This window comes from Molossus molossus, unplaced genomic scaffold (genome assembly GCF_014108415.1).
Source record: "Molossus molossus isolate mMolMol1 unplaced genomic scaffold, mMolMol1.p scaffold_m16_p_8, whole genome shotgun sequence".
Taxonomy (NCBI): Eukaryota; Metazoa; Chordata; class Mammalia; order Chiroptera; family Molossidae; genus Molossus; species Molossus molossus.
In genome coordinates this window covers 7,218,355-7,345,480 of record NW_023425402.1, presented here as the reverse complement: position 1 = coordinate 7,345,480, position 127,126 = coordinate 7,218,355, and the positions used below count along the sequence as shown (strand labels likewise).

The 127,126-nt window shown below is 41.2% G+C and overlaps 2 protein-coding genes and 2 pseudogenes across 11 annotated transcripts; 2 read left to right on the top strand and 2 right to left on the bottom strand.

The window, feature by feature from the left end:
- Nucleotides 1-18,127: 18,127 nt before the first annotated feature.
- LOC118621344 lies at nucleotides 18,128-22,317 on the bottom strand (annotated as a pseudogene).
- Nucleotides 22,318-29,670: 7,353 nt separating this feature from the next.
- SRPK1 (SRSF protein kinase 1) lies at nucleotides 29,671-108,688 on the top strand. 8 transcript variants are annotated; one of them, XM_036247924.1, is made up of 17 exons: nucleotides 29,691-29,759; nucleotides 30,289-30,349; nucleotides 62,001-62,119; nucleotides 62,706-62,814; nucleotides 64,279-64,366; nucleotides 65,421-65,508; nucleotides 73,388-73,494; nucleotides 75,587-75,752; nucleotides 78,511-78,536; nucleotides 78,960-79,173; nucleotides 79,553-79,972; nucleotides 80,329-80,429; nucleotides 95,617-95,724; nucleotides 100,425-100,494; nucleotides 103,472-103,564; nucleotides 103,901-103,972; nucleotides 106,236-108,678. In XM_036247924.1, the coding sequence occupies exons 1-17, from the start codon at nucleotides 29,747-29,749 to the stop codon at nucleotides 106,418-106,420; spliced, it is 2,040 nt and encodes a 679-aa protein (XP_036103817.1). In that variant the 5' UTR covers nucleotides 29,691-29,746; the 3' UTR covers nucleotides 106,421-108,678. The 8 variants fall into 8 exon arrangements, with proteins under 8 accessions (XP_036103818.1, XP_036103817.1, XP_036103821.1 ...); XM_036247928.1 differs by lacking the exon at nucleotides 106,236-108,678 and adding an exon at nucleotides 105,071-105,108; XM_036247925.1 differs by lacking the exon at nucleotides 103,472-103,564 and having other exon boundaries at nucleotides 29,671-29,759; nucleotides 103,880-103,972; nucleotides 106,236-108,688.
- LOC118620887 lies at nucleotides 51,621-52,798 on the top strand (annotated as a pseudogene).
- A 5,493-nt stretch (nucleotides 108,689-114,181) lies between the features above and the next one.
- LHFPL5 (LHFPL tetraspan subfamily member 5) lies at nucleotides 114,182-126,612 on the bottom strand. Of its 3 annotated transcripts, XM_036248736.1 has the most exons (4): nucleotides 125,879-126,612; nucleotides 122,451-122,687; nucleotides 116,753-116,777; nucleotides 115,361-115,398 (listed from the first exon to the last, which is right to left on the bottom strand). In XM_036248736.1, exons 1-3 carry the CDS (start codon nucleotides 126,288-126,290, stop codon nucleotides 116,767-116,769), a joined length of 660 nt encoding a protein of 219 aa, XP_036104629.1. In that variant the 5' UTR covers nucleotides 126,291-126,612; the 3' UTR covers nucleotides 115,361-115,398; nucleotides 116,753-116,766. The 3 variants fall into 3 exon arrangements, with proteins under 3 accessions (XP_036104628.1, XP_036104630.1, XP_036104629.1); XM_036248735.1 differs by lacking the exon at nucleotides 116,753-116,777 and having other exon boundaries at nucleotides 114,182-115,398; XM_036248737.1 differs by lacking the exon at nucleotides 116,753-116,777 and having other exon boundaries at nucleotides 114,182-115,398; nucleotides 122,451-122,651; nucleotides 125,879-126,566.
- Nucleotides 126,613-127,126: the final 514 nt, after the last annotated feature.

Below are 127,126 nucleotides of genomic sequence, written 5' to 3'. Positions count from 1 at the left end.
CAGCATAGATGACAACAATAATTATAAATTGTGATAAGTACCTTGAAGGTAAAATACAGGAAACTCCAAGGGCAAACATCAGGAGGACATGAAACTATCTTCCTACGGTAATGACATGTGGCCTGGCGTCTGAAGGGTAAGTAGGAGTTAGGCTTAAAGCAAGTTCCAGTGACTGTCAGGAGGGCAGAGCCCAATGGACCGAGTGGTGACCATGGGTGAGTACAGAAGCTGGGTGCCCAGGGGCACAACCAGATGGAGCCTAAGGGTAATTACCATGGTACCAAGGGCTCAACCAGAAACTGGGTCAACCCAGAAATGAACTGTCAGGGTGGCAGGACAAGCACAGAAATGGAAAAACCAAAAAAACACTTCACATTTAAAATGAGAAAGAAAGTGCCTGGAGAGTCCGGTTTGTGTGGGCTGCCGCCCTCTCACGTCGGCTCCGTCTATTCCCACGTTCCTGTGAAAGGAAGGTCTTTAAACACTGAATCCATGGCTTCTGGCACATGGGTGGCAAGCGGCACAGTTTAGAATTTGGTCCTTCCTGGTACAACTGCAGCAAAGCTAAACTTTGGATTAGCTTTGATGCTTGACCTCAGAAAGACCAGCCGGATGCTGGGACTACAGTCTATCTTTAAAAAATATTCTGCTATAAACCCACAGCACCCAGCCTCTTCCACAGTAATAAAATAAAGAAAAAGGGCTAATTGATCATAAGTAGTAACTAGTAAAGTGAGTAACAGAAAGCTGAATGTGGTTCCAAAATACAGATCATCCAATATTCGAAGACATTTCAAACTTTAAAAATGCTATGGTTGGGTTGGTTAGCTTGCTTTTCATAGCATTGTCATCATTGAAGTTTTTCTCTCTCTAATGAGAAACTGGAGAACAATTCTAAAGACTGAAAAACTAGTACAGACGGGATCTAAAAGTGAAGACGTCTTAGCACAAATTTCTCTTCATTACTGAATAAAAAGCCTCAAAGCAGCTTATGTTCTATAGTGTATGGGGTCCGGGGTGTGATTTTTATGTGTGAAGAACTAAGTAGAATCAATAGAACTGCAGAAAAGTAGGTTTGGAAAGGAGACAGGTCAAAATAGGTGACCGTAGGTTGCTGACTCTAAATCTGTTAGATATCACGACTCTAAATATGTTAGATATCACAAAGCCCAATGATCACAACTCGAGTCTCACCCTATCTGATTTAGAGGAGACTGTGGACTTAGACCTTTGAGTTGATGACATGTAAGATGGACATGAATTGGGGGGAGGGGTCAGGGGTAGAATGCTACTGTCTAAATGTTTGTTTCCTCCCCCAAATCCATATGTTGAAATCCTGACCCACAAGATGATGATATTAGAAGGTGATCAGGTCACCCTTCTAATTATTAATGGGATTATTGCCCTTGTAAAAGGCCTCAAAGAGATTCCTCCTCCCTTCTGCCATGTGAAGACACAGCAAGAAAGGGCCACCTATGAACCAAGAAATGGCTTCTCACCAGACACCAAATCTGCCAGCTCTTTAATTTCGGACTTCTTAGCATCCAGAATTGTGAGAAATAAATTCCTCTTGTTTGTAAACTACCCAGCATGTGGTAATTTGCTACAGCAGCCTAAATGGACTAAGACACCCAAGGATTTAACTATATCTCATCTAGATCCAACTCTCATTTATCAATAGAAGTAGAGGAAGTAATGGCATAATACAGAGTCATTAATGATCTTGGTACCATAGAATCTCAGTGTGAGGGAGGACTATGAGGGTCATCTAGTCTAACTACCTATTAATCTCTTACAATTAAATTTAATTTAACAAACACTTATTGGAAGACTCACCATATCTCAGATACTCTGTGTTTTGGTCATCTGTTGCTGCATAACAATCTACCTCAAAATTGAGTGACTTAGAACAATAGTCATGTATTTATTTTTGCTCATAGTTCTGCAACCTGGAATGGGTTTAGCTAGGTCCATTCATAAAGCTGAAGTCATTTAGAGATTCAACCGGGGCTAGAAATCAAAGATGGCTTTACACACATGTCTGACAGCTCACTGGGATGGCAGGAAAAGCTGGAGGCTGGCCAGGCATATCTCTCTCTCTCTCTCTCTCTCTCTCGTGCGCGCTCCATATGGTCTCTCCAGGAGGGTATCTGGACCTTACGTGGCCGCTCAAGGCAGTGTGTCACCAACCACACTCTGCTGATCGAAGTGAGAGACAGGCCAGCCTTGGGTCAGTGTTTGTGGGGGCAAATACTCTCCACTTCCTGAAGGGAAAAGATCCTGATCTTGACACATTTGAAACCAGAGGTGGACTAAGTCTAAAGCCACAACACAGCTCAGTTTCTAACAGAATTGAGATGATTAGTCCCTCACCTTATTTACCTAATAAGAATTATGTATCCTAACTGGGGAGAAATAATATTGGCTTCAGTCTCTATTTTTTGCACAACATACATGATACAATCAAGAAAAAAAATTATAAGACATTTGAAGAGGTAGGAAAAATATCTGATAATTAGAAAAACTATACAATAGAAGCAATCCCACAGATGATCCATGCGTTGGAGTTAGGAGTCAAAAATTTCAAAATAACTATTCAAATATGTTCAAGAAAGTAGAGTAAAAGATGGACAAAATGAACGAAAAGATGAATAATTTCAAAAGAGAAAATCTCCAGAGAAAAAAAAATGGACATTCTAGAACTGAAATACAAAATCTTAGAAAATAAAAATTCACTGGGCAGATTTAACAACAGACAACCAGCAAAAGATAGGAGTATATAACTCAAAGACAGCAAACAGAAAATATCCAAAATGAAGCACATAGTGGAAAAGGGGAGTGGGGCGGGGCTGGGGGAACAGAAGGGAGCATTCAAGACTTGTAGAACACAGTGAGACAGCCTGGTGTGTGTGTTTCAGGAGTCCCAGAAAGAAGAGAATGGGAAAGTAATATCTGAAGATATAATCACTGAGAATTTGCCAAAACATGAAAGACTACAACTCAAAGATTCAAGAAGGTTAGCAAACCCTACGTAAGATAAATAGAAAACCAACCATAGGCATATCATAGTCAAGTCGCAGAAAACCAAAGATGAACAGAACAACTTAAAAGCAGCCAGAGCAAATACACATACTTGCAAAGAAACAACAATAACACTATTGCTAAGTTGGAAAAGAACCTTTGGAGAACCAGACGACCACAGAATGACATCATTTCAGTTCTGAGAGAAAAAATAATCTGCTGACCTCAAATTCTGTACCCAGTGAAAATATCCTCTAAAAATGAAGATGAAATAAAGATGTTATCAGACCAACAGAGATTGAGAGAATTCATTGCCTCATTCACTCTATAAGAAATGTTAAAGGAAGTTCTTCAGCCCTGGCTGGTTTGGCTCAGCGGTTAGAGTGTTGGCCTGCGGTCCAGAGAGACCCGGGTTCGGTTCCTGCTGAGGGCGTGTACCTTGGTTTTCGTTTGTCCCCGGCCCTGGTTGGGTTGTGCAGGTGGCAGCCACTCGATGTGTCCCTTTCACATCGATGTTTCTCTCTCTTTCTCTCTCTTCCTCTCTCTCCCTCCCACTCTATCTGAATAGAAAATGGAAAAATGTTCTAGGGTGAGGATAAAAAAAAAGAAAGTTCTTCGGGCTGAAGGAAAGCGACTCCAGAGGGCAGCCTAGAACTGCACAGAGGGATGAAGAACACTGGAAAGGTTAAGTATGTGGATCCATATAAAAGAATATTAACTGTGATTGCGTCAAGCAACAATAATAACTATCTTGGGTGGTTTATAACATATGTAAAAATATATGACTTTAAAAATATAAAAGGCAAGACAGTGGTAAATGGAGTTAAATTACCAAGTGGTAAAAAACTAATTTAAGGTAGGTTACAATAAGTCAAAGATGCATATTATTATATCTGGGGAAACTACTAAAATAATATGTTTAAAGGTATAATTTTAAAATTAATAGAGAAAAAATAGAGGAGATAAATAGAATAATAAAATCTTTGATTAATCCAAAACTAGACAGAAAATTTAATAAAAGAACAAAGAATATATGGGACAAACAGAAAAGAAATACCAAGATGGCAGGCTTACACTCAGCTATATCAGTAACTAAATAAACTAAGTATTACAATGAAAAGATGCAGATTTTTTTGAATAAATTTTTAAAATTCAATTATATACACACACACACACACACACACACACACACACACACACTTTATGGGACACTCTGTAAATATAAATATGCAAAGATGTAGAAAGTAGAAGGATGGAAAAAAATATACCAAGTAAACAGCACCTAAAGAAAGCTGGGTGGCATTGTTAATATGAGATAAAGTAGACTGTGAGTAGAAAAAAGAAAAAAGAAACATCTGTAACAAAAATAAATTCATTAATTAATTTTTAAAAGAGGAAGAAGAAGTATTCCTAGCCCTGGCTGGTTTGGCTCAGCAGTTTGAGCCTTGACCTGAGGACTGAAGAGTCTCAGGTTCGATTCCCAGTCAAGGGCACTTACCTGGTTGCAGGTTTGATCTCCAGCCCCTGGGCCCTGTGGGAGGCAACCAATCGATGTGTCTCTCACGTTGATGTTTTTCTCCCTCTCTCCCTCCCACTCTATCTAAAAATCAACGGAAAAATATCCTTGGGTGAGGATTTAAATAAAAAGAAGAAGAAGAAGTATTCCTAAGGATTAAAGGCCACATTGCACAGTGATGAAAGGGATCAATTAAACAGAACAGAACGATCCTAACTCTGTGTGCATTTAATAACATAGTTTCAAAATATATAAAGCAAAATAGCAGAAATAAGAGGAGAAATAGACAAATCTATGAGCACAGCTGGAGATCTTTAACACAATTTTCTCAGTGCAGAAACAAAATATTCTAAGTTCCTTGTATTTTTCAGGAGGAAGATAGAGATGGTGACTAACTCCATATTTCATGTTAAATATGTGTAGCAATATTTTAAGGGTAGTCACTAAAATAAACAAAGCATGTAATTCCAAACCAGTAAAGGGAAAAATAGGGGAGAGGGGACTCAATCACAAGGGGGGGGGGGCAGGAAAGGAGAAAAAACTTAATATGTTATTAAGTTTGATAAACTCAGGTAGTCAGTGGGATGACCTGAACCCAGCACAGATAAACCCAAGGTTTCCAATGGACTAAGGATGAGCCACACCCACTGAGGACCTAATGTCCATTTGGGGTGAGAAAAATCCCGAGTTTGACTACTCTCTCCTCGTGTAAATCTCCTCAAGTTCCTAGCATAGGGTGGGTGCTCAGAACACATTTGCTGAGCATGACTTCGAGCTTGCAGATCAAACACACATTGCTCATTTCAGAAGTCTCAGACTCCGAAAGTTGTTTGTGTGCATCATCAATGAAAAAAAAGCCTTGAAAAATCATTTTTGCCCACTCATCTCTCATCTCTACCTAAAGAGGGCCTGAGGAGCAGCTTTCTATATGTCTGAATCTTATTCATTCATTCACCTACCCATTCATTTATTCTCTTATCCTTCCCTGCATGCATGGATCAAACATTTAATGTAGTCCTCATCCCGAAAGTATTCATAATCTGGACGAGAAGACAGATGGATAGAAAAATAAGCTACAGTATAATGTGATATGTACAACCCAAAAATTAATAAAGAGAGAAAAGGTAAAGAGGGAAGAAGGAGGAGAGAGACCAGATTTTCCCGAACAGTGGCTTCCACTCTTTTTTTTCACTATAATCCACATTTTATAACACAACACATGCACGCACGCACACAACTGAGACAAAAGTTCCAAGAAATAATACTTGGATATTCGGCAATATTTTCTGTTCTTTTTTATTTTTCAGCCTGAACTGAGTTCTGCTTTATTTACTTATCTTTTAAAATAGTAAAAGTAGCTACACAGTTCAGAAAATAAAAACTATTTTTAAAGAAAGGGAAAACTCTTGCTCCTAGCCCTATTCCACACTCCCACTCCCAAATTCCTGTCCCCCCACCCCACCCAGATAATTACTCTTTTTAGCTTATTTTGGGTGTTTCCAGGTCTTTACGCCAAAACAGTAAAAATGGCTACTTCTTTATGCAAATAGAAGTATGGAGATATAAACACAGTCGTAAGTTCTTTAATATGTTTTTTTTATTTATTTTTTAGAGAGCGAAGGGAAGGGAAAGAGACAGAAATATTGATGTGACAGAGAAACATCGAACGGCTGCCTTCTGTATGCCCCCACCGGGGATCGAGCCTGCCACCCGGACATGTGCCCTGACTGGGAATCGAACCCTGACCTCTCAGTCCATGGAATGATGCCTAATCCACGGAGCCACACCAGCTGGGCCCCTTTTCTTGCCCAAATGGTTATTAAACATGTTTGACAACTTTCTTTCTTTTATTATTTTTTTCCATTGATTTTTAGAGAGTGGATGGATAGAGGGGAGAGACAGAGAGAGAGAGAGAGAGAGAGAGAGAGAGAGAGAGAGAGAGAGAAACATCAATGCAAGAGAGACCGTTGCTTCCTACAGAGCTTGGGGATCAAACCTGCAACCCAGGTACGTACCCATGACTGGGACTCAAAACCTTAACCCTTTGGTGCTCTAACCCTGAACTATGCCAGCCAGGGCAACAACTTACTTTTTCAAAAAAGACTGTCTTTGAAATTTCTAATATCAATACTGATCTAAAGGGGGTTTTTGTCTGTTTGATTTTTTTGTCAGTTTTATTTTAAACAGCTTTATTGAGCCATAATTGACACACAATAAATGATACAGTTTTAAAGTGCCCAATTTGATGTTTTGACCTGTGTATACACTCATGAAACCATGGCCACAATCAAGATAATGAACACATCCATCACTCCAAAAAGTCCCCTGTGTGACCCCACCCTCTGGGCCCTCCCCAGCCACAGCTCCATTCCCAGACAGCCACTGATCTACTTTCTGTCACTATAGCTTGGTTCTCATTTTCTAGAGTTTTACATAAATGGATGATACAGTTTGTGCTCTTTTTGTGGGGGGAGGCTGTCTTCTTTCACTCAGCATAATTCTTTCCAGATTCATACATGTTGCTGCATGTATCAAAAATTCATCCCTTTCTATTGCTAGGTGTTACTCAATGTATAAATCTAGCACAATCTGTTTATGGACACTGTGGTAGTTTCCAGTTTGGGCCCATTTCAAATAAAGGTGCCATGAACAAAAATGTGAAAGTCTTCGCATGAGCACTTACTTTCGTTTCTCTTAGGAACAGAATGGCTGACTCATATGGTAAGTATATGATTAACATTTTTTTTATTTTTATTTTATTTATTTATGTATTTATTTTTATTAATTTGTTTTTGTTACAGATGTTTCTCATTTTTCCCCCATTGACACCCTCCTCCCCTTCCCCCCCGCCCCATCCCCAGCTTTGTTGTCTATGTTCATTGGTCATGCACACATGCATGTAAGTCCTGTGGTTTATCTCTTCTACCCCCCAACCCCTCGCCTCTGAAGCCTGTCAGTCTGTACCCCACCTCTATGTCTCTGGGTTAATTTTGTTCATCAATTTGTTTAGTTCATTATATTCCGCAAATAAGTGAGATCATGTGATATTTGTCTTTCTCTGTTTGGCCTGTTTCACTTAGTATAATACTCTCCAGGTCCTTCCATGCCATCTCAAAGGATAAGAGATCTTTCTTTCTTACAGCTGCATAGTACTCCATTGTGTACATGTACCACAACTTTTTTATCCATTTCTCTACTGATGGACACTTGGGTTGTTTCCAGATCTTAGCTACTGTAAATAGTGCTGCTATGAACATGGGGGTACATATATTCTTTCTGATTGGTGTTTCAGGCTTCTTAGGGTATATTCCTAGAAGTGGGATCACTGGGTCAAATGGAAGTTAAGTTTTTAAATTTTTGAGGTAACATCATATTGTTTTCCGTAGTGGCTGCACCAGTCTGCATCCCCACCAACAGTATACTAGAGTCCCCTTTTCTCCACACCCTTGCCAACACTTGTTATTTGATGATTTGTTGATGGCAGCCATTCTGACAGGTGTGAGGTGATACCTCATTGTTGTTTTAATTGGCATCTCTCTGATGATTAGTGATGTTGAGCATTTCTTCATATGTCTCTTGGCCATTTGTATGTCCTGTTTGGAGAGGTATCTATTTAGGTCCTCTGCCCATTTTTTAATTGGGTTCTTTGTCTTCCTTTTGTTGAGTTGTATGAATACTCTATATATTTTGGAAATTAACCCCTTATCTGAAGCATCATTGGTGATTATGGTCTCCCACAGAGTGGGATCCCTTTCTGTTTCTGTTTTTTTTATCCTCACCCAAGGATATTTTTCCATTTTTTTGTTCAGAAAGAGTGGGAGGGAAAGAGAGAGAGAAACATCGACATGAAAGGGACACATCGAGTGGCTGCCACCCACACCACCCAACCAGGGCCGGGGACAAACTGCAACCGAGATACATGCCCTTAGCGGGAACCGAACCCGGGTCTCTCTGGACCGCAGACCGACACTCTAACCACTGAGCCAAACCAACCAGGGCTCCTTTTCCGTTTTGGTGGTTGTTTCTTTTGCTGTGCAGAAGCTTTTTAATTTGATGTAGTCCGATGTGTTCATTTTTTCCTTTGTTTCTCTTGCCTTAGGTATTGTATCAGTGAAAATTCTGCTGCCTGTGATGTCTGAGATTTTGTTGCCTACAGTTTCTTCTAGAATTTTTATGGATTCACGAGTTATATTTAAATCTTTTATCCACTTTTAGTTTATTCTTGTGTATGGTGTAAGTTGGTGTTCTAGCTTCATTTTTTGCATGTAGCTGTCCAATTTTCCCAACACCATTTATTGAAGAGGCTGTCTTTACTCCACTGTATGCTCTTGCCACCTTTGTCAAATATTAATTGAGCATATTGTCTTGGGTCAATTTCTGGGTTCTCTATTCTGTTCCATTGATCTATCTGCCTGTTCTTGTGCCATATATGATTAACATTTTAAGAATTTTCCAAAATGTTTGTATGATTTTATATTCCCAGCAGCAGTGTATGAGAAATCAGTTGCCCCATATCCTCGTCAACACTTTTGTCCAGTCTTTTTTATTTGAGACTTTCTTTTATCTCATTGTGTTTTAATTTGCATTTCTCTAATGATCAATAATGTTGAAAATTCTTTCGTATGCTTATTTGATATTTGTGTTATCTTTTAATTTTATTGATTTTCTCTATGGTTTTTCTGTTTTTTGTTTCATTGATTTTTATTCTGATCTTTATTTCTTTGCTTATTTGGGGTTTCATTTGCTCTTCTTTTTAAAAAATAATATTTTTAATTGATTTTAGAGAGAGAGAAAGGGAGCGAGAGAGAGAGAGAGATAGAATATTGATGAGAGAGAAATATCCATTAGCTGCCTTCTGCACACCTCCTGCTGGGGATTGAGCCCACAACCCGGACATGTGCCCTGACTGGGAATCAAACCAGTGACCTCTTGGTGCATAAATCAATGCTCAACCACTGAGCCACACTGGCCTAGCTCATTTGCCCTTCTTTTATGAGATTTTTAATGTGGAAGCTGTGATAATTGATTTGAGACCTTTTTTCTTCTCTCTCTTTTTACTCCTGGTTTCGTCTTTGATCCCTGGATTTAGAAGTGTGTTACTTAGTTTCCAAATATTGGGCATTATCTAGATATATTTCTCTTATTTATTTCTAACTTAATTTCTTTGTAGTGAGAAAACATTTTGTATGATTTGATTCCTTTCTATTTTTTTGACACTTGTTTTATGATCCAGGAAAAGGTCCATCTTGGCAAATGATCCACGTGCACTTGAAAGGAGTGTGTCTTCTGTTGGGAAGATGGTTTCATAAATGTCAGTAAGGTCAAGTTGGTTGATGGTGTTCAGTCTTCTAAATCATTACTGACTTCCTGTCCACTTGTTCCATCAGTTATTGAGAGACGTATTAAAACTCCAAGTATAATTGTAGGTTTATCTATTTCTCTTTGCATTCTGTTACTTTTGCTTATGTATTTGTTGTTGTTGTTAATCCTCACCCGAGGATATTTCTCCTTTGATTTTTAGGTAGCGTGGAAGACAGAGAGGAAGAGGGAGAGAGAGAGAAACATCGGTGTGAGAGAGAGACATAGATTAGTTGCCTCCCACATGACGTCGACCCAGGCTGGGTATACAACCTACAACCCAAATATGTGCCCTTGACTGGGAACTGAATCCTCGACCCCTCGGTCTGTGGACTGACGCTTCAACCACTGAACCAAACTGGCCAGTGCTGTGTATGTATTTTGATGCTCTGCTCTTAGGTGCTTCACATTTAGCTTTGTCTTCTTGATGAATGGACCTATTCACTCGTGATAAAATGATACTCTGTGACTGGTGATTATTTTTGCTTGGAGATTTACATTTCTAGTCCCACTTTTAAAAAAATAGTGTTACCATGAGAAATATTTTTCTATCCTTTTATTCTTGACATAGTTATGTCTTTATATTTAAAGTGGTTTTCTTGTAGGTGGCATGTAATTGGGTCTTGCTTTTTTCTTTGTCTGAAAATCTCTTGTTTTTAATTGGGATACTCAGACCATTTGCATTTAATGTGAATATCGATATGGTTAGGTTTGAGACTATCGTTTTATTTGTTTTTTATTTGTATCATCTGGTGTTTGGTGTTTTTTGTTTGTTAGTTTGTTTTTTTGCTTTTTCTGCAGCTTTTTGGATTAATAGAATATTTTTAGTGGTTTGCTTCTATCATTTTTGTTGGATTGTTAGCTATAACTCTTTGTTGGGTTGCTTTAGTGGTTGCGTCAAGGTTTATAATACACACTTAACATCACAGTCTAAGTTCGAGTGATATATGACTTCATGCAGATATGGAAACATCACAACTCTACACTTGCACATCTTCCCTCTTAGCCTTTGTGCTATTGTCATTTTATGTGTCATTTTGCTTCTACATGTATTAGAACCCCCAAATTCATTGCTATTATTTTTATTTTAAACAGTCAATTACTTTTTAAGAAGATTTAAATAAAAAGAAAAATTCTAATAATTACCCACATCACATTGTTGTTGCTCTTCATTCCTGTGCACAAATCTGTTTCCATCTGGTATCATTTGCCTTCTCCTTGAAGGACGTCCCTGAACATTTCTTGTAGTGCAAGTCTTTCAGATTTCCTATGGGAGAAAAATCTTTATTTCATCTTTGTTTTTGAAAGATATTTTCACTAAGTTGAATCTAGATTGAGTTTAAGTATTTTGTTTTTTTAATTTTTTTAAAGATGTTTTTATTGATTTTTTGAGAGAAACATCGATGTAACAAACATCAATCGGCTGCCTCCTGCACGCCCCCTACTGGGGTAAAGCCCACAACCCAGACCAGGAATCCAACGGAGACCTCTCGGTCCATGGGACAACACTCAATTCACCAAATCACACTGGCTGGCAACGTTGAAGTAATTTAAAGAGGTTGTTCCTCTCTCCTGGCTTGCATGTTTTCAAAGAGAAATCTGCTGTTCTCTTTTCGTTTCTCTATATGTAATGTGTCTTTTATCTCTGGCTGCTTCCAGATTTGCCCTTTTTTTTTTCCTTAAAGAATTACCAGAATTCTTCTTTTTGCTTAGTCTTATTAAGGATTGCTCTGTATTACTGCATTTTAAGTACACTGATTATGATGTACTTTCGTGTAGTTTTCATGTTTTTTCTGCTTGGGGTTCATTGAGGGTTTTGGGTCTTATGGTTTATATTTTCATCAAATTGTAAGTGTTTGGCCATTCTTCTTCAAATATTTGTTCTTTCCCTCTCCCCTCTCTTCCAGGAACTCCACTTACATGTGAATCAGTCCACGTGAACTTGTCCCTTAGCAAACTGATTCTCTCAGTTTTTCTTTTTACAATGTCTACATCAGCTGTTAACCCATCCAGGGGGTTCTTTTCATCTCAGACATTGTTTTCTTTCCTAGAAGTTCAGTTTGGTCTTTTTTACATATATCCCTTATCCCTATTTAACATGTTCAACATCTCCCATAGTTTCTTAAACATATGGAATACAGTTAATGTATTTTAATGTTGTTTTCTACTAATACTACCACCAACGTACTTTCTAGGTCAGTTTCAGTTGGCTGATTTTTCTTTGCATTAAGGGGCATGTTTTTCTGCTTCTTTGCATACTTGTTAACTTTTATTGGACGCTGGACCAATCATGCTAGATATTCTACATTTTATCTTCTTGGGATACAATTGTATTCCTGTAAATATTCTTGAGTTTTGTTCTGGGATGTGGCTAAATCACCAAAAAGCAGTTTGATCACTTCAGGTATTACTTTTATGCTTTGTCAGGTGAGGACAGAGTAGCATTTAATCCAGGGATAATTCTTCCCCAGAACTGAGACAAAATCTTTTAGGGCGGGGAACATTTTTTCTGCCAAGGGCCATTTGGATATTTATAACATCATTCGAGGACCATACAAAAGTATCAACTTAAAAATTAGCCTGCTCTACGTCGGCCTGCGGTCCTGAGAGACCCGGGTTCGGTTCCCGCTAAGGGCGCGTACCTCGGTTGCAGTTTGTCCCCGGCCCTGGTCGGTTGTGCGGGTGGCAGCCACTCGATGTGTCCCTTTCACATCGATGTTTCTCTCTCTCTCTCTCTGTTCCTCTCTCTCCCTCCCACTCTACCTGAACAGAAAATGGAAAAATATCCTCGGGTGAGGATTAAAAAATTAGCCTGCTCTATTTGGTTAATTTGGTGAGGCGTGTGATGTTAGCTGGTATTGATTTCACGGGCCTTGCATGGCCCTCGGGCCGATGTTCCCCATCCCTGAGTCTAAATACTCTACCCAATGCTCTGAAAATTGGACTTAACATAGTCAAAGGAGCCTCATGCTTTAATTAATTTTTTATTATTTTATAAATCTGCAAATGGAGCCCTGGACGGTTTGGCTCAGCGGTTAGAGCATCGGCCTGCGGACCAGAGAGACCTGGGTTCAGTTCCCACTAAGATCATGTACCTCAGTTGCGGTTTGTCCCCCGTCCCTGGTTGGGGTCGTGCAGGTGGTAGCCAGTCTGTGTGTCTCTCTCACATCAATATTTCTCTCTCTCTCTTCCTCCCTCTCTCCCTCCCACTCTATTTAAAGATAAATGCAAAAAATGTCCTCAGGTGAGGATAAAAAAAAAAAATCTGTAAATGGAGACTTTTTTGAGCTCATAATATGGAGTTGTTAAAACAAAGCTTTGTATTATAAGAATACTTCTTCTGCCCGGCCAGTGTGGCTCAGTGGCTGAGCATCGACCCTGCACCAAGAGGTCACTGGTTCCATTCCCAGGCATGGCACATGCTCAGGTTGTGGGCCAAATCCCACAAAACAGGGGTACTTGTTCTTTAATAAAAATCTATAAAATACAAAAGATCAGGGTGGAAAGACTCTCCTTTACCTCCACTCCCTAGGGACAAATCCTGTTAACATTCTGGTTGCTTCCTTTGCTTTCCCAGAAGGCATGAGCTTTGTCGTAATGGAGGGATTTTTCTTTCCCAAAGTTATAGAACTTTTCAAAACTTCAGCAAATTAAGGGGTGCTTTGGCTAAATCCAACCGAAAATAACCCATCCCGGCCTGTGTTTCTTGTTTTAAAGGAGATTAAAATAACCTGGGAAGCCCTGCCGGGTGCCCACACCCAGCCCAGCCCTCCAGGCAGCTCCCAGCCTGGCTAGTGTGCTTCTAGCATCCTTTCTTCAGAGTTAACAAAAAGGAACTGCCAGGGACTCCCTCACCCTCTCCGGATGGAGGGCGCCTTGGTTCATGGCCGTGCTCCGGTCTTAGGGCACGCTGTCCTTGGCCAGGCTGTGATGGCAGCAGTTCCCTCCAGATTTTTTCACTTAAGGAACATTCAAGTGCTTGCCATGTGCTGAGGCGCATGCTTCTGTGGGGCTTTACAGAATGACTCCCGGCTCTGGAGGAACTCATAGGCTGGAGGGGGAGAGAGCATACAACCCAGGGACTGTAATGCTGAGTACACTGACCCTGCATTGTTTCAAGACCTTGCACGGCTTGGAGGGAGAGAAGGGAGGCAGAACTCTACCTTGCCCTCTGCTGGGGACCTCGGGAAAGGTTTCTGGTTTGTCTATGTTTTTTTACAGAAACACCAGACATACTTTATTAGCACAAACAAGCAGCCATAATAAGACACAGCAAGCAGAAACATACATTAGCAGTCAAAGGGTTGGTGCTGCACAAGAACAGGCAGAGAGATCAATGGAGCAGAATAGAGCCCAGAAGTGGACCCAAGTCAATATGCTCAATTAATATTTGACAAAGGGGGCAGAGCATACAGTGAGTAAAGACAGCCTCTTTAATAAATGGTGTTGGGAAAATTGGACAGCTACATGCAAAAAAATGAAACTAGACCATCAACTTACACCATACACAAGAATAAACTCAAAATGGATAAAAGACTTAAATGTGACTCATGAATCCATAAAAATCCTAGAAGAAAATGTAGGCAACAAAATTTCAGACATCATACACAGCAGAATTTTCACTGATACATCACCAAAGGCAACAGAAACAAAGGAGAAAATGAACACATGGGACTACATCAAACCCCAAAGCTTCTGCACAGCAAAAGAAACAATCATCAAAACAGAAAGGCAACCCACTGTATGGGAGAGCATCATTGCCAACGATACATCAGATAAGGGGTTAATTTCCAAAATATATAGAGTGCTCATACAACTCAACAAAAGGAAGACAAAGAACCCAATTTAAAAATGGGCAGAGGACCTAAATAGATACCTCTCCAAACAGGACATACAAATGGCCAAGAGACATATGAAGAAATGCTCAATGTCACTAATCATCAGAGAGATGCCAATTAAAACAACAATGAGGTATCACCTCACACCTGTCAGAATGGCTGCCATCAACAAATCATCAAACAAGTGTTGGCGAGGGTGTGGAGAAAAGGGGACTCTAATACACTGCTGGTGGGAATGCAGACTGGTGCAGGCACTATGGTAAACAATATGGTGTTACCTCAAAAAATTAAAACTTGAACTTCCATTTGACCCAGTGATCCCACTTCTAGGAATATACCCTAAGAAGCCTGAAACACCAATCAGAAAGAATATATGTACCCCCATGTTCATAGCAGCAGTATTTACAATAGCTAAGATCTGGAAACAGCCCAAATGTCCATCAGTAGATGAATGGATAAAAAAGTTGTGGTACATAGCCCTGGCCAGTTTGGCTCAGCGGTTAAGAGCATCGGCCTACGGTCCGGAGAGGCCTGGGTTCGGTTCCCGCTAAGGGCACGTACTTCGGTTGCAGTTTGTTCCCGGCCCTGGTTGGTCGTGCGGGTGGCAGCCACTCGATGTGTCCCTTCACGTCGATGTTTCTCTCTCTCTCCCTTCCTCTCTCTCCCTCCCACTCTATCTGTACAAAGAATGGAAAAATATCCTCGGGTGAGGATAAAAAAAAAAAAGTTGTGGTACATATACACAATGGAGTACTATGCAGCTGTAAGAAAGAAAGATCTCTTATCCTTTGAGACGACATGGAGGGACCTGGAAAGTATTATCCTAAGCGAAACAAGCCAAACAGAGAAAGACAAGTATCATATGATCTCACTTATTTGTGGAATATAATGAACATAACAGTCTGAGGAATGGGTAGTCCCAGAGACGTGGAAGTAGGGTACAGACTGATAATCCCCAGAAGAGGGGGTTGGTGGGGAGAGATAAACCACAGAACTTATATGCATGTGTGCATGAACAATGAACATGGACAACAAAGCTGGGGACGGGATGGGGAGGGAGGGTGGGGAAAGGAGAAACACCTGTAACAAAAATTAATTAATTTTTTTTTTTTAAAAAGGGGTTAGTGCTGTTACAAATATAGCTTTTTTTTTCTGTAGACTTGGCAATAACCATAGGAATGTGCAATAATACTCTGTAGCAGCAGAAACTAAGGAGCACCCAACAGTGGTTCAGAGCACATGAACACAAACACACAAGAATGAACTCAACTCTAATGCAAAATGCCTAGGACAGACTGTGAATTCAGTTCAATACTAAGAAGCAAACACTAGAACTTGTAATTACTTCCAAAACAGCTCACTCAAGTAGTTTTGCATACTATTCTAAGTGACAAACAGGTGCTAAGTAAAGTTTTTTACAGATACAGTAGTTTTACAGTACCTATCATTTTTAAATTTTTTTAATATGTTTTTATTGATTTTTAAGAGAGAGGAAGGGAGAGAGAGAGACAGAAACATTGATGTGAGAGAGACACATCGATCAGCTGCCTCCTGCACGTCTCCCATTGGGGACCAAGTCCGAAACCAGCACATGTGCCCTGACCGGGAATCAAACCAGGACCTCTCAGTCCATGGGACGATGCTCAATACACTGAGCCACACAGGCTGGGCGTTTTTAAATTATTTTTTAAATCCTCACCCAAGGATATGTTTTTATTTATTTTTAGAAAGAGGAAGGGAGAGAGAAAGAGAGAAACATCGATTGGTTGCCTCCTGTTGTGCTCTGATCAGCGATCGAACCCGCAACATAGGTGTGTGCCCTGACTGGGAATCAAACCCACAATCTTTTGGTGTACAGGACAATGCTCCAATTGACTGGGCAACCCAGCCAGGGCTGTACAGTACCTTTTAAATATGCAATTTAGGTTTCAGATTTTCTACTAAAAATTAACTGCTCTAAAATTCTGTAATTGTGCTTAAGCAATTCAGCTATGAGTTTACAACAAACTATTAATGACAATCTAACAATGATCTCAACATCAGCAATCACCTTAGTAACTAGTATCTGACTTGCCTGGGATCTTCTAGTCTCATTTTTTTTCTTTACTGACTTTTAGAGGGAGAGGGAGAGAGAGATGGAAACATCGATGAGAGAGAACATCGATTGGCCGCCTCCTGCATGCCCCCCACTGGGGATCAGGCCCACAAGCTGGGCATGTGCCCTGACTAGGAATCAAACCAGCGGCCTCTTGGTGCATGAGATGATGCTCAACCACTGAGCTACACCGGCCAGGCCGTCTAGTCTCATGTTCTTCATGGTTCCCAAATTCATCGTGGGTAGAGGAAAATATCCCACTTTAATGAATTAACAATTAGCTACCTGTCAATTTTAAAATCACACACAGGACTACACTACACCAGCTTTCCTAACGTCTACTTTAAGTTAAAACACTCACTTAAAAAAATCATACCTAAAGCCTTTAAATAAAACTCCACTGCCAACTGTATACATCTAAAATTTTAAGAACTACTATTTAGAAAACCTGGTTTACTTATGGAAGTTTATAGAAAATTTCTAAAAAATAATGATTTCAGCTCTGGCCGGTTTGGCTCAGTGGTTAGAGCGTCAGCCTGAGGACCAGAGAGAGCCAGGTTTGGTTCCCGCGAAGGGCACATATCTCGGCTGCAGTTTGTCCCTGTCCCTGGTTGGGGTCATGTGGGTTGCAACTACTCGATATGTCTCTCTCACATCGATGTTTCTCTCTCTCTCTTCTTCCCATTCTATCTGAAAATAAATGCAAAAAAATGTCCTTGGGTGAGGATAAAAAATAATAATAATAATTTCAAACAGCAGTCACACTGTTGAAATACTCATTTAATACTGATAATATATTCTTGAGTAATAGAATTCTTTATAGCAAATGTCCCAGAGTTGCCTCACTCAATTACTATAGCCACTAAACACCAAACAGCTAGCCCGGTTGGTGTGGCTCAGTGGTTGAGCATCCACCCATGCATCAAGAGGTCGCCGGGTCAATTCCCTGTCAGGGCACCTGCCCAGGTTGTTGGCCCGATCCCCCATGGGGGGCATGCAGAAGGCAGCCAATCGATGTTCTCTCTCATTGATGTTTCTATCTCTCTCTCCCCCTCCCTTCCTCTTTCTCTAAACTCAATAAAGAAAAAATATTTTTAAAAACACCGAAACAGCTAAATCAGCAAAATGTCATCTCTGTTGTCTCAATGGGCACCTCGTTTATCTAACAGCACATCGCGCCTGGTGGGTACTAACACGAAGCCTGCATCACTGTACTGAAAACCTAACACGGATATGTGTGCTTGCTATCGGGTGCTGGCTGACGCACACAAGAGGTCTAGTTAGTGGGGATAGGACAGTTTACTTGCCTTGACTGGTTCTCATCCTAACTTGTTTATAATGAACCTCTTTTTTAAAATCCTGTAATGTTGATGGTAAAGGAAGCCCTCTGTCCCATCATCTGCAATGCATCTGCAGATGACTGTATTGAAGACATACTGCGGGCTAAAAGAAAGTCCTACGTAGCAAGCAATGGTTCAAAAACAGGGAAGAACTGGGATCTTTACAAAGTTCCTAAAGTCCTCGGACGGTGGAGGATGACATACACAAGACTGATGAACAAATCTAAAGTTGTGATCCTACCGTTCGGTTCGGGCAGGCAGGGATCTACTGTAGTGCAGGAGCTCACAGAGAAGGCAACTTTTGCACCGTCCCTGAGCAAAAATGTACCTTCTGGTTTGTCTCCACGAAGGGTTTCTGCTTTGTAGTGGTCCCTCACTCTCCAGCAACAGAAATGACTTGTAATCTGAAGCACAATGGGCACGAGGCAGTGTTTGTAATCAATCTCTGTGCACTTTCCGAGCTCCCTGCCTGCTGGCCCAGGCAGGCCTCTCCAGATACCTGGAGGTGCTTCTGCCTACGTGACTGCAGACACAGTGTGGTTGTGTCCTCTTCTGAGTCACAGTTAGCTTGGGGAATTGCAGAACTGTCCCCACGTATTTCAGTCATTCCGGGAGCCAACTTTGATCCCAGTTTATATAACAAATGAACCTGTGCAGTGGCTTTAAATGTATGTATTTGTGCATTTCAAGGTGGTTAACACCTTCTTCAATATTAAGCTGCCTTCTCTCTCTCAGCTTATCCTCTTCACCTTCTGTAGACGCCAAGGATGGATCAAAGGTATCAAAGAATGTTGAATATGGGCTCACAGGGGCTGAATGCTGTTTAACCAAATGCCATCTGGGGACTAAATCGGAGCCAGCAAGAAAAGGACATTTCTCAAGCATTAATTCAGAAAAATGTACTTCTCTTTCATTAGAAGAGAGGGGCTTTGATTGCCTGTACATTCTCATGGAAAACACAAGCCCACACTATCCTGCAAGCTTTGTCTCAGAGAGAGCTCCCTGTGGGGGCCCTGGGAAGGCCGTCCACATCGTGAAGCTCACGCCGCATGGCCTCTCTCCTTTGACGTCCACCTTCAGTTCCACCAGACTTTTTAGCAGTATCCAGGGAAGTTTGTGTCTTTGTAAAACAGGAGTGTTTATTCTTCCCACCCCATGGAGCATGTCAAGAGTAGCAGTCTCTTCTCGTAAGTCTTGGTTCTTGGTACTGGGACTAGACACAAATCATTAGCCATCAATCTCAATGGTTATTTTAACAATCGGAGGAATTTCAGTGGCATAATTTTGGTTTCTCCTTGAAGAACTCTGTGAAGGATTTTATCCCAGTTGGAAAGCAACATTTTCTGTAATGGGGCTGCTTTGCTGCCGAGGAGCTGAGTCTCCTCCACTGATGTTTTCATCCCTGACACACATCTGTTGGCGTTCACGTCCACATTCTCACTACAGCTTCCGTCCTGATGACTAAAGACATTTTGACACCTGTATTTGAAGTTATTCTACTTTTCACCACTTCATCCATTGATTATAAGATTGTGACCAATAGCAGGAAGGCCTCTGGAGGGACAGGATTCCTCTGAAGGGCTTTGGAGGGATGGGAGCCATGAAGGAAATGTGTGGTTCCTCTGGCCCCGGACACCCATGGGGCCCTTAACCTGCTACACCCACTGAAACTTGCCCACTGGTTTTCATTTCTCCGGCAGAACCTGACTCTCTGTGACGTCTCAACAGATCTCATAAATGGTGCATGGGAGACAGAGCACCTGAGAAGATTCCCCACTGTCCCACTCCACTATCACCCTGGGGCGCCCTTCTCTTCCAGATAACACAGGTATTCTTTTTTATTTTTTTCCTTATTGATTTTAGAGAGAGAGAAAGTGAGAGGGAAAGAGACAGAAACATCGACGAGAGAGAACATCCACTGGCTGCTTCCTGCATGCTCCCCCTGGGGATCGGGCCCACAACCTGGGCATGTGTCCTGACTGGGAATTGAACCGGCGACCTCTTGGTGCATGGGTTGATGCTCAACCACTGAGCCACACCGGCCAGACAACACAGGTATTCTTATTAGTGGCTGACAGGCAGGCCAAAATAGTAACACTCCTTTATTAACCCTTTATTGTGTGCCAGGCGCTCTTCTACACTCTTCACAAAAGGTAGCACATTTTTCTGCACAACAACCCTATGAAGTAGAGCTGTTACTTCTGTTTTCCAGACGAGGAAACTGTGGTACAGAAAGTCCCTCTCCCCTGGAGTCCACCTGAGGCCCCTAGCCAGCATCTTGTCTACTGCTTGGCATTTGCAGCAGTGGGGTTCAGGGTGAGTCCAATTTCTGGCCTAGGGAGAAGGAAGGGTGGTGCCCTCCAAAAGAAAAGGAGCAGGGTTCAAAGGAAGGACAGTGTAGTTTCTGAGTGTATGTCATGGTGCAGCTACTTCACGGGCATTATCATATTTCATCGTCACTTCCTCCAAAGCCTCTTCTTATCTCAAGTTATCCTTTTTCTCCAGGGTAAGAATCTAGGACGGAGACTTCACTTGAAGTCGCAGCTATTCAACGTCAATGTCAATTCAAGCCCAGCTTGGATGCCAAAGATCAGGCCTTTCCTCCACTCCGTGCTGCTTGATGTGGGAACAGGTGGCCTTTGGGGCCTTTGAACAGAAAAACCCAAATCCTCTCCTTGCCCCCACACACGCACCCTGACATTCTTTCATAACATCCCACAGATATTCACTGAGGACCTACTATGTATCTGACACTTTTCTAGGCCCTGGAGATACAGTAGTGAAAAAAGTCCCTATTATTCCAAGGAGTTGGGCGGTTCACATGACAAACAAACAAAAACAAAAACAAAGGTCTCTCTCCCTCCCCCCTAGAATCACTCAGATGCATTGCCAGGGGCATCTAAACCTCACAGGGGTCCAAACAAAGGGATATATTGAAACCCTGGTGTCTGTCTTGAGGAAGTAAACAACTTTAATGACTGGGTAACACATCTTTTTGCAAGTCAGATGGTTTCCAATCATTTGCTTTCAACAAAATTGAATAAGGATCTCCTGGAATTGTCAGCTTAAAATAAGTTTTGATGATGATTACTATGTGATTTTTGGCACATTATTTGGAAGGAGTTCCAAAACAAATGAATGATATTGCTACAGCAAAACCCTTTCCATTCCCATTTATTTATTTTATGTGAACAAGTTTTCTTAGCCACTGCCAAAAAAATAGGAATAGAATGATGCAGAACTTGTTTGAAAAAAATCACCTACCATTGCACTGAGATACATATGCAATAAAATAGCCTTTATCCAAAAGTGAAGCTATACATTATTTTGATTAATCATGCAATAATAACACTTGCAGTGAGAGGTAAAAAAGTTTTTAGAAGATCATGATCTCAGCAAATGTTATTACAAATTAAATTTCCACGTGGAGAAGTATGACAGACTTTCAAGCATAAAATTATATCACATGAGGATGAACTTCTGTGGGAGGAAAATGGAATACAAGTTCAAGGAGAAAGGGGAGTGATATACAAATGTCTCGTAGGCAAAGTGATATTACTATTTTTACATACATAAATGGATGATGGTGGGTAATCAAATTGCTATTGCATTTACCTTTTTTTTTTTTTTTAATCCTCACCAGAGGATATTTTTCCATTTATCATCAGACAGAGTGGGAGGGAGGGAGGGGAAGAAAGAGGGAGAGAGAGAGAGAGAGAGAGTCATTAATGTGAGAGAGACCATCAATTAGTTGCCTCCTGCACAACTCTGACCAGGGCCGGGGACCGAACTGCAACCGATGTATGTGCCCTTGGCCAGAATTGAACCTGAGACTCTTTGGTCCAAGGTGCTGACGCTCTAACCGCTGAGCAAAAAGGGCGACTGTTGTATTTAAATTCCATTGGCTGGCATTCAAAACTGCATTGTGACACTTTTATGTTAAAATGTCCTTTTTTTTTCTTTCTAATTTGTATGCATTTTATATAATTTTCTTGACTAATGACCCTGGCTAGACCCTGCAGTACAGTACTGAATGGAAGTGGTGAGAGTGGACATCCTGGTCTTGCTCCTGACCTTAGGAGGGAAGACCTTCAGTCTTTCATCACTGAATATGATGTTAGCTGTGGGTTTTTCGTAATTGCACTTCATGAGGTTGAGGCAATTCCCTTCTAGTTTGTTGAGTATTTTGCATGGGTGTAGCTTTAGTAAGTAAGGGAGCAAAATGTTTGATAGCTCAAGTTCAAGTTCCTTAGATGCCCTGTCCCTGCAATACCCCCAGCACCAAGCACCATGCCTGCACACAGAAGAGATCCAATAAGCGTTTGTGGAACAAACTGTCTCCCATCTCCCCCCTTGTTTTTTTTTTTATCCTCACCCAAGGACATTTTTGCATTTATCTTCAGATAGAGCAGGAGGGAGAGAGGGGGGAAGAGAGAGAGAAACATCGATGTGAGAGAGACACGTCGACTGGCTGCCACCCACACAACACCAACTAGGGCCGGGGACAAACTGCAACCAAGGTACGTGCCCTTAGCGGGAACCGAACCAGGGTCTCTGGTCCATGGGCCAACGCTCTGACCGCTGAGCCAAACTGGCCAGGGCTCTCTCTTGATTTTTATACTCCAGTGATACTGAGCTGATTATGGTCCCCCCTTACACACACACACACACACACACACACACACACACACACACACACACACCATGCTCAAATTCTTCATAGGTGTCATTTCATTCAGTCAAATCCTCAAATCCTGAGCTGAGTAGGCTCTTTTTTTGAGCTCCTGTGGTCCTTCGTGCATTGTATTTACTTATGCGTCCATTCCCCCACTCAGACAGGTGATATGGTGTGCAGTTTGAATTTCAGAGCCCAGCTGCCCAGATACAAAACCCTCCCTCTTAATAGTTTGTGTGACTTTGGTTGTGCCTCAGTTTCCTCATCTGTCAAACAGATGATAATAGTACCTGTCTCATAGGGTTGTTTGAGGGTTGAGAGACAACAGTGTCTAGTAAATAGTAATTATTATGTAAGAGTTAGCTATTAAGTTTTACAGGGTAAAGCCTATGTTTTTGTTTATTTTCTTCTCTGCCTTTCACAGCCCTTAGTTTAATGCCTACAGTGGGTACTCAATAAATGTTTGTCATGAGGGTGAGCATGGTGCAAATTATCGGGGGCTGGGGGGAGATGTTGCCCATTTCAGTGTATTTCCTAAATTGTCTGCACTCTGAGCCTAAGATTGCCAAGTGGAGAAATTAAACTCCAGTCATTACGGTGCTCCTCTCCTTAGGTCACAGTAGAGTCTGGGAGGTTTGTGCTCTGCTCAAAACAGGGAAAGGATTTCTGACTGTCAGTCTGTTACCTTTATTGTCCAAGTGTGCGCGGTCTCTTGAATATGCTCAATACAGCGGAGCATCTTTCCTGGCCTGGCGGCCTCCTAGGGCACCGCATCTCATGATGTTCGTAGTTTACCTTAAAATACTTTGGCATTTACCCTTGGAGTCAAGGCAAGAGAAGCATATTGTGGGTGAAGAAGTTTAAGAAAACTCTCCGGTACTTCTAGACCTTAAATGGGCTCCAACTCATAACGACATGCTGTAAACTTTCTTAGCCGTTCCCCTAGTGTCAGAATCCCAGATTACTTCTGTTTTTACATTGGCATTTTCAAAACAATCTACTTTTTCAGAACAAAACACTTGGGCATATTAAAAGTTTCGGCAAAGGCAGGATGACACCTGTAGCTGTCAGTTCCCGGAAGTTACACCCAGGTGCCCCTTGAGTTTTCATCAGTGATTCCCTTGCCAGGAGTGGTTAGCGACCATTCTGATCAGAAGGGGGCTTTGACAAAGTGCTTCAGAATAACTGAATACTACAAATGTTGCCAGTGATAGCTCTTTTATAGTATCCATTTTACACATAACAAGCCACTCCTTCCAGCAGTGAAAAACTGTCTCAGTAACACTTCTGGCATTGATCAGGATTGGAACAGAGTATACGGGAGTATCCTCTGGTGGCCTGATGATGATTCTGCGGGTGACAGAGTCCTGCGGAGATACTGTGGACCCTGCCTTGAGTAAACCTTTCCTTCATGCTATGGCCAGAGCATCCAAAACAACAGAGAAACCCAGAACAACGTAGAGGTCATAGGAGTTCTTTTGTGTCTGCCTACTAATGAATGTTCAATGTTACCTTGTTTTCTTTATATCCCAGGAGTGATGATGTCGGACAGGCAAATCCTCATCACTTCAAACTTCTCTGGCAGGTATCGTTACCAGTGGAAAAAACTAAGTGTCGCCCTGGCCAGTGTTGCTCAGTGGTTAGAGTTGACGGCCAGCACACCAAAGGGTCTCGGGTTCAATTCCTGGTCAAGGGCATATACCTGGGCTGCAGGTTCATTAGACCCTCCCCACCCACCCCACCCCCTGCCCACCTCAGTTAGGGACCCACGCGGGAGGCAACCAATCGATGTGTCTCTCTCACATCGATGTTTCTCTCTCTCTGTCCCTTCCTCCTAAAATCAATGAGAAAAACATCCTCTGGTGAGGATTAACGATAACAAAAAAGAACTACAGGCAGCCCTCGTTTATCGTGGTTAATCAGTACCAGACTCTACATGACAAATGAATTTCCACCCAGTAGGATTCTTTATTTATACACAGTCTTCCCTCACCACTTCGCACTTCCACTTTCATGGCTTCACTCTATTGCAGTTTTTTCAAATACTACAAAGTGTTTGCAACACTTTGCTGCCTCCCCAGAGCAGGGGCACAGCAAGGGCCTTACCTGCCTGGGGAACCACCGATCTCTGTAGCCTCGTTGCTGGAGAATGTCTTCCCCCCTCCAACCTTCATGCACTGCCAGAGCATCCAAAGGGCAATGCTGAGACCTCAAAGAACGTGCATAGTTTCCCCCACCCAGCCAAAGCTTTTACTCTTTCATCTCCTCCATCTCCTCCCCACAGCCCTTCACTCCCGCACAGTTTCCTTGTGAAGCTTAAGCTGTTATAGAACAAAGCCAGGAAAGGGGCTATCTCTAGCTTCTGTTCTCAAGCCTCCGGGATCAGGGAGTCCAAGAAGCTGGCTTACTTGCTTGGAAAGTGCTAGCTGCTTTGGGTGTATCCTACAAACTGCCCAGACAGGCTGTGCTGGATCATCTGTTTGCCCCTCCATAGTCACCCTCCACCTTTCTCCACCCTGCTCCGTGCCCTAGGAGTCTGGTTTGCATGGACTGCATCACCCAGGCACCCTTCTGAGTCTCAGTTGGGTTTTGTCCATGGGAGGCATTAGCTGGAGAGGGTGAGAGGAGAAAGAAGTTGGGTATTTATTTCCGTGCTGGACAATGGTTATATCCCTTTATCAAACGGCCCAGCTGCTGGCAGGCAGCCCTTCCTTACTGCTACAGCCCTTATGGGTTGAATTGTGATCCCCCCAGAAAGACACACTGCAGTCCAACACCCAGAACCTCAGAAAGTGGCCTTATGTGGAGATAAGGTCTTTTTACAGAGGTAATCAAGTTAAAATGAGGTCACTGGGATGAGCCCTAATCCAATATGATGGATGTCATTATGGAAAGGAGAAATTAGGGCACAAACTGAGACACACACACAGAGGGAAGACAATATGAACAGACATGGAGAAGATGACCACCTACAATCCAAAGACAGAGAACAGATGCTTCCCTCACAATCCCCAGAAGGAACCAACCCTGCTGACATCTGGATTTCAGACTTCTAGCCTCCAGGGCTGAGACAGTGCATTTCTGTTGTGTAAGCCACCAGTTTGTGGTGCTTTGTGATGGCAACCCTAGCAGACTCATCCAGCGGCTGCCCCTTTCTTCTTCAAGCCGGAGGTGGTCAAGACTCTTGCTGTCAGTGCCTGGATGCCTCATCATCCCCGTGGGTCTCCTTCTCCACACCTCAACCCCTTCATTCAGTTCTTTTTAATTATTCTGTTGAATGTGCCATGTGTTTCCTGATACTCAAGTTTAGAATATAATTATTTCCTAATATGCTTCACAAAACTATCACAAGGGCTAGATAAAGTTCTATTGGGGTTCTCCAATTATGCAGACATCTACTGGGAATCTTGTGTCATTCGACATAAAGTATCTGATGTATTTTCACTTTCTTCTGTTGTCCATTTCATCTCACAGGACATTGGGGAAGCCATAAGGGAAAGTGATACTTAGGATTTAATTCAGATCAAAACTTTGGACCAAGTGTAACAGTTTGTGGTAACCAAGGCAGGAAATGTTGGGTATAATGAAACATATGTCCTACACTTTAGGAGCTCAGATTTCAAAAATGTCAAAGAAGCATTAGGGAAGGTCTCAGGGCAGTCTTAAAAACTAAGTTAGCTAAAGGGGAATGGGATTTTTTTCAGGAATTAAATTCTAACACTGCCTGTGAGCAGCAAAACGTACTTTGGCTCATGTTCTCTGAATAATTCTACTTTTAAAAGGACATGCAGAAAAATAGTTGTGGGAGAGGAAAATGCATGGAACTGAGAATGAATGCCAAAAAATGGCCAATACTTTTAAAAATAACTTCTGGAAGGGTAAAGTCCAGAATAGGACAAGCCCTGTGAAACTGGAAAGGGTGGGGGAAGAGTGATTTTTTAAAGTTATCTTTAAAGCAAGGAGCACAAAAAAAGGTACAGGCTTTAGAATAGGGGGGAAATACAAACTAGCTTATATAAACAATTATAGAGATTTTAGAACAGGTGTGGAGAACTGAAGCATGCTGGGAGAATGAGGGGAAAATGAGTGGGGGATGGCCAGCCGGTGTGGCTCAGTGGTTGAGCATCGACCCACGCACCAAGAAGTCGCCGGTTTGATTCCCGATCAGGACACATGCCCAGGTTGTAGGCCAAATCCCCAGTGGTGGGCATGCAGCAGGCAGGTAATTGATGTTCTCTCTCATTGATGTTTCTGTCTTTCTCCCTCTCCCTTCCTCTGTCTCTCTAAAATCAATAAAGAAAAAAAATTTTTAAAAAGAAAATGAGTGGGGGGAAAAACAAAAGGAGAAGTGGTCAATTTTGGGACCTTAATCCAGTGAACTGGACATTGACTCTGGAAAAAATTTCAAATGAGTTCTTAAACAGAAGGCCAGTAAGTTCTTAGAGAAGCAATAGTCACTCAGAGTCAGGATAGGTATGAGAGAGTCATGCCAAGATAAACTTCCTTCCTTTTTGATGGGTTTGCACTAACTCATTTGGGTTTTAGCACAGCTCTCACATTGTCCCTCTCAGTGTTGTCTCTCTTGTCCAGACATGTTCATAAACAGTACATCATCTATAGCTAGTGTTGGACACTGTGCTAGGCACGAGGTTGCATAAAGAAAAACGCAAACAGGGTCCCTACTCTCACAGTCTGCTTCCTGGTGGGGAATAATTTCCTGATTCTGGAATTTTTTTTCTCAGCCTCCAGCTTTCTCCGGTCTTTCCTAAATCACATGTGGTTTTCCTGAGCTAGCAGAATCCTCAGGCTCCAGGGCTTCAGTGTCTGGCTCCAATTCTCCAACTTACTCTTACGTATAGAGAGGGGAGGAAACTAAGTTGCAGTTTTCCTTGGCCAACAGGTGGTGTTCTCTTTTGCAATATGCCCAGAAATGCTATCATTCAGGTTCCATGCAACACATATTAATTAGCTAATTTTCATATTTGGCAAACCTACATTTGCAGCCTCACATTCCACTTCATTCCTTTAGTCATTACCAGCCCCAGCCCCTGCCCATAAGTTTCCAAGTCAGTGCCTTTTTGCTCAATTGATCTTCTCATTCAGGAATGCCTGACCTCTCCTTCTACACCTGGGGAAATCCTACACATTTCCCAAGACACAGCTCAAAAGCTGCCTCCTCCCGGACTGGACTTACTTACCTTGCCCAATAAAATCCCGCCCAAGCCCCCACGCTTGACTTGTGCAGTACTATTGTCCTGTCATCTTCCTTTCTCGGTCAATTAATGACTTGTCTGTCTTCCCCACTGGAGCCTAAATTCTTTGAGGGCAAGGGTCTTCAGAAATCCCATCCTGTCCAGCTACAGAACTTTACAACCCTAGTTTGTAAACTAAGACCTGGGCCAAAAATGGTTGAAATAATTGAAAAAAAGTTCAACAGAAGAACAGTGTTTTGTTAAAATTACATGAAATTCAAATTTCAGAGACCATAAGTAAACCTCTACTTTCCATGACTGCTATTCAGTTACAGTGGCAGAGTTGAGTACTTGAAAAAAGAGATCCTATTGCCCACATGCTTTAATATTTGCCACCTGACCCCTCACCGAAAAACTTTACTACTCCTGCTTCACAATAAGGGTTTGATGATGGATTGAATCACTGGGGCCAGAAACCAAAATTCTAAATACATAACCCTCCAAGCTTTTCATTTTTTGTATAGAGGAGGGAATAACTATCTTTCCTTTAAGTTGTCATTAACATCAAATGAGATAATGTACTTAGAAAAGTATAAAAGCATCCTATAAAGACAACTGTGTTTATCATGTACTCAAAAGATAATAAAGGGGTACATAAAAAAACACTATTTTTATTCTCTCCCTTTCTTTACAGCCTTCATTTAAACTTGAAATTTTAAGAAGATATTTACTTTTATTTATTTATTATTATTTTTTTTCAATCCTCACCCGAGGACATTTTTCCATTTTTTGTTCAGATAGAGTGGAAAGGAGAGAGAGAGAAACATCGACGTGAAAGGAACACATCAGGTGGCTGCCACCCGCACGACCCAACCAGGGCTGGGGACAAACTGCAACCGTGCCCTTAGCGGAACCGAACCCGGGTCCCTCTGGACCGCAGGCCGAGGCTCTAACCGCTGAGCCAAACTGGCCAGGGCTGCTTTTATTTTTTACATTCAATATTATTTTGTATTAGTTTCGGGTTTTGTATTAGTTACAGAATAGTGGTTAGAGAATCACATACTTTACAAAATGTTTCCCTGATATTTCCGGTCCCACCTGGCACCATACAGTCATTACAACACTGTTGACTATATTCCCTATTTAAAAGACAACAGGGTTACAGTTTCCTTCCTTCCAGTCTTTCTTTTGGGTTGGTCGCCCTTCCTTTCCTTTCTCACTTGTTACTTCTTTCCTCATTTTCTTTATATAGTATCCCAGTTGGCCCCCACGGCCCAGCGAAGGCACTAGGACACGCCTGATTAATCCATTTTACAGACCAGGAAACTGAGGCCAGTGCCCCTCGGAAGTCTGACTCAGCACGCAGGGAGCCCTCAAAGCGGCGCTCTCCGCCCTTCCCAAGGGGCAAGCGCCGGGCAAAGGGAACAAACGTCACCCTGCCCGGCTTCCACGCTCCGTTCTCAAGCATCTCTTTAGCATTCACGCTCCACATTCTTTTCGGCCCCCGCCCCCATTCTTTCCTGCTCCCCCTTCTCGGGAGCAGGTGGTAGGCTCCGCACTCTACGCGCAGGCGTGCGCCGTCGTGGGGCGGGGGCGGGGCGGGGCGGGAACTCGGGGGGCGGGGTGTGCGCGGGCTTGCTTTTGGTCCGCGGCGGGAGCGGGAGTCGCCGCCCCTCGAGTGCGCAGGCGCCTGGTGGTTACCGGTCTCGCCATGGAGCGGAAAGGTGAGCGGTGAAGCGGCCTTCGCCACGAGGGGCAACGGCCGCCGGGGCGAGGCCCGGGTCAGCGCCGGGAGCTTCGCCTAACCGCCGCAGTCGGGTACCCGGGCGTGCGGCGCCCCTCCAACTGAGGTGGCGCCGCCCCTCAACCCCCGCCTCTGGGCTGCGAGTCCGCGCCCCTCTACCCGGGCGTCCTTCCGCGCCGGCAATCATCGCCCCTTGTTCCCCGCCAGGCCAGCCCGCGCCTTGGGGCCACTGCAGAGCCTCGCTCCCCGCGGGCGAGACAGGTCCCCGCCCGCCGGCCCGCTGACCCGGCCCGAGCCCCCTCCAGCGCACCCCGCCTGGGCGCTGCTCTGCGCGCCGTGGGCCGCCAGCCCCCTGGCCGGCCGCTCAGCCGAAGCCGCGGCGCTCGCCCCGGAGCGGCCCCTCAGGCAGGCCTCGCACCCGGGGCTCGCGCCGCTGCTAGGTCTCCGCCCTCACCTTGGTCGCCTCCTTTCCTCCACATTCGCCCTTCATCCATCCCTCTCTCCTGCAGTGCTTGCGCTCCAGGCCCGAAAGAAAAGGACCAAGGCCAAGAAGGACAAAGCCCAAAGAAAGTGAGTCTTGAACCCCAACATCCCGTTCTTTGGATTTCCTCCCGCACCTCCTCTCTGTTTCACGTTGTGAACGGGCACCGGGTCGGGCACCCTGCGGCCCCGGCCACATGGCCTCGGGGCGGCCCTGGAGAGTGGCGCTCCACGAACCTTGTGGCTTGTGGAAGGGAGTGTCTGTTGCCGAAGGCCCGGCCTGGGTCCCAGCAGCCCCATGCCTGCTGGAAAGGGCTGTTGGAGGAGGACCAGAGCCCGTGCGGTCATTACCTCCCCAACTCCAGAGGAGGCACCCCGGGCTCCCCTAGTTTGGGCCTCCCGGTGGAGCGGTGGATCATTATCAGTCTGTCCGTGAACTCTAGTCTCTCTTCCATACCTGCTTCCCAGCGTCTCACTCGCCTCCTACGTCAGTGCGGTAGGCCATCAGGGAACTCTTGGATGCATTTGCCTATTTTGATCTGCTGGCCACACTTCTCTCTAAGAGGGCAAGGAGCTTTCCCCTGGGTTAGTCAACTTCCTGAGCCTGGCTGGCGCAGCGCTCTGCTTGCAGTGTGCAGGCAGACCACTGTGGTTCACGGCCGGTTTCTCTTACTGCTTCTCTTCTCCCTAAGCCTCAAGTCCTTGCTCAGAATGCAGATACCTTCTGGAGTGGGCATCACAATAGCGACAGGAAAGGCCTTCAGACAACACTGTTGGCGATTCTGGTTTGGTGTATTAAGTGCCATATATCCGATTTTATCAGCAGGATGCATAACCTTGGCGCTATTGTGGGAAACACAAAAGTTGGACACAGCTTAGTAGAAACGCCCAGTAGGGGGCTTCAGCAAGTGAGGCTCAGTCTAAAAAAAGTTTCTCTTGTACTAACATTTAATTGCAAAGGGTCTCGGAAATTGTCTTTTAGACAGTTCGTGTTCAGAAAACATGCATTATTTTCTTGACACTTGTTATGTGGAGTTGTATACCATCTAATTCTTTCTGAACTTATAAAACGCATTTCAGAGGCTTTCCTCGGCTTCCCTTCTGTATGACAATACCAGATAGGGGTGTATGTTGTTTTGGCTCTACCTAATGTTTGAGAACACATAATGACTTCTGTCAATAGAGCTAAAGTGGTAGGTTACCTCACCTCTTGCTCCATTTCTGTCAGCTGTCTTATGAAATTTTTTATTTTGTAAAGTGCTTGGTAACCAACACATTTAAATATGAGTTTATATATGTTTGTGTGTTTGCCTCTTGATTATTCATGTATGGATTATTCGAAAACCAATAGTTAATCACAGATTGGGTTAGTGGAAACCGCCAGGAGCTAACCTGGTTTTAGGATGCAGTGGGAATTTAAATGTTACTCATTTTCTTTTTGTGCCTTAGTTTCCTGTAGAGCTGATATGTATATGTTATAAAACATTTTTTGCTGATTAAGGAGGTGGTGATTTTATTATTCACTGTATTATTATTAAGTCCTCTGTCCTGGTCTCCACATGGAAATTAATTTTGATATTAGCCTGAATCAACCTACAATTTGGGAGGTGTATATATAGATGAGCATTGTACTTTATTTTAACACATACTATTTATTGCTTTGGATTATCTATTTAGACCATATGCCTTACCCTAAAGCTGAATTACATGTACTTTGGGTTATCTGTTACTCCTCCATTTACTATTGTGAGTAACCTAGTTATGTCTGTTCTTAATTATTTCCATACTTGCATAAAAGCAAGTGAATAGTACAGATAATCTAGCAGTTATTTTGCTTATATTTGATCCTGTGCAACTTTGACTCCTGAAATGTATGTGAATGAACTGACTCTGTTTACTTGTAGTGTCAAAGGTGCTTTATTATTTTGTCTTCAATTAATACGTTTTCTTGATAATTTTACCTTTTTTTCTCTAGCCTTCTCTTAAGTAGCTGAAATGTCTAATTAACTTGGTTAGAATACTTACTGTCTCAGAAGTTCAAACCCCACCTGACTCAGGTAACTTGACTCTGCTCCATGACTCCTGGCTTCCAGCCCTTTTGCAAAGGCATGCTGTTACCAGGAGATAATCAGGGAGAAGGTCTGAGGAAGACGCATGCCATACAGTTTGGTCAGAATTAGTCAGATATGGTTTGAATTTTGATTTTGCCACTTTTTAGCAATTTGACCTTTGATAACTTAGGGAAATAGTCTTACATGGTCTTATGTCTGGTAACTCCATCATAATGAAAACTGATCAGGACTTGGAAGTTTTAAAAACCAAGCATTTAAATGAAAAATTTTAGAAATGTTGAAAGCACAACAGTAATAGCATCCTGGTAAGTTAGGCATGGTATAATACAGGTGGAAGGATTTTTAGTCCCCCAATTTTGTAGTTCTTAAAACTAGAACCTACATAAGTGAAATAATGTGTCCTTGGAGCAGGAACTAGTTGTAGCAGGGTCAAAACTGGACTCTAGAGCTCCTGCCTTGAGCTCCTTGGGGTTGTTTCCTTTGGGTTCTTCTACTGTGTTGAAAGATTTTACTTTGGGGATTTTTAGTTGTTTTGTTTGAACGATTCCTCCTTCATTTCACTTTTTCAGATACTGTACTCTTGCTAACATTAACCTGTTGGTGATGTCTGTATTTTACTTCGCAGATAAGAAATTGAGGTTTATAGATTACTACATTATAAAATTGTGAAGGTAGGATTCCGACCCAGGTCTGACATACCCCAAAGCCCTGGGTACTAACAGCTGCTGTCACCAAGTGACAATTTCTTTTAGTGTGTCTGAGGACAAATAAGATAGAGGCTGAGAGAATAGAGGCTTCTCAATAAGGGGCCTCTGAATGAATGCCTGAGGTACACTTTCATGGCCCACTGGTGAGGTCTCTAAGAGGGCAGAATGCTCTATCTCCCTTTGAGCTTTCAGTTTTCAATATGTATACCAAATAGCTGGTCTTTATCTGTTTGTCATAAGGTTTTATAATTGAACACAGTTAAACAGCTTTTGAAATTGTTTCATGAAACATAATTTCAGAACAGATTTCATATCTAATAATTTTATTAGGAAGTTAACCTGGACAGCAATTTTCACTTTATTTGCAATTAACTTTGTGGGTTTAGTGTAAATTTAGTAGTAAAATTATTTGAGCTGGAGAAGTGCTTTTGCTTATTCTACTACTTAACTGCTCTATGAAGGCAGAGGGGAGATAATTTTGTTTCTTAATTTTCCAAAAATGTAATTGTTACATTAAAAATGTAGAAGGGGCCCTGGCCAGTATGGCTCAGCAGTATGAGCGTCGCTTGTGGACTAAAGAGTCCCAGGTTCGATTCTGGCCAAGGGCACGTACCTTGGTTGCAGTTTGTCCCCCGCCCTGGTTGGGGTTGTGCAGGTGGAAACCAATTGATGTTTCTCTGTCTCTCCCTCCCTCCCTTTCTCCCTCCAGCTCTATCTGAAGATTATTATAAACATATCCTCGTGTGAGGATCAACAAAAAAAAATTTAGAAGGGAAAATATTTTAAAATTTATAATATTTTTATCTAGTCATGAATAGGGTACATAACCTAGAACTTTTTTTTTTTTAACCCCCAAGGATATTTTTCTATTTATCTTCAGATAGTGTGGGAGGAAAGGAGGGAGGGTGAGAGAGAGAAAGAGAGGAACATTGATATGAGAGGGACCCATCAATTGGCTGCCTCCTGTACTACCTGAATCAGGCCTGGGGACCGAACCACAACTGAGGTGACCTTGACTAGAATCAAACCCGTGACTCTTTGGTCCATGGGCCAAAGCTCCAGCCGCTGAACCACACCATCCAGGGCAAACTAGAACCTATTTTTAAGAATTAAATGGTATGGCCCTGGCTGGTGTGGCTCAGTTGAGCATTGCCCTGTTCACCAAAAGGTTGAGGGTTGAATCCCTGGTCTGGGTGCACGTGGGAGGCAGTTGATGGATGTTTCTCCTCTCTCCCTCCCTCTCTCTCAATTCAATAAAAACATTAAAAAAAATTTAAATGGTACTGGGTACTTTTTACACTGAACAGTGTACCTTGGAAATTGGTTCTATATCAGTTCCATGTAGTGCAGCCTTACTATTTTTTTTAAGGTCCTTTTTTTTGTTTTGGTTTGGTTTTTTTCCAGTAAGTTGTAGAATTGGTTCCATATTAAGACAACAGAAAGTAGCTTCATCTGGTATTCCATTAAATGGATATACCATAATTTATTTACCTCCTGTTAATAAAATGGTGTACTCTTGAAGACAAAAAATGAATTATTGAGTATACTTTTTCCAGTAAACATTACCATGAACATTTCATAACATTTAAGTATTCCACGTCATTTTAAATGTTTTACTATAGGCTGTTTCCAGTTTTTTACAGCCAAGATGAATAAACTTTTAGGTAAACATTGGTCACTCACATCTGTGATTATTTTCTTAGGATAAATTCTTAGTCATAATGACAATAGTTCATATTGTTAAGAGTGTTCTTCAGAAGAGTTAACCAGTTTAACTCCTATCCATTAAACAATTTTTGAACACCTACCATGTCCTAAGCAGTTTTTCATCCTTGTGATACATTAATGAATGAAAAACATTGTACCCTTGAGAGCTGTGTTTGTTTTTCTTTATTGATTTTAGAGGGAGAGGGAGAGAGAGACATTGATGAGAGAGCATCGATTGACTGCCTCCTGCATGCCCCCATTGGGCATCAGGCCCACAATCTGGGCATGTGCCCTAACCCTAACCCTAATAACCCTGACCAGGAATCGAACCAGTGACCTCCTGGTTCATGAGTAGACCCTCAACCACTGAGCCACACCAGCAAGGCTGGGAGCTCTATTTAAATGGATACAGAATAAGCACTGGACATAAGTTAATTACATAGTATGTTAGGTGATAGGGGGGATTGAGAAGTGGAGACAGCAATGCAGGTTGAAAAGCAGTACTTGAAAGAGGTAAATGAAGGACTGTGCCAAGCAGAGTATTGGGAGTGGAAATATCCTCATGTCTCCTAGTCTCTAGAACTGGGCACTAGTAATTGAAAAAGTCTCCCAAATCTGGTAATCTATAAATTAACTTTAGTTTGTTACCAACAAAGTGACCATTTAGGGATATATTTATTGGTCTACTCCTATGTTTTGCCCATTTTTTTTATATTAGATTGTTGATTATTTGCTTGGTATTAAGATCTGTTTATTTAGAATGTACGTTTTGTCATGTGGCTGATTTGTATTTCAGCTTGTTAGGCTTTCAAATTTCATTTATAGCCCTGGCTGGTTTGGCTCAGCGGTTAGAGCGTCGGCCTGCGGTCCGGAGAGACCCGGGTTCGGTTCCCGCTGGGGGCACGTACTTCGGTTGCAGTTTGTCCCCGGCCCTGGTTGGTCGTGCGGGTGGCAGCCACTCGATGTGTCCCTTTCACGTCGATGTTTCTCTCTCTCTCTCTCTCCCTCCCACTCTATCTGTACAAAAATTGGAAAAATGTCCTCGGGTGAGGATTAAAAAAAAAAAAAAATTTCATTTATAGTATGTTTTTGACATACATTGATTTTTTTTAATTTATTTTTATTTTTTATTTTTTTATGTAGCTAATTTGTCTTTTCCTTTGCTATTTTTTTTTTAAACCCTCACCTGAGGATATTTTTCCATTTAGAGTGGGAGGGAGGGAGAAGGAGAGTGGGGGGAGGGAAAGAGAAACATCGATGTGAAAGAGACACATCGATTGGTTGCCTCCTGCAAGACCCTGACCAGGGCCAGGATAAATTGCAACCGAGGTACATGCTCTTGGCTGGAATTGAACCTGCAACTCTTTGGTCCGTGGGCCAATGCTCTAACTGCTGAGCCAAACCAGCCAAAGGACTTCCTTTGCTTTATAAAAATTTCCTTTACCTTTGAAATTTTCAGTGTCAACTATCATCTGTCAAAAACTTGTGTATTTTTTGTAATACATTTTTATTGATTTTTTAGAGCAGTGGTTCTCAACCTTCCTAATGCCTCACCCTTTTAATACAGTTCCTCATGTTGTGGTGACCCCCAACCATAAAATTATTTTTGTTGTTACTTCATAACTATAATTTTGCTACTGTTATGTCTTAAGCGACCCCTGTGAAATGGCCGTTCGACCCCCAAAGGGGTTGCGACCCACAGGTTGAGAACCACTATTTAGAGAGAGAGGATGGGAGAGAGAGAGAGAAACATTGGTGTGAGAGACACATCAAGTGGCTGCCTCCTGCATGCCCCCTACTGTGGATCAAGCCCATAACCTGGGCATGTGCTCTGACCAGGAATCAAACTGGGACCTTGCAGTCCATGAGACAACGCTCAATCCACTGAGTCACACTGGCTGGGCAAAAAAAGTTGCATTTTAAAAAAATATTTTTTTCTTTATTGATTTTAGAGAGAGAGAAACATTGATGAGAGAGAATATCAATTGGCCTCCTCTATGTCCCTCACTGGGGATCAGGCCCACAACATGAGCATGTTTCCCGACTGGGAACTGAACTGGTGACCTCTTAGTTCATGGGTTGACACTCAACCACTGAGCCACACCGGCCAGGTAAAACTTGCATTTTTAATTGTGTGATTACATTAGAGTAGGTACTTGGCAAAATTGCATTTTCTGTATTTGCCCTTGTCAGAAATACGTTTTTGTCCTCTTGTTCCTCGGTGAGTTTATATATTAGTAAATTTTGTTTGCTTTAGTGTTTCTACTACAGTGAGGCCCGAAGGCTGCCATATTACCATATTCCTTTAGATTACTTGAAATGAGCGACACGTTGAAGTGCTAAAGTGGTGGGTGCTTAGGAATGCCTTTATTTAAAATGAAGAAAAGACAGGTTGGTCAACTAGAACCAGTTTTTACTATATTTTTGAGACTGGGTGGAATAACTGCAGCAATTTCCCCCCAACCTTAGGTAGACTTTTTCCATGTTCCCCAGCTCCTCTCTACCATTAATGCTAGTTTGGAGACTGACTTCATTTTAATATTGCCTAAAATATTTTATTATTTTTATTTATTTATTTATTTATTTAATCCTCAGCCGAGGACATTTTTATATTTGTCTTCAGATAGAGTAGGAGGAAGGGAGGGAGAGAGAAAAACATCGATGTGAGAGAGACACATAAATTGGTTGCCTCCTGCATAACCCTGACCGGGGATGGGGATCGAACCTGCAACCCAGCTATGTGCCCTGGACTGGGAATCGAACCCAGGATCCTTTGATCTGTAGGCCAGTGCTTCAGCTGCTGAGCCAGGGCTGGTTGACTCTTTGTGGTGTTAGTGGCTATTGATCATTTCCTAGGTCCATTATTTTATTTAGGGTTGCAAAATGGTGATCTGTTATTCTTAAATTTATTAACTAATATTTCTCTAAAAAGAAACTTCACCTTATCTCTTTGGTTACCTAGAGAGATGCTTTATATGAAGGAGAAATACTTGGTACTTTCCAGTTTTCAAAGTAAGTCGGATTTCTAGTATCCTCCAAAATGACCAATAAAGCTTTTTGTGTGTGTGTACAGCTGTATGGAGCTATAACTTAAATACCTGTTTAATGTGAACAGTTCAGTGATTTTTAGTATGTTCACAGAGTTGTACAACCATCACCAAGATCTAATAAGTTTCAGCTGTTTCCATCATCCCCAACAGAAACCCTGTACCCATTAGTAGTCACTCTTCATCACCTCCAGTGCGACCCCACCTCTAACCCTAGGCAACCACTAATCTACTTTCTGTCCTAGTGGATAAGTAAAATCAAACAACATGTGGTCAGTACATGTGCATTTTGTAGCATGTGTACTTATTTTTATTGATTGTCCTAGCTTTGGCCAGTGGAGTCCCTTCATGATAGCCCCTGAGTTCATTTGACTTAATTTAAGGTACCTTTGATAGCTTTTTGCATCTGGTGTCATGGTTTATCCAGACTTATTTTGTGCCTTTTTGGGGGGATGGGGCCCAGACCAGGAAATAGCCCTTTCTCTAGGAAGCCTTTTAATGGGAAACAGCTTTTGGAGATCACAATCTCGGCACTTAAAATGCTTATACCTACTGGGTTAGTCATTGTTTCTAGGCCTTTTCTGTGATTAGAGCTAGGAAATAAATTGTGTTTTTTCTTTTAAAAAAATCATGAATTCATGTTATACTTGAAAATCAAGTGACCTGGGGACTTTTCTTCTTTATTTCCTTTTGCCTAGACTGAAAACCCGAGTTCTCAGCAGCAGCAACATTGTTGCTCGTTTTCTTTTTCCCACAATATAAATACCAACTAGTCTCAGAATGATGATGCCAACACTACCACCAACAATATGATTACTGAAGAAAGTTAATGACTTTTGTTTTTGTTCGTAGGGTATATTTCACTTTGATTATAGAGTAAAATTACTGAGTTTTAAAGTTATGTAGGCTAGTTCCTTACTGTTTGTTACCACCCAGTTACACAGACTCATTTATATCAGTTTATATCATATTTGGCTTTCCAAAAGATTCCTAACCTTGCAGAATCTGGGTTATCTGTGTTCAAAATGAATAATGTATGTATTTGTGATTGTATTGGTTTATTTTTAGAACGTGGCTTATGAAGCATGCTATGAGTAAGCCAAACGGGAATGCTGATTATTAGAATGTGTTGAGTGGGACTCCTCCTTTATTTCTAAAGAAAAGGCTTCTTAGCTCTTGCTGGTTGTCCAGTGAGACAATCCCAGTGTTACCAGGTCATAAGATTTTTTTTTGAGAGATTCTCCAGGTTGTTTAGTGTTCACAATTATTTTAATTTTTTTAATCCATTATAAACAAAAGCTTAGGAGCAAGATTTTGCTTACATACTGCACTCTGTAATTTCTGCCATAGGGTCTTCAGGTTGAGGGTTAGGCATTAATAGGCTTAATACTATCTCAAGCATCCTCTCCTAAAATGACAGTAAGCACAGTTGTGGAAGAACCCTGTGGTTCTTTTGCCTCTTATGAAAGGATGTACTTTGGGAATTTAAAAAAGACCACAAGAATCAGCTATGAAGACCAGGGTATCCAGTTTTTCAACTACTTTAACAAGAAATGATTTCAGAAAATTATCAGAAACCACAAAATAAATTAAATATATTTTGTTCATTTTCAAGGAAGCATAATAACACTGGACACAAAAGTAATTTGGCAGGAGCTAGCTAAATAAGAATCATGTTGATTTGTATAAATACATGCCTTTAAAATATTTCTTTTCTTTATTGGTTTTAGAGAGAGGGAGAGATAGAAACATCGATGAGAGAGAACATTGATTGGCGGCCTCCTGCATGCCACCCACTGGGGACCTGGCCCACGACCTGGGCATGTGTCCTGACTGGGAATCAAATCAGCGACCTCTTGGTGCATGAGTCACAACCACTGAGCCGCACTGGCCGAGCTCAATACCTGCCTTTAATTGTACAGATGAAGATTAAGGCCAGGTGTCATTCATTGCTGTTGGGTTTTTTGTTTGCTTGTTTATAGGAAGGGGGGGAGAGAGAGACATCAGTTTGTTGTTCCACTTATTTATGCATTCATTGGTCGCTTCTTCTTGTGCCCTGACTGGAGATTGGTGCTCTAACCAGATGAGCTACCTGGGAAGGGCTGCTGTTGAGTATTAAGATTTTTGGTGGCATTAGTGCTTTGGACAATATTGACAGGTATTTTAAGATAGCTTATCAAGGAATTTGAGAACATTTAATATATATTTTAACGACTGTATAAGAATTGTCACCAATAGTGGTGAACAAATATCAATGCCATAAAGTTTGGAGTTGGTATGAGTCATGTTGGTGATCTTTATATATTATTTTATTTACTCCAATTCTAAATTCTTTGTTCTGAGTGGCTAGGCATTTTAAACAAGGTTCCCAGTCCTTGTGAACTTTTGTTTTCTGAAACACTGGGGTAGGCTTGTTTTGTAACTGATTATAAATGTAACTGATGGGCCTGGCCAGTGTGGCTTAGTGGTTGAGCATCGACCCATGCACCAAGAGTTCGCCAATTTGATTCCTGGTCAGGGCACATCCCCAGGTTGTGGTCCTGATCCCCAGTGGGGGGCATGTAGAAGGTGGCCAATCGATGTTCTCTCATCATCGATGTTTCTATCTCTCCCTCTCTCTCACTATTATCAATGAAGAAGAAAAAAAAAATTTTAAATGTGCCCTGGCCAGTTTGGCTCAGCGGTTGGAGCATTGGCCTGTGGTCCCGAGAGACCCGGGTTCAGTTCCCGCTAAGGGCATGTACCTCGGTTGCGGTTTGTCCCCGGCCCTGGTTGGTCGTGCAGATGGCAGCCATTCGATGTGTCCCTTTCACGTCGATGTTTCTCTCTCTCTCTCTCTCTCTCTCTCTTTCTCTGTTCCTCTCTCTCCCTCCCACTCTACCTGAACAAAAAATGGAAAAATGTCCTTGGGTGAGGTTAAAAAATAATAATAATTAAAACAAAATTTATTTTTATTTATTTATTTATTTTTTTTATCCTCATCCGAGGACATTTTTCCATTTTTTGTACAGACAGAGTGGGAGGGAGAGAGAGGAAGAGAGAGAGAGGGAAACATCGATGTGAAAGGGACACATCGAGTGGCTGCCACCCGCACGACCAACCAGGGCCGGGGACAAACTGCAACCGAGGTACATGCCCTTAGCGGGAACCGAACCCGGGTTTCTCCGGACCGCAGGCGGATGCTCTAACCGCTGAACCAAACCGGCCAGGGCCAAAATTTTTTTTTTTTAATGTAACTTCTGAGCCACCCGTATTCTGTCATTTACTTGGCTCTTAATGTTGTTGCTCTTCAGCCTGTGAATGTTCTTGAATGTCCTTTAAACGAAGCAGTTTGATATAAGATGTTAGATTCTGTCTATACATGAGCTTGCTCTCTTGATACTCTTATATTCCTTTTCTATAGCTACCTATATCCTTTGAGAATAGATTTAACAGGAATTGTGTTTTGCATTTTTCTTTGCCATATTAAGAATGTAATGGAGTAAATTAGGTAACTCATACTCATGTTTTTAGGTGGAAGAATAATATACTGTAGGTATATCTTCATATGCTGTCTGCCAAAAAGTTTGTTTTTTGAATCAGTTCCAAGTTTCAGTTTGCTTCCAACACTATTGTTGGTTGAACTTGGACAATGTTATTTGACTTCCTTGAGTCTGAATTTCTTACTTGTAAATGGTGAAGTTCTGAGGATGAAATTGATGTGTTGAATGCCTAACCCAGTGCTGAGCTAGAGTAAAGTGCTCTGGTAACTACTTCCTTTCTCATGCTGTCTTCCTTACCTTTGACTTTTATGTTACATTTGTTACTAGTATACATGTATCAAACTAATGGTTTTAACTTTTCTGTTATATTTCCTATATATGTGTCTGTGTTAGGTCTAGTTTGGAGTATAGTCACTTAAAGATCAGGGATAGTTTATATTTAATTATCTGTACATAACAGCTGATAAATGTAGGCATTCACATTTTAATTTTGATATTGCCAAACCCTCGCTCTAGTTTAGGATTACTGAGTTGAGATTATTACTGGATTATGTCTCAGAAGTAAGTCCAGTTTGTCAGTGTGCAAAAAAAGAAAAAAGTAATTATGTGTCGGGGGGGGAAATGTATTGAAACGGTAGTGGGAGAAGTTTAGCATTTACTGAGCTCCATCATGTGTAGGTGCTAGAACTTAAAATAATATCTTATTAACTTTTTGCATAAGAATCAGGTATTCCAGAAGGATACAAAGATGACTTAAAACAGTCCTTCCCCTCAAGGGGCTTATGATCTCTTAAGGAAGATAAGTATACAGATCTGCTTTTCTTCCTGTCTGAATTCATTTGCTAGAGTTACTGTAACAAAGTACCACAACTTGGGTGGCTTAAGCAACAGAAATGCACCATCTCACAGCTCTGGAGGCTAGAAGTCTGAAATCGAGGTGTCAGCAGGGTTGGCTCCTGAGGACTGTGAGGGGAAGATCTGTTTCTCTCATTGACTTGAAGGTGTCTTCTCCCTGTTTTCCTTCCCTCTATACATGTTTTAATGTGTGTCCAAATTTCCCCTTTTCGTTATGACACTAGTCATAGTGGATTAGCGCTCATTCTAATTAACTCAACTTGATTACCTCTATAAAGATCCTGTCTTCAAATAAAGTCACCTTCTGAGTTACTGGAGGTTTGGACTCCAGTATATCTTGGGGGGGGGGGGGTGTCACAATTCAACGCATCACCCAGTCCTTCTCTGCATTGGGAGATCATACTGTTCTTCATTCCTCAAGACAGAAAGAAGTCAAGGAGCTCTAGTAAGCTGTCAATCAAACCTAAGTCTCCTAACACCAGAGACCTTGGTTGTAACTGCCTCTACTGTATCTTTGCTTTCCAGTCCTGTTACATTTTGATGTCTCCTTGCCAAAGGAATTTTTCTAAAGCACTGCTTTTGTAAGGTCACTTTGCTGCTTAAATCCCTGATGACTTCCTGCCACATAAAATACTTCAGTGCTTGACCTTTAAGGCTCTCCATAGTCTAGTTCCACTGGCAGGAGGGGTGAGGGTAAGGGGGTGGTAAATGGACTTCAATTGAAGAATGATAAGTGATTGTAAATGAGAAGATGCATGCCTTGTATATATCCCTTTTCTAGGCGTTTGGGATACCACAGTGAGCAAAATAAAGTCTGCCCTTGTGAAACTTACATTCTAGGAGTGTAGGGAGAAAGACAATAAAATGTCAGGTACTGAAGAAAAAAAAGCAGGGTGAAGGGAGATGCAGCTGACTGCCCTTTTATATAGCAACGTCAGGAAAGCTCTCTGAAAAGTTAACACTAACACAGACCTCAAGAGAGAAAGGTCAGAAATGGGTTTCGGTGGCAGTGAAAAGTGAGATTATGTATGGCCTTGTAGGCCATTGTGAAAACGTCTGTTTTGAATGTAGTGGTTGCCTAATGTTGGTGTTTTATTCAAGATGGCCAGTTTTTGTTTTTAAGTATAATTGAGTCTAAAATGCTGCCTGTGGAAACCTAGACTGCTGGGATTGGGAGATCACAGACTGCCATCTAGTGGCTGTTTATCATAAAGGTGGGTGAGCCTTCCAGAAAATAAGCAGACTACAAAAGTTTGTGTTGCCAGCTAAGTCATATAAATGGAAAATGTGAATGCCTGAAAAAACCTTCGTTTGTGATCTATTTGAAAGTAAGTTATAGACAGTGTGCCCCTTTACTCCCTAAATACTTTGCATATTCCCTTAGAACAAGGGCATTCACTTATATAACCACAGTATAATTATTAAAATAGGAAATAGATTTTCTCCTAATCTGCTGCTGATGTATTCTCCATTCCAAGGCCTCTTGTTATGAAGAGCTATTAGTTTGCTGCAGGCCTGACGTTAAGAACTCTCAATAAGCCCTGGCCAGTTTGGCCCAGCGGTTAGAGCGTCGGCCTGCGGTCCGGAGAGACCCGGGTTTGGTTCCCGCTAAGGGCACATACTTCGGTTGCAGTTTGTCCCCAGCCCTGGTTGGTCGTGCGGGTGGCAGCCACTTGATGTGTCCCTTCACGTCGATGTTTCTCACTCTCTCTCCCTCCCACTCTATCTGTACAAAAAATGGAAAAATATCCTCGAGTGAGGATAAAAAAAAAAAAAAAAAAGAACTCTCAATAAGGAAAATCTTAGTTCCTTGGCTTTGGATTAATCCAAGGATAGCTTTAATTATTAAAAATGGAAGGGAATATAGTAGTTTCCCTTTATTTGCAATTTTGTTTTCTGCAGTTTCAGTTACCTGTGATCAACCATAGTCTGAAAATATTAAATGTGAATTCCAGAAATAAACAATTGATAAATTTTAAATTGGTGCTATTCTGAGTAGCATGATGAAATCTCACACCATCTCTTCCATCCAGCCCAGGATATGAATCGTATCCACACCATATCTGCTACCTGCCCATGAGTCGCTTAGTAGCCATATCAGTTATCAGATCGACTGTTCTGGCATCGCAGTGCTTATGTTCAAGTTACCCTTATTTTACTTAATAATGGCCCCAAAGCCATTTACATGGCTTTTATTACAGTATATTGTTATAATTGTTCTATTTTATTATTAGTTGTTAATGTCACTATGCCTATCAGCCTATCAGTCACCACACTGTTGTCCATGTCTGTGAGTTTTTACTTTCTTTTTTTTTTCTTTTTTGCTCAATCCTTCTGTCACCCCCCCCCCTCACTTCCCCAACCAATTTCTTGTCCCCTGACAGCCATCAGCCTATATTCTCTATCAGTCTGTCACTATTTTGCTTGTTAGTTTATTTTGTTTGTTAGATTCCACATATATGAGAGAAATCATATGGTACTTGTTTTTCTCTGACTGGCTTATTTCACTTAGCATAATGTTCTCCAAGTCCATCTATGCTGCCACAAAGGGTAAGAATTCCTTTTTTACAGCTGAGTAGTATTCCATTGTGTAAATGTAGCACAGCTTTTTTTATCCACTCATCTACCAATGGGCATTTGGGCTGCTTCTAAATCTTGGCTATTGTAAATAACACTGCAATTAACATAGGGGTGTGTATATTCTTCCAAATTAGTGTTTCTGGTTTCTTTGGATAAAGTTCCAGAAGTGGGATTGTTAGGTCATAAGGCAGTTCCATTTAAAAGTTTTTGAGGTAACTCCATACTGCTTTCCACAGTGGCTGCACCAGTTTGCATTCCCCAGCAGTGCATGAGGTTCCCTTTTCTCCATATATAAGTCTTTAATCCATTTTGAGTTTATTCTTGTGTGTGGTGTAAGGTCTGGTTTTTGTTGTTGTTTTGTTTTTGTTTTTTGTGTGCATGTATCTAATTTTCCCAACACTATTTATTGAATAGGCTGTCTTTAGCCCATTGTTGTTGCCTCCTTTGTCAAATATTAATGGAATATAAAGGTGTGGGTTTATTTCTAAGCTCTTTATTCTGTTTTGTTGATCTGAATGTCTGTTTTTAATGCCAGTACCATGCTGGTTTGATTACTATGGCTTTGTAGTATAGTTTGATATCAGGTAGCATGATTCCTTAACTTTGTTCTTCTTTCTCAAGATTGCTGTTGCAATGCAGGGTCTTTTCTAGTTACATACAAATTTTTGAAATATTTGTTCTGGTTCTGTGAAATAAGCCATTGGTATCTTGATAGGAATTGTGTTGAATCTGTAGATTGCTTTGGGAACTATGGACATTTTAATGATGTTAATTCTTCTTATCCATGAACATGGTATATAGGCTTCACTTATTTGTGTCTTCTTCAGTGTGTTATACATTTCTGAGTACAGGTCTTTTATGGCCTTGGTTAAATTTATTCCTAGGTATTTTTTAATGCAATTATAAATGGGATTGTTTTTCTCTTTTTCAATCCTCACCAGAGGATATTTTTCTGTTGATTTTTAAAGAAGAAGGGAGGGACAGAGAGAGAGAAACATTAATTGGTTGTCCTCCCACATGACCCTGACTGGAGCTGGGTATCGAACCTTCAACCCAGGTACATACCATTTACCGGGAATTGAACCTACAGGTGGATGCTCTAACCACTGAGCAAAATTGGCCAAGGTGGGATTTTTTTTAGTTTCCTTTTTTTGATAGTTCATTGTTGGTGTATAGAAATGCAAATAGCCCTGACTGGTTTGGCTCAGTGGTTAGAGTGTCGGCCTGCGGTCCAGAGAGACCCGGTTTCGGTTCCCGCTAAGGGCAAGTACCTCCGTTGCAATTTGTCCCCGGCCCTGGTTGGGTCGTGCAGGTGGCAGCCACTCGATGTGTCCCTTTCACATCGATGTCTGTCTGTCTGTCTGTCTGTCTCTCCCTCCTGCTCTATCTGAACAAAAAATGAAAAAATGTCAAGTGAGGATTTAAAAAAAATAGAAATGCAAATAATTTCTGTATATTTATTTTGTGTTCTGCTACTTGACTGAATTCATTGATCAGATCTAGTAGTTTTGGTAAGGTTCTCTGAATACAGTATTATGTCATCTGCAAACAATGACAGTTTTACTTCTTCCTTTCCAATTTGGATGCCTTTTATTTCTTCTTGTCTGATTGCTGTGGCTAGGACTTCCAGTACTATGTTGAATAAGAGTGGTGAAAGTAGACATCCCTGTCTTGTTCCCTGTCTTAAAGGAAACACTTGTAGTTTTTGCCAATTGAGTATGATGTTAGCTGTAGGTTTGTCATACATGGCCTTTTTTTTTCTTCTTCTTCAGACAGAGCTGTAGGGGGGAGAAAGAGAGAAAGATTGATGTTAGAGAGACACATTCATTGGTTGCCACCCACATGACCCCACTTGGGGCCAGGGACTAACTGCAACCGAGGTTTGTGCCCTAGGCTGGAATCGAACTCAGGACTCCTTGGTCTGCGGACTATCACTCTAACCGCTGAGCCATACCGGTCAGGGGTATACATGGCCTTTATTATGTTGAGGTATGTTCCCTTTATTCCCACTTTGCTGAGAGTTTTTATCACAAATAGGTGCTGGATTTTATCAGATGCTTTTTCTGCATCTGTTGATGTGATCATGTGGTTTTTATCCTTCATTTTATTTATGTAGTGTATCATGTTTATTGACTTGCTGATATTGTGCCAACCTTGCATTCCCAGAATAAATCCCACTTGATCATGGTATATGATCTTTTTAATGTATTGCTGGATCCCAGTTTGCTAATATTTTGTTGAGGATTTTTAATGTCTATGTGCATCAGGGATATTGACCTATAATTTTCTTTTTTTTTAAAAAAAAAATTTTTTTTTTTATTGATTTTAGAGAGAGAGGAAGGAAGAGACAGAAACATTGATAAGAGAGAACATCAGTTGGCTGCCTCCTGCATGCCCCCCACTGGGGATTGGGCCCACAACCTCTTGGTGCATGGGTCGATGCTCAACCAGTGAGCCACACCGGCCGGGCTATAATTTTCTTTCTTTGTAGTGTTTTTATCTGGTTTTGGAATTAGTGTAATGCTGGCCTTGTAAAATGAGCTGGAGGGAAGTGGGTGTCTTCCGTCCACTTGAATTTTTTGGAATAATTTGATTAGGATAGGTATTAGTTCCATTTTGAATGTTTGGTAAAATTCAAACATTCTGATCCAGGACTTTTGTTTGTTGGGAGTTCTTTTATTACTGCTTCAATTTCACTTGCTATAATCTGTTTATTCAGATTCTCTGATTCTTCCTGATTCAGTTTTGTAAGATGGTATGTTTCTAGAAATTTATCCGTTTCCTCCAGATTGTCCAGTTTGTTGGCATGAATTGTTCATAACAGTTATTCACTTTTAATTTTTAAATTAACTTCTTCCTTGATGACTAAATGCTGGACATGCTTACTGTCTATTTGTATGTCTGAAATATCCAAAATTTTTGCCCATGTATTTTTGGGCTGTTTGTCTTGTTATTGCGTTATAAAAGTTTCTTATATGCCAGATACAAGTCCTTTGTCAGATATATATATTGCATTTTTTGTATCCTAAGTGTATCTTTTTATAAAACATAGGTTTTTTTTTATTTTGACAAGGGGTTTTTATTTTATTTTATTTGTTTATTTATTTATTTTAAATCTTTATTGTTGAATGTAAAATGTATTACAGATATTCCACATTTTTCCTCCATTGACCCCTTCCTCCCCACTCCCACCCCCCTCCCACCTTTTCCCACACTATTGTCTGTGTCCATTGGTTATGCATATAAGTTCTTTGGTTTATCCCCCCACCACCACCCCTTTACCTTTGAGGTTTGTCAGTCTAGCAATGAATTTATACTTCTTAATCTCTTCACCTTTTTCACCCATTCCCCCAATCCCCCTCCCAAATGGCAACCAACAAAATGTTCTCTGTATCTATGAGAATGTTTCTGTTCTGCCTGTTCATTTTGTTTGTAGATTCAATTGTCAACAGATATGTATTCATTGCCATTTTGTTTGTTCATATATTTTATCTTTTTCTTCAAAAAGACCCTTCATCATTTCATATAATAACGGTTTGGTGGTGATGAACTCCTTTAACTTTTTCTTGTCTGGGAAACTATATGGCCATCGATTCTAAATGACAGCTTTGCAGGATAGAGTAATCTTGGTTGTAGATTCTTGCTTTTCATCACTGAATATTTCTTGCCACTCCCTTCTGGCCTGCAAAGTTGCTTTTGAGAAATCAGCTGACAACCTTATGGGAACTCCCTTGTAGGTAACTAGCTACCTTTTTCTTGCTGCTTTTAAGATTCTCTTTTTGTCTTGAACCTTTTGCATTTTGATGATGATGTGTCTTGGTGTGGGCCTCTTGGGGTTCATCTTGTTTGGGACTCTCTGTGCTTCCTGGACTTGTATGTCTGTTTCCTTCACCAAGTTTGGAAAGTTTTCTGCCAGTATTGTTTCAAACAGGTTTTCGATTTCTTGTTCTCTCTCTTCTCCTTCTGGCACCCCCAAGATGCGAATGTTTTCACGCTTTAAGTTGTCCCAGAGGCTCCTTACACTATCCTCATTTTTTTTTTTTATTCTTTATTCTTTTTTCTTTTTGCTGTTCCAATTGGGCATTTTTTGCTTTCTTATATTCCAAATCGATGGTTTGCTCCTTGGATTTATGTACTCTATTATTGAAGCTGTGTAAATTATTCTTTATTTCAGTTAATGCCTCCTTCAATTCTAACTGTGCATCTATGATTTCTGACTGATCCTTTTTTATGCTCTTGAGGTCCTCACTAAGTTCACTGAGGTTCTCACTAAGTTCATTGAGCATCCTTATAAGCAGTATTTTGAACTCAGCATCTGTTAGGTTGCTTATCTCCATTTCGCTTAGTTCTTTTCTTGGGGTTTTGTTCTGTTCTTTCATTTGGGACCTGTTTCTTTGTCTCTTCATTTTGGCTGCCTCCCTGTGTTTGTTTCAGTGTATTACTTAACGAGAGGTATGGGGCTAGCTGAGACCAGATGCTGCTCGTTTGAAAGAATTTAGAAAAACTTGAAGCAGGATCCAAGACAGGCCAATCCTATGGTTAAGCAAGCGGCAACAGCTTGGGTGGGCCTGAAAGTTGGGGGGGTAGGATGGGGAGTCACCAGGGCAGGGTTACCAGTGTGAGCCAGGTTGCTGGAGTTGTTTATTTATTTTTAATCGTCACACAAGGATATTTTTCCATTGACTTTTATATAGAGTGGGAGGGAGGGGCAGAGAGAGAGAAACACCGATGTGGGAAAGGCACATCGATTGGTTGCCTCCCACATGACCCTAACCAGGGCCGGGGACCGATCCTGCAAGCAAGGTATATGCCCTTGACCTAGAATCAAAATCCAGTTTATTTTTTTTCTTCTATCTGTGTTTTTTGTGTGTTTTAGGAAATGTTTGTGTACCCTAAGGTTGTGAAGATTATTTTCTTAAGTTTGGTCTCAAAGTTTTAGAGTTTTAGGCTTTACATTTATTTCTGGGGCATGGAAGGGGGAGTATTATGTTTTTTTTGTTTTGTTTTTCCCATAAAATACAGAGAAGTATATAAAGATTAAAACAGAAGTTTCAACCCCCATGCACATGCCCTTGAGAAGTCACAGGCATTGTATACTTTCTATGTACTTAAAAACATAGTAGCCCTGACTGGTATGGCTCAGCTGTAAGAGCATAGCCTGTGGACCAAAGAGTCCACGGGCACGTACTAGGTTCTAGTTTGTCCCCGCCCCAGTTGGGGTTGTGCAAATGGCAGCCAATCAATGTGTCTCTCTCATCGATATTTCTCTCTCTCTCCCTCCAACTCTATCTGAAGATTAATGTAAAAATATCTTCAGGTGAGGATTGATAAATAAATAAATAAATAAATAAATAAATAAATACAAACACAGTATATGGATTGTTTCTTCTCCCATAAAAATTATTTTAAACTATTTCTACATGTTTGTTGTGGATGTCTCCTGAGTTTACATGTAAATCTTTCCCAATATTCTTAATTTGATTTTGGTATAATTTATTTAAATATTGACCTTTAAATTATCTCCAATTTTATAGTATTACTAATAGAGCTAAAATATATATTCTTGAACATATTTTATTTATATTTTGCTTTTATGCAAATATTTCAGTAGGATAGATTTCGAATAATAGAATTTCTGGCCAAATGTTATACCTATTTTAATACCTTACCATTTGATCTAAACTGCAGAATGTCCTCAAAATATTAAACCAGTTTACTCATATACTATGGTTATGAGTATATGCTTTTTTATATTGTTAGCTTTTTAAATTTTGTTATCTTTAATTTTTTTCAAATGTTAAGAGGGTAAATGGTCTTAATATTGCATTTCCTTTATTATAGAGCTTTTCTCACTCTTGTTAGCCATTTTAATACTGTTAAAACAACTACCTCTAAGGTGAGGATTTTAACTTTGACCGAAAATTTAAAAGTTAGTTTTTAGATTTGAATTCTGAGTACTAACGCAGACTGAGGAATTTTTAAAAGGCTTCTAATGCCCTGCCTCATGCTTTTAATATGTTAGTTGCTATTCCTCTGGCCAGAAAAACTGGACTCAGATGATGGAAGTGTTTGCAAGAATAACCAGCTGCAACAGTGTTGTTCAGCATTAAGAAGCAAGCTCCAGGGTGAAGCACCCATTCATTTGGTGGAACCAGAAGAATTAGGTGAAGAATAGATGACAGGCCCTAGGAGAACCATAAAAATGAAGTCAACAACCCTGGTCAGTGTGGCTCAGTTGGTTGGGCATCATCCTGTGCACCCAGAGGTTGCTGGTTCAATTCCTGGTCAGGGCACATGCCCAGGCTCCATCCCCAGTGGGAAGCATGTAGGAAGTGAAATATCCCACACTCTGGATCTGTCTGTATCTTCATGGTATTCGTTAACTTGTTCTTCCTCTCTCTTGTATTTCCTTTAAACTGGATTTCAGTTAAACATTTTGATGGGAGTATTCAAGAAGACCCTGTGGCCTTGGCTGGTTTGGCTCAGCGGTAGAGTGTCAGCCCCACATTCTGGACATGTGCCCTGACCGGGAATCGAACCGGTGACCTCTTGGTGCATGGGTCGATGCTCAACCACTGAGCCTCACCAGCCGGGCGGTCTTCCATTTTTTAATCTCCATGACATATACTTGTGGGATTTTTATTTTTTATTTTATTTTTTAGAGAGAGAGAAAAACATCGATGTGAGAGAGAAACATCGATCGGCTGCCTCCTGCATGCCCCCTACGAGTCCACAACCTGGGCATGTGCCCTGACCAGGAATTGAACCAGAATCTCTCAGTCCATAGGACGATGCTCAATTCACCGAGCCACACCAGCTAGACGGACCCATGTGGGATTTTTTTTTAAATTGTTTTGGGCTCTCTGCTCCTCCAATTCGTCAGACAGCCGCGTCTTCCTGAGCAGTGCCAGCAGCCTCAGCCCTGAGACACGATGGTGAGGGTCGGAGTGAATGGATTTGGCCGTATTGGGCGTCTGGTCACCAGGGCTGCTTTTAACTCTGGCAAAGTAGATATTGTCGCCGTCAGTGACCCCTTTATTGACCTCAACTACATGGTCTACATGTTCCAGTATAAGTCTAATCATGGCAAGTTCAAAGGCACAGTCAAGGCTGAGAACGGGAAGCTTGTCATCAGTGGGAAATCCATCTCCATCTTTCAGGAGCAAGATCCCGCCAACATCAATTGGGGTGATGCTGGTGCTTAGTATGTTGTGGAGTCCACCGGTGTCTTCACTACCATGGAGAAGGCTGGGGCTCACTTGAAGGGTGGAGCCAAGAGGGTCATCATCTCTGCCCCTTCTGCGGATGCCCCCATGTTTGTGATGGGCGTGAACTATGACAAGTATGACAACTCCCTCAAGATTGTCCGCAATGCCTCCTGCACCACCAACTGCTTGGCCCCCCTGGCCAAGGTCATCCAAGATAACTTTGGCATCGTGGAAGAACTCATGACCACGGTCCACGCCATCACTGCCACCCAGAAGACCATGGATGGCCCCTCTGGGAAGCTGTGGCGTGATGGCCGAGGAGCTGCCCAGAACATCATCCCTGCTTCTACCGGCGCTGCCAAGGCTGTTGGCAAGGTCATCCCTGAGCTGAACGGGAAGCTAACTGGCATGGCCTTCCGTGTCCCCACCCCCAATGTGTCTGTTGTGGATCTGACCTGCCGCCTGGAGAAAGCTGCCAAATACGATGATATCAAGAAGGTAGTGAAGCAGGCATCAGAGGGCCCCCTCAAGGGCATCCTGGGCTATACCGAGGACCAGGTTGTCTCCTGCGACTTTAACAGTGACACCCACTCCTCCACCGTCGATGCTGGGGCTGGCATTGCCCTCAGTGACCACTTTGTCAAGCTTGTTTCCTGGTATGACAATGAATTCGGCTACAGCAACAGGGTGGTGGACCTCATGATCCACATGGCCTCTAAGGAGTAAGAGCCCCTTGGACCACCAGCCCCAGCGAGGAGAAGAGAGGCCCTCAGCTGCTGGGGAGTCCTTGTCCCAAACTGATCCCTCAACACACTGAGATCTCCTGACCTCAAGTTTCCATCCCAGACCCCCTGAAGGGGAGGGGCTTAGGGAAGCCCTACTTTGTCATGTACCATCAATAAAGTTCACTGTACCCCCCCAAAAAAAAAAATTGTTTTGGAAGAGGCTTGTCCATTTTATTATATAGTTTGCCCAATTTGGGGGGGTGGTTTTGTTTTTTGGGGTTTTTTTAATGTGTTTGGAAAGAATGGATATAAAGTTATACATACAAATATGTGTTTAGATTAAGCTTGTTTGTTATTTAAATTCTCTACACTTTTTATTTATTTGAACTGTTTATTCTCCATAAAACAGAGAAGTAACTTAAAGCAACTTTTTGTGCAGGTACAGATTTTTTCATGAATTAAAGCATGCAGTTGAATCTTCTGTGGGGTCTCTTCCCCACCTCCATCTGTCTTTTATGATAATGACATGATTAACTGATAAACTTAATGGATAAGGTTAGTAAGATTCCCAGTTGTGGGATATGTTTTAGCAAAATCTTGACAAGCCAAAATATCAGTACAAGCCATGTATTGAATTCATACTTGAACCTGAAAGTAATCATAGCCAGTATTTTAAAATAAAAGATTTGAGATATACATAAAAGAATAAATAATAAGATGATGAATAATAAAATAAGTAAATGATAGCTTCTACTCCACTTAAGAAATAAAATCTAATTATCATACATGAGACATATAGTGTATTCCTCCTTGATCATATACCTATATTATAGATTCCCTTATAGAATTTTTGATGTTTTTCTCAGCTTTTTTGAGATATAATTGACATATAATAATTGTAAGTTTAAAGTGTGCAACATACTAATTTGATGCATTTATATTACGATTGCCATTGTAGCCAATAGTTAACATCTCTGTTGGGGCATATAATTAGCATTTCTTCTAGTGGTAGGACCAATTAAGATCCAATCTCTTAGAAAATTTAATATTTGTAATACAGTTTTGTTTGTAATCAGTGTACCTTGTATTAGATCTCCATGAATTATTTATCTACTTGCAGTTCTGTATTTCTTTATAATTTAACTATATTGGCCATTTTGTATGTTTTTATAATTTGGAGTGATATATTGTATATATTCTGCAACTTACTGTTTTTACTTCTACTTATGTTTGTGCAATTCATTCATGCTGATGTATGTCACTTGCTCATTTTCACTGTTGGGTATAATATTTCATTGTGTCAGACTACTGTAACTTATTCATTCTTCTTTTAATGGACATTTGGTTGTTTCTTGGTTTTTGTTTTGTTTTGTTTTGTTATTACAAACATGATTGCGCATGCTTCTTCTAGGGAATTCATAGCAGGATGATTCATAATAGCCAAAAAAAGTAAACCCAAATGTCCATCAAAACTGATGAATGGATAAAATGTAATATATTCATATAATGGAATATTATTGAGCCATAAAAAGGAATGAACTACTGATACATCCTACAAAAATGAGTGAATCTCGAAAACATTATGCTAAGTGAAAGAAGTCAGTGTCAACAAACCACTTATTTTGTGATTCCATTTATATGAAATGTCCAGAATAGGCAAGGTCATATAAATAGGAAGTAGATTAGTGGTTTCCAGAGTTTGGGGGAAGGGTGATTGAACTGCTGGTAGGTTTGGGCCTTTCATGGGGGTGATGAAAATGTTCTCAGTTTAGACTGTGGTATGGTTGTACAACTCTGTGAATATACTAAAACCACTGAATTACACGCTTTATATTGGGGAATTTATGTCATGTGAATTATATCTCACTAAATAATTTCTAGGACAGTGTTTCTCAGATTCAATCCACTAGTAGGTTATAAAGCAATAAGTCAGTAATCGACTTTTTTCCTTTTTAAATGAGGGTGATCATGTAATTAATTTGAATATATAAATTTATGAAATATATGAGTGGAAACTCACAAGTAGTATACTCTTCGGTGATTGAGGTAAAGGATGTAAAGTTAGGAATGAGGATTATATCAAAAATGGAATTTGAGTTGAAAGGTCTTTAGAAATAAGAGGAAATGCTTGAGTTTGGTTTTTATCATCTCTCTGTTCACACTATAGTTTCTATGTCAAGTCTATATGGTAGAAATAGAAGAACAGTAACACTGTCAACCTTTTACACTGCTTTCTGCCTTCCTCCCAGACTTTTGCTTTGGTTCTGTTCTGTGCCCTAGCCAAGTATATTCCTGTTTCTTACATTACTGGTGTTTTGGTCAGATTAATTATTTGACTCCTTTGAAAGCATATTGCTGTTAAAATTTGACATGTTGTCCATTTCAGTTTATATTAGATTTTGTAGAATATTACTGAGTTAAATTTGATACGCTTTGAAAGCTTTAAAGTACTGGCAATTTTTTTGTCTGAACATGGATAGCAAATACTTGAGACATTAAATAGGTATGAAGAGTTTAAAGGCATAGACTGAAATTATTTTAGAACTCCTTTTTTTGTTCAAGGAAGAATAGTTTTTAGTGCCTAATGTTAATACATTGAAATTTCTTTCTATAGCATTGATTTTTTTTTTTTTTTTTTTCCCTCACTCGAGGACATTTTTCCATTTTTTGTTCAGGTAGAATGGGAGGGAGAGAGAGGAACAGAGAGAGAGAAACATAGACGTGAAAGGGACACATCGAGTGGCTGCCACCCGCACGACCAACCAGGGCCGGGGACAAACTGCAACCGAGGTACGTGCCCTTAGCAGGAACCGAACCCGGGACTCTCTGGACCGCAGGCCAATGCTCTAACCGCTGAGCCAAACTGGCCAGGGCATGACTTTTTTTTTTTTTAATGCTACTTATAACACCCATCAAAGTTGCAGTGATTTGGAATTCTTTAATCACATCATCTTATCACTCTCATTGTCTAATATTAACTTTCTTTCCTCAAAATTTTTCTTTTTGTCTTTTTTGACAAAGGCCTTTTTCAGTCGTTTGATGTTTCTTGATGGACATCTTATGTAAAAGTAAAATGTAGCATTAGTAAAACGTGGGTAATTTCAGAAAGCCAAAACAAAGAAGTATGAGAAGGAAACTTAAAACTAAATTGTATCCTTAAGATACAAGAAGACAGTACATCATCAGAACAGTGTAGAAGTCGGTAAAGTACGAATATTCAAGAGCAAAAAAAACGTTGTAGGAAATTAAAAATATGCTAGAAATTTAAAAGACAACACAAGTTAGGAAGATCAATCTAGAAAGTAAATCAAGCCCTGGCCGGTTTTGCTCAGTGGTTAGAGCATCCGCCCGTGGTCCAGAGAGATCTGGGTTCAGTTCCCGCTAAGGGCACGTACCTCAGTTGCAATTTGTCCCCGGCTCCGGTTGGGGTTGTGTGGGTGGCAGCTAGTCGATGTGTCTCTCTCACATCGATGATGTTTCTCTCTCTCTCGCTTCCTCCCTCTCTCCCTCTCGTTCTATCTGAAGAGAAATGCAAAAATGTCCTCGGGTGAGGATAAAAAAAAAAGAAGAAGAAAGTAAACCAAAAACAAACAAAACAACTAAAGAGATAGAAAGTAAGAGAAAACATAAGAAATCAATGAAGTAGGACAGAGGGTGCAGGTCCAGTATCTGAGAGAGAGTTCCAGAGAGAATAGACAAAATGAAGGGGATTAAGTTTTCAGTGAAAAACAAATTTTGTCAGAATTGAATGCATCTTTAGTTTGCAAGTAAATAGAAAGTACTTATCAAGATGGATTTTTTAAAAGCCATTCAGGAAATTTCAGAAAATGGGTATTAAAGAGAAGATTGGGGAGAGAAAGAAAAAGCTTTTTTCAAGGCTGAGAAATCAGAAGGCATTGATTAGATTTCTCAACAGCACCAGAGAAAGCTAGAAGACAACAGAGCAATTTATTTTATACCCAGATTGGCAGTCAAGGATGAGGATAAAATAAAGATATGAGAGATCTTAATAAATTTACCTCCGCTACACTCATTCTCCAGAACTTACTGGTAAATATGGGCTGTGAAAACGAAGGATTAGCCCTGGCCGGTTTGGCTCAGCGGTTAGAGCATCAGCCTGCAGACCAGAGAGACCCAGGTTCGGTTTCTGCTAAGGGCACATAACTCGGTTGCAGTTTGTTCCCAGCCCCGTTGGTTCATGTGGGTGACAGGCACTCGATGCCTCTCTCTCACATTGATGATATTTCTCTCTCTCCCTCTCTCCCACTCTATCTGAAGATGAACGCAAAAATGTCCTCGGGTGAGGATAAAAAAATAAATAAAAATTTAAAAAGAAAAAAAATGAAGGATTAAAAATTAATACTTAGATATAAATTATGTTTTAAATGAAATTTTTAAGAATGAGATTTTTAAAAAATGTTGCTTTAGGTAATCTGTTTCTCTATCTACTTAGAATAAAAGGATTTTCTTTTCTACCAGTTCATGTCAGAGTGAGACATAGTATTTCACATTGTGACGCCATTTATAATTCAGTTTTGAACCATTTAACTGAGATTAATACCTAATGTTCAGTTTTATAAATAAAAACAAATGATCAATAAAAGAAATATATCAGGGAATTATGAAATTCTTTACAAATATATTTGCTTCAAAATAATGTTTCAAAACTTTAGAAAATAATTTTTAACATTACTACTCTCATGATACTTATAGAATTCTTATATTCCAGCATTTTCTTGTCTGGTTTTTATTACTTATATTTCACTGCTTTGCAAATTTTTCACAATTGTAGTTCTCCTTACAATCAAATTTTAATACCAATTCTAAAAGGCAGCAAGTTTGAAATCAGAGAGTCTGTTTTAGATATCTTAATCTTAAATTTGGGGATGTTCATTCAGACTCACTATTTTTACTTAGGAAAGTGGGCCTGGTAGTTTCTTCCTAAATAAGTTTCCCAAAGAGATGTTTCCCTAAGAATGAACAATCAACACTTTGTATTGTGCAGTTTTATAGCTACTTTTGTATTCCCTGGGGGACAAAAAAAGAAGTACCAGAGATTGAGGCAGGTTGGAATGGCCACTATATATCTAAATCTGAGTCATTAGTCATGCTTGCTAAGGTATTTCTTAGGTTTCAACAGCCAGTGTAACTGGTTTTGCTATTATTGCTATTTGTTTTCTGTTTTATTGAATCCTTTGAAAAAAAAGTCCAGTCAAATAGTTTGATGAAAAGGTAAATAAAATATTGAGAAATGGGCATCACAGCTACTGAAAGAAATGCTATCTACCCTGCTTCTTTTGCTTAAAGATTTTTATAAAGCAGGCAGCTGATAAGTGTTTTTGTTTTTTGTTGTTATTTTTTATTTTTTTTATCTTTGTTGTTGAATGTATTACAAATGTTCCTCATTTTCCCCCCATTGACCCCTCCTCCCCACTCCCGCCACCCTCTTGCCTTTTCCCACACTGTTGTTTGTGTCAATTGGTTACGTATAAGTTTTTTGGTTTATTTCTTCCCAACCCTCTTCCCTTTGAGGTTTGTCAGTCTAGCAACCAATTTGTACTTCTTAATCCCTTCACCTTTTCACCCATTCCCCCAATCCTCCTCCCATCTGGCAACCAACAAAATGTTCTCTATATCTATGAGAGTGTTTCTGTTCTGCTTCATTTTGTTTGTAGATTCCATTGTCGATAGACATGTATTCATTGCCATTTTGTTTGTTCTTATATTTTATCTTTTTCTTTAAAAAGACCCTTCAACATTTCATATAACGGTTTGGTGGTGATGAACTCCTTTAACTTTTTCTTGTCTGGGAAACTCTTTATATGGCCATCGATTCTAACTGACAGCTTTGCAGGATAGAGTAATCTTGGTTGTAGGTTCTTGCTTTTTATCACAGAATATTTCTTGCCACTCCCTTCTGGCCTGCAAAGTTTCTTTTGAGAAATCAGCTGACAGTCTTATGGGAACTCCCTTGTAGGTAACTAACTGCTTTTCTCTTGCTGCTTTTAAGATTCTCTTTTTGTCTTGAACCTTTTGCATTTTGATGATGATGTGTCTTGGTGTGGGCCTATTGGGGTTCATCTTGTTTGGGACTCTCTGTGCTTCCTGGACATGTATGTCTCTTTCCTTCACCAAGTTAGGGAAGTTTTCTGCCATTATTGTTTCAAATAGGTTTTCGATTTCTTGTTCTGTCTCTTCTCCTTCCGGCACCCCAAGATGCGAATGTTGGCATGCTTGAAGTTGTCCCAGAGGCTCCTTATACTCTCCTCATTTTTTTGGATTCTTTTTCTTTCTGCTGTTCTGATTGGGTGTTTTTTGTTTCCTTATATTCCAAATCGATGGTTTACTTCTTGGCTTTACCTACTCTACTATTGAATCTGTGTAAATTATTCTTTATTTCAGTTAATGCCTTCTTCGTTTCTGACTGGTCATTTTTTATGCTCTTGAGACCCTCACTAAGTTCACTGAGGTACTGAGGTTCTCACTAAGTTCATTGAGCATCCTTATAAACAGTATTTTGAACTCAGCATCTGTTAGGTTGCTTATCTCCATTTCGCTTAGTTCTTTTCCTGAGGTTTTGTTCTGTTCTTTCATTTGGGACCTGTTTCTTTGTTTCCTCATTTTGGCTGCCTCCTTGTGTTTGTTTCTATGTGTTACTTAATGAGAGGTACTTAGCTGGGACCAGATGCTGCTTGTTTGAAAGAATTTAGGAAAACCTGAAGCAGGATCCAAGACAGGCCAATCCTATGGTGAAGCAACTGGCAACAGCTTGGGTGGGCCTGAAAGTTGGGTGGGACTGGGCCTCCGGGAATCACCAGGGCAGGGCAACCAGTATGAGCCAGATTGCTGGAGTCCCAGATATGGGGCCTGTCTGCCGCCCCAGGGAAGGGCTCACCAAAGGAACAAAGGCCTCTGACTACATGTTTGTCCCCAAGAAAGCCCCCTCTCCAACCCTCGCTTCAGTGCCAAACAGCTCAGTTCTTCCCTGTATGTCTCTGGAGCCCCTCAAGCTGCCTCCCCTCCAAGTTTAGAGGGAGTGAGTCCGATAAGTCCGTGCACGGGCCCTTTAAGAGGAACTGCCATGCCCTGGCCGGTTTGGCTCAGCGGTTAGAGCATTGGCCCGCAGACCAGAGAGTCCCGGGTTCGGTTCCCATTAAGGGCATGTACCTCGGTTCCAGTTTGTCCCCGGCCCCAGTTGGGGTCTTGTGGGTGGCAACCACTCGATGTGTCTCTTTCATATCAATGTTTCTTTCTCTTTCTCTTCCTCCCTCTGTCCCTCCTGCTCTATCTGAAGATAAATGAAAAATAAAAAAGAGGAGGTGCCTGGGGCTCCAGCCCCCTCAGCCTCCCTGACCCTCAGTTCCCGCTGGTTTTTCCAGCCAGAAGGTATGGGGATTCTCTTCCTGGCACTGGAACACCGAGCAGGGTGCCTGGTGTGGGAGGGGGACCCCTCAGTCCTCAGAGAGGACCTTCACAGCCAAAGTGTCCTCCTGATTTTTATCCGCCCCTCCTACCAGTCTCTATGTAGTTGCTTCTTTAGTTTCGTGTTTAGTTGTAGGACTTCCATTCAGTGTGATTTCAGGCGGTTTTGAATGATGGTTGTTCAGCAGTTTAGTTGTAACTTTGATGTGCCAGCTAATAAGTGTTAAAGCCTGAATGTACATCCAATCTTTCTCCCTCTGCACTTCTCAGTACGCAAAAATTTTGATATAACTAATTGACAGGCCCGGCCAGTGTGGGTCAGTGGTTGAGTGTCAACCCATGCACAAAGAGGTTAGATTCCTAGTCAGGGCACATGCCCAGGTTGTGGGCCAAATCCCCAGTGGATGAGGGGCGCGCATACAGGAGGTGGCCAGTTACTATTCCCTCTCATCAATGTTTCTCTCTCTCTCTCTCTCTCTTCCCTTCCTCTCGCTCTAAAATCAATAAAGGAAAAAAAAATTTTTAATGACTATGAAATTATCAAATAAACCAACTTTTCTGAACTTGTTAATACTTAAATACTGGACACCCATATGTGGCTGTAGATGCAACTCAGTATAACATCTCTTTTAGAAAAATCATACTGCATAATCCTATAAGCCATTCATGGCCACAGACTGGAAGGAAATAGTCCAAATGTTCATTGGTTCAGATTAGATTTGTTATAAAACAAAATAATTTTTTTTTTACAAATTTTGTACATTTAACATGTTCTTTTTATAAATAGGGAGGCTATTTCTGTCCTTATCTGGTTATTTGACTTTAGGGAAATAATTCTAAATACAGAATAAAGGTTATGTATAAATATTTAACAGCTTTATTTTTAGTAGTGAAAAATTACAAACAAGTTAAATGTGCAGCTGAACAGAATGTGCCAAAGTAAGTGGTGATACTGCTAAGGGAAATATGTAAGATTGCACAGAAATGAGGAAAAAAGTTTACAATGTAGTAGGAAAGGCAGGATACAAATTTTTTATATACTATGTAATTACAAATTTTTTAATAAAAATAAAGCAAAATGGCCCTGGCGGGGTGGTTCAAGTTGGTTGGAGTGACGGGTCTAGTTCCAGTGCCTGCAGGCTTAATGCCCAGTCAGGGTACGTTCTTGAGGCAACCAATCTCTCTTTCTCTTTCTCTCTATTTCTCCACTGCCCCACCTGCCTTTCTCTAAAATATATTCCTGTATCCTCGGGGGAGAATTTTAAAAATAAAAATTATTAAAAATACAACAAAATAACTGGAAGAAAACTAATAGTTTTATCAGCAATGTTGATTGGATAGTATGATTCAGGTACCTTTTTAAACCCTTTGTGCTTTTATATATAGGGTGTGGCAAAAGTAGGTTTACAGTTGTTTGTATGGAAAATACAATAATTTATAAATAACACAAAAATAAACTTGTATTTTATGTACTCACAATTGTAAACTTTTGCCCCACCCTGTACATTTTTCAGATTTATTTAATCATATACTAACATTTTTTTTTAAGTGGTATTTTCTGCCCAGCCAGTGTGTCTCATACCAAGAAGTCTCCGGTTCAGTTCCTGGTCAGGGCACATGCCCTGTGGGCCAGATCCCCAGTGGGGGGGCATGCAGGAGACAGCCCGTCGATGTTCTCTCTCATCGATGTTTCTGTCTGTGTCTCTTCCTCTCCCTTCCTCTCTCTCTAAAATCAGTAAAGAAAAAATATTTTAAAAAATAAAAATAAAGTGGTATTTTTCTAACATGAGGATAGCTAATGTTTTCCTAGGCTGCCATTAGATAATATTTTGTTTATTATATGTTAAGTTGGGAGGGGCATTTTGATTATGATATTTTCTTAAAGTCCTGTTTTCTTCTGTTCATTTGGATTGAACGCATTTATATTATTTCTCAGATCTGAAACTCAGCACCGAGGCTCTGCTCCCCACTCAGAGAGTGACCCACCAGAACAGGAAGAGGAGATTCTGGGATCTGATGATGATGAGCAGGAAGATCCCAATGATTATTGTAAAGGTTAGTCTTTCTGTAAGAAGAGACTAAGTGAGACATGATCTGTGTATATGCAGTTTTTTGTTTGAATGTTTGCTCTATCGATGTCAAGTTTTGATGCTTTCTGCTTCCTGCATTTTTTTCTCTTAAGTATAGGAAATAGTATTTCCTCTTTGTTTGACTTAATTTACTTAAAGCTTAGTTTTATGTTAAATCTGTTTTTACCTTTTATTCTTCTTAAAAATAATAGTGCGCATATTTACTTTAGAAAATTTCAGAAATATATTAAACAAAAAGAAAATAAAAGCCTCTTTAATGCTATCACCTAGAAGTAACCAGTGATAAGATTTGATATGCAGCTATTGGTTATTCTACAAAGTATCAGTTGCTCCCTCTAAATCACTAATTTTGTTCTTTTAAGATTTTTTTTTTGTAACATGAGCTTAATGATACAGTGTGACTGACTTGACTTAAATTTTTCTTCTGTTGAATTGATAGCATAGAAGAAACCATTTTTATTGCTAAAATGTGTATAGATGTTGACAAATAGGATGTAAGATACTTTTTCATGCTATTGAAGTGACTGTTTCCCTCCTGTTATTTCTTCCAGGAGGTTATCATCTTGTGAAAATCGGAGATCTATTCAATGGGAGATATCATGTGATCCGAAAGTTGGGTTGGGGACACTTTTCAACAGTGTGGTTATCATGGGATATTCAGTAAGTTTTAGTGGTGCCAAAAGAATTAGTTAGGTGATGGCTAAATATTTCTGTCTGATTTTCCAGAGCTGGTCTGCCTTCCATCTGACTCTGGCTGATTTTTTATCAGAATTTTGTCATTGGTAATCTTTGTGTTCTTGGACAAATGACTTTCCTCTGGTGAAGAAGGCCTTATAGACAAAAGATTAATTAAATTGTTATCAGTGAGACACTTAGAACTCCCAAATTCAGAACATTATAATTCTTGAAAGTATGGTTTGTAAATTCATAGTTTTTCTCACTGGAGTACAGTTAAATGCAAAAAATATATAATAGTAGTAATTACCTGCCCTTTTTGCTCCCAAATGACTTCTTAAAAAATCAGATGTGCCTATACTTCTTTCTATATAAGGATTTCTGGTATCAAGAATTAACCAATCAGATGCAACCTTAATATACATTGTGACCAATAAGGTACAATCTGTTATGGTTCAAGACACAGCATTCACACCAGATGGCTATTGTTGTGTTGGCTGTTGTCATTTTTTATTTGACCATTTAAGAGGTTAGTGTCCCTGACTAAATAGTCAGGTATTGCACGTTTTAAAGATTCTTTTGGCACAATGGTTGAAAATTGCTGCGCTAGATCAATCTGTGTGAGATTTTCTTATATTTTCTTTTGATAGCAGATTTGCTCAGCAATACTGTCTGAAACTATTTTCTACATAAAAATCACAGACAGTTACCATTGGATGTTTACCTGAAAGTGTATCATCTATCATTGATGAGACAGTAATTGCTATGTGTGTACTTTATTTATTTATTTATCCTCACCCGAGGACATTTTTGTATTTATCCTCAGACAGAGTAGGAGGGAGAGAAGGGAGGAAGAGAGAGAGAAAAACATCACTGTGAGAGAGACACATCGACTGGTTGCCACCCACACAACCTCAACCGGGGACAGGGACAAACTACAACTGAGGTACGTGCCTGGGAACCGAACCCGGGTCTCTCTGATCCGCGGGCCGATGCTCAAACCACTGAGCCAAACCAGCCAGGGCTACTATCTTTTTTTATTAGTTTGGTTTAGCCTATTTTTTCTTTTGGTTTCTTAGGAAAGTATAGTTTTTAACCTTTAAAATTTTGCCAGGTAGACATGATATTTCAGATTTGATGGGGTTTACCCCCTTATTTATGATTTCATGATTTTACTTGGATTTGGGGAGACATTAGGAAGGTAGATTTTTAGGTTAGAAAAAATATTTGATTACTGGCATTACCCAAGAACAGACTTTTTTTCTGTAAATTAAATCTGGCCAGTTAATTGATGGGTACAAGTGATCCCATAGAAGTAGGCTGTGTTTGAGTACAGGGAAGCATGAAATTAGTATTGTACTTTTGTCACTGTTTCATATTATAGCTAAACCTTAGCTTCCTAAAGTAAGGGAAGACATTTAATCCTAACTGTCTCTGTTTGTTTCTTAGGGGGAAGAAGTTTGTAGCCATGAAAGTAGTTAAAAGTGCTGAACATTATACTGAAACAGCACTAGATGAAATCCGGTTGCTGAAATCAGTGAGTATTATTAGATCATATGTGTGAACTGCAAAGCATTAAGTAAATAAAGTTTTATTGAATTAAGACATACAAGACGTAAATTCTTTAGCGTGGCTAATATTTACTCTAAAGTTTCAATAGCTTTAAAGAAGTAGACGAAGACAACAATATTTATATATTCTGTGCATGTGGTAAGGAACTGTTGGAATATGCTATCATGGGAATTCCCCCTACATACACATCAGAAAAATCTTTCAAATAAAAACATTTATTGAGCATTATTTATGTGCCAGATAGCACAAAGAATGTGGGGTTTTTTTCCTACTATGGTTAAAAGGAAGGTTATACTAATAAACATATAATATCTGTTTTATGTTTTTAGATGTTATAAAAATAAACATTGTATTTTATTAATTCCTTTATACTTTGAAACTTAAGTATATTTATAAAAATAAAAAACCTTCAGTTTTATCATAAATTCGGAAGATTCCAATGTAGTGGAAGGAGCTTAAAATCAGTGTTTGAAAACCTGGGTTTTAGGATGAGTTCTATCCCAATATATCCTCTAACTCATCATTTTATTTCTTCTGAACCTTGGATTTTTCTTTTGTATGGTGATGATGTTAGACCAGGAAGTACTTTTCAAAGTGTCAGCCTATGACAGAATAAGGAGCTTGTGCCCAAAAGTAAATTAATGTACTACTACCTACATTGAGAAAGTTTTTCTTTGAACAAAAATATCCGCTAAATAAATAGTGTGGCTAGTGCTGTGGTTCATTTGCATCCTACTAAAGCTCCTTAATTACTTATGGCCTGCTTACCAACAGTTAAGTTGGGAGTCATATTTTGAGTAGAAAATGGTCAATTTAGAACAAGAGTCTTTGTTGAATGCATTTTCTTTAGTGAACTGTTTAAGTTCTTTGCCTATTTGAACTATTAAAATTTTGATGTGTTTTCCTCATAGATTTGCTCTTTCTTGGAGTAATTAGTGTTTTGTTATATTTGCTACAGGCCACCATTTGGTTTATTTCAGTGCTTTCCTTTTTACTAAATACTGTCTTCCCTACTATAGGTTCGCAATTCAGACCCTAATGATCCAAATAAGGAAATGGTTGTTCAACTACTAGATGACTTTAAAATATCAGGAGTTAATGGAACACGTATCCTTCTAAGAACCTATTGGGAAATAAATCATGAATTTATCCCAAAAAAGGAACCTGATTTATATAAACAGCATTGGTCTGTTTTCTCAAGACAAACTAGAATCAGATTACTTTCTTCTATTGTAAGTTTCTGACCACAGATGTGAATCATGTCTGTCTGTATGTTGTGATTTTTCAGGGTATTGCTTTAGGCTTTTTTCCCTTTCCAGCCCAATTATACCAAAGTCAAAAGAACTTTTTTAAAAAATAGCCTTGTATTACTAAGTAAAATTCTATGATTTTTATCGGTTAGCACAGAAATTATAATGAAAGTAATTTTTCATGATAAATTCTGGGTAAACAAGGCCCCAACATTGAAGAGGTTGTATGTGTTGGTTAACGCTTAGAATCTAGACAGGTGTTATAATAATGGAAAAAAACTGACTCATTTTATGTTTTTATCTGAATTCTTAGAATTTTAGAGTTGAAAGGAAGCTCAGCCAATTTTCTTTACAAGTTCATTTCAGAGCAACATGCAGTGAACTAATTGAAAGGTTGTTATAACAGCTATACTAATAAAGGCCTATCAGATTTTTCAGAATAAATGATACAGTGTCTCACTCATATTAGAAAGTCTAAAACTGCCTATTCATAAACAATTTAAAAATATAAAGGAAAGATACTTCATGTATCATTCTGTTTCCCTGCATGTTTAGCTTCTCATAACATTCTTAATCGCAAGCGATGGTCTTTTTTTTTTTTTAAGGAGGCAGATTATGTAAGGCTCTATCATCAGGTGGACTGTGGTAAGGGATTTGAACAGAGAAGCAAGAAGAGATGAGAAAGCAGAGAGAATAATAGGTGAGAATGTGAAAAGATTTTTATCTATCATTCTGAAGTTAGTTGTGAGTTATTTTCTTAAGTGAAAATCACATTCCTGTTCTCTAAGGAAAACTTGCAAGAATTGTCCCATTTTAAAACAGTATCTTGTGTCTACTGTGGTCGCTTTTTAGATGGCTTGCTTTGTGTTCAAATTATTAAGAAGGTTAACGAATAAATAAAAACATATAATGATGCCATTAATTCTGTTTTCCTATTATTTAATCTTGTATTGTGCCAGATTGCTAATTTGAGATGGTTACAGAAAAAACTAGAAATATTCTAGATAGTCTTCTATCCTCAGTAATGCTGAGTGACTTTGCAAGGAGGCTTTTTAAAAATTATTGAAATATCGTAGTAGATTTGAATTTCAGGTTCCAAAGTATTTTCAAAATAGGTGGTTTCTATTCACTGAGTCCCTGTTTTATTCATTTTTCTCCTTGTCCTTAGCCATTTCCGTGTGCCTTTTCTCCTCCTTGTCTCTCAGCTCTCTCGGCAACTGCATTATCTGCTGCTAGAGACTGGAAAGATAAAACTCAGAGCACTGAGTTCAGGGGTATTCTCCTGCCCCTCATCTCTCTTCACAGCACAGGCATACTTGCATGAAGCTACATACTTATACTTTTTGTTGTTGTTTTGTCTACTGCTTTTTCCCTGGGGCACTATCCTTACTCATATTGAAATATAAAGAACCCTGAACTAGGAAGTTCTGTAGACTTCTGTATAAATTGGTTCATTCTTCCATGGGTGGTGAGGGGAGAGGAGTCACTAAGAAAGAACAGCTAGTCTGTACATAATATAGGTGTTAACCAGTGAGTGTCATTGACCACTTATGTGACCTACAGTATCTTTAGGATACTTTTCCTAGTATGTATTTTGCCTCTTGCCAACTCCTTCAGAATACACTCTAAATGTGGCTCGCTCTTAGTTTAAAAGACTTGTCTTTTTCTTTACACCATCTCCCTAAAAAGATGTTTTTTTCACATGTTCTTTTGATATTTTATACAATTATTTTTGTTTTGTTTTTTAAGCTACCAAATGTTTGGTTATTTTTATATCACAAATTAAAACAAGATTATTGACAAATTGCAGTGTTTTTCTCAACAAATAAAAGTTAAGATTGAAAACTAGGAACATAAGCAAATAACTTAAAATGTCTTCTTTCTGGGTTTTTGTTTTTAAGCAATCTGCATTTTTAAGAATTCTTTCTGTCTTGGTGTGTTTTATATATACAAAAGTAGAATAGTTTAGTGAATCCCCAGAGATCCATTACCCATTCTAGGCATTATCAACTCAGCCAGTATTATTTTATCTATACCTTCTGATAATTTTGTGACCAATATTAGATATATTATTTCATCCATAAGTATTTTTGAATGTATGTCCAAAAGACAAGGACTCTTAAAATACAACCTCAGCATAATTATTATACCTAAAAAAATTGGGATCAATTTCTTAGTCATTTGATATCTAGTCAGTGTTTCAGTCTCTCCAAATGTCTCCTATTTTTTTCTATTAGTTTTTTTATTCTTTCTTGAGTCAGGATCCACATAAGGTCTTAGACAGTTTCTTTATTATTATTGTTTCAGGCTCAACTTGTACATTTTCTGTACAAACCTGGAATCATCCATTTCTCTAAGAAGTCTAATTCCTTTTATTTACATTTATTTATTTTTGTTAATCCTCACCCGAGGATATTTTCCCATTGATTTTTAGATAGAATAGGAAGTAGGGAGAGGGAGAGAGCTAGAGAAACATTGATGTGAGAGAGACACATCGATTGTTGCCTCCTGCACAACCCTGGCTGAAGCTGGGGATCGAACCAGCAACCCTTCAGTCCACAGGCCCATGCTGTAACTGCTGAGCCATACTGGCCAGGGCAGAAGCCCTAAATCCTTTTACATAGTTGGAAATGGAGAATAGAATCTAAGCACTAAGTACACTTTGCTTCTGGGTTGATCAATGCCATTACTTTCATGATTTGGTGATCTATTATAAAGAGCAATACCTTCGTTTCTTTCTCTTCACTTTTTTTGGGGTCACTTCAAGTTGCCCCCTAAAGCTCACTCTTGTGGGTGTGGGTTGGTTGGTTTTATTATTTTTTTCTGTTTTTTACTTTGGATAGTTTCTGTTATCATGCCTTCAAGTTCACTAATCTTATTCTGCAGTGCCTGATCTGCCATGTATCCCATCTAGTGTCTGTTCATCTCTCACATTGTGCTTTTCATCTCAGAAGTTCAATTTGGGTCTCTTGTATCTTCTGTGTCTATACTTTTCAATATATAGAATACAGCTATAGCTTTTAATTTTCTTATCTGCTAATTCTAATTTCTGTGACAATTCTAAGTCAGTTTGCTGCCTGGTAATCTTTGAGACATAGTGATTTTTTTTTTTTTTTTTACCTATTTGACTGCTGGATATTTTTTATTCCTATAAATCTTGAGTTTTGTTCTGGGAAGCAATTATGTTACTTGGAAACAGTTTATTTTCAGATTTTATTTTTATGATTTGTTAGATGGATCCAGAGTGGTGTTCAGTCTGGGGCTAATCACTACCCAGTGCCCATGACTGCAAATTTTTCTAGTCTTTTTAAAATTGAGATATAATTAAATAATACTGTATTAGTTTGGGGTGTACAACATAATGATAATATACAGAACAGTGTCATCTTAAAACTGAAAGTTTGTACCTTTTGACCACCTTCACCTATTTCCTCCACCCCCACCCACCCCTGACAGCCATCAGTCTGTTCTTATCTATAAGTTTGGGGTTCTTCTTTTTTTTTTTTATCCTCACCCGAGGACATTTTTCCATTTTTTTGCACAGATAGAGTGGGAGGGAGAGAGAGGAAGAGAGAGAGAGAGAAACATCGACGTGAAGGGACACATCGAGTGGCTGCCACCCGCACGACCAACCAGGGCCGGGGACAAACTGCAACCGAGGTACGTGCCCTTAGCGGGAACCGAACCCGGGTCTCTCCGGACCGCAGGCCGATGCTCTAACCGCTGAGCCAAACCGGCCAGGGCCGGAGTTTTTCTTTTGTTCTTGTTTTTTGAGTCCACATGAGTGATAACTAGTAATTGTCTTTCTCTGTCTAACTTATTTCACTTAGCATAATGCCTTCAAGACCTTTTCATGTTGTCACAAATGACAGGATTTCCCTCTTTTTTTATGGCCGAAAAATATTCCATTGTATGTATATACCACCTCTTCTTTATCCACTCATCCAATTTATCCCTCGATGAACACTTAGATTGTTTCCATGTCTTGGCTGTTGTAAATAATGCCACAATGACAAGGGCCTCCGCATATGTCTTTGACATAGTGTTTTTCATTTCCTTCAGATAAATACCCAGAAGTGGATTTACTAAATCATATAGTAATTCTCTCTCTTTTTTTAATCCTCACTTGAGGATATTTTTCTCTTTATTTTCAGATAGAGTGGGAGGGAAAGAAACATCGACTTGTTGCCTCCCACACAACCCTGACCAGGTCCTGGGACAAACTGCAACTGAGGTACATGACCTTGGCCGGAACTGAACCCAAGACTCTTTGGTCCGCGAGCCAACACTCGACTGCTGAGCCAAACTGTCCGGGGCTAGTAATTTTCTTTTTAATTTTTTTGAGGAAACTCCATATTGTTTTCTATAGTGGCTGCACCAATTTACATTCCCACCAACACTACACAAGAGTTCCCTTTGCTTCACATCCTTACCAACACTTGTTATCGCTTGTCTTTTTTTTTTTTTAATCAGTTAATTTATTTTCGTTACAGATGTTTCTCCTTTTGTTCCCCCCAACACCCTCCTCCCTATCCTGTCCCCCCACCTTGTCTTTTTGATAATAGCCATTCCAACAGGTGTATGGTGATACCTCATTGTGGTTTATATTTGCAATTCTTTGATGATTAATATACCTATTGGCCATCTTTGTCTTCTTTGGGAAAATTTCTATTCAGACCCTCTGCTCATTTTCTAATTGGATTGGGGTTTTTTTCTATTGAGTTATGTAACTTCTTTATGTATTTTGTTTATTAGAGAGAGAGAGAGAAACATCAATTTGTTGTTCCACTTGTTTATGCATTCATTGGTTGATGCTTTTTTAAATCATTACCCAAGGATATTTTTCCATTGATTTTCTCAGATAGAGGGGGAGGGAGAGAGAGGGAGGGAGACAGACAGACAGACAGAGAAATGTCAATGTGAGAGCACATCGATTGGTTGCCTCCCGCATGACCCTGACTGGGGCCAGGGATTGAGCCTGCAGCTCTTCGGTCTGAGAGCCAACGCTCTAACTTCTGAGCCAAACTGGCCAGGGCCATTGGTTGTTTTTTGTATGTGCCCTGACAGGTATTGAACCTGCAGCCTTGATATATCAGGACATCGCTGTAACCAGCTGAGCTACCCAGCCAAGGCAACTTGTTTATGTATTTTGGATATTGGCCTATTATCAGACACTGCTTTGCAGATATTTTCTCCCATTCCATAGTTTGCTTTTTTATTGAGTTGGTGGTTTCCTGTGCTGTGCAGAAGATTTTTAGTTTGATGTAGTCCCCCTTGTTTATTTTTCCTTTTGTTGCCTTTGCTTTTGATATCAAATCCAAAGAAATGTTTGCCAAAACCAATGTCAGGGAGCTATCATCTTTGTTTTCTTCTCGGAGTTTTATTATTTCAGGTCTTATGGTTAAAGGCTTCAATTCAGTTTGAGTTGATTTTGGGGTATGGTGTAAGGTAGCGGGTATTTTGCATGGGGTGGTCCAGTTTTCCCAACACCATGTATTGAAGAGACTGTCCTTTCCCCATTGTATAGTCTTTGCTATTCTGTCGTAAATTAATTGACCAGATATGTGTAGTTTGATTTCTGGCCCATGAGTATGACTATGAATATTTCTAGTCTTTTTTTATGAGAACACACACTATTGATACCCTGTGGGAATGCTAAACACTATTTCTTCTAATCCTTCCAGTTGATTTCTTTTCTATCTGCCTCTGATAGTTTCCTCATGTACCTATTCTGATTAATACACTGTTAAATGCGTGAGAGGGTCCCTGTACAGATCTCCAGGGTTCTCTTTTTCTGCAACTCTCTCCTCTCTGGTACCTTGTTCTATGAACTGTACCTGCCTTAGTCTCTCAAGACTCTCCGCTCCATATGTTTACTTTAAAGGATCTGCCTGGAAAGTCTCAAGGCAGTAAGACGGGACAACCGTAGGCTTCAGCTCATTTATTTACTTTCTCTCAAGGATCACTAACTTCATTGTCTGATGCCCAGGGTCTTAAAATCTGTTGTTTTATGTGCTTTGTCTGCTTTTGTTTTCATTTCAAGCAAGAGGGTAAATCCTGTTCCTGTTACTCCATCTGGGCTGATGCAGAAGTTTCTAGTTGTACATTAACCTCTGTCCTGTTTTCCAGAGTGGTGATACCATTTTACACTTCAAAAAACATCATAGGAGAGTTTTAATTGTTCCACATTCTCACCTACATTTGGTCATGTTAGTCTTTTTATTTTAGTCATTCTGGTAAGTTTGAATGGTATCTTGCTATAATTTTGATTTGTGTTTCTCTGGGTTAGTCACGTCCCTTTAGTATTTAATTTAGAATAAGTCTTCGTTCTCACAGCATCAGCTTTTTTTTTTTTAAAGAATCCAGGCCAGTTGTTTTGTCCTTTAATTTGGATTTGTCTAATTGTTTCCTCATGGTTAAATTCAGGTTAACCATTTTTGTCAAGTATACTACATGGATGATGTCTTGTTCTTCTCGGGGCACATAATGTGAATCTGTGCTTATCATTGGTAGTGATGAGTTTGATCAGTAGGTTAAAGCAGTGTTTTTCAGATTTCCCTGTTTAAAAGTACCTTTTCCCCTTTATAATTAATAAATAGCCCTGGCCGGTTTGGCTCAGCGGTTAGAGCATTGGCCCACAGACCAGAGAGTCCCGGGTTCGGTTCTCACTAAGGGCATGTACCTTGGTTGCAGTTGTCCCTGGCCCCGGTTGGGGTTGTGTGGGTAGCAACCACTCTCACATCGATGTTTCTCTCTCTCTCTCTCTCTCCCTCCCACTCTGTCTCAAGATGAATGTAAAAATGTCCTTGGGTGAGGATTAAATAAATAAATAAATAAATAATCTATGGGGTGATGTTGAGGATAAAATAAATAAATAAATAATCAATCTATGGGGTGGTGATGTGACAGTTTTCCCAGCAGTCTTTCATTCATTACATACGTTTTAGTATTCATTGATTCTTACCTGAATCAGTATTATTATAATCATTGTAAAATGGTGGTTTTCTATTTCTTTCATACTTTGTATATTTATTACTTTACTTTTTCTCTAAAGATATTTTCCTTCTCCCAATACACGCTGGTTGTAGTATCCATTTGGCCTCTTTAAAATGTTCTCAACTTTGGCTAATGGCATCCTTTTCAAGCTGGTTCCTATTTCTTCTTGACATATTTCCTGTTGGCATCACAAGATGATCCCGATTCACCCTGGGCTTGGCCATTTCTTCAAGGAACCAGGTTTTTCTTTAGTGAAAAATCTTATTCAAAACAAAAGTCTGGGCACTAGGTCATTATCACATACGCGTGTTTTGATTTCCCAATTTATGTAGAAACTTCTAGCAATGGAAGATTCCAACATCTTGCCGTGAAAATCCCTGCAGTGTTCCGCATACAGCCAGGCTTATGGTGTTCATGCTGTGTGTCAGTGATGGGTGCACACAGAACACAGCGCTACAAAGACTAGTTTTGTAAACTACAGAGCATAAAGCAAGTCAGTTTTCTATGTTATTTGAAATGTTGAGTTTTGCATTTTGGGGGTTAAGGTTTTGGTATCTTCTATAGTTAAAGCAGAATTTCTTTTTCTTTGTGTAGTTTTATTGATAAACCAACCTGCCAGAAATTTCCATTTCTTGAATGTTTTCAACCTTTGGAATTTTAGAATATTGACAGATCAACTGAAAGAATAATTGGGGTGGGACACATTTTGCCTCCCTTTTTCCTCCTTAACAAACTTCTAGATATCTGCATGGTGTTTGAAGTTTTGGGGCATCATCTGCTGAAGTGGATCATCAAGTCCAACTATCAAGGGCTTCCACTGCCTTGTGTCAAAACAATCATTCAGCAAGTATGTATCTTAGTATTTTCAATGGTGGTTTTGGGGGGGTTTTTTGTTTGTTTTTTATAATTTGGGGGGCTGAAAGTATTACCCCATTGTATGTTTTTTATTTATTTATTAATTTATTTTTGTTACAGATGTTTATCCTTTCCCCCCATTGACACTCTCCTCCCAATCCCGCGCCCTACACACACACACACACACACACACGGTGTTGTCTGTGTCCATTGATTATGTATATATGCATATAAATTCTTTGGTTTATCTGTTTCCCCCTCCCCCACCACCCTGTGGTGATTTTTTTTACATATATATTCTTAAAGTATCAGGAATTTCCTATTTCCAATAGAAGTTTTATTTTTAAAACTAGGGTGTAGTTTTTTAATTGCTAAAATTATTTAATTTAGCCCCTAGGGTTTACTGTATTCTGTTTTTAACATTTTATTGTAGCCATTTTCCCCCCAGTTTATCTTCTATAATAACTTATAGAAGGGAAGCTGTGTGCAATTCCTGCTTTTTGGAAATTTGGAGGACTTTTGGAAGTTCTGGTTACAAATACTGATTCTATGGTAATAAAGAATTGCTGTGTCAAATCATTACGGTTCCTTTATATAACATTGTTTATGGGCATTGTCTTTTTTAAATGTTTTTATTGGGATTTTTTTTGTTTGTCCTCTTATTTCTCACCCGAGGATATTTTTCTGTTTATCATCAGATAGAGTGGGAGGGAGGGAGGGAGGGAGAGAGACAGACAGACAGAAACATCTATGTGATAGAGCCACACGACTGGTTGCCTCCCACAAGACCCCAACCAGGGCCGGGGTCAGGGTAGAACCGCAACTGAAGTACGCACCCTTGACCAGAATTGAACCTGCGACTCATTGATCCACAGGCTGACGCTCTAACCACTGAGCAGAACTGGCCAGGGCTGTTTGTTTGTTTATTTTTAATTGACTTTTACAGAGAGAGGAAGAGAGAGAAACATCAATGAGAGAGAACATCGATTGGCCACCTCCAGCATGTCCCCCTCTAGGGATCAGGCCCACAACCTGGGCATGTACCCTGACTGGGAATCAAACCTGCGACCTCTTGGTGCGTGGGTTGACGCTCAACCACTGAGCCATACCGGCCGGACTGTTTATTTTTTAAGAGGGAGAGTGAGAAACATCAATGTGAGAGTGACATATCAATTGGCTGCCATCTGCACACCCCCTACTAGAGATCGAGCCCGAAACCTGGGCATGTGCCCTAACCAGGAATCTACCTGGCAACTTTTTAGTACATGGGACAACACTCAACCAATTGAGCCACACCAGCCAGAGCTGTGGACATTTTCTATTATTATAAATACCTTTTAGTGTTCAGTAAAGAAATTTACCATTAGGAAGGTATTAATATATCAAAAGGCAAATCATTTGTTTGGATAATGTGTTTTGGTGGAAAGAGCTCCAGACTGGGAGCAAGAGACCAACTCTTCATCGACAAATTTGAGTTAAAAGATATCTAAATCTCTTTCTCCACCTACATTTCAATATTTAAAGAGCATGTGGACCATTTATTCTCACTCTTTATAATGTACTCAGTTAAAGATATCTCTAAATAGAATTAGCTTTGTAAAACTTGGAAGAACTTTTTATTATAAATAAACTCTTGCCTTCATGCATAGTTCCCAGTTAGTCTTTGTGCTTTATAAATAATGCTTTTTCTCTGTGGAAAACTACCACATTATTTTTATTTTTTTATTTTTTTAAATGTTACAGTGGCCCTGGCCAGTTTGGCTCAGCGGTTAGAGCCTTGGCCCACGGATCAGTGAGTCATGGGTTTGATTCCAGTAAGGGGCACGTACCTCAGGTGCGGTTCATCCCCAGGCCCTGGTCAGGTCATGTGGGAGGCAGGCAGTCGATGTGTCTCTCTCATGTCAATGTTCCTCTCTCTCTCTCCCTCTCTGTCTCTCCCTCCTTCCTTCCCACTCAATCTGATGATAAAATAGAAAAATATCCTTGGGTGAGGATTTAAAAAATAAAATGTTACTGTGATTTCTTCCTTCTCCAGAAAGACTTGTTCTTTTGTGTTTGCAAGTCTCTGCTCTGTTCCCCTGCAGGTGTTACAGGGTCTGGATTACTTACACAGCAAGTGCCGGATCATCCACACTGACATTAAACCAGAAAACATTTTGTTGTCGGTGAATGAGCAGTACATTCGAAGGTTGGCTGCAGAAGCCACAGAGTGGCAGCGGTCTGGAGCTCCTCCACCTTCTGGATCTGCAGGTATATTTGCTTTGGGAACTTGGCTCTCATTAGCAATTAAGTTTCTGTTTTTATTCTATTACAGGCAGTTATGTAAAGCACCACTCATTCATTTAACAATAAAATATAGTAAGTACTTACGTGTAAGAAATAGCCCCAGTTTTCCAAAGACTTTTCATTCTCAGTATTGCTTTCGTCTTGGAAAGAGAAGACTAGAGACTGCGTCTTTTAGGTACACATATATTGTACAGTTGACCCTTGAACAACCAGTGAGTTAAGAACACGAGCCCTCCCCCCCTCATGCATTAAAAAATTTGCTTTGGTAAATCATGGCCAAAAGCTTTTCTAAAAGAAAAGGTTTATTGAGCCACATGCTAGCGAAAAAAAAAGGACATGGTCCTGGGGCATGCTGTTTAAACCATCAGAGCAGGGCTAGGTGGAGACTTCAACATGTCTACCATTGTGGGATTGACAGGGTTCTTTTATGCAAACCGTTTAGGGAAGAAATAAGTAAGTTGTTTTAAAAGAATTTAGTTACCCCCGACAGGTTTGGCTCAGTGGTTAGGTGTCAGCCCATGGACAAGGATCTTGGGTTCGATCCCCGACCCTAATTGGGGTCTTGCAGGAGGCAACCAGTCGATGTGTCTCTCTCATATTGATGTATCTCTCTCCCTCCCTTCCTCTCTATCTTAAAAAAAAAAAAAAAGTCAGTGGAAAAATATCCTCAGGTGAGGATTAACCGGGAAAAAAAAAAACAAAAAACGAATTTAGTTATAGATAAAGGACAAGAAAGAAGTATTTGCTCTCTAAGACTGGTTGTGCGGGCGGCCTGGAAAGACCGAGGGAGCAGGATGCAGCAGTGCTTGCTGCTCTGCCCTTAGGCTCTTCCCTCGGAAACGGCAGCCTGGAGGTTGGTTAGTTGAAAATTTCAGCACACATTCAGAAATGTTATCAGTCTTTGTTGGCTTTGGCCTGTAGTCATTAACTGATTAACCTCTCATCTCTTTTCACCCTTCAGCCTGTTATAATTTAATTTAGGACACCTCAGAATTTTTTTCTTGTCAGCTTACCACTTTTGACTCCCCCTAAACTTAAGTAGCCTACTGTTGACCAGAAGCCTTACCAATGACATATAGTTAATTAATACATGTTTTGTATGTTATATGTTATATATTCTTATAGTAAAGTAAGCTACAGAAAAGGAAATGTTACTAAGAAAATTACTATTTACAGTATTTATTGAAAAAAATTCTCAAGTGGACCCTTATGGTTCAAACCTATGTCGATTATATATATAAAAGCTGACTCATGTTGTTTTAAAATGTTGTCTCTTGTGATTTGATGCTTATTTTTAATGTGTTTACTTCTTACCATGATCATACACTCTCATTTATGGATCAGAGATCTGTGCAGGGGCAAGATAATATCTATTAAGCGCTTGAGTTTAAGTACTGGTATGAATAGATCTGGTTTGAATCCTGGCTTCATCATCAGCTGGGTTACCTTGGGCGAGTCACTTGACTTCATTTTATTCTCATACAGGAGTTATTGGGGTTAAATTTTATGTTAAATCAGTTGGCGGTGTGCCACATGCCATTATGTGCTAAATAAATATTGGTTACTATGATTATGACAATTTTCCATTTGAGGTACAGATTTTAATTTTAGTAGTTACATTTGAGGAACTTTCTGGGGTTTTTTTTGTTTTGTTTTTTATTAATCCTCACCCGAGGATATTTTTCACTTCAATTAGTTGCTTCTTGCACAACCCCCAACCAGGGCCGGTGATCGAACCTGCAACCCAGGTACGTGTCCTTGACCTGGAATTGAACCCATGGCCCTTCTGTCCATGGGCTGACGCTCTAACTGCTGAACTAAACCGACCAGGGCTTTTTGAGAGAGAGGAAGGGAGATAGAGGGAGGGAAACATGGATGCGAGAACGAAATATCAATTGGCTGCCCCCTTCACGCCCCCTCCTGGGGATCAAGCCCACAACCCCAGGATGTGCCCTGACCAGGAATTGAAACAGCAACCTTTTGATGTGGGTAATGACACCCAACCAACTGAGCCACACTGGCCAGGGCTGAGGAACTTTCTTGATCTTCAAGTTGGAAGTATCAGTTATCATAGGCTTCCCCAAAGAAAATTCAAGAAAGGGGAAATGGAAAGTTTGTGATGAACATGGAGTTTCTTTTTTTTTTTTTTCAGAATGAAAAGGTTATAGAAATTTTACCCAACAGTGTGAACACAGTTTACACTACTGATTAAGAGGGAAATTTTATGTGTTTCTACCACAATTTAAAAAATTTTTAAGGGAGACTGAAGATTCTTCCTCCCACCTAGTTTGATAAGCTAAACTAATATCCATGACATGCTGTGTGACACATTACTATGCTCCTGGCGACACTCTCCTCCCAGAGCAGACAGGTGGCAAGGGGAAGAATTCCATGGGCCTCCTGGATGAGGGTGAAGGGGTTGTTGCCTATTGTGTTATATTTTAAGCAGTATGTGGGAATGGGATTTTGGCAGCATTAATCATGGAGACCAAAAATTGAGGCTTGGCTCTGCATATATTATGCTACCTGGAGAATTTAAGTTTGTCATCTTTTATATGCATTATTTTTTTTAAAGCAACTACCAAAGTTGCTTCAGTAGTTGTCTCTACAATGTAAATTGTACATGGAAAATTTTTCATTCTGGTATGGTGTTGTATATGAGCATTAGTTCATATTACCTACTGAATGTCGGGATTCTTACTTGGTTTTCTTTTCTTTTCAGTCAGTACAGCGCCCCAGCCTAAACCAGTAAGTATAAGGTGTTTTTATATTTAATTCTGACCTGTGGGACAGGGGTTCTCTGTAATGGATAATTACAGTTTGTTTAGAATTTGAAAACCAAAGGAAAAATATTCCTGCGCTTCTATAATTTTCTCCAATAAATTCCATGCATCTTCGGCAAGTTATACTGGTGAGGCATCTATAAATTTGAGTGTGTCTGAGAGTACACCAGCCCCACGGACTGCTCAGAGGACCAAGATTTGTTGTTAATTTCTTTTTTATTTGGTTTGATAAGAGTATGCACATTTTTTAAGTTCATGAAAAACGTAAGTGCTGTGTTAGGGAAAGAGTGACATTTGATTAGGAAGTAATTAAAGTTAACAGTTATCTCCAACTAGGAGTAATGGATTAGCCACCTGAAGGCTTTATCTGTTTGTAATCTCCGCCCAGGCTGACAAAATGTCAAAGAATAAGAAGAAGAAATTGAAGAAGAAGCAGAAGCGCCAGGCAGAATTACTAGAGAAGCGAATGCAGGAAATTGAGGAAATGGAGAAAGAGTCGGGCCCTGGGCAAAAAAGACCAAACAAGCAAGAAGAATCAGAGAGTCCTGTTGAAAGACCCTTGAAAGAGAACCCACCTAATAAAATGACCCAAGAAAAACTTGGTATAAATAGAGCATCACAAAAATTACTTTATAGCAAAGTTTAACTTTATCATTGTTATATATAGTGGTTTCATGCATACAACATATCTCTGGGGGTGTCCTTATACAGTAAGAATACAGAATGTGTCGTAAATATTAGGCAGGTGATATTCAAATGTAATTTCTAACTTTTCTCAGGAAATTCAACATAGACTTCATTTACCAATGGGTAAGGATAAAGAGGATCTTTGTCCATCCATAAGTAGGCTTTAGATGTTCAGTCCTGTTTTAATGTAACTTTGTGTAAATTCTAGAAAATGTTTTGATCTCATGGAGAAATTTTTCTGTTCTTTCACTCCTATGCATACACATACATCCTTTTTGTCTGTTTGTTCCTTAGAAGAGTCAAGTACCGTTGACCAGGATCAAACACTTATGGAACGTGGTGTAGAGGGTGGTGCAGCAGAAATTAATTGCAATGGAGTAATTGAAATCACTAATTATACTGAGAACAGTAATAAAGAAACATTGAGGCTTAAAGACGATCTACATAATGCTAATGACTATGATGTCCAAAATTTGAAGCAGGAAACTAGTTTCCTAAGCTCCCAAAATGGAGACAGCAGCACATCTCAAGAAACAGACTCTTGTACACCTGTAACCTCTGAGGTGTCAGATACCATGGTGTGCCCGTCTTCATCAAACGTAGACCAGTCACTAAGTGAACAGGACATCACTCAACTTCAAGAAAGCATTCGGGCAGAAATACCCTGTGAAGATGAACAAGACCAAGAACATAATGGACCACTGGACAACAAAGGTACCTGTACAAATATACTTCCCTAATACTCCTTCCCTGCATAACATATTCATGAATTTCTAGACTAAAAGTACTATAGTTTTTGTAAACAAGGCTTTACAGCAGATGTCCAGGTTACCTTCAGTGCGTAAGTCTGTAGGTAACTGAATTGCATTGATCATGGAATGAGTGCACAGCATTTCACTTGTTGCTATGAAGGCAAAGGTTTTAATTCTGGAAACTCAAGATGTTGCATTACTCCTTTACCTTAGAAAGTTGCCAATTGGGGGCCTGGGTGTGTTACCTCAGAGTTTTATTAACCTTTGGGTAGTTCTGTGTTCATTTAACAGTCTTATAGATGATGCTGTTGTCTATAGGAAAATCCACTGCTGGAAATTTTCTTGTTAATCCCCTTGAGCCAAAAAATGCAGAGAAGCTCCAAGTGAAGATTGCTGATCTTGGAAATGCCTGTTGGGTGGTAAGTTAAACTTGTCTCAGTGCTTTGTTTTGAAGTGGCTAGTAATGAATGAGATTTGGGTGTAGTTATGCTAACAGAAGAAAACATCTTCAGTTCTATACCCAGATTGCCAGTTAACATTTTAGTGAATATTTTTTCACTTCTTCTTTTAACCTTTTATTATGGGAAAGTTTGCTAATGTAGAGGGAGTGGTATAATGAAGCAATCCTACCCGGCTAGGCGTTTATGAACAGATCACCCTGTTGAGGTTATTTTCGGTCACTGGACTTGTCAGGTTTATTGTAGAGTCCCTTTTTTATCCACTTAATGTGATTTTCAAATAGCTTGATTTTTTAAAAAGTATACTTTGCTTATTAGTTATGTATGCTTATCAGTGTATAGTTTAGAGACAGTTATATAGGTTTTGATTCAAAAGTATCTTTCCTCCCTTTGCCAACACTCACTTTTCATATATCAGTACTTATCTTCATGTCACTAGTAAATAACTTGGCTATATTGTTCCCAATTCTTTTTTTCAATTTTAGGTATTATTTCTTCCTCCTGAAAAGTAGGACTAATCTACCATCACTGGATGCATCCCCAATCTTCCCAATTTAATATGATTTTTGGCTAGGTAATCATTTCGTGTTTACATTAGTTTGACTCTAATGCTGTCCTTCACTGAACTGAGCATGTATTGTGTTATAATTCCTTTTCCCTTTCTGCCTAACACTGTTCCATGCTTAGTTGTCTTCATACACTTGTCACTTAATTCAGCCCTATATTTTCACCCAGTGATGTGAATACTTACACTTTAACACCTTCAGATACCTTTGTATTCTTTCAACTTCTTTTTCCCTAAAGAGCTCTATCCTGGAACCTGGAGTCTTCTAGTCTGGGTTGCCTGCCCTGCAGGCCTGTTGCATTTCTTCCATTTGGGATTTCCTTTACTGTCTATCATCTTGAGGATTATTGTTTACTCTCTCTTTATATCCTGTTTTCTGTCTCTCTAATCTTTCTTAGTTTTATTTTTATTTTTGGAGTACATACAACTTTAGTAGCTTCCTAAGAGAGGGTGTGTGAGATTGGGTGCGGGGAGAGGGGGAGCTTTGCATCACATGTCTGATAACATTTTTATTCTGCTTTTACAGTCATTTCTCTGGATGTCAAGTTCTAGCTTGAAAATCATTATCCCTCAGAATGGTTGTCATTGCTCCATGCATTGTCTTTTAGTTTAGTGATCTTGTTGCTGCTCCAGATCACTGTCATGATTCCTGACCCTTTGTATGAAGCCTTTTCCCCCTGGAAGTCTGTAAAATCATCGTTTCACAGCAGTGTGCTCCACCAGCTCTGTTTCATCCACTATTCTAAGAACTCAGTATTGAAAATCTGATTCCTTGGTTTTACTCTCTTGATTTTTTTTTTTTTTTAAATTCTCTTTCTTTCCTTGGTCTCTGTTCTCTAGCTCTGAAATCCCGTTATTCAAATGTTAGACCTCCTATGCAGGTGCTCTCATTTCTTGCCTCTCTCTCCTATTTCCTATCATTTTCTTTTTGTTATATTTTTCTGGGAAATTTCTCAACTTGTTCTAAAGCCTTATTTTTACTCTTGAAGAGTTTTCTGGTCCACATTATCTTTCAGAAGGTATTGATTATTTTTCCATTTTTGACATTTTCTTCTTCCCGTAAGGACTGTGTGACTATGTGAATGGAGATACTTGAAAGCCATTTGGAAGCTCTGCCTGGGTGGGTTTGTTGACTGTTCCTCACTATAGAATGATCTGTCTGGACTTTTTTTTTTTAAGTTTTCAATTCTAGTTGACATACAAGATTATATTCGTTTCAGGTGTGCAACATAGTGATTGGACATTTATATAATTTATAAAAAGATCACCCCAATAAGTCTAGTACCCACCTGGCACCATACAGTTGTTACACTATTATTGACTGTATTCCCTATGCTGAACTTTGCATCCTATGACTGTTTTTTAATAACTGGCAGTTTGTACATCTGTCAGGCCATTTCATTTCAACTCCAGATGTCAGGATTCCTGGATCTTTCCTCTTGAATTGTTTGTATTTCCTGCAGAAACTTACAGTCTTTCTCAAATCTCTTACCCAGAGTAAATGCATTCTGGCAGCTGAGTTAAGCAAGAAAACTGAGGTTCAGCGTACAATTACATAGTCACTTAATTTCTATGTTTTCAGAATGGTACTCTCTCCTCAACTGTGCAGTGTCCTCTGGAGACCTTGTACTCACTCCAGAGAAAACCTCCAGATGGTCTGTGGGCTAGGGTAGGGGCAGTTGGACTACATCAAGCCCTGAGCTCTGGAGCTCTGTTCTGAAAGATGTTTTAAAGCAGTATGCCTGTGTAGAGTCCCACCTCCATCCCTACTTCCAAAGATACTTGATACCACCAAATCCTGAGCTTGGGGGAGGTGTACTGCCATGTACATCACATTGCTTCTCCACTTTCACCAGTGGCTTACTATTCAGCTTTCTTGGATCCATTAAGACATTCACCAAAGATCTGCTTTCCAACTTTGTGATTTTATTGCTCTGACTTCTTTGTCATTTTCTGTCTTTGTCAGTTTATGCTCTAAAAATTAACACTGGATTTTCTCTTAAAGTGGAGTTTCAGGAGTGAGTAGAAGTGTGTGTATGTATCCAATCCACCTTCTTTATTTTTGGTAGTACTTGACCTCATTTATCATTTACGGTGTCTTTGTAAGGCATTAGTGAAGCACATGAAGAAAGACACCTGCTTTGAACAACATGTGTGTTTTTTTAAATGTGTCACCTGCAGTTCATTTTCACTTCAAACTTAGTATTGGAACCTCTTGTTTTCCTATAAAGCCATTTTCCTCTCTAAGTCTCTTCATCTCCGTTCTTGTCACCAGACAGCCAACCCTATAGGCCTCTGCCAAAGATTTGCTTTTGGTTCTTTCTGCTGTTTCCCTCATGTAACTAAGTCCCTGGGTTTAATTCTTCCCACTCTTATTTCTACAACCTTGTTCAGATTTTCATTACTAAGCCTAAATCTAGCCACCAACGAGAAGATCACTGGAATGATGTTCTCAGGCATCCTGTCAGTCTTCTTACAGCACGCCCTCTTATCACTAACACACAGCGGTGCTCTCCTGTGTGCAGGTGAAATCGGACTCTAACCTAGCAATTCACTCTAATTGGCTTTAGCAAACTTCTGTGCCTTGATTTGTGATGAACATATAAAGGCCCAGAAATTTGCTAAAGTTCGTTGTTTTATTCTTTGGATCAAACAGTCCAGTTTGGACCCTATGGAGCTCTGGTCAATACTGGTGTTCTACCTGAAGCTTTTTCTGCCTAATTTTCTCTCTCCACAAATGCCATTGTTTGTTTTTGAACTTCAGTAGGATTAGAAAATTGTCTTCAATGCTTTCTTGTACATGTTTTGATATTATCTGAATATTTTTTGTGTGTATGACTCATTCTAAGCGTCTTTTTTCTTTATTATTATTTTTTATGGAAAATTTCAAACCTATACAGAAGTAGAGACAATGGAATAACATGCTCCTGTGCCTTATACTAGAGTGACCCAGTCCACTTTCACCTACAGCCCTACCCTGCCACCCGCTCCAGATTATTTTGAAATATATCCCAGGCATTTTATTTTCATTTGTAAATATGACTTTCTACAAGATGATTCTTTTAAGTAACTATGATACCACTGTTCCACCTAAAATTGATAATTCACTAATACCAAATATTCAGTCAGTTTTGCCAGTTATATCATAAACATCCTTTTAATTTTGTTTGTTTAAAATAGGATCCAAATAAAATCCATGAATGCAAAATTGGGTACTAAGTATCTTAAATTGCCTTTACTATAGAGGTGTTTCCCTCTTTTTCCCCATACATTTTATGTATTAAAGAAACTCTACTTTTTATTTTGTTTTTAATTCTCACCTGAGGATATTTTTTCATTGATTTTTAGATGGATGGAAGGAAGGAAGGAAGGAAGGAAGGAAGGAAGGAAGGAAGGAGGGAGGGAGGGAGGGAGGGAGGGAGGGAGGGAGGGAGGGAGGAAGGGAGGGAGGGAGGGAGGAGAGAGAAACATCGATGTGACAGAGACAGACACATCGATTGGTTGCCTCCTGCATGACCCCAGCTGGGGCCAGGGATAGAACCTGCAACCCAAGTAGCCCTTGACCTTTTGATCCTTGGGCTGACACTCTAACCATTGAGCAAAACCAGCCAAGACAAAACTCCACTTGTTTTGCTGATTGCATCCTCGTGGTACTTAACATGGTTTCTGTTTCCCCAAGCTTCGTGTTTTATTTTTTGGAGGGGTGAGAGGGACAGTAGAACGAAGGTGAGAATTTTTTTTTTCTGTTATTGAGGTAACATTGGTTTTTAACATTATATAAATTTCAGGTGTACAGCATTATAATTCAATGCCTATATACACTTATAACATGCTCACCACCAAAGGTCTAGTTTCCATCTGTTGCCATACATTTGACCCCCTTTAGCCATTACCTCCTCCCATCACCCCCTTCTCTGGTACCTGCCACCTGTCTGTTTGTATCTATGAGTTTTGTTTGTTTGATTGGGGGTTTTTTTGTTTGTTTGTTTTATATTTCACATATGAATGAAGTCATGATTTGTGTTTTTTTGGTCTGATTTATTTTACTTAGCATAATACCCTCAAAGTCTATCTATCTTGTCATAAATGGCAATATTTCATCTTTTGTTGTGTTGTTTGTTTTTAATTTTTTTTCTTTATTGATTTTAGAGAGAGAGAGGAAAGAGGGAGATAGAAGCATCGATGAGAGAGAACATTGATCAGCCGCCTCCTGCATGCCCCCACTGGGGATTTGGCCCACAACCTGGACATGTGCCCCAACCAGGAATCGAACCGGCAACCTCTTGGTGCATGGGTCAATGCTCAGGCACTGAGCCACACCAGCTGGGCTATATTTCTTCTATTTATGTGTCCAAGTAGTATTCCGTGTGTGTACGTGTGTGTGTACATATATCACATCTTTATCCATTTATCAGGTGGTAGACACTTAATGTAGTTTCCATATCTTAGCTATTGAAAATAATACTGCAATGAACATTAATTATTTAGAGTTAGTATTTTTATATTCTTCAGATAAATACCCAGAAATGGAATAGGTGAATCATATGGTAGTTCTTTTCTTAATTTTTTGAGAAACCTCCATACTGCTTTCCATAGTGGCTGCACCAATTTACAATCCATCAACACTGTACAAGGATTCCCTTTTCTCCATCCTGTCCAACACTGGTTATTTCTTGTCTTTTTTATAATAACCATTCTAACAGGTGTGTGGTAATCTTTCACTGTTGTTTTAATTTGCATTTCCTTAATAATGATGTTGAACATCTTTCCATGTATCTGTTGACCACATGTACATTTTCCTTGGGAAAGTGTCTATTCAGGTCCTCTGCCCATTTTTTCATCAGGTTATTTGTATTGTTGAATTATATGAGTTCTTAATATATTTTATTTTATTTATTTTATTTTTTTTCCTCACCCGAGGACATTTTTCCATTTTTTGTTCAGATGGAGCGGGAGGGAGAGAGAGGAACAGAGAGAGAGAGAAACATCGATGTGAAGGGACACCTCGAGTGGCTGCCACCCACACGACCAACCAGGGCCGGGGACAAACTGCAACCGAGGTACGTGCCCTTAGCAGGAACCGAACCCGGGTCTCTCGGGACCGCAGGCCGACACTCTAACCGCTGAGCCAAACCGGCCAGGGCTGAGTTCTTAATATATTTTAGATATTAACCCTTTATCAGAAGTATCATTTGCAAATCTCTTCTTCTGTTTTGTTGGTTGCCATTTTAATTTGTTGGTGATTTCCTTTGCTGCACAGAAGCTTTATGATGTAGTTCCATTTGTTTATTTTTGTTTTTGTTTCTCTTGCCATTGGAGTGAAATCCACAAAAGCATCCCTAAGACTGATGTCCGGTAATTTTGTGCCTCTGTTTTCTTCTAAGTACTTTATGGTTTCAGATCTTAAATTTGGTCTTTAATCCATTTTCAATTCATTTTTGTGTGAGAGAGTGGTATAGTTTCATTCTTTTGCATGTGGCTTTCCCAACACCATTTATTAAAGATACTTTCTAATTCTATTGTATGTTCTTGGCAATTCTCTCCTAAATTAGATGTTCATGTATGGGTGGGTTTATTTCTGGGCTCTCAATTCTGTTCCATTATTCTGTATGTCTAATTCTCTGCCAATATCATACTTTTTGATTGCTATAGCTTTGTGGTATAGTTTGAAGCCAGGAAGTAATGATACCTCCAGCTTTATTTTTTTTGCTCTGAGTTGCTTTGGCTATTTGGGGGGTCTTTTGTGGTTCCATACAAATTTGAGGGTTTTTTGCTCTATTTCTGTGGGAAAATGCCATTGGGATTATAATAAGGAGAGCACTGAATCTGATTTCTTTAAGTAATATGGACATTTTAACAATGTTAATTCTTCCAATCCATGAGCACAGAATATCTTTCCATTTCTTTGTGTCTTCAGTTTCTTTCACCGCTGTCTTAAGTTTTCAGTGTACAGGTGTTTTGCCTTCTTGGGTAAATTCATTTCTTTATTGTGATTATAAATGAGATTATTTTCTTCATTTCTCGTTCCTTTAGTTCATTGTTAGTATACAAAAATGCAACAAATTTTTGTACCCTGAAATTTGACTGTATTTGTTTATTATTTCTAATAGAGTTTTGGTGGAATCTTCAGGGTTTTCTGTATATAAAATGATGTCATACACACATAGTGAGTTTTACTTTTTCCTTTCCAATTTGGAGGCCTTTTATTTATGTTCTTGCCTAATTGCTCTGGCTAGGGCTTCTGATTTTATCTTACAGGAAAAGCTTATAGAGGTTTTCACTGTTGGTATGATGTTGGTTGTGGGTTTGTCATATATGGTCTTTAATATGTTGAAGTACGTACTTTCTATACCTATTTTAATGAGAGTTTTTATTATAAATGGATATTGAATCTTGTTAAATGCCTTTTCTGTATCTATGGACATGATCGTATGTTTTGTTTTGTAACTTACCTTTATTGTTGAATGTATTACAGATGTGTCCCCCCTTTTATCCCCATTGACCCCCTCCCCAATTCTGCCCCCCTCCTGCCTTCCCCACACTATTGTTTGTGTTCATTAGTTATGCATATATGCATAGAAGTTCTTTGGTTTATCTCATTGCCCTCCCTCCCCCTTCCCTTTGAGGTTCATCAGTATAACAACCTATTTGTACTTCTTAATCCCTTCATCTTTTTCACCAATCCCCCAGCCCCCTCATCTGGCAAGCAACAAAAAGTTCTGTGTACCTATGAGTCTATTTCTGTTCTGCTTGCTCATTTTGTTTGTAGATTCAATTGTTGATTGATATGTATTAATAACCATTTTATTGTTCCTATTTTTGTTCTTCTCCTTCAAGAAGACCCTTCAACATTTCATATAATACTGATTTGGTGGTGATGAACTCCTTTAGTTTTTTTCTTGTTTGGAAAACTCTTCATATGTCCATCAATTCTAAATGATAGCTTTGCAGGATAAAGTAATCTTGGTTGTAGGTCGTTGCTTTTTATCACTTTGAATATCTCTTGCCACTCCTTTCTGGCCTGCAAAGTTTCTTTTGAAAAATCAGTTGAAGTCATATGGGAACTCCCTTGTAGGTAACTAACTGCTTTTCTCTTGCTGCTTTTAAGATTTCTCTTTTTGTACTTAACCTTTGACATTTTGATGATGATGAGTCTTGGTGTGGACCTCTTGGGGTTCATTTTGTTTGGGACTCTGCTTCCTGGACTTGTATGTCTGTTTCCTTCACCTAGTTAGTGAAGTTTTCTGTCATTATTGTTTCAAATAGGTTTTCAATTTCTTGCTTTCTCTCTTCTCCTCCTGGCACCCCATGATGTGAATGTTGGTACACTTGAAGTTATCCCAGAGGTTCCTTACACTGTCCTCCCTTTTTTGGATTTTTTTTTTTTTTTGGCTGTTCTGATTGGGTGTTTTTTGCTTTATTATATTCCAAATAGACGGTTTGCTTCTTGGCTTTACCTCCTCTACTATTGATTCTCTGTAAAGCATTCTTTATTTCATTTAGTGCATCCTTCATTTCTGACTGGTCCTTTTTTATGTTGTTGATGTTCTTACTAAGTTCCTTGGAGTTCTCACTAAGTTCCCTGAACATCCTTAATAACCAGTGTTTTGAACTCTGCATCTGATTGATTGCTTATCTCCATTTTGTTTAGTTCTTTTCTTCCATTTGGGACATGTTTCTTTGTCTCCTCATTTTGGCTGCTTCCCTGTGTTTGTTTCTATGTATTAGGTAGAATTGCTGTGTCTCCTAGGCTTCTTAGGGTGGCCTATTGTTGTAGGTGCCCTGTAGGCTCCAGTGGCACAGCCTCCCTGGTCATCCCAGCTGAGCCTTTGAGGTACACCCCTAATGTGGACTCTATACCCTTCTGTTGTAATTGAGTCTGTTGTAATTGAGTCTTGATTGCTGTTGGCATGTCAGTGGGAAGGATTCACTCAGGCTGATCAACTGTAAGAACTGGCTGTGCCCACCAGCCACTGGTCTCTGACTACTTTGGAGGATCAGCTGTGTAGGAGCCCACCACACAGAGCAAGACTTACTTCAGCAGGGCTCTGGTAGACACTGAATCCGCTCCTGGAATGTGTCACTTGTGGAGGTGGTTGGGTGGTGGTATTTTGATGTGGTCTGAAGCTGTGGTCTGTGCTGGCTCTGGGGCAAGGTCAACCACTGCCTGTGTTCTATTTGGGGCCACCTGGCATAAGCTACAGAGTGATCTGCCGATGGCTGCTTCTTGTGCTGGGCTTGGAGGTGCCCAGGAAAAGCCAAGTTGTGAACCAAGGCTGACTGCTTCTAGGGCCAGGCCTAGGGCCACTTAACCAGAGGTATGGGGCTCGCTGAGACCAGATACTGCTTGTTTGAGAGTTTTTAGGAAAATCTGAAGGAGGATCCAAAACAGGCCAATCCCATGGTAAAGCCATTGGAAACAACTTAGATGGGCCTGAAAGTTGGGTGGGGCGGGGGCCTCAGAGAATCACCAGGACAGGGCAAACAGTGTGAGCCAGGTTGCTGGAGTCCCAAATTTGGCTGCTGTCTGCCGCCCCAGGGAAGGGTTCACCAAAGGAACAGTGGCCTCCGCCAACATGTCTATCTGAGAGAAAGCTGCCTCTCCAGCCTTCCTCCCAAGGCCAAACAGCTCGGTTCTTTCCCGTATGTCTTTGGTGCCTTTCAAGCTATCTCCCCTCCAAGCTCAGAGGGAGTAAGTCAGAGTAATTCCGTGCGCAGACCCTTTAAGACAACTGCCTGGGGCTCCAGAAGCCTCAGCCTCCCTCAGCCTCAGTTCCTGCTGGTTTTTCCAGCCAGAAGTTATGGGGACTTCTCTTCCTGTCACTGGAACCCTGGGCTGGGAGCCTGGTGTGGGACAGGGACCCCTTACTCCTCAGGGAGGACCTTCCCAGCTGAGGTATCCTCCTGATTTTTGTCCACCACACGTGGGTGTGGGACCAGCCTGTCCGCCTCAACCCCTCCTACCAGTCTCGATGTGGCTGCTTCTTTAATTCCGTAGTTGTGGGACTGCCATTCAGCTCCATGTCAGGTGGTTCTGAATGATGATTGTTCTGTAGTTGAGTTGTAACTTTGATGTGGTTGTGGGAGGATGCAAGACCATGTTTATCTACGCCGCCATCTTGACCAGAAGTCTGATCATGTGATTATTATTCTTCGTTTTGTTGATGTGTTCTAGCACATTGATTGATTTGCAGATATTGAACCATCCTTGCATCTCTACAATGAATACCACTTGACGTGGTGTATGATTCTTTTAATGTATTGTATGCATTTTGCTAGTATTTTGTTGAGGGTCAGTGTTCATCAGAGATACTGGCCTGTAATTTCCTTGTTTGTGTTGTCCTTGTCAGGTTTTGGTATCAGATAACATTGGTCTTGTAAAATGAGTTAGAAACTCATTTTCCCTCTTCAGTTTTGTGGAAGAGTTTGAGAGGGCTAGGTATTAAATTTTTGAATGTTGGTAGAATTCACCAGTGATGCTGTGTCATCCTGGACTTCTGCTTTTGCTTTTTTTTTTTTTTTTTTTTTAAGATTTTTTTTATTACTGTTTTAATTTCCTTACTAGTGATTGGTCTATTCAGATTTTCTATTCATGATTCAGTATAGGAAGGTTGTATGATCTAAGAATAATTTATCCTTCTAGGTTGTTGAATTTAATGGCCTTTTCATGATCCTTTATAGTTCTTTTTTCTTTTTTTTTATCCTCACCCGAGGACATTTTTCGATATTTTGTTCAGATAGAGTGAGAAGGAGAGGGAGAGAGAGAGAAACATCGACGTGAAAGCGACACATCGAGTGGTTGCCACCCACACGACCCAACCAGGGCTGGGGACAAACTGCAACCAAGGTACGTGCCCTTAGGGGGAACCGAACCCGGGTCTCTCAGGACCGCAGGACGAAGCTCTAATCGCTGAGCCAAACCAGCCAGGGCATGATCCTTTATAGTTCTGTAGTATTCATTGTAACTTCTCTTTTATTTTTTATTTTATTTGAATCTTTTTGTTTTTTTAGTGAGTCTAGCTAAAGTTTTATTTTATTTATATTTTCAGAGAACTGGCTCTTAATTTCATTGATCTTTTTTCTTGTATTTTTAGTCTACAGTATTTAATTTATTTCTGCTATAATGTTTATTATTTTCTTTCTTCTACTGACTTTGTTTCTTTGGGTATAAGGTTAGAATGTTTATTTGAGATTTTTGTTACTTGAGATAGACATGTTTGGTATACTTCATTTTGTTGAGCTTCACAAATGTTGCAATTTTTACAAATTAAAGGCCAGACCTGCCACAAGCAAAAATGTTACAACTCACTTTATTGTGGTCTGAAATCAAACTCACAGTATCTTCAAGGTATGTCTGTATTGCTATAAACGTCCCTCTTAATACTGCTTTTGCTGCATATTCCATAAATTTTGGTATGTCATATTTTTGTTTTTATTTGTCTCCATGTTTTTTGTGATTTCTCCTTTGATTCTTTTGTTGCCCCACAGTTGTTGACTAGCATGTTGTTCAATCTCCACATATGTATGATTTTTACAGCTTTCTTATAGTTGATTTCTACTTTCGTATCGTTGTGTTCAGAGAAGATATTTGATATAATGTCAGTCTTAAATTTATTAAGACTTTTTTTGTGTCCTAACATACAGTCTATCCTTGGGAATGTTCCATGTGCACTTGAGAAGAATGTGTATGTTGTTGCTTTTGAATGGAATGTTCTATATATATCTGTTAAGTCCATCAGATTTGATGTGTAATTTAAGGCCAATGTTTCCTTGTTGACTTGCTATCTGGATGCAATATCAATCAGTGGAAGTGGGGTGTTAAAGTCTCCTACCTCTATTGTGTTTCTGTCAGTTTCTCCTTTCAGGTCTATTAATAATTGCATTATATATTTTAGTGTTCCTGAGGTTGGTACATATAAATAAATGTTGTCCTTTTTTTTATTTTCTTTATTAATTTTAGAGAGAGAGGAAGGGAGGGAGAGAGAAGCTTCGATGAAAGAGAACATCAGTTGGCCGCCTCCTGCATGCTCCCCACTGGGGATTTGGCCCACAACCTGGGCATGTGCCCTGACCAGGAATTGAACCGGTGACCTCTTGGTGCATTGAGCCACTCCTGCTAAATGTTGTCTTTTTGATGGATTGTCTCCTTTATTGTTATATAATGTCCATTTTTGTCTGTCATTACTTTTTGTGGCTTGAAATCTAATTTGTCTGCTATAAGTATGGCTAACACCCACTTTCTTTTGGATACCATTTGCTTGGATTGTCATTTTTCACCCCTTTGCTTTGAGCCTTTGTTTATCTTTGGAGCTGAGATGAGTCTCCTGAAAAGGTAGCATATAGTTGGGTCTTGTTTTTTAATCCATCAAGTTGTTGCATACCTTTTGATTGGTGAGTTCAGTCCATTTGCGTTTAACGTGATTGTTGATATTTGAGAACTTGCTGACAAATTATTCCTTGTTATACTGTGTGTTCATTATGAAGTTGAAGTAGCTATTGTTTTTTTATTAATGCTTTCTTTCCCCCTTCTACCTTTATGCTCTAAGTGCCTAACACTGTATTCTGTAATAGAGTTGTAGTTTTTCTGATTCTATCATCTTGATGTTTTGTGTACTTTTGCCATTTGTTTCCAGAAGAGCTCCTTTCAACATTTTGTCAGGAAAGTCTTGGGGAGATGAACTCCCTCAGCTTTTGTTTTGTCCGGGAAGCCTTTTTTCCTCATATCTGAAGGACAACTTTACTCCGTAAATTTTTGGCTGGCAGGTTGTTGTTGCTGTTGTTTAATCCTCATCCGAGTATATGTATTTTTTATTTTATTAATTTGAGAGAGAAACATCGATCAGTTGCCTCCCATACATGCCCAACCAGGGATCAAACCTGCATTATTTTTGGTGTACGGGACAATGCTCCAAACCAGCTGAGCCACCCAGATAGGGCTTGGCTGGCAGTTTACATCTTTCAATATGTCATTTCACTCCTAGCCTATAGAGTTTCTGCTGCACAATCTGATGACAGGTTGTTAAGGGTTCCTTTGTAGATTACATTCTTCTTTTTCTCTGGCTGCCCTTAGAATTCTTTCTTATCATTGACTCTTAGCAGTTTAAAATAATGTGTCTTAGAAAAATGTCTCTCTGTGAGCTTGTTTGGAGGTTCTAATAGGAGAGGTTAGCTACTCGTATACCCTTGACCGAAGACTGGTCCTCTCCTGGGATGGGGGTTCGTCCTCTTCCACCCAGTGCAGACTTTTGGGAGGGACGCACATGGATCGGTGAGGGAGGAGGGGGACACCCTCCTAGCCAGCCAAATAGCCGAATCAACCCCCGCGATCAATGGAGTGACAGATGTTGCAGCCAGATCGCCCTCACATCCAAAAAATGTCTGTTTGCCCAGCCGGTGCAGCTCAGTGGTTGAGTGTCGACCCATGCACCAAGAGGTCGCCGATTTGATTCCCAGTCAGGGCACATGCCCAGGTTGTGGGCCCAATCCCCAGTGGGGGGCATGCAGGAGGTGGCCAGTCCATGTTCTCTCTCATTGATTTTTCTATCTTGCCCTCTCTCTCTAAAATCAATAAAGAAAAACTTCAAAATGTCTCTTTGTATTGAGATAATTAGGTGCTCTATGACTTTCTTGTATGTCTAACTTGTCCAGGTTAAGGAAGTTCTCATCTGTTATTTCTTCAAGTAGGCTTTTTGTCCCCTTCTCCCTCTCTTCTCCTTTTGGGATACCCATTATACTTATATCGCCCTTTCTGATGGAGTGGGATAGTTCTCACAGAGTTGGCGTGTGTTTGTTTTTTTTTTAATCTTAGTTCTCTCTGTTCTTCCCCTGAATCATTTTTAGATTTCTATCTTTGACCTTGCTAATAATTCTCTTCTATCTGCTCTGCTCTATTCCCAACGCTTTTAATGTAGTCTTTATCTTATTGAGTTTTTCAGCTCCAAAATTTTGTTTGGTTCTCTTTTAGAGTTTCAAAATCTTTTGTAAAGCACTCCTTTTGTTCATTAATTTTATTTTTGAGCTCATTGAACTACTTTTCTGAGTTTTCTTGCATCTCATTGAATTTTCTTTATGACAGCTGTTTTGAATTATCTGTCATTTAGATTACAATCTTCCATGACATTGAGTTTGTTTTGTGGAAAAATGTCATTTTACTTTTGTGATACTGTGTTAGCATGATTATTCATGGTGCTTGATTCTTCTGCTGGCACATTGAAAGTAGTGAACACTTTTCTTGCTTGGGTACACATTTAATTTTAACAATTCAACATGTTGGTAATAGAGGCCTTGTTTTGTTTTTTATTTTCCAGTAGGTGGCACTATAGCGCAGGTTTTTGGTTTCTCATAACTGCTTGGACTCTGGCTGTATTTGAGAGCTGGCACATGCTACCCTCCGCAGCTTCTGCCAGAGGTGGCACAGGTGCTCTCTTTGTAGCTGCTTGTGCCTCCAAAGTCACTGGCGCCGTCCAGGGTTGCCGGGGTCACAGGCACCCCTGCAGCCAGGGGAGGGTGCCAGTGTTGCTGCTGCCCTTTTCCTTTGCTGGGTGGTGATTGTAATCATGAGCCCCTTCTCCACTGCTGCTCCCATGCTCGCTCTGGGGTTGTGGACTTGGCTGTTGCTGCAGGACAGGTATCAGGCATCATCCCTGCTGTTCCCCCAATTCTACCTTTCCTTGCCGTCCAATCCACCCACCTTCCGATATACAGATGTGTGGATCTCTCATGCATCCTAGTGTGTTGATCAGAGGAATCTTTGTTGAGTTATAAATATTCCACTCATTGTAGATTGAAGGGGAAAGGCCAAGGGTGTGTCTCACTCTGCTGTGATGGTGATGTTACTCTCAAGAATCCTTTATAGCAGGTTTGGCTCAGCTGTTACACTGTGAGCCCACAGACCAAAGAGGAGATTCAATCCCTGGTCCTGGTTCCATGCAAAAGGCAACCAGTCAATGTCTCTCTCACAATGATGTTTCTCTCTCCCTCCCTCCCTCCCACTCTATCTGAAAATCAATGGAAAAATATCCCTTGGTGAGGATTTAAAGGGAAAAAAAAAAAAAGAATTCTTTATGCCCTACCGGTGTGGTTCACTGGTTGAGCACCGACCCATGCACCAGAGGTTTGATTCCCAGTCAGGGCAAATGTACAGGTTGTGGGCCCGATCCTCAGTGGGGGCATGCAGGAGGTGGCCAGTCGATGTTCTCTCTCATTGATGTTTCTATCTCTCTCTCCCTCTACCTTCTTCTCACTAAAACCAATAAAGAAAAAATATTTTTTTTTTAATTTTTTATGGGAGCTGTTTTAAAGTTCTTAACTTGAAACCAATATTTTTAAAAGAAAATTTTACTCTCTAATCTATGTATATGAAGTTTAGATTCATATGTTTGCGAATATTTGGAGTAAACTGTAAAGCAAAGTATTGTTTAGAACTAATAGCATCAAAATGATACATAGGAAATAGCAAAATAAAAACTGGTTTAGGGGAAACTTCAGAGAATTTCATTTAATCTCCATTATTAAACAATCATGATTTGTTACTTTTTAGATTAAATGAATTTTACAATACTGTTTTCTTCTCCATTTACTCAGCATAAGCATTTCACTGAAGATATTCAAACCAGGCAGTATCGCTCCTTGGAAGTTCTGATAGGATCTGGCTATAGTACCCCAGCTGACATTTGGAGCACAGCATGCATGGTAATGTTTTTTCCCCTTGACCTTCACTTGTTATCTAGTAATAACATACCTTGCCCTGTTTGCTAATTTCATAGATGAGCAAATTAAGAAAGTGAAAAGGTATTTTTTGTGTGACTTATCACTGTTACTCTAAATCTGGGGAGGTCTGAATTCAAAAGCTAGTTGTAAACCTCTAACTTTCCATTTGGTTCCTGCCAAATTCCCATTAGGGGAAGGAACCAAATGTTTTTATACATATTGGGGGCGGGAGTGGGTTGAAAACAGTCTGTTACTTTTGATTAGGGGGTTGGTTACAGATACCCTTGTCCTTTCAGCTCGGATCTCGTTTTTGGGTTACCCCTGGAAACTGTTCAGTCTGTACAGTTCAGCAGTTACGCAGACATCTTTGCACCTCATAAGATGTGAGGCTCAATCATTCATAAGTTACTACTTTGTCCCTGGAAAGCAGCTACTCAAGTGGTTAGATTCAGTTGCTACTAAATGATTTTCCACAGATAGCCTCATGTTGGAACATGTTATATTGTTTCCTGAAATGGAGTATACTCTTTACTTATAATTATGTGTGTGTTTGCTTATTTCTCTTCCACTAGGTTGTAAGTGCCATGCTGGCAGGGATCATATATAGCAAGTGTCTGGTTAATGCCCTGGCACATTTTGAGTGGGTGTTTACAGTGCGGTTCTTGTGCTAACTACCTAGAGTTGTCGCAAACTTCACATGTTAAGGACATAGTTTCCCACAGGCCACCTGCACTTCTGGCTAGCTAGCCACACATTGGGGGATTCCATGATCAGTTCAGATTCTGTAATTTGCGAGAATGACTCTGAGAACTCAGGCTTATCATGAGTCACCTCATTAGTATAAATTTAAGTGTGGCCTAGGGTTCCACTATGAAGAACAAAAGACACTGATCACTTGGAAATTCCAAGAGTTTGGAGACTCTCTCCTAGGAAACAGGAATAAAGACCAAACAAGTTCTTTGTTATACAACAGTACTTAATAAATATTTGTGGACCATCAAATGAGTGAACTAAGCAAGAAATATATTAAACTGTCATTCTCATTAACATTTAGTATTCACAGTCAACTCTGGAAAACTGGAAAGAGAAAGGGCAGGCTAGAAACATGCACCTGTTTTAGTCATAGATTTCTTGACACCAACATCCCTGAAAAGCTGTTTTTCGAAGGTCGTAGAGTTAAAACCATGTTGTTAATATGGCACGACTTTTTTTTTTTTTTCTGTTAATCCTCACTGAGGATATTTTTCCATTGATTTTTAGATAGAGTGGAAGGGAGAGAAGGAGAGAGAGAGAGAAACATCAGTGTGAGAATGACACATTGATTGGCTGCTTCCCGTATAATCCCGAACAGGGCCAGGGATTGAACCTGCAACTCAGGTACATGTCCTTGACCGGGAATCAAACCCAGGACCCTTCAGTCCATAGGTCAAGGCTCTAACTGCCAAGCCAAACCAGGCAGGGCTGTCATTGACTTTTAAAGTGGAGGACTGGTCTGAAAGAAAGTCAAGTTTGGTATTTTACACACAAGATAAAAGAACATTGGCATAACATCTGACTTTTTTCTTGCCATACTTTAAAGCTTTGAATTTGAGGGATCTGATTTGATTTGTTAGAGAAAATAAGTGAATAATATCACAAACTACAAAATATAGCTAGTTTATAAATGGCATCTGGTTTATTATGATAATAAATGGTTCTTAGTAGTGGGTTAGTTGTTTGAGGGCAGTGGGTTCTGCTTGCTATGTAACATAGTATTTACTGTGTCGGGCTTAAGAAATGAGGCAAAAAACAATAAAAGAGGAATTAACCTTGCCCCCTATTTGGACAAGCTCACATGCAGGAATTTTCTTGACCAGGGAGGGAAAGCACGTATTTGACATGAGACAGTATCGTAAAAACTTGAGCCTCGTTTGTTTCCCTCAGACTTCTCTCATTTTGCTGATAGATACAGAAATGTTGCCTTAAATTTGACCGTATTCAGAGAATACAAATTAATTCTGGGGTATGAGAAGTGCCTAGAGAGATGGATTCTGCATCCAGTGTAATTAATTGATAGAAAGATTGGGACCCTTCTGAGAGAGGAGGAAACACGTTGTGAGATTGCCGACACCATTAGTGACCGAGACAACAAAGTTTAGAAGAGCAGTTCTATAAAGGCAATGTTCTGTGAAGAACATTAAGAATCAATAAAAAATAGATGTTTTAAAATTGTCCAAACGGTCTGAGAATCTTAACAAATATATAATGATATATGTACCCACCATTATAGTATCATATAGAATACTTTCACTGCCCTAAAAATCCTCTGTGCTCTCTGCCTGTTCATCCCCCCCTCCCTCCAGCCCTTGGCCACTGATACTCTTATTGTCTCTATAGTTTGCCTTTTCCAGAGTATCATGTACGTGAAATCATACAGTACATAGCCTTTTAGGTTAGCTTCTTTCACTTTGTAATATTTTGAGATTCCTCCATGTCACCCGACTGGTGTGGCTCAGTGGTTGAGCGTCGACCCATGCACTAAGAGGTCGCAGGTTCGATTCCCGGTTAGGGCACATGCCTAGGTTGTGGGCCATATTCCCAGTGGGGAGCATGCAGGAGGTGGCCAGTCGATGTTCTTTCTCATCGATGTTTCTGTCTCTCCCTCTTCCTTCCTCTCTCTCTAAAAATCAATGAAGAAAAAAAGATCTTTTCATGACTTGATAGCTCATATCTTTTTAGCACTGAGTAATTCGCTGTCTGGATGTCCTAGCACACTGGCTTTTATAACTGTTTTGCCTGTGTCTGTCACCCTGGACCTGAGTGATGTTAAACAGGCTCTTTGGTCAGTGTGAGACAGTCATGGGGGGTTAGAATTGGGAGCTGGATTGTGGGGTGAGCTTTGCCTTTTTGGTCACAGTTTTCTCATCTGCAAAGGAAATATGTTCAACTGGTGTATTATCTAGAGCTTCTGCTAATTATCAGTTCTGATAGATCGTTTGGTTAGGGTTTTGGCTATTATCTTATTTGTAAAACTGTAACTACTGGCAACTACCTTATGTTTCAAAAATAAAACTCTCCTAGAGAACTTTAACCATATGTAAATAGATTTAAAAAAAAACTAGAAAATTTAAGTTTTAGAAATTTTTCTGTATTTTTGTGAACTTTAGTTTCAGTATCTTTACTGAACTCCCACTAATGAGATTTTGATAAAATTAAAGTACTGGTTTCAGAAGGGTTTACCAATTTTGATGAATAAGAATCACAATTTGTTTCTGTAAACCTCAGGATAATTAGAGGTAGCACAGATGGCTGCTCTATCAGTGTGGTTCAGTTTCATAGTGAACTGCTAGAATGTGTAAAACGCTGTGCCTAGCAAGAGGCCATAGCATCCCTGACATTTTCAAGGTAATCCTAAAACTTCTGGCTTTGTGGCCTTGCTCTGAGCAGCAGTACAGCCTGGGTAATACTGTTTTGAAAAAGACTATCTTGTCGTGAAACTGCAGAATCTGACACCGGCAAGCCCCCAAGACCTAAACATGGGTCTTGATTGAGAATGTGCCCCAACTAAAGCCACCCCACGGTCTCAGATTATCTAGACTATTAGTGCCATTGATTCGATCAAAGTTGACCCACCACTAGCACTTGACTTTTGACTGCACTTTTATATCAATAAGGTTCTTTTAAAACTGTTCTATTGTTTTTTTAACCCATTTAAATCAATGAAAAATTAATATAGGCCCATGAGATGCTGTCTTTTTATACTGCTTGGCATTTATTCCACAGGAAATCACTTTTTCAGACACTTTTAAACATTGTTTGTAAGAGGTTGTCTTGCCCTGGTTGGTGAAGGCTAACCTGTCAGCCCTGCAGATGGTGCGTTGTCCTGCACCCTTCACGCTTCATCTTTCTCTGGTTTTCTCTAGGACTAGGAATTGGGACCCCCTCTATCTGGGACAGTTTAGGGAGTGGTGTCCAAAGCAAAACTTTAAAAGGTACTATTTGCCAAACACAAAAGAATCATAGATAGAAAAATATCTGAATTTTTTGGTTTCAGTTTTGGATACAGAATCTCAGTTTCTAGCTATGTAAAATTATAATGTAAGAAAATAAGACCTGCTTTTCTTATGACAATTTAATAACTTAAAATCACCTTACTGTTCAGATGTGCTTTCTCTGAGCAAAAAGAAACGTGAAAGCTTAATGGCCAGTTTGGCAGGAGGTAGGGAGGACATGGTATGATCTGTGTGTTGATATTAACTGAGTTTTTGCTATTTTCCTGCTCCATTTTATTAAGAGATGGATGTGGGAATAAAGCTCTTTAAGTATAATCTTTTGGGGTATATGTATTTTTGTTTTGTTTTTTTAATCCTCACCTGAGGATATTTTTCCATTTATCTTCAGATAGAGTGGGGCGGTAGGGGGAGAAACATCGATGTGAGAGACACATCGATCGCTACCTCCTGCACAACCCCGACCAGGGCTGGGGACCAAACTGTAACCGAGGTATGTGCCCTTGACCGGAATCGAACCCACAACTTTGGTCTGCAGGCCAACACTCTTAACTGCTGAATCAAACTGGCCAGGACTCTTAGGTGTTTTTATAAATGATTATCTGCAGGTTACTTAATATTGAGCCAAATAAAAATAAACTCAAAGGCCTTTTTTTTTTTTAATGTTTTCATGTGCTGTCCTCTTTTTCCTAGGCCTTTGAACTGGCCACAGGTGACTATTTGTTTGAACCTCATTCAGGGGAAGAGTACACTCGAGATGAAGGTAAGTCCCCGTAACTGAGCATATTTGTGCATGGTGGTTATTCTTTCCACGTGAGGCTACCATCGTTTGTTAGTATGAAGAGCCTTAGTCTTCTTAGTGTGCTAAGTGTATATAAATTTCAGAAAAGAAAGAAATATGGGATGTTTTATGTTAGGTATTAGATATACTAGATACTTTATAATAGATATTAAATAATTCTATATGAGAATTAGAGGAGGCCACAATTGATTAAACTAAAATTTGTATTCTAAAACATCTAGCTATCTTCCTTTCTGTAGAAACCAGTGGTGATTCATTCTTTACTCAGTTTGCATCTACCTGTTAATCAGCTTGTTGCTCAGTCATTCCTCCAACTTTGTCTGGAAGTCAGTAATTTTAATATATAAACATAGACTACTGGTGAATGCTGAGACTACATCTTTTTTTTTATCCTTACTCGAGGATATATTTATTGATTTTAGAGAGACAGGAAAGAGAGAGAGAGAAACATCATTCAGTTGCCTTCTATACGCGCCACTATTGGGACTTCGCCCTGCAACCTTCCAGTGCATAGTACGATGCTCCAGGGCCAGAGACTTTATCTTACTTGTCTGTATAAATTCTGCAACCTTTAACATTTTCCCCCGTATGAAAATTAAATCCATATATTTTGATGATACTAATATTTAAAATTCCATTTTAAAACAAAATATTACTGTTTTTACATTTTGTGATAGCCATTGGGAAGAGCCTAAGCTGTCGGCTGCTTTGTCTCAGGCTGTGAAACCTTACAGCTGAGTGTATGATTTTATTTCCTATCATGGTGGCATCCCAATAACTAGACGAGCTAATGATGTGAATGAAAATAGTCTTACATATTTTACCTTCTTTATAATACAGTGTAGGCAGCTTTTGTTTTCAGGATTAACAGGATTGCTTGAGAGAGCAGTAGCAATATACCCTCCCAATGTGGAAAATAAGTCCTTTACTCCCTGTACTTCCCTTGATTCTTTGGGAAGTCAGGTTTTGTGCTCTATAGAAACAAGGATGCTCTCTCTCTCTCATACTGTGGTCCTCTGGGATATTAAGGGGCAAGGTTAGTAGGGCTTGCTGATATTTCTAACAAGTACTATTTGGAAAATGCTGTGCTAATTCCTATAGCCAAATGCCTATTTTAGTGGGTGCAGTTTGGTTGTTTTCTGTATATAAGCTCTGTGTAAGAAAACACTGTAATTATGACCTTTGTATACATTTGATTTTCCCTGTTCTCCTTGCTTTTGTTCTGGGTTATATATAAGTTTGGGACTATAGATTTATATTGTTTTTTAAATGCCCTACTATATCTCTTTGGAAGGGAAATTAATTTTTTTCTCTTTACTTTCCTAAACGCCTTATAAATAGTGTGTGGTACAGAACACATATAATGGCTAGAATTATGTTGTGTAGAATCTTAGGCTACCAGACCTGAAAATTGAAATATATAAGAAAAGTCTCAAGTAAAGGATAAAGGGGAAGCGCCTACCCTAGATATTTAGATCCTGATTTTTCTTCCAGTCAATACTAACGGTCCTTAGATGAAACTCAGACTACTACAATTTGGCCCATAAGAGCAAGAAAAAGCAAACCCTTACCCTGACTAGTACATGTAGTTTGTCACAAGTCATGGTGGGACTCGACCTAAGTAACGTGTCTTCTGTTACTGTTGACATTCCACAGGCCTGACTCTTGGAATGATACTTGATAATCATTTTGCCTATCAAATATATCAGTCCAATGATTAATAGGTTTTCGGGATTAAGTGTAAAATACCAGTTTCAAGAGAAATAATTCCTTGGTATAGGAAAAATAATAAAAGAACAAATATTTCATTTAGAAGTTTACAATAAAATAAACTAAAGCCTCACAAACTATAGTCTTGCAGTTCATTTATACAAAGACACCTATCTGCAGGTCCCATCTAAAATTGGCAGAAATTTCTTGGCAACCAAGTACTTGTTATCAAACCATAAATTAAATTAAAACTGCCCAAAGGTTATAGTGAATTCATGAATTTAAAGCCCTTTTAAAAAGACACCAGTGAGTCCTTTACATGAAAAACAGATATGACCTGAAACCTTCACAGATTCCCAGCTATGTGTCTGTCTAGGTACATTATTGGAAGTTTTTAAGTGATTCCTTTTGACATTGATGATTCTGTAACTACAGGATTAAATTCATTTTATAAAGCTCTTGTGTCCAGGAGCCATCACTTTAAAGCCTCTTCACAGTCCTCGTTTCTGTCACCAGCCTGTAGTTTGGATGCAGGCTGGTCTAAGCTCACTTCCTGATGACAGACTGCACGGGTCCACATTCATGCTGTGACATTTAGTGAGCACTGCATGACTTGGACATTTCAGTGGCCTACAAATAGTCAGGTAGCTATACTTTAAAATGTTTGTGCTCGGTTTTACTTAAAAAGTATGATGTATTAAACACACACACACACTGTACTGGACTAAAAGGTGGGTTTTCATTTGCATTCTAGCTCTTACTAGCCCTACAACTTCAAGTGGACCATTCTCTCTGAGGTTCCGTTTCTCGTCTTTAAAATGGTGTGCAAATCTTTAGCCTGTTGTACAGGGTGATTGTGAAAATTCAAATAATTATATGTTAGTGTTTTAATTATCATGAACATTCTTATAAGTAAACAGTTCCATAATGTCTAAAAGCATATTGGTACATTGTTTTACCTTTCCTTAGAATCCCACCTGAACTTAGATATATATAGACAAAATAGAAATGAAGTTGTAGATAAGCCTCTAAAATCCAAAAGGGACATGCCAGCTACTATCAGGTGACCAACCACCTGAAATAATTCTTGACTTTCCCAGTCTCCCCTTGAGTATCCTTGGTTTTATTTGTAGTTAATTTTAAACAGCTAGTCCTTGAAAAGCTATTCATAGAAAAACCTCTTTTACAGCCTGTCCTTTATCCTGTTCTTCTTACCCTTCTATTTTAGACCACATTGCGCACATTATAGAGCTGATAGGCAGAATTCCAAGACGCTTTGCCCTCAGTGGGAAATATTCCCAGGACTTCTTCAATCGCAGAGGTAGTATTGTTAACATGAGATCTCATTTAGGCCCCAGGGATACAGCTTCAGGAAGCAGAGCATTCACACCAAGATTGGTTTTACTTGTCATTCAAGTCCCCCACTGGAGTGGGCACCTGGTTTTTTATGGTTTTCTGGATTCTCCATTAGATGGATAGAGTCCTTTTTTTCCCATTTAGGACAGAAAGCAAGCCTGAAATGCTTTACAATGAGGTGGTGTGCATGCTACTCTTTCTGCCAGTGTCCAGAACTATATTTGTTACTCCTGTTATGTATGTCTTTTTTTCCTCCTCTTGAAATGTTTGAAACATACAGATCACATTGCATTGATCATAGAACTCCTGGGGAAGGTGCCTCGCAAGCTCATTGTGGCGGGAAAATATTCCAAGGAATTTTTCACCAAAAAAGGTAAAATAAATGTGTTTGTTCCCAAACATTCATGGGGCAAAAGTATTTTAAAATTAAGAGGTAAGTACAGCTGGATACATGTTTTCAGCACCCACGGAAGTATGGTCCTACTATGAATGCAAGCTGTTACTTAGCAGAGGTGGTGTGGTCAAGAGCAGAAACTGGAGCCAGACCATGTGGGTTCAGGTCCCCACTGCTCCAGTTATGTGGCCATTGACACAACCTCAGCTTTCTGATTTCTAAATAGGGATAATAATAGTGTTTACAGCATATTAAATTGGTTACTACGTATATAGTATAGTACCTGGCACATGGTTGATTACTCCTACACAGCACTTCTGGAAAATGGGCAGATTTTTGCTAGCCTTTGGCCTAAGAACTGGCTCTGTCAAAGGGCAGGCAAGCATTTTAGTTTAAGCTTAAGAGCAATCTTACTTATTTGATAGCCCTTAGACACCTAGCACAGTCCCTTCAATACATCAGTCATGTGAATTAACTTTATACTTCGTGGTCTCTCAGGTTTATCACTTCTTAGTGGAGAAAACAGATAAAACTCTCACTTCAAATTTTTGACTTGATAATATATGTTATCGTATTTAACTATGTATTTCTTCTGCATTCCAAATAAAGTTTTTTTGTTGGTGGTAGTAGTGGTTTTCTTGTTTTTGTTAATCCTCACCTGAGGATATTTTTCCATTGATTTTAAGATAGAGTGGAAGGGAGAAAGGGAGGGAAGGAGAAACATCCATGTGAGAAAGACACATTGGTTGCCTCCTGCACAACCCCGACCAGGGCCGGGGATCAAACCTGCAACCAAGATACATGCCCTTGACCTGGAATCAAACCCAAGACCCTTCTGTCCGCAGGCCAACACTCTAGCCACTGAGCCAAACCGGCCAGGGCTCAAATAAAGTTTAAAAGCTGAAATGTGAAAACCTGACTTAGGAAAGACTAGAAAACTGTCTGGCCTTCCCCCCCCCCCCCTTTTTGCCATGGTTCCCTTTTTCCTTGCAACCTGTACTGTAGTGCTAAGAAAAATCATTTTCCCAGCACTGACAGCAAGCATACTCAGAAACATTCCGTTCCTCTTTTGGGCAGGAAAATGGCGAAGTGCTTCCTAAGAGTTCCTCCTTGTGTCAGACCTCTGCAGTCAGACCAATGCACTGCCAGCACCACGCAGGTAGTTAAACAGGCAGTCACTTCCCACACGAGAGGCTTCCGATAAGTGCTGTCTGAGAAAACATGTCAAAGCAACATTTACCTTAATAGCCACTGACAGTTGACATATCTTATATTGACATTCTAGGATAGTACAGTGTGGTGCAGCATCTCTGAAACTATATGGGGTTCTTCAGATAGAGCGGGAGGGAGAGGGAGAAGAAGAGAGAGAGAAAAACAGATGTGAGAGAGACACATCAACTGGTTGCCACCCACACGACCCCAACTGGGGCCAGGGACAAACTGCAACTGAGGTATGTGCCCTTAGTGGGAACCGAACCCGGGTCTCTCTGGGCGGCGGGCTGGCGCTCTAACCGCTGAGCCATCTCCGCTTTTAACCATCTCTGACATGGTTTCAGCTCCTTATTTTTATTTATTTTTTTGTTTTCTTAGCTCCTTTTTTTTTTTTCCTTTATTGATTTTAGAGAGAGATGAAGGGAGAGGGAGACAGAAACATCAATGAGAGAGAGCATCATTTGGCCGCCTCCTGCATGCCCCTCACTGGGGATTTGGCCCACAACCTGGGCATGTGCCCTGAATAGGAATTGAACTGGCAACCTCTTGGTGCATGGGTCAATGCTCAACCACTGAGCCACACCTGCCGGGTGGCTCCTTATTTTTAAAGACTGCCCATTTTGAAGCAACATTTACTATATTATCAAGCCAAAAAAAATGCAAGCAAATTGTTTTTGATGTGTGGTTATAAACTGCTTGTGAACACCATACTGAGTACATGTGGAGTACATAGACATTTAATACTCATTTTAGTAAAAATCCTTATAGCCCCACTGAACTTGACTGGGACTAAAATCCTGGAATTGTGGAGCAAACAAGTTTTCTTAAATTTTTAGGCCCTCGTGAAGAATGAAGACAGTTCTTTCCGGGGACTGCAGTAGAGAAAGGGGGTACTTTGTAGACGTAGGGTTAAATTCTGATGGTGATATTTGATTCTTATAGACTACCTGGATTCCTTCCTGGGTTTCCACAAAAGTACCTTGTCACTTGTCAATGTTGGTCAGTTTCTTTTGTACTGTTTTTACCATAGGTGACCTGAAACACATCACGAAGCTGAAACCCTGGGGCCTTTTTGAGGTTCTAGTGGAGAAATATGAGTGGTCTCAGGAAGAGGCAGCTGGCTTCACGGATTTCTTACTGCCCATGTTGGAGCTGATCCCCGAGAAGAGAGCCACTGCCGCTGACTGTCTCCGACACCCTTGGCTCAACTCCTAAGCCCCAGCCCAGCTCTGCAGCAGAGATCACACGCTGATCCTCCGCTGACCCTCCGCCCCTCCTCCCCCCTCCTCCCCGCCAAGCATTTCCCACTTCCCTTTTCAGGGTGAAGCTCTTTCTTCAAGGGTTTCTAGGTTTGGGGTTGTTGTTTTTTCCCAGACATGTTCATTTGGGTCTGCTTACTGGACCCTGTGGAGATTCCCCCCACAGCCATTGGGCATCCTAGATGAATTTGGCCTTGATTGGGCTTTACCAAAGACTAATGGACTAAAATGTGCAACAGCCTCTTGCCCTGTACCCTTGTCTTTCCATTAGGACATCCTTTAAATTATAAGCAGCCTTTTAAAAAAGAGCTATGCAGATGTATGAGCTCATCCTTTTATTCACTGACTCTAAGAGTCAATTTTCTAGTGCATATCCTATTGCCAGCATAAGGATGAGACGGGGGGAAGGGTGTTACTTCTCTGTACAGCAGAGACATTAAACTTGCTGCATCCGGGCTGCAACATCTTCCTGGATTGTTTCTGTTCTCTATGTTCACATTTTTTCCTGCGACTTTTAAGCTACTGTCTTTTTAAATGAGCTGTGTAAACACCAGATTTGGGTACCATTTTATCACTGTTCTAAACAGTCATGTTCTTATTATCCTTTAATAACAGCCTTGAAACTTCAGTCTGACTTTGATGGAAACAAAAACAACCACAGACTAGTAATTTCTTCTGAACCACAGGTGTTCTGCAAACAGTCCTTTCCTGTGTCTAACAGCAGAGTTATTTTGATTGGCTGTTTGGGGATTGGGGGGGGGGGGTCTTTTAATCCCTGGCTGGCACTTTACTCATTTCACTTGGGTTTATTGCCCCAAAACTAAAGAATTCAGGATGACTCCATAAAGGAGATCTGGACTTCAGAGAATTCCCACCTAAGAAGAAAATGTCCTAGAGTTCTTCATTCTTTTCCAAGCAATCCCCAAACCTTTATTTACAGCATTTTCTTTGCCTTGTCCAAAATGTAGCTTTGAAGCAGTTTCCTTCTGTGGCTTTGCCTTTCTCATTTTCTCAGAGGCTTCAGGTCTTAAATGAAATCCCAGGATGAAAGAACCAAGGGAAGGGGTGGGATGGCACTTTTTTTCATTATTTTGAGGGTTTGGATTTTTTTGTGGGGTTTTTGTTGTTGGTTTAGGATTAACCATTCTCTGCTGCTATTTCCTTGTATAATGTAAGTTTTTAACTGCAGTTTTGACATGATTGAGATGTACTTGAGGCTTTTTCTTTTTCAAATGAGAAAAGGCTTTGTGAATCTTACTTTAGGGTGGGTCTCTCTCAGCCTTGCCCTAGACTTCATGTTTCTCTGGTCATACTGAAAAATAAAAGGGGCATGATAGCGGCCCCAGGCGCTTGTTCAGCATGGACCAAGTGGGCCTTGGGGATTACAGCATTCCCCGGAAGCGGCCACAGGACTGAGGCACGGACACCAAGGAGGTGCGGCTTGAGGCTCTACTAGCAAATCTTCCAATGAGACGTGGGTAGCCAATTTTCTCTGTGAGAATTGGAATGTAGATTCTGTCATTTATCCACCAACAATGGCAAAGGAAAAGGTGATGCAATTATGCAATCCATTTAACTCAAACATTACCTTGAGTAACTATGGCCAGCCATTCATCGGATCCTTGATGGGGTAGTCCTGAAATCAGACATGTTCCTATAGAAAGAATTTGAAGTGAGGCTGTCTGTGCACCTATCAAAAATAAAGAATGGATTGTATCAAACAACGGCAGGGAAAATCCTTCAGCAATTCCAATACACTCTGGGTTTTCAGCGATATATATACATCTAAAGCAATAGATTAGAACTGAATTCTACACTGTGAAGTCACAACTGTGGGATTACAGAAATTCTGGTGGTGATATCAAAGTGAAATAACCAAAACTTAAATAGAAACACCCTTTTAACAGTTGACATGAAAAGAACTTTTAGTAGGAGAATCTATAGCTTCATTTTGGAACTGTTTCTCATGAATTAAGGGCTTCCCCCATCATTCAAGGAGCCAAATTAGAAGCGGTAAAAAGAGGCAGCTGTAGAATTTGATCTTCCAAGTTCCCCATGTACCTTTATTGAACTTAATCATAATACGTCAAATTGCCATGATCTCACTAAAAGATTTCTATTTGCTGTCGGTTAAAAATAAAACCCTGAATACATTTTTATTCTTTCTACTGGATGCATTGTCTGTTTTCTTTGTAAATGCAATACAATAAACAGTTTAATAACCCACGTTTCCAGAAGACTGGTGGTGGTTTACTGCCCAGGTTGGTCCGACCACGCTTCAGAGTGGAGGAAGGGAGTGGTTCCGGGTGCTTTTGATCTTGAACACAATGAAACTAGCCTGAGCACAAGCTGTTGGGGGTGGGGGGGGGGGTAGCTTTGCTTCTATCTTTGCATTGGGGTGGGCTAACTACATTTTGGAAAGTTCTAAGAAAAATTTTGTTCCCTACATCTGGCAATATTTGTCCCAAAATGTTCATGGGGTGTGTTTTCCTCAGATTACAATCGCCGTTTGTGCAAAATGCCAAAGACTTGTGAACTCCAAGGTGCTGGCATGGTGAGCACGTGTACACAAGTTTCATGCACTTGTCTGATTTACTCCTTATAAATTCGTAGAAATGGAATGGCTGGGCCAGAGAGTAAGCACATTTTTAAGGCTTTTAATTGTTGCCAAACTTATTCAGGGAACAGTTGAGTTGGACTGGTTTGCTCTGACCAAAAGTGTTTGAATAGGCCTGTTGTAATCTCGCTCATTTTGTTCCTAATATCCAGTTTGCCCAAAAAAGGGAGTGTCTTATATAAATTTTCATATTGGGTATGGTCAGAAATGTCTTCTATGGGTCTTACTGCCTATTTGTATTTTTAGGTGATTTGTCCATGTCACCCAGCTTTCTTTCGGTCTACTTCCCAATTTGATGACTTGATAAGAACTTGGTAATGCTTTTTTTTTTTTTTACTTTTTCCATCACATTCTTTTCTAGTTTTTAATTTGCTTTTCATTTTTATTTGTGATCTTTTTAGTGTTAGTCATGGAAAGTCCTTCCCCACCCTGACCTGCACACACTGCTCTGGCTAATGTGTTTTTTTTCATCATTCCCTGTTCACGACACAGTGTCCGTACTGCAGTGTTGGCCACAACGGGGCCTGTTTGTGTTTGTTGTTTGCTTGCTTCTTTTTAATATAGTTAAAATGTTTATATTGATTTTTTTAGAGAGAGGGAGGGAGAGAGAGACATCGATGCGAGGGAAACATCGATCGGCTGCCTCCTGCACAATCCCTGACTGGGTGGGGATCAAGTCCACAATCCAGGCATGTTCCCCAACCCAGAATCAGACCAGTGACGGTCCATGGAGCGATGCTCAACCAACTGAGCCACACCTGTTTCAAAAACAACCTGAAAATATTAAGTCAGGCCCTGATAGGTTTGACTCAGGAGTTAGAATATCGACCGAAGGGTCACAGGTTTAATACCCCTGGTCGTGGTGTGTGCAGGAGACAACTGATCCATGTGTCTCATACCAATGTTTTTCTCTCTCCCTTTTTTTTTTTTATCCTCACCTGAGGACATTTTTTCATTTTTGTTGAGATAGAGTGGGAAGGAGAGAGAGAGAGAAACATCGACGTGAAAGGGACACATCGAGTGGCTGCCTCCCGTGCAACCCAACCAGGGCCAAGCTGCACCCGACCGAGGTACGTGCCCTCAGCGGGAACCGAACCCGGGTCTCTCTGGACCACAGGTTCCAACCTCCAACCGCTGAGCCAAACCGACTAGACAGACCAATCCTATGGTGAAGCAACTGGCAGCAGCTTGGGTGGGCCTGAAAGTTGGGTGGGGCGGGGCCTCAGGGAGTCACCAGGGCGGGGCTACTAGTGTGAGCCAGGTTGCTGGAGTCCCAGGTATGGTGGCTGTCAGCCGCCCCAGGGCAGGGCTCACCAAAGGAACAAAGGCCTCTGACAGCACGTCTGTCCAGGAGAAAGCCCCCTCTCCAGCCCTTGCTCCAGTGCCAAACAGCTCAGTTCTTCCCTGTATGTCTCTGGCGCCCCTCGAGCTGCCTCCCCTCCAAGCTCAGAGGGAGAGAATCCGATAAGTCCGTGCGCGGGCCCTTTAAGGAGCTGCCTGGGGCTCCAGCCGCCTCAGCCTCCCTGAGCCTCAGTTCCCGCTGGTTTTTCCAGCCAGAAGTGATGGGGATTCTCTTCCTGGCACTGGAACCCTGAGCAGGGGGCCTGGTGTGGGATGGGAACCCCTCAGTCCTCAGGGAGGACCTTTCCAGCCGAGGTGTCCTCCTGATTTTTATCCGCCACACGTGGGTGTGGGACCAGCCCTTCCCCCTCCGCCCCTCCTACCAGTCTCCATGTGGCTGCTGTTTTAATCCCGTAGTTGTAGGACTGCCATTCAGCTCGATGTCAGGCGGTTTTGAATGATGGTTGTTCTGTAGATTAGTTGTAACTTTGATGTGGTTGTGGGAGGACGCGATACCGCGGTTACCTACCTGCTATCTTGACCGGAAGTCCTCGATGTGTCTTTCTCACATCAATGTTTCTCTTTCTTCCTCCCTCTCTCCCTTCCTCCCGGCTCTATCTGAAGATAAATGCAAAAATGTCCTCGGGTGAGGATAAATATATATATATATATATATATATATATATATATATATATATATATATATAATATATGGACCTTGAGTTATATTAAGAAGGTTTTTTTGTCACTGAAGTCTTGTTTAAGTCTTAAAATTGGGATTAAAAAACTAAGTGTATAATATGTATTTGTCTTTAAGTACTTACACAAATATTAGTCCACACCAAGTCCTTGTGAAGTCAAAAATAACCCAGTTTAAATATCTGAGGACATGTTAAGTGTTTAAAAGTTTTAACTAAGTAATTAAGCAAGTTTACATTGCTACCTAGTTCTGTTACCCCCTGCACTATTCCTTATAAAGGGAGGAGAGTTTTTAATATATAGATGATCAGTTTGATTTTATATTCTCCCAAGTTCACTTTTTACGTCTTTTGTCCTTAATTCAGATTTAGCATTTGTCCGTTTTAATACAGTAACAGTCCTTATCCAATTGGCAGAACTGGACTGTTACAGAAGGTGCTTTGACTGCTCACAGTTGGAGCTGTTCTTAGAGGGTCCGCTGAGATGCTGCATTGGTAGCTTTGGGTTTACCAAGTGTAGAAGGAAGTATGGCCCATGCTGGGAATTAGTGGATGCTATTATAATCCTCTCGAGGTCAGGTAACAAAAGTCAGGTGAGTTTCAAAGGTTAGGGCCCTTTTCACATCTTAAGCAACTTTACTGCAAATCAAATGTTTTCCCATCAGCAGCATGTGAGCTTACTAGGACCTAACCTTTGTTCTAGGAAAGCATTCCGGTAGGTGTACATCTCAGCAGAAAATTAAAGTAGTTCATTATGTCACCAAAAAATTAAAGTAATTATGAATGACTAAAAACCAACTTTTAAATTTCCCCAGCCCGTCCAGTGTGGCTCAGTGTTTGAGTGTCAACCCGTGTACCACGAGATCACTGATTGATTCCCGGTCAGGGCCCATGCCCAGGTTGTGGGCCAAATCCCCAGTGGGGGGCGTGCAGGAGGCAGCCAATCGATGTTCTCTCATCAATGTTTCTGTTTCTCCCTCTCCCTTCCTCTCTCTCAAATCAATAAAGAAAAAACCTTTTTTTTTTTTAAAATAAAAGGACCCCAGCCCGTGTGGCTTGGTTGGGTGTAGTCCCGTGTACCAAAGGTTGCCGATCCAATTCCTGGTCAGGGCACATGCCCCGGTTCTGGGTTTGATCCCCAGTAGGGGGCATGCAGAAGGCAGCTGACTGATGAGGTTTCTCATTTATGTTTCTCTCTCCCCCAGTCCCTCTCTCTAAAATCAATAAAACATTTAAAAAAATAAAAGGACTCTAATGATTCTTACCTTTTATTCCCATACTTATATTCCCCTTGCCTTGAATGTAGGCTGGAATTTGTCCTAACAGATTAAGGCAAATTTAACAGGATGTCACTTCCGAGATTGGGTTACAAAAGGGATATGGCTACTGTCTGTGCACCTTCTTTTGCTCATCTTGGAACCCCTGCTCTGAGAAGCACGTGCTATGTGAGTACCCTGGGGAGAGGCCCTCTGTACAGCCTCCTGTGAGAAAGGCCTGCAGACACCGCCGGGCTCAGGAGCACATCCAGCACCACTGCAGCCCTGAGAAACCTGGAGCAGACACTTGGCTGAGACTTGCCGGGTCCTAACCCACAGGAACTGAAATGGTTTTTCGGTTGGTTGGTTGGTTGGTTGGTTGGTTTAGAGAGGAAGGGAGGGAGAGATAGAAACATTGAGCTGCAACCCAGGCTGGTACCCTGACCAGGAATCAAACCAGCAGCCTTTGGTGCACGAGACGACGCCCAGCCAACAGCCACACCAGCCAGGGTGAAACTAAAATGTTTTAAAGCCACTGAGTTCTGGGTAATGTTTTATGCAGCAACAGGTAATGCAGGGATGTGAGATAATGAGAGCATTCGGGGTGTCATCCTAGTTCAGATTTCAGGTATGAAGGACTAGTCCTTCCTCTCTTGGCCATATCTGCTCAGGGCTAGTCATTGAAAAGGGGCATCTCGACCTTCCCTAAGCCCCAGCTGAAGACAGGCCAGAAGTGAATGAGGAAGGAGTAAGCAACTTGGTTTGAGGAGTGCTGGTTTTACTGGTTTTCTACATACTTTCAAAGATAAGATTGGAGGTGCCTTTTAAGAATTTAAAGGTAAAGCCATTTTAGAGAGCTGGTAAGTAGTCGCTAGGTATCAACAAAATATTACTATTATCGGAGAGGTTGAATTCTGAGTTTCCTTGAAGATAAAGCTAAAGGGGGAATGCTGGGTGGTGACTCATTTGCAGGTCCTTCCCCAGCACTGAAGCTCCCTGTGCCTGCGAGGTGTGAGCTCCTGCGGGGGGGGGGGGGGGGGGGCGAGCTCCTGCGGGGGGGGGGCGCTGCGGGGGGGTGAGCTCCTGTAGGAGGTGAGCTGGGGGTGTGAGTTTCTGCGGGAGGTGAGCTGCGGGGGAGGAGGGGGGTGAGCTCCTGCCGGTGTACCTCAAGCCCCCAGAAGCTTCTGTGAATCACCGTAGTTGCCATTTCAGGGACAAATATTTTGACAGTAGAAAGGCTTTTAGAAATTGTTTTGCCTTGTATCAAAAGTAAGATTATAGGAAAGAGATAAACAGTCCTGGCCTGTGTGGCTCCACTGGAGCATCACCCTGTGCACCAAAAGGTTGTGGGTTCAATTCCTGGTTGGGGCGCGTTGTGAGGTGGCTGATCGATGTTTCTCTCTCTTCCTCCCTCCCTCCCTCCTTCCCTCTCTCCCCCTCCCTTTCCCAATCTCTAAAATCAATAAGAAAAAATTTTTAAGAAATAAGTGAAGAAACATAGCTGAAAACTCACTAAGCTACAGAACTTATAAAATTCTGTCATTCACCAAGCCTAGCTCTGAAATAATCTTACCAGCAAAAGAAAATAAGAAGATGGTTATTTTTTAATTATGTTTTTATTGATTTTCTGGAGAGTAAGGAGGAAAGAGAAACATCATCGATGTGAGAAACACTGATCAGCTGCCTCCTGCATCCCCACCCCCACCCTGGGGAGCAAGCCTGCAACCCCGGCAGGTGCCCTGACCAGGAATCAAACCGGGACCTCTCAGTCCATGGGACAACCCTCAATCCACTGAGCCACATCAGACGGGCTGAAGATGGTCGTTCTTAAATCCCACGCTACAAGTTCCATCAGCAACACCTGGCACAGTGCTGGGCGGCTCACTCTTGCCCCACTGAGCTGGGGAAGAAGCGCTGCACAGACTGGGCCAGTGGTCAGTGTGCTGCTGAAACATCGTGCCCTGCAGCCCAGGAGTGAGAACCTCGCTGCGTCCCATGTTCCTGACTGCTGCTGGACCAGGTGATGACAGACCCACTACAGCTTTGTTCGCATTCACCCCCCACCGATGAGAGAGCAGTGCCCACGCAGAAAACACCTGTTCCTTGGGCTCGATCACTGCAGGTAAAACCCTGTTTCTCTGCACCACCCCCCGGGCAGGGAACAGCCTGAAGAACCAGCCATTGTCTTGGCATTTGCTGCAGTGAGGTATTAGCTAAATGGAGTTCCCCTGTGGAGGCTGGCAAAAGAGTCACCATTTAGGGTGCCAAATCCAAGGTGTTTTCCAAGGTGTGTCATCGATTACTATAACAAACTACTTGAACACAATGAGCAGATTTCTGAATCTGGGAGCCAGTTCCCAAGGGGTCAGCGTGGGCACTCTGAAGAGGTGTGATTTGGGTTCTAAAGGGGGAAAAATAAATTTAGTCCCAAATTTTTAGATCCTCTGTTCACCAATAGTTATTAGACTGACTTCCTGATGGATTCAGGTTCTGGTGGCCTCTTCCTCACCCTCTTCTGAGCACCAATAAGGAAACAAAATGTGAGAAAGGAGAAGCAAAGGACCCTCTGAACTTCAGCCTGCAGGGATCCAGATCATTTAGCCACCTCTTGTTCGGGCGCCCTTGAGAGCTGGTGGCTATAAAGGAGGTGTCCTCGGCTGACTGGGCTGTGGGAGACCCGATCTGGAGGCCCCTGGACATGGGCTCATCCCACCCTCTCTTTTCAGAGGGAAAAGTGATTTGTGGGTATGAAGGGATCAGAAGAGAACTTGGGTCCCCAGCCAGGAGAGAGGGACCCAGGTCTGGATATCGCTGATGCGGGTCACTGCGGTTCTGCTACAGCTGAAGGTTTTCTGCAGACAGTCGCAGCGTCCAGGAGCCCGCGGCGTCTGTCCTGCAGTGCAGCGCTTGGGGCGGAGGGCCTGCAGCAGCCAGGGACAGGAGGTGTGGCCGGAACAGGTTTTCTCGCTGAAGAATTCTAGTCCCTAATTTTCCAGTGTCGGGGAAATGGCTGACCTGTGACCTTTAAAAAACAACAAAGAATTTAAGGTGATAAAATTTGACACTTTTAAAGCCAATAAAAAGAAACAAACTTCCTCATAGATGCTCACATTTTGATTCATTTCTAAAGGCATGCAGTCTTCCTCATTAGTGTATCAGAATATTCAGTGTCCCTCAAGAAAAAAATGCATGTCTATTAAAATGTACATAAAATGTAGTGCGGGGGGGGGGGGGCAGACATAGAGGGGCAGTTACCTCTGGCTCAGTAATTCCACTCCAGAATCTATCAGAAAGGTATCTATGAGAGCAATCCACAATGGCTAATAATCGCAGTCCAGGTTAGCAATTCAGTGGCACGCCAGTGCTGTGGAGTTGGCAGCTTTCAAAAACTTTAACAATGAACTCTGGAAAAACGTGAGAAAATATCTCTAGTAGTTTGCTACTCAAAGTGCGACCGTGACTCCAGCCCCGGCACAGGAGAGCTGGTGGGAATGCCCGCCTGAGGCCCGGCTCCGAGCAAGAACCTGCGCTGAACACCAGCTCCCCGGGTGCAGCTGCGAGTCTGAGGAACACCTAAGCGGGCAGGGCAGGGGCGCGATGCCGATTTAAAATTATTTAAAAAAGTATATCTATGTGGTCACAGAGTGGAAGGTAATTTGCAAAAACCAAAATGGCTTACAGGGAGATATTCTCTCCCATCCACACAAAGTGACTGGCCTGCTGTAGGGAGCTGGTCCTGTCCTGGACTTTTCTTTTCTTCTTTTTTTAATGTGTTCCTTAATGTTCTTGTTAAATCACATTTTTGAAAACTTAAAGGACGATAAGGATATGAATATGTTGTGCTTTTTTTTTTTTCCAACCATACGTTAAAACTGGTTAATTCACGTTTTTCTTTTCTCCTCGGCTATCAGAAAGCATTGAGCTAAGTTTAATATTCAGTACAGTACTTCTATTAGCCCAGCTTTCTGGGATGTTTGTTTTCCTCTTATGACTTTTGTTTTCTATTTTATTAGGTTTTCCTAGTATATGTCTTACAAATCACTTCCAATTCTTTCTGAAACTCAGAGTCCAAATTACAGGAATGACTTCTAGAGAGGCGTTCTTGTCTGCCACACTGCACAGAAACACGAGTTTATGAAACCACCTGCCTGCTTTAAATTCTTTCTTCTCTCCCTTCTCAAGACCCAGATAAAATGGAAGAGTTCCTGTTTTCCCTCAGGGAAGAGCTCAGGTGCCAGCTGGGTCCCCTCCCCTGGGTTGTCCCCAGACGCCTCACAGGCCCCACAGTCCAGCCCCACGAGTCCTTCTGCCTGAAGATCCAGTAAGGAAGCCACAGCCCGTGCAGACGCGCGGACCACCCTCCGGGGATCACTCACTGGTCCTGCCGGCTTCAGACTTCCTCTGCAAGAAAACCAGCAAAAATGGTGCTTGTTTACAACCAAGCTTGTTTCAGGATAATCCCCATCGTGTTCCTCTTACTCATTCTCAAGAAAGCTTTGCACTTTTTGTTCATAACATTCATCAGCTTGTAATTCCATACTGCTAGGCTGTCTCCGCAGGAGACAGTGAGGTCCGGGTGAGACTTCCTCCCTCCCCACCGCCCCAGGGCCTGGAGGTGTCGGTGCAACTGAGCGCAGGAGCCGCTGCTGGCTGGGCAGGCGGACGACCTAGAAAGTGGAGATACCAGCCCTGGCTGGCTCCGCGGTTGGAGCGTGGGCCTGCGACCAATGAGTCGGGTTCAGTTCCCATCAAGGGCACGAACCTCGGTTGCGGTTGGTCCCAGTTCCACCCCGCCCTGGTTGGGGTCATACGGGAGGCAGCCAGTTGAAGTGTCTCTCACGTGGATGTTTCTCTCTCTCTCCCTCTCTTCCTCTCCCTCCCTCCCACTCTATATGAAAAAAATGGAGAAATATCCTCAGGTGAGGATTGAAAAAAAAAAAGGTGGAGCCCTGGCCGAGTTGGCTCAGTGGTTAGAGCGTCGGCCTGCTCTAACCTGAACAAAAACCGAAAAAATGTCCTCGGGTGAGGATAAAAAAAAAACAAAGGTGGAAATACTAGAAAGACAGAAAGGGGAGAGAACTAATATTAATTAATCACCTATAATATGTAGGCAATGTTAGTGTTTTATATGCACTATCTAATCCTCAGCACAATCTTATTTTTTTACTGAGATAATTCACTAATATAAATTGTACTCATTTAAAGCATACAACTTGGTGGTGGTAAGGATATTCACTAGGTTGTGTAACCATCACTGCTAATTCAACACGTTTTCATCTGAGAAACCCTGCGCCGGTTAGCAATCACTCCCAACTCCCCCTCTCCCTGGCCCGGGCAACTGCTAACATCTACTTTCTGTCTCTGAGTTTGCCCATTCTGAACATTTTATATAATGGGATCATGCAGTATGTGGTCTTTTGTGTCTGGCTTCTTTCTCTTAGCGTAATTTTTTCAAGATTCATCCACATGGTAGCAATTTTCAGTATTTCATTCCTTTTTATGGCTGAATAATATTCCATTGTATGGATATAGACACATTATTCACCCATTCATCAGTTGATGCACGTTTGGCTTGTTTCCACGTTTTTGACTATTATGCTGCTATGAACATTCATGCACAAGTTTTTACATGAACATATGTTTTCAATTTCCTTGCATGTCCACCTAGGAATGGAATTGCTGGGTCCTGTGGTAACTCTATGTTTAACCATTGAGGAACTGCTATTCTATTTTCCACAGCAAATGCAAATGTTACATTTCACTAGCAGTGTACGAGGGGTTCCAAGTTCTCACATGCTCACCAACACTTGTTCATCTTTTTATTATAGCTGTCCTAGTGGGTGTGAAATGATATCTCACTGTGGTTTTGAGTTGCATTTTCCTAATGACTAGTGATATTGAGTATCTTTCCATGTGCGTATGGCCACTTGTATATCTTCTCTGGAGAAAGAAAGGATTTGTCCATTTTGAAAATCGGGTTATTTGTGTTTTTATTGTTGAGTTGTAAGAGCTCTTAATATATTCTGGATACTAAAATTATAATTATGATTTGCAAATATTTTCTTCCAATATATGGGTTGTCTTTTCATTTTCTTGATGGTATCCTTTGAAGCACAAAAGTTTTCTATTTTGATGAAATCCAATTTATTTTATTATTTTATTTTTTTATAATCCTCACCCAAGATATGTTTCCATTTATCTTCAGATAGAGTGGGAGGGCGGGGGGAGAGAGAGAGAGAGAGAGAAACATCGATGTGAGAGAGACACAGACACATCGATTGGTTGCCTCCCTCACCACCCCAACCAGGGCCAGGGACCAAACCACAACCGAGGTACGTGCCCTTGACCAGAATCGAACCTGCAACTCTTTAGTCCGTGGGCTGACCCTCTAACCACTGAGCCAAACCGGCCAGGGCCAATTTATTTTTTTCTTTGGTTGCTTATGTATTAGGTGTCGTATGACTTTGCCTAATCCAAAGTCATAAAGATTGACATCTATGTTTTCTTTTAAGAGTTTTATAATTTTGTATCTTACAATTAAGCTTGTGACCCATTTTGAGTTAATTTTTATATATGATGTAAGGTAGGTGGTCCAACTTAATTTTTTTTTTTTTTTTGCATGTAGATACCTAGTTGTTGCAGCGTTTATTGAAAAGACCATTATCCCATTATTTCCCCCATTTAATGATGTTGGCATACTTGTTAGAAATCAGTCAGCCCTGGATGTTTGGGTTTATATCTGGACTCTCAATATTATTCCATTGAACTTTATGTCTATTCTTATTCAAGTAGAACCTTGATTACTGTAGCTTTGTAGTAAGTTGTGAAATCAAGATACGTTTATCCTCTAACTTCATTGTTCTTCAACATGGTTTTGACTATTCTTGGTCTCTTGCATTTTCATATGAATTTTAGAATCAGTTTGTCAATTTCTGCAAAAATCCACCTGGGATTTTTATAGCAATTACATCTAATCTGTAGATCAGTTTGGGGAGTATTGCCAGCTTAACTATATATGTGTGTGTGTGTGTGTGTGTGTGTGTGTGTGTATGTATGTATATATATATGTGTGTGAGTGTATGTATATATGTGTGTGTATATATGTATATATGTGTGTATGTATATATGTATATATGTGTGTGTGTGTGTATATATGTATGTGTGTGTGTGTGTATCTTTTTTTATCCTCACCTGAGGACATTTTTCCATTTTTTGTTCAGATAGAGTGGGAGGGAGAGAGAGGAAGAAACAGAGAGAAACATCAGCGTGAAAGGGACACATGGAGTGACTGCCTCCCACATGCACGACCCAACCAGGGCCGGGGACAAACTGCAACTGAAGTACGTGTCCTTAGCGGGAACCGAACCCGGGTCTCTCTGGACCGCAGGCCGATGTTCTAACCACTGAGCCAAACTGGCCAGGGCAGCTTAACAATATTAAGTTTCTGATCCATGAACATGGATGTTTTCATTTATTTAGGCTTTTAAGTTGTTTCAACAACGTTTAAAATATTTTTCATGTATAGATTTTGCATTTATTTTGTTAATTTTTCCCCTACTTTATTCTTTTGACGCTATTGTAAATGAAATTGTTTTCTTAATTTTGTTTTCAGATTTTTTCATTGTTAGTGTGTACAAACACAATAGATCTTTATATATTGCTCTTATATCCTGCAATGTTGCTGAAGTTGCATATTTGCTTTAATTGTTCTTTAGTGGGTTATTTAGGATTTTCCACATATAAAATCATGTCATATGTTAAAAAGATATTTTTACTTCTTCCTCTCCAAACTCAATTTCTCTTATTTCTTTTTCTTGACTAATTACCCTGGTTGTAAGCTCCAATACAATGTTCAATAGAAGTGAAAAGAGCAGGCATTCTTATCTTGTTCCTGAGCATAACCCCATGGAAATGAGGCTCAGATGAGGACACCGAGACCCAGAGAAGGTAAGTAACCGCTACAAAGTCACACAGCTAGTAAACAGTGGGGCCAAAACTTTAAACCCAGTTCTGACTCCAAAGCTAACACTCATTTTCCTCTGCTTCCTTAACCACCTACAGAGTAGATTGGCAACGATGCACGGGTTCAAGGCTTCATTTCTGCTTTCATTGTTTCATTTATGCCACACAATATTGGAGGGAGCAGAGCAGGGCTTTGTCCCCCTTTTACTTGAAAGAACACTGAGATCAAGTGACTCAAAAAAACTGAGATTCAAACTCAGCTCTCCTGACCCAATGTTATGCTTTGACAACAGCAACAACTGCTTCATTGAATAGTTAGATGTATTCAGGAAGGTCATGTGGGTGTTTTCTAACAGGTAATAAAAATAATAAATCCTGTAGGATAGTGAGGGGACTAACGTATGCACAGGAGAAAATCTGAAAAAAAAACAAACAAAAAACTGAAGACAAGATGCATGGGGTATGAAAGGAGAGGAAAGTGACTTGACATTTTGATTAGTAAAGAACATGTCTGCCATTTTGACTCAGCAGCTGGAGCGTCAGCCTGTGGATCAGAGAGTCCCGGGTTCGGTTCCCACTAAGGGCACATACCAAAAAAAAAAAGAACGTGTCAAAGGAACAAAACCATCTCTTTATAAGAAAGCACTTTAAAGAGGAATTATGTGAATGAAATTTTTTTCTAGCTGAAAAATCCCTTTTGAGGAAAAAAGAATATAAACGAGTAATATAAAAATGCTCTGTGTGCATGTCCAGGCAGATTTAAGGGGGCCCCTTGAGGCTGAAGCTAGACAACCTGCCTCCAGCAGCCCCGCGAGGCCTCCCTGGAAGAAAGTTGTGCAGATACCTGGGACCCCACCTCCAGCTTTTCCTCACAGGGTTGCTGTGAGGATGAACAGAACGGCCACTGAGCACCTGACATCCCTCCTGACCACAGAGGAGGCTCAGTAAACACTGCTTTCATTTCCCTTCCTTTATGGGGTCTGCAAGGACCGGGCCCTAAGCGTCCCCAGGCCCCCGGGGCTGTGGGAGTCCACTGCAGTAGAAATGTATTTCTCTCTTCTCTCCCACTTGACCCAGCTCATTCTGCTGATTTGGTTTCCCTCTCTAACCACATAGCTTAGGTTTGTGAATCTCTCTTCTACTTCCAAAGAAGGGTGAGATTCTTCCAATTACTTCCCTGTGGGGAAGTGGGCCCCGGGCTGAACCACAGAAGACCCGAGTTCTGTGCTCCTCTTCCCTGGAAGGCCTCAGGTTCTTCGCCTGGGAAGGGTCTTTGGTTACAGGGGAAAGGGAGTTGGGCTATGCCTCCTAGTTCAGGTCCAAGGGGCGCTATGAAGACAACGATGGGTAAGGAGACTGGAGAGGTCTCTGAGGTATGACAGGCCCCTCGTGGCTGTCTGCTGAGAGTAGGCATTTTGGGATTCACAGGGTGTGAGACAAGCCTTGCTCTATGACAAGGAGATGAAATGTAGGTGCTGAAAAGTTAGCCCCTCAAGATAGAGGAGAAGCCTAATGAGAGACAGGAGTCGTGGAGGAAGGGAGGCCAAAGGGGGGCTCCTGAGGGGTCCGCCCAGGCCTCCAAGGTCGGCTACAACTGACATTTATGCTTGGGGGCTGGGATTTGGACAAGAGGAAACTGAAACAGGATGGGCATCTGGAGACCCCAAGGCTACCCTGACCACCCTGGGAGCTCAGGCTACCCCCACCTGCAGCCCTGGAGCCTTCCCGTCTGTACTCCAACCTGCCTCTCTCCTTCCCCAACAAGTCATCCCCTCTGCTCCCGCTGCCCCACTGTCCACCTCGCAAACTCCCAAGGGTACTTCAAGACCCAGCTTCTGGGCCGCTTTCTAGGGGAGGCCATGCCTGGCTCCCCATACTGGATCAGGAGTCTCCCCATAGACCCTGGGAATGCAGGGAGCAGGGGGACACCCTTTACCATAGACAGCCTCTGCCCCACAGGCCTCATCGCCTGCCAGTTGCAACCTTCCACTGGCCTTTGGCCTCTGAGACAGGCTGTGTCTGATTGGACTTGGCTCCCCCCTCTTCGCCAGGGGCCAAGCCTTGGTGACTGGCAGAGAGGAAGCTGCACCTCCCTGGGGGAGGGGGAGTTACCTTGTCCATCGGCCTTGTAGTCATCAGGGAGCAGCTTGTCCTGCCGGTAGCCCAGCACGAAGGCCAGGAAGGAGAGGATGAGGGCGTCTCCGATGCTGAGGATGGCCAGCATGAAGGCCCAGCGGATGGTGCAGTGGCCCAGCGTGTACTTGCCCGTCTGCTCCCCGCACATGCGCCGCACCTCGCTTGAGTCCCAACCATCTGGGTAGACCAGGCAGCCAATCATCAGGCCTGTGGCTGGGGGGGTGGGAGGGGTCAGATGTGTCGGGCTGGGTGTGCTCATTCTGCCATCCCTCCCCCCACTACCAGTCACACGACTGTCATCTTGTCACCTCCCTTTTTGTGTTATGAGCCTTGACAGGCGCAGGGGCAGCTGCTACCATCCTTCGTGGAGAACCTGGGAGGAAACTGAGGCTCCGAGAGCTACAGCAGCTTGCCCTGGGAGCCAGCGGGCAGGGGCAGAGGCAGAGAGCCAGGCTCCGCAGCCCAGGGCGGGTTCTGCCCAGCCACCAGGTGTCCCACCAGGCTCCCCTGGCTTCCAAGCCCTCCAAAATCGGCTTCCGGCCCAGACAACCATCACTCCTGAGATGTACATTTGTTCATATTTCAACATCTCTGAAACAAGTACAGTGAGAAAGCTTCAGGCCGTAGTTTGATTAGACGTATTTTCCTTTTTACAGCACAGAACAACAGTGTGCCCCACAACTCAGGAATCTTCGATTCAACGAGTACACTCTGCTTCCTTCACAAACCTTCCATCCAGGCCACCGGATAGAAACCTTCATTTTAAGCCACTAAGATTTGGGAGTTGTTCATTACTGTGGTATTGCCATGCCCATTGTGACAGATAAAGTTGTTTTTGTGTTTTTCTCCCTGAGCACCCACCATGTGTCAGGCATGTGCACGGTGTTTTGCATTATATCATCCCGTCCTCGCAACACCCTGTTCTGGGGCTACTGTGGCCACAATATACAGATGAAGTTACCAAGAATGCCACTTGCCCTTCCCATGTTTCTAGGAGCTGGGACCACTCTCAGCCTACACCTGGCACCCATTAATATTGTTAGGGTACTGTCCCACACTGGCCCAACCACCAGTCATCAGTCCTCTTTTTTTTGTTTTGTTTTGTTAATCCTCACCCAAGGATATTTTTCCGTTTATTTTTTTAGAGTAAGAGGGAGGGAGGGAGGGGGAGAAAGAGTAACATTGATGTGAGAGAGACACATCAATTGGTTGCCTTTCACACACACCCTGACCTGGGCCGGGAATTGAACCTGCAACCCAGGCACATGCCTTGACTGGGAATCAAATCCATGACCCTTTGTTGTTCAGGCCAACACTAACCACTGAGCACCCTGCCAGAGCCATCAGTCCTCTTCCCTTTCTCCTGCTCCCTTTCTTGGTCCCAAGCTTCTTGGCAAGGTCAAGCTAACTGGTTAAGGCCTCTTCAAATAGATGCATCTCCCGGCTGCTGGCTGTGGGACACACCCCCTCCTGATCCCTCCCTCGGCTCATCTTCTCTTCCCCAGCACTGAGGAAGGGAACAAGACACCACCTTTGCTCTCCCCCAACATAAACGTTTCATGGGATGGCACCTGGCCACCTCTGCTAACAGTGTCTCCGGTTCCATGACCTAGAGGCTGGCTCAGATGGCCAGATGGCCACCGCCCCACCCAGGCCCTTCCAGGACTGCCTATTCAGCAAATGACACCTGTTGTGGGAGGCTGGGGGAGGGGCTGTGCAGAGAATGAGAAGGATGGTCGTGTGTTAGCATCCCATAACTCTGATATGCAGAACCACTTGATGAGTACACCATGGTCCATTCTAGCGGTTGTCACAAAACTGCTAAATTTTCACTTCCCTTTCTTCCTCCCCATTGCTCACCAAGGCTCGTTTCATCCCTGCTCAGTCTGTCCCTCATCACATAGAGAGACTACAGAGAAAGAGGAGATGGGGGAGGCGGGTTGGGAGGCTGCTATGAAGCCTGGCAAAAGGCCAGCGTACATGGGGCCTGGGTACAAGATTTGGAATAAAAGGTTCTGTCCCTCACTACCTGTGTGCTCAAAGACAAGTTACCCCCTAGGAGCCTTATCTGTAAAATGGAAGGAAACCCATCTCACTGCATCGTGATGAGGTTCCTCCAGGTGATATAAGTGAAAGGAATCTGCAAACCATTATGCTACATAAATTTGCAACTCGGCCTCAGTTCTCCTAGGGTCTTGGTTGCTAGCTGACCTACTATAGCTTGGCCAAGTCTTATCATCTCTCTCCGCCCTGGATACTCATCTATAGTTGGGAGGCAGGAAGCTGCAGCTCTCTGGGGTCCCCTCCAACTCTGAGAGTCTTGAGTCTATGTGTTTAGTTGCCTGGGATTCTGATTCCTGATTCACTCCCCCTGTTAATGATAACACTGCTTCTCATTCTAGCCAACCATGCCAAGTGGTTCCACTCTTGTCTGTAGTCCCCAGCACTGTCCTGAGGCACACTGTCCTGGACATCTCTCCAGTACAGATAGGCTGAGTGAAGTCCGTGGGTGGGGAGGGACCAAGGGCTGCAGGACAAGGTCTTAGTCCATCTTTTCCTGAGCTCTGGATGAGAGTAGGACCAGCTGGTCCACGGAGTCCTGCCTGGTCCAGGAGGAGGAAAAGGGGGTTTGCGAGCTCTTGCCTCTGAGCACCACAAGTAACCACCTACCCTACATAGTGTTAAAGACCCTAAACAGCACTCCCTCCATATCAGACAATGCCATTGCCACTTACTACCTCAACTATGGAATCCTATAATTAGGGAACAAGGACTTTCATTCCACAATGAAAGAGGCAACTTAAAAACAAGTTTCTATGGGAACCACATTCAGCATAACATTCTAAATCCATGACTCACCTTAAAGTCTTCCCTGAGAGCAGTTTGGGTTGGGAAGGAAGGAGTGAGGGCAAGGATCTGGGGACCCTTAGAGGACAAAGAACAAATGCCCAGAAGAGGGTGATGTGGACATCTAGAATGTGCTCGACTGGCATCACTATTTTGCCCTGCAGTTGGGTCACACTCCCACATAGCCACAATGGAAGCTTTCTTTTTTCTCCCTCCCAGAGCAGCAACAGCCTCTGGTGTAATAGCCTGGGAGTCAGGACACCTGATTCCTTCTACCAACTAGCTGTGTGCTACTGGGCAAGTCGCCTGCCCTCTCTGGGCCTCAGTTCCTCATCAGCAAGATAAGGCGGTTGGACAAGTTGGTCTCAAAGGTCATTTCCATTTCAGCCATTCTAAGGTTCTTTACTCCTCAGAAGCTTCTACAGAGCACTGAGGAGGGCCAGGCTAAAGCAGGAGAGCTGAGTAGGAGACCCAGGGCCTCCACAGAGGATGAGATGGTGCAGCTGCCCCTATGGTCTAGGGTGAGCCCCTCCTGCCCAACCACAATCCCTGCTCACCCGCTGCCAGCTGCATCCATGCGCAGATCTTGTAGACTGTGGCCGTGTTGCAGACGAAGAACAGGCTGAAGCAGATGATGGAGCCAATGATGAGGAACATGGCCAAGGCCACAAAGAACATGGCAGTCTTGAAGGCTCTTGAGGGGATGGAGGAGAAGTCCAGAGGGCCGCCCTTGCAGATGAGCTCGGAGGACAGCACATTGCCCACACAGTAGGAGAAAAGGCCGAAGTAGCCTGCTTGGGGTGTGTTGACGCTGTCCCCAATCCAGTAGGGCTGGATGAAGAGGGCCATGACCAGCACAGAGAAGCAGATGGTGAGCGTGCCCCACATCACGCCGATCGCCCTGGCGTTCCGCACATAGTTGGTATGGTAGATCTTGGCTGCCTCCTGGGCAGGCAGCAACTTCACCATGGCGAGAGCGCAGGGCCTGGGCAGGGGCCTGTGGGCTGAAGGTGTCTGTGCGGATGGAGGCCCTGAAGCGGGTCACTCCTTAGCCGGGTCTGGGGAGGAGGCTAAAGTCAGGGCACAAAGTGAGGGTTCTTCCAAGGTAGTGGAAAAAGGATTAATAGGACAAGGAAGACGACCTTGGCTTCTTCAGGGGAAGCTGGTCCAGGTGCCTGTGTCCGCTTTAGCCCGTCTGTCTCTGGTCTCCGGCCTCCTCTCAAGCCCTCGGGGGTCTCGGGCCTGCTGGCGCGGCCCTGCCCCTCCGGGTGTCCAGCCCAGGGCTCCAGAGAGCTCCGCCCCCTCGGCTCGGCCCTTCCTCCCTCCCTCCTCGGACAGCTCCGTTTCAGCACCGCGGCCAGCGCCCGGGACTCTGGGAGGAGGGGCGGGCCGGGCGGCCACGGCGTGCGGGGAGGGGCCGGCGCCGCCCGGGCAAGCTCGGGGTGCTGTCCGACCCACCCGCCGCTCTCGGGAACCGAGGCCCCTCTTTACTGTTCGGAGAGAGGACGAGAACCGGGGGGGTGGGACTGCAGCTGACACGCACGCACACACACACACACACACACACACACACACACACACTCAGTTCCCTGCCGCAAAACCGCTTTCCGAGCGCTGCCCCATCCCACCCTCCCGGGCTCCCTGATCGCCCTCCAGAACCTCCAGTCCCCAGGAGGCCAGCAAAGCCTTTTCTGATGTTATCTTCCGGTCACAGGTTTCCAGTTCCTATCCTTCAATCGGCAGTCACTAAGCCCTGTGTCGGACGATATCTTCCCTAAGCAAGAACCACAGAGATAAAAAGGGCA

What these genes read in the sequence shown, in the direction of transcription:
- SRPK1 (XM_036247924.1), top strand. An exon ending in AAATCCGGTTGCTGAAATCA is followed by an intron (nt 64,367 to 65,420) that starts GTGAGTATTATT and finishes TCCCTACTATAG; the next exon opens with GTTCGCAATTCAGACCCTAA. An exon ending in TCCACCTTCTGGATCTGCAG is followed by an intron (nt 75,753 to 78,510) that starts GTATATTTGCTT and finishes TTTTCTTTTCAG; the next exon opens with TCAGTACAGCGCCCCAGCCT.
- LHFPL5 (XM_036248735.1), bottom strand. Translation starts at nt 126,290, where the DNA reads ATGGTGAAGTTGCTGCCTGCCCAGGAGGCAGCCAAGATCTACCATACC. An exon ending in ATGGATGCAGCTGGCAGCGG is followed by an intron (nt 122,688 to 125,878) that starts GTGAGCAGGGAT and finishes CCACCCCCCCAG; the next exon opens with CCACAGGCCTGATGATTGGC. An exon ending in CTACAAGGCCGATGGACAAG is followed by an intron (nt 115,399 to 122,450) that starts GTAACTCCCCCT and finishes TGTTTTTTAAAG; the next exon opens with GTCACAGGTCAGCCATTTCC.